Source organism: Chiloscyllium punctatum, chromosome 11, assembly GCF_047496795.1.
Source record: "Chiloscyllium punctatum isolate Juve2018m chromosome 11, sChiPun1.3, whole genome shotgun sequence".
Classification (NCBI taxonomy): domain Eukaryota; kingdom Metazoa; phylum Chordata; class Chondrichthyes; order Orectolobiformes; family Hemiscylliidae; genus Chiloscyllium; species Chiloscyllium punctatum.
In genome coordinates, this window is record NC_092749.1 from 109,324,384 (window position 1) to 109,468,562 (window position 144,179).

General features: G+C 45.8%; 1 protein-coding gene across 3 annotated transcripts; it reads left to right on the forward strand.

The window, feature by feature from the left end:
* The first annotated feature begins 4,710 nt into the window (after positions 1 to 4,710).
* On the forward strand, positions 4,711 to 60,729 carry btbd3b (BTB (POZ) domain containing 3b). Of its 3 annotated transcripts, XM_072581510.1 has the most exons (5): positions 4,990 to 5,060; positions 42,860 to 43,092; positions 47,091 to 47,181; positions 50,746 to 50,864; positions 58,847 to 60,729. In XM_072581510.1, exons 2-5 carry the CDS (start codon positions 42,938 to 42,940, stop codon positions 59,877 to 59,879), a joined length of 1,398 nt encoding a protein of 465 aa, XP_072437611.1. In that variant the 5' UTR covers positions 4,990 to 5,060; positions 42,860 to 42,937; the 3' UTR covers positions 59,880 to 60,729. The 3 variants fall into 3 exon arrangements, with proteins under 3 accessions (XP_072437612.1, XP_072437611.1, XP_072437610.1); XM_072581511.1 differs by lacking the exon at positions 42,860 to 43,092 and having other exon boundaries at positions 4,711 to 5,060; XM_072581509.1 differs by lacking the exon at positions 4,990 to 5,060 and having other exon boundaries at positions 42,282 to 43,092; positions 58,847 to 60,727.
* The last annotated feature ends 83,450 nt before the right edge of the window (positions 60,730 to 144,179 follow it).

Below are 144,179 nucleotides of genomic sequence, written 5' to 3' on the forward strand. Positions count from 1 at the left end.
TACCAGGGTTAAACAAACGCACTGGACAAACTAGGCTTATACCTTCTCGAGTGTAGACGATTAAGAAGTGATTTAACTGACAGGATGGATACAAGTGTGGAGTGGGTGTGGGATGGTTTATCTCAGTCAATCTATCCTTCCTTAGATAAAGTGCCCAAAACTGCTCATGGTATTTTAGCTGTGGTCTGACTAGTGCTCTGTATAGATTTAGTAAACCCTCACCCCTTTGAACTGAAAGATAACATTGCATTTCCCTTCCCTATTGGCTGCTGAATTAGAATGCTAACTTTTTGTGATTTCTACACCAGGAATCCCAAATCCCTCTGTTCTATAGTTTGCTGCAGTCTTTTGGTTAAGAGTTTATCACATTGCTGTGGGTCTGGAGTCCCATGTAGGCCAGACCAGGTAGGGACAGCAGATTTCCATCCCTGAGGGACATTAATGAATCTGATGGGTTTTTAAAACAATCAATAGTAGTGGTCAGGGTCACTCTTACTGAGATTAACTTCATATTCCTTTTAAGATGAAGTTCACCTCTGAGAAACACACTATGCTGTTCCTCCACTGTCACTGGGTCAAACTCCTGGAGTTCCCTCTCGAACAGCACTGTAGAGGTCCCTACATCATATGGACCACAGCCGTTCAAGAAGGTGGCTCACCACCCTCTTTCGAGGGCTATTAGGTATGGGCAATAAATGCTGGCCCAGCCCGTGATGTCTATGTCCAATAGACCATAAGGTACAGGAGCTGAATTAGGGCATTTGGCCTATCAGGTCAGCTCCACCGTTCGATCATGGCTGATATGTTTCTCAGCCCCACTGACCTGTCACCTTGTGAATAAAAAACATACAAAGGTGAAGGTTTGATCCTCTCTCTCTGAAATACTGTTCCAGTGAAAGAAAAATGTTTGGCAAACTGAATTGTCCTTCACACTAATTATAAGAAGGAGTTAGATCCAGTTCTTTGTGCTGAAGGGATCAAAGGGTATGGTGAGAAAATGGGATGGGTTGGATGATCAGCTGTGATCGTACTGAATGCCAGAGCAGGCTCGATGGGTTGAATGGCCTTCTCCTGCTCATATTTTCTAGGTTTCTATGAGATAAATAACCCCTGGAACTCTGCACCTAAATATCAGCCAGTCAGTGAGAAACAGCCACTGTCCTGTCTGTAATGTTATAACTGAGGGTGACCCAAGCATCCATGGAGTGATCAAGGCCCTTAAGCAGCCAATCACTATCCACAGGGCCACTCCTTACTCTGTCACTGCATAGACTCCAGCATGGAGAGGCCAGGGACAGGGAGGGGTAGGCATGGGGAGGGGAATGGGGATGGGGAAGGGGAGAGGAAACACAATATGGGGAGGGAGAGAAGAACAGGCAGGAGATAGGGATAGGGAGGAGGACAGGGGAGGGGTGGGGAAGGTGGAGGGGAGGGGAAGGAAGTGGATGAAGGGGGAGGAAGCACAGGGGGACGTGGGACAAAGAAGGGACAGGGACGAGGATAGGAAAGGGGTGGGGGAAGGGAGGAGGAGGGACTTGGGAGGGTGAGTGGGATGGAGAGGAAGGGAGACAAAGTTGGGGAAGGGGACGAGGAAGGGGAGGGGGACAGGGAGGGGAAAGGAGAGGAAAGGACGGGGAGGAATACTGGAAAAGGCAAGATGAGGAGGAAGGAAATGGAGAGGGGGAAGACAAGGGAGGGGGGGGTATGAGGGAGGAGAGGGAGAGGAGTTTGGGAAAGGGCAGAGGAGAGGGGATGGGGTGGGTGGGGGAATGGGTGGGGAGGAAGGAGGATAGGACAGCCAGATGAGCTTACTGGGGTGTTAGCCAGGGTGGGAGCTGGGCTGCTATCTCTCACCAGGCTTTCTCAATCAGGCCTTCATCCCAAAGCACATCCCTCCATTCCTCCATCCACTCCCTCTGCATTTCCTCCTACCCTGGCCTTTCCAGTATGTCACCCCCTCAACTGCCCCCGCCCCCACCTCCCCACATCCAACTCCATGAGAATACCTTCAGGGGTGGTCCCGGCCTTTAGAAACTGGCATCTACCTGCAGTTCCAGCGCAGGCCACCACTCCCAATAGCACTGTTGGTCAATCAGATTGGGTGAGTAGGGGGCACTAGTCATGCCTCAAGCCAGTTAATGCTCCATCTCTTTGATAGTGGTTAGGAAGCTGAGTCAACATAAAAATCCTGCCTTTGGTCACCATCGCAAAGACTTGGCCCTTCCCCCTGGTTACCAACTTCAACGGTTTACCAACGGGCATGTGAACAATGCCAACAGTGTTCAGAAATGAGGGCTGGAACCGATCCTAACACAATCTAGAGACAGTCCACCACCATTAAACAACTGCATACATGCATTCCCGAATATTACTGAAAAGAGAGACATTTTGCCAAAGTACTCATCAGGGCAAATGCAAGAATGCAATATTACAAATAATAACAACTCATACTGAAGTGGAAAGGGGTGTTGGTTGATTGGGAGATCAATTCTGATTGGTTGGACTGTTGCCTTGGGAAAACGACATGTTTCAGCTGAAACTACTAGTTAATTCAGGAAAGGCACATGGCTGGACATATTCCTTTTGCTTGCAGAGTGCAGGTCCCTGTGAATGAAGCTAGTGCGCTACAGATGGCAAAACAAAAACTGCTAATAAACTCAATTATTTTGCCTTAATCTAGTCGTTAACAAAGCTGGTAGTACACTTGGGATTGTTCAACAAGTGCTGTCCAATAGTCTATCCAACCTAGCAAAAGACATCTTATTTTGGCTTTTCCAAGTGTGGGCTGGTTAAGCTAGTTATTTGACATTGTTACTAAGCAATGGCTATGTGAGTGGTATTTTTCATCAATGGGATGTTACCCTAAGCCCAAAAGACTTTTAAAAAACAAACAATAGGGAACTCATTGTGTTGGGAGTGTGGTAGCTAGTTTCTTGCAAAGTAAATATTTTCAACATGTAATATCTGGTCAAGCATCCTTATTGCCCCAACAAAATGGTTAATTTGAAAAAGGCACCCTCTAGGAACAGGCATAAATAGTAATCAGAGAGTCATGTAGTATGGAAACAGGCCTTTCGGCCCTCCATGTCTATGCTCCATTAAACTGCATTCATCCTATTTACCTGCACGTGGTCCATAGTCTACAGTGTTTGGGCATTTTAGAATCCCTACAGTGGAGATTCGGATCTCCTCAGTTGAGGACTGACCTCGAGCTGGCTGGCCACAGATGAACCACAGATAAACCACCAGATGAAGGTGGCTCTGAAAGCTACGTGCTTCCAAATAAACCTGTTGGACTATAACCTGGTGTTGTGTGATTTTTAAACTAGTGACTAAGGGTGACAGGACATCAAGCCTCTCTGCAGTTATTTCACAAGGTTGTAGTCATACAGGATTTCAATTTCGCTGACATTAGCTGTGGTCCCATTTCTGTGAAAGAGTGCAATTTTAAAAAGTGTATCCAGGACAGCTTGTCACATCAGTACGTAGATAGTCTGACTGGAGAATGGGGCAGTGCTAGAACTAAATCCAGGGAATGGAACTGGTTAAGTGATTCCGTGTCAAGTGGGTGAGCATTTTGGGGGATGGTGGTCACAACTCTTAAGTTTCAAAGTCATGATGGAAAGCGATAAGGATAGTGCAGAGGTTCAGTGTCTAAACTGGGGGAAGGCTGATTTCAATGTCATCAGGTAAGACAGAGAGAGAAAAAAAACGAAAGTGTTGAAGCAGGCCATTCAGCCCATTGAGCCCATACTGACCCTCCGTAGAGCATCTCACCATCCCTTCTCCTATCACCTTGCACTTCCCATGGCCAGTTCACTCAACTTGCACATTCCTGGACACTGTGGGCAAATGTTAAAACCTCATCCAGATGCTCACCCAGTATGATCAGTGAGAAAGATGTCACTCTGAATGGGAGTTTGCCAGTTCTGTGGTGGGGAGATAAATTTGGCCAAAATGTTATTTTATCGCGGGCTCTCATGGTGCAGTGACAGTGCCCCGATCTCAGAGGCAGGAGTCATCGGGTCAAGTCCCACCTGCTCCAGAGGTGTGTCATACCACCTCTGAACAGGTTGGTTACAGAAACATGTACAAAGCCATGGGAAGGGAGGGGATAACTGACATCTGCAATTCAGCGTTTCTTTGGCAGTAGCTACTCCAGAATGCGGATATTCTGACGAGAACATCATCCAGTTAGTCAACTTCATATGTTTTCTTTGTTTATTTTTAAAATGGTTTTGTTTTCAGCTCTCCCAGGGCAAACCAACACGAAGGGGCAGCACGGTGGCTCAGTGGTTAGCACTGCTGCCTCACAGCGCCATGGACCCGGGTTCGATTCCAGCCTCGGGCGACTGTCTGTGTGGAGTTTGTATGTTCTCCCCGTGTCTGCGTGGGTGTCCCCCCACAATCCAAAGATGTGCGGGTTAGGTGAATTGGCCATGCTAAATGGCCCACAGTGATAGATGCATGAGTAGGTGGGTGGGTTACTCTTCCGAGGGTTGGTGTGGACTTGTTGGGCTGAAGAGCCTGTTCCTGCACTGTAGGGAATCTAATCTTTTAAAAAATAGCAAAGAGAGAGAGAGGCATAGGCTGCAGAAAGTGCTGCATTGCTGAAGGATACAGTCTGTCTGTTTTTATTGTTGTAATTCCCTGTGCAGGTTTGGATGGCTGGGGTTCAGTTCATCTGGTCTGCAGTGAGCAACGTTCTGGAGGAGGACTAGGGGGCTAATGTTGAGGCTTGTGCAGACTGTACACACAATAGATGAAGGCAGCATGTTCCCTTTACAGAAAGCAAGTTCCTGTCTTAAAAGCACAGCTGGGAGTTCTCTCTCCCTCTCTCTCTCTCTCTCTCTCTCCACCCTTTTCCTGTATGGTTCTTGACACTGCTCCCCCCCACCTCCCGCCACCCTCACTCTCACACAATACAGACACTGACTGCAGACTGAAATCCCTCTTCTTCTTTCCTGCATGTGTTTTTTTTTAGTTTGGTTTTGGAGGGTGGGAAGGGGAGGAAGAGACAACAAGACTTCCCCCAACAAACCGAGTCGACACCGGAACAGGTCAGTAATACCCTCTTTGAATGGAGTGGGGGGTGCTGAGTTAGATTGGGGCTATGTGTCTGTGTCTGTGTGTCCGTGTGTGTTGGAGGGAGGGAGGCGGTAGCAGCATTTACAGACAATGCTTGGGGCAGGGGGCGGTGTGAAATGGGGTCCTCCAGCAATCAGCCCTCATTGTGTTGTTGTCTGAAGCCGTTCCTTTGTTTTTAAGGGTGTAAGATGCAGAGAAAGTTTTGTAAGAGGTGCTGCTGCTGCTGGTGGTGGTGGAGGAGAGAGGGTGGGGGGGGGGGCTGCTGTGTTTGCTCTCATTTTTAGGGATAATAAAGTTTCAGGTTTCTTCATTTCCCTTCCTTGTCTTGTCCCGAACTGGTATTATTTTATGTGTGCGTGTTGGGGGGGAGGGGGGGGGGCACAGCTCTGCATTCTCACTGGTTTCCCACCCTGTGGTATGGAGTGTATGGTACTGGCTGCGAACAAACTCCATCCTCTCTCTCTCTCTCTCTCTCTCACAGGGCAGCTGTTTGGAGGCACAGGAAAAGAGCATTTAGCACAGGCTGTAGGAACACAATGGGAACTTGTTTCGACACGATCCCCTCCCCAATCTGATGGGAGTTGGGGATCAGAGAGTGATTAAAAGTTGGTTAGACTTGGGGGGTAAAAGTTAGGTCTTACTGAAGTTTTATTCTCTCTCCCTCCCCCCTCCAGTTTGCAGTGATCTGAGAAATTGCATCTGAATCTAATTTCATGTTTCTTGCTTGAGAAAAAAACATTGTTTGAGGCCACTGTTATGTTGCGACCAACTACGTTAAAAGGTTTTGCTGTAAAGAGGGAGGTGTTCCCTGAAGGTTATTGTTGTACGTTACTGTTGAAAGTTATTGTAGAATGCCAGGTTTCACTGACGACAGCATGGAAAAAGGCCCTTCGGCCCATCAAATCTGTGCCAGTCAAAAACAACCACCTAACTATTCTAGTCCTGTTTTCCAGAACTTGGCCCATAGCCTTGTGTGCCATGGCATTGCTCGTGCACATGTACAGCATGGAAACAGACCCTTCGGTCCAACTCATCCATGCTGACCAGATATCCTATCTAGTCCCATTTGCCGGCACTTCTAAACCCTTCCTATTCATGTATCCTTTCAGATTCCTTTAAATGCTGCAAGGTATCAGTCTCCACCACTTCCTCTGGCAGCCCATTCCATACACGCACCACCCTCTGTGTGAAAAGGTTGCCCCTTAGGTCCCTTATAAATCTTTCCCCTCTCACCCTAAACCTTTGCCCTCTAGTTTAGGACTTCCCCACCCCAAGGAAGTGACTTCTTAAATGAGGGTTTCTGCCTCTGCTACCTTTACAGTTGAATGATGACAGTAATTGGGAAAACGGTGCTGATTGTTTGGCAAGTCTGTGAGTTTGATTTAATGTGGACGAATTAACACGGGGGCTTTCTCACACTCCTGATAAGAACTCTTTGCTCATTGAGTAAAAGTGAGCTTTTATGATGTATCTCCATTCCAGTATAAAGTTAATTGAAACAAAATTTCACAGATGCTGGAAATCTGAAACAAACACAGAGAATGCTGGAGAAACTCAGCAGGTCTGGCAGCATCTATGGAGAGAGAAACCGAGTTAATGCTCCATGGTCAGTATGACATCTTCAGAATGTTTAAACAGTTCTGAAGGAGTATTATACTGGGCTCAAAGCTTTACCTCTGTTTCTCTCTCCACTGATTTTTAAAAATACTCTTTTGTGGGATGTGGGTGTTGCTGGCTGGGCTGGTATTTATTCCCCATCCCTAGCTGCCCTTGAGAAGTTGGGGGTGAGCTGCCTTCTTGAACTGCTGCAGTCCATGTGCTGTAGATTGATCCACAATGCCCTTAGGGAGGGAATTCCAGGATTTGACCCAGCGACAGTGAAGGGACAGCGATATGTTTCCAAGTCAGGATGGTGACTGGCTCGGAAGGGAATTTGCAGGGGGTGGTGTTCCTATGTATCTGCTGCCCTCGTCCTTTTGGATGGAAGTGGTTGCAGGTTTGGAGGTTTCAGTTTGAAGTTAGATTTGGTAACCACTATGCTTGGAGAAAGTGAGGACACCTCTGGGACACCTGGACCAACCAACCCAACCACCCCGTGGCTCAACACTTCAATTCCCCCTCCCACTCCACCAAGGACATGCAGGTCCTTGGACTCCTCCTTCGCCAGACCATAGCAACACGACGGTTGGAGGAAGAACACCTCATCTTCCGCCTAGGAACCCTCCAACCACAAGGGATGAATTCAGATTTCTCCAGTTTCCTCATTTCCCCTCTCCCCACCTTGTCTCAGTCCCAACCCTCGAACTCAGCACCACCTCCCTAACCTGCAATCTTCTTCCTGACTTCTCCGCCCCCACCCCCACTCTGGCCTATCACCCTCACCTTGACCTCCTTCCACCTATCGCATTCCCAACGCCCCTTCCCCAAGTCCCTCCTCCCTACCTTTTATCTTAGCCTGCTGGACACACTTTCCTCATTCCTGAAGAAGGGCTCATGCCCAAAAGGTCGATTCTCCTGCTCCTTGGATGCTGCCTGACCTGCTGCGCTTTTCCAGCAACACTTTTTCAGCTCTAACCACTAGGCTTGCAAACAAAACAATAGTTTATTAACGCCACAGGTTAAGGGAAATGGATACGCTTTTAAAAAAAAACTGTGTTTGTGCTTTTCAGAGATAGAGATAAAAGCAAAATACTGCAGATGGTGGCTATCTGAAATAAAAACATTAAATGCTGAAGTAACTCAATTGATCTAAGAGCACCTGTACAGAGATAGCAAAGTTAATAGTTCAAGTCCATTCAGACTTTTCAAAGACCTGCTGAGTTTCTCCACTATTTTGTTTTTATTTCAGAGGTAAGTATTAATTAGTTAATGACAGTAGTAGGGTCAACTAAGAGACAAAAGCAGGGGAAACGCCCCAAGGAGTGCGGTGGTTCAGGAAGGTGGTTCACTACTGCCTTCTACTGGGCAGCTAGGGGTGGAGAAACAGAAGTTGAGCTTGTCCACACATTCCAATATTCACATGAACTGGATGTAGGAACGAGATCCGACATCTGCAGCATGAGTACAGCTTTGGTCTCCTTACTCAGGGAGGGAGGTTGGAGGCAGTTCACTTATGCTGAGGGGTAGGATCAGAGGGATTGTCTCCCCAGAGCCGGTGAGGAGGTTGAACCTACACGCATCTGGGTTTGAATCGATGTGAGTGATCTTATCAAAAGCTGGGTTCCTGAGGCAGGTATTGATTATTTTAACTGACTTTAGGGACTCACCTCCAGGGCAGGTGGGACTTGAACCCAGGCCTCCACGCCTAGAGATAGGAACACTGCCACTGCACCACAAGTGCCCTTTTGATATGATTTGTGTTGAGAGGATGTCTCTTTTGTGGAGGAATTTTGAATTAGGGGTCTAAGGATGATAAGGATCAATGTCTTTTCTCAGACGGTCATTTTACACTGGCTGTGCCATGGCAAGTGCCCCATTCACATGCCAGCCTGGAGTATGCCCAGGGCACAGGGGTAAGTATGGTTTCCAACTTCACCTCAGACCAGGACCCAGCTCCAGAGCCGAGATCTGACTCTCACCTTGGAACGTTAACCTTTATCAATTCAAATGTCAAACATCAATCTTCCTTCCTCCTCTCGGATCCTGCACAACCTGTTTAGCATTTTTGAAGTTTATTTTGGGCATTCATTATTATTTCTGTCTCTGCCAGATGTCTCACAATTTGAACTATGTGGTTGGTGGCAATACCAAGAGAAATGAAGAGGTTATTAACTTGTTGTAACAACTCGAGTGCTTTTCAAGGTTTGGAACTGTAATAGGGACACTCTTACACAAGCAATGTTCATCTCTACTTTAACACAACATCCATGTATGACTTTTGTTTTACTAGTTCAGGGGTATGGGCGCGTCGCGCCAACATTTATAGCCCATTTCCAATTGCCCTTGAGAAGGTGGTGATGAGTTATCATCTTCAACCTCTGCAGTCCCCGTGTGTTCAGGACTTTGACCCAGTGACACTGAAGGAATGGCGATATGTTTCCAAATCGGTGTGTGCCTGGCTGGAGAGCTGGTGGTGTTGCCATGTATCGATAGTAGATGTTGTGGGTTTGGAAGGTGCTGTCGAAGGAACCTCCGTGAGTTGCTGCAGTGCGTCTTGTGGATGGTTCACACAGCTGCTACTGAGCATTGGTGGTGGAGGGTGTGAAAGTTGGTGGTTGAGGCATTAATCAAGGGGCTGCTGCTTTGTCCTGGATGGTGTCAAGCTTCTTGAGTGACGTTGGAGCTGCACCCGTCCAGGCAAGTGAGGAGTATTCCATCACACTCCTGACTTATACCTTGTATCTGGACAGACTTGGGCATGAGTTACATAGGTCGGCACTCCCAGCCTCTGACTTAACAATTGTAGATCGAACATCTCTCTTTTCCCTGGGGTGGGAGTGTCCAGAACTAGAGGGCGTAGGTTTAGGGTGAGAGGGGAAAAATTTAAAAGAGACCTAAGGACAACTTTTCACGCAGAGGGTGGTATGTATGTGGAATGAGCTGCCAGAGGAAGTGGTGGAGGCTGGTACAATTACAACATTTAAAAGGCATCTGGATGGGTATATGAATAGGAAGGGTTTAGAGGGATATGGGCAAAATGCTGGCAAATGGGACAAGATTAATTCAGGATATCTGGTCAGCATGAACGAATTGGATGGAAGGGTCTATTTACGTGCTGTGAATCTCTATGCCTATGGCTGTATTTATGTAGCTGGTCCAGTTAGTTTCTGGTCAATGGTAACTCTCTGGATATTGAGGTTGGGGGAATTCAGTGGTGGCAATGGCACTGAACTTGAAGGGAGGTTGTTTCGATGATCTCTTATTGGAGATGGTCATTGCTTGGCAGTGGTACTATGAGTATAACTGGATCTCATACAGTCTGGCTTCCCATGAATAGAAAGACCTGTTTGATGTTTGTGTAAGATGGCAGGCAGGGGTCATGCTGCTTAAAAAAGCAAATGAGAGCCATTGCTTTATAAACACAAATCTTCTATATGCGTGGCACAGAGAGCCGTGAGAGCTTGTGTATATTTAAGCCTGAGATAGACAGATTTGTGATCAAAACGGAGGAATCAAGGGTTACGGGAAAGGGCAGGAAAGTGGACATGAGGAGTGTTGGATCACCCAGGATCCTATTGAATGGTACAACAGGTTTGATGGGCCGAATGGCCTACTCCTGTTCCTGGTATTATGGTCTCATGCTCTTAGATGGGTGTCTTGTGAGTTGCCTGCTCACTCTTTGAAGGAACGGGCACTGTTCCTCTGACCATCAGGCACTTCACAGGACACCTGTGGGCATTCTGCTCGACTGAGGACCCCAGGAGGTGACATCTCAAACATCCAGGACTATCTTCCAATTAGAGGTTGGCAACCCCAGGACTTGGCTGTGGCTCTTTCTGGTACGACAGTGTCCAAGGAGTGACCCAAGGACAAAGGGATGGCATTGGAGTCAGTTCAAAAGAGATTCACTAGGCCGATGTCCAGGGATGGAAGATTTGACTTAGTGAGGATGGCTAAACAAATTAGGTCTGGTTTCCTTAGTCATGGAGTCATACAGCAAGGAAACAGACTCTTCAGTCCAACCAGTCCATGCCAACCATAATCCCAAACTAAACTAGTCCCACCTGCCTGCTCCCGGCCCATATCCCTCCAAACCTTTCCTATTTATGTCATTATCTAAGTAGGTAAAAATAAGGACTGCAGATGCTGGAAACCAGAGTGTAGATCAGAGTGGTGCTGGAAAAGCACAGCAGGTCAGGCAGCATCCGAGGAGCAGGAAAATCGATGTTTTGGGCAAAAGCCCTTCATCAGGATTTTCCTGCTCCTCGGATGCTGCCTGACCTGCTGTGCTTTTCCAGCACCACTCTAATCTAGTCCTTATCTAAGTATCTGTTGAACATTGTAATTGTACCCACATCCACCAATTTCCTGCCTTTCCTCCAATACACTTTACACCCTTTCTATCCAATAACCATCCAATGTCCCTCTGGAACGCCTCAGTTCAACCAGCTTCCACACATTTCCAGGCAGGGTTTTCCACACCCTAACCACTCGCTGGGTGAAAATGGGTTTTTTCTCTCATTACACTTGCTTCTTTTGCACATCACTTTAACCCTATGCCCCTCTCATTCTCGATCCTATTCTGAACAGGAATTGCTTCCCCCGTCCCCTCAGTACAGCTTGCCTTTGATTTTGAAAACCTCTATCAAACCCCTTCTCCATGGAGAACAGTACCACTCTCTTCCAATGGTCTTAGATGCTGAAGTTTCTCATTCCTGGAACCATTCTCGTTAATCGTTTGCGTATTCTCTCTCTCCGATGCATTCCCAGCTTTCCTACAATGTGACACCCACAGCTGTTTGATCTGACCTTATTGTTGTCACGTGTACCCAGGTACGGTGAAAAGTTTTGTTTTGATGCAGTGCAGGCAAATCATTACCTTACTAAATGCCTTAGGGCAATAGAACAAAATACAGGTGGACAGAGGGCAAGATTTGATTTGAAGTTTGAGAAATCCAGTCAGAATAACAACGGGGAAGATTCCATGTTCTTGAATCTATTGGTACGTGTGTTTAAGCTTTTTTATCTTCTGCCCAATGGAAGAGGTCTTTGATGGTGACTGCTTTCCTGAGGTAGTGTAGATGGAATCAGTAGATGGGAGGTTGGTTTGTGTGACGGATTGGGCTGTGTTCCCAACTCTCTGTAGTTTATAATGGTACTGGGCAAAGCAGTTGCCGCTGTATGCAAGACTGCAGCTGAGATCACCAGCTGCAGTGGGATGCGCAAGGAGATACCTAAATGAAGTGTGCTCCAAGGGAAACGATACCACGACGAGGAAACTAGCTCGGTTTTGCTCCTTGCTGAATGGTTGGGTTTTACCAAGAAACCCCAAACACTTCATTCAGGTGTAAACCGAGTGGGAGAACAAACAACAAAAAAGAAAACCATACGCCACAACCTCAAAAGAGAACGTTGGTCACAAAGTCCTGCCTGGTCCTGGTTTCCCCTGAGCAGCTCGAGATCAGAGTGGTGCTGGAAAAGCACAGCAGTTCAGGCAGCATCTGAGGAGCAGGGAAATCTGCCTCTATTCCTGATGAAGGGCTTTTGGCCAAAACGTTGATTTTCCTGCTCCTCGGATGCTGCCTGAACTGCTGTGCTCTTCCAGCACCACTCTCATCTAGAATCTGGTTTCCAGCATCTGCAGCCCTTGTTTTTAACCTAGTTTTTCCCTCAGCAGCTACAAATACTTTATGTTGTGAATGTAAACTGAAGGGCAAGGTCTTCTGATTAATTCATAATGCGCCATTTAACAAATATAATTATCAGCGGACTCCAAAGCTGGGAAAGTGCGTTTATCGGATGTTTCAACCAAGTTACAGGGCCCCTTTAAGGTGTGTTTTCCTGTTTTTTTTGGGACTTCCTGTTTTCCGTTCCAGTGCACGTAAGTCTCACATAATAATCCCACTGGGACACGAAGGATCAACTGGCAAATACAGTTTTCATCCTGGGATCTGTGCAACCATTTGATCGTCAGACGCTGGGAGGGCGAGTTTGTTTACGGTTCCGAAATTTTACTTTAAATGCAGGCTCGAGTTAGAGAATTGTTACAGGGCTGGGGAGAAATTATATCGCTGCAGGGGTTGGTATGGTGGCTTAGTGGTTAGCACTGCTGCCTCACAGCACTAGGCACCGAGTTCGATTCCAGCCTTGGGCAACTGTCTGTGTGGAGTTTGCACATTGTCCCCGTGTCTGCGTGGGTTTCCTCCGAGTGCTCTGGTTTGCTCCCATGGTCCAAAGATGTGCAAGTGAGGTGCATGGATTGGCCAGGCTAAATTGTCCAGGGATGTGCAGGCTAGGTGGATTAGCCATGGGAGATGCAGGATTACAGACATAGGGTAGGGAAGATGGGGCTGGGTGGGATACTCTTCAGAGGGTTGCTGTGGTCTCAATGGGCTAAATGGCCTGTGCCCACAGTGATGGGATTCTATGATTCAGGGCATTGGGATCTGTACAGGGCAACACAGGTGGAGGGATAGGAGCCGTGAGAAGGTGTAATGGGCTGACCTTGAATTGCCTCTGAAGTGGAAGATGGCACGGGGCAGGCTGACACTTGGTACATGGACACACAAGATGGCTGCTGAGCCATCAGTTGGCCACTTGACACACAAGATGGCTGTCAGACCACAATACGGAGAGAGACAGCAGAGCAAACACAGACACTGGCTGGGGCCACCAGAATGCCAGCACAATGCACTCACAACTTAGTTGATTAGTTTAAGGTGAGTGGGGGAGAGAATACACATGAGTCGCGTATACTACCCACCAAAGCTAACACCTTTGATAGAAATGCTAACAGTCTGATAGGGACTCAATATAAAGTGGTAATAGCCAGGGCTGTAGTAATAGTCCTTCTCAGGAAGAGCGATCAACGCCCATTCCTACAGCAATGGACTTCCGCACAGACATTGAAACTGACAATGTCTGCGCTGAAACTGACAACGACCGCGCTGAAATTAACAAAGGCTGCGCAGGAACTGACAATGACTGCACCGACACTATCAACGATTCTGCAGTATTTACAATAAACAAACCATGTTACAGAGATAAAACCCTCATCACTGACCTATTATTACAAAATGTATAAAAGTATCTTGACCTGTGCTCCAGGCTGAGAGAAGTCTCAGCTGTCCACTGTGTTGTTGGTGTTTTCCTCTCCCCAGAGCTCCGGTATTTCCTTGTACAATAAACTCTTCCATTGAACCCCCGACTCTGACTCCGAGGCTGGTGACTTTCCCCACAACACCTCAAACTGACCTTTGTCCGAACATTGAGTCATGTTTCCCAGCAGCACTGGGAAATGGGATGAGAGTGGTCAGGTGCTTGTCTCTGACTGGGACAGCCTCGATGGGCCGAACTGCCTTTATCTGAGTTCCAGACCTCTACAATGCTACTGCCACCATGAGAAATCTGATTGGAAATTTTTCTGATTGTCTGGCGTTATCTTAAAAATGGCGGGCGAGAGAGAAACCGTGTTACTTCAGCCTTGGTAGATGCCTTTGTGAGGGACGCTATCAGAATCTGACAACAGCAACTGGGCATTTGAGAATTTAGAATTGTGCAGTACAGAAGAGGCCCTTCAGCCTATCTAGTTTGTACCGTCAGGAGGTACGAGCTGATTAGAGAGAAAGTTGAATGTGCTTTGGGGTTTAACTGCCCTGGTTTATTTTGTTTTTGAGCAAGTGCCCGAGTAAATCATAAGAGAGTGCCTAAGAATCACAGAATTGTTTTGGTGCAGCAGGAGGCTATTTGGCCCATCTACCTACACCGGTGTTATTATCCAGTTTGGTTCCATTACCTAGTGCCAGTCTCCTGCCTTATTCCCATAATCCTGTGCGCTATTACTATCCAAATAACCATCCAAAAGCACGTTCGACTGATCCTGCCTCAACCACATTTCCCGGGAATGTGTTCCCTACCTAAAACACTCAACGTATGAAGAAGATTTTTCTCGCATCAACCTTGCTTCTTTTGACCATCACTTTAAGTCCATGTCCCGAAATTCTTGTTTCCTTTACAAAGGGGAACAACTTGTCCCTATCAACTTGACTGAAGCACTCCCCGTCCTAATGCAACAAGATCTGGACAATATCCAGGCTTGCGCTGACAGACAAACAGCGAGTAACATTCATGCCACAAAAATGTCAGGCAATGGCCTTCACCAGTAAGAGACAATGTAATCACTGCCCGTTGACATTAAGTGGTGATACCATCACTGAATGACCCGCTATCAACATTCTGCGGTTTCCAATTTCCAGAAATTCAACTGGACTCACCACGTAAACGTAGTGACGACAAGAGCAGGTCAGAGATGAGGAATACTGCAGCAAGTAACTCCCCTCCTGACTCCCCAAAGCCTGTCCCACCATCTGCAAGGGACAAGTGACTTGTATAGCCTTTATAGGTCAGAGTATTGAGTACAGGGGTCGGGAGGTCATGTTATGGCTGCCCAAGATATTGGTTAGGCCAGTTTTGGAATACTGCATGCAATTCTGGTCTCCCCGCTATCAGAAGGCTGTTGTTGAAAGGGTTCAGAAAAGATTTGCATGAATGTTGCCAGGGTTGGAGGGTTTGAGCTATAGGGAGAGGCTGAATAGGCAGGGGCTGTTTTCCTTGGAGCGTCGGAGGCTGAGGGGTGACCTCTTGAGGTTTATAAAATCATGAGGGGCATGGATAGGATAAATAGACAAAGTCTCTTCTCTGGGGTGGGGGAGTCCAGAACTAGAGGGCATAGGTTTAGGGTGAGAGGAGAAAGATATAAAAGAGATCTAAGGGGCAACTCTTTTACTCAGAGGGTGGAATGGGCTGCCAGAGGAAGTGGTGGAGGCTGGTACGATTGCAGCATTTAAAAGGTATCGATGGGTATATGAATAGGAAGGGATGAGAGGGATATTGGCTCAGTGCTGGCAAATGGATCTAGATTGGGTTAGGATATCTGGGCGGCATTGAACTGAAGGGTGTGTTTCCATGCTGTCCATCTCAATGATTCTGTGAGTGGTGCAAATGGAACATAAAGGCTGATCGTAAACTCCTACGCTAACCTGTAGATATTACTGGGAATGCTCAAAGGTGATCCATGTGGGTTATCTGACTGAGTTACTGTCTCATTCTGTTTTAGTGGCTATCCCGGACTCTCCCCAATGTGTGCATTGATGTCAAAGATGAGAGTGTAATGCCTTTTGCCCATCCTTTCACATTCTGTGCCTGCTCCTCATTGAAGGAGTTGACAATGACATGATGGCAACATCACCAGGCTAATACTGCAAGGTAGCTGGGTTCAAATCTCACCTTTACAGCTGCTGTATATTTATTATCATTCAGAATCATTAATAAATCCGGGATTACACCCTCAGTGATAACGAGCATGTTGTAAAATTCCCACCTGGTTCACCAATGCTCTGGCAGGATTGGGAATCCGCGATGCGTACCTGGCCTGGCTTGTACATGATTCCGAACCCACAGCAATAGGGTTAACATTGAAGTGCCCAAGATTTGTAGCTCAGGCTGAGGTTCAAGTTGTAAGATTGCTCACTGAGCTGAAAGGTTTGTTCTCAGATGTTTCGTCACCACGCTAGGTGACATCATCAGTGAGCCTCTGGTGAAGCGCTGGTGTTGTGTCCCACTTGTTATGTACGTGTTTTGGTCTGTTGCGTTTTGGTCCCATTGTTCTACCTACTGGATGCTGAGTCTATTTTTGAAACAGTTGATCTTATTCATGTGCAAAGTCTGTGACAGTGGGTAATGATGTCATGTTATGGTTGCAGAATGGCTTTGTGGTGAGCTGTAATGTCTGCCCGATGGTACTGACCCCCCCCGTCCACATGTTGAGGGAGGAGAGAGATGTGCAGACAAACCTGTCTCATTCTTTACAGCTGCTACGGTGCTTTTTGAGGGCAGTATAATGAAATATCAAATCATCAAGCTCAATTGATTGATCAATTACAAAGGGGAACAGTTGGGACCTGGCCTGATTCGTGGAAAGAGCTGGGAGACTTTAATAAACTCTGTTTGCAAAGAACGGTGTCTTGCTTTCTATCTCACTGGTCTGGATCTGAGCTGATTTCTATTGAAGATGCAACAGGACTCACAGCTTACAAACTATTTGCAGAGGATGTGTGTCAAGCCATCCACTCACTGGAGCACACAAGGTGATCGTTTGAGTCTAGGCTGGTTATTTGTGAACAAAACTCGAGAGTGGATCTGCAGCCTCATCTTCCAATGAGGTTTGGCTGATTTCTCCAGCAAATGCAGAGTAATCCAGGTCGTTCGGCTGTAATGTGCGTTTTGTCAGCGTGAATTGGCTATAACGTGATTGACAAAGTGTGGACATTGTTTGGATAATGCGGACTTTCTGTTGAACAGATGTAGCGATTTTCTATGAGCAATAATCTACAGTATGATTTTCTACAGTGGTTTTCCATAGCGTGATTTTCTATAGCGTGGGGTTACAGAAGAACACAACTGTCACATTAGAATAGATCGCCCTATAATGTAAAAGTCCTGGGAATAAGATCAATCTATATTGGCTTACATCAGCATGGTTCCTCGGTCTGACTGGCAGGGGGGAATACCCAAACATCTCTAGAAATTGCAGAGTTTCTCTGTGCAACCCTGAGCAATGTCACGTTGTCTGTCATTGACTGAGAGGAAGGTCAGAGTTTAGGCCTGTACACTCTGGATTATGGGAGAATGAGAGGAGATCTAATTGAGGTCCATTAGGAGCCAAAGGGGATTGACAAAGTGGATGTAGAAAGAATATTTCCTCATGTGGAGAAGTCTAAAATGAGAGGTCATTGTTTCAGGGTAAGGTGCAGCAGATTTGAAACAGAGTCATAGTCATAGCGATGTACAGCATGGAAACAGACCCTTCGGTCCAACCCGTCCATGCCAACCAGGTATCCCAACCCAGTCTAGTCCCACCTGCTAGCACCCGGCCCATATCCCTCCAAACCCTTCCTATTCATATACCCATCCAAATGCCTCCTAAATGTTGCAATTGTACCAGCCTCCACCACTTCCTCTGGCAGCTCATTCCATACACGTACCATCCTCTGTGTGAAAAAGTTGCCCCTTAGGTCTCTTTCGTATCTTTCCTGTCTCACCCTAAACCTATGCCCTCTAGTTCTGGACTCCCCAACCCTAGGGAAAAGACTGTCTATTTATCCAGCCCATTGGCCCATCTGGTCACGATCCTGTTGTAATCTGAGGTAACCCTCTTTGTTGTCCACTACACCTCCAATTTTGGTGTCATCTGCAAACTTACTAACTATACCTCTTATGCTCACATCCAAATCATTTATATAAATGATGAAAAGTAGAGGACCCAGCACCGATCCTTGTGGCACTCCACTGGTCACAGGCCTCCAGTCTGAAAAACAACCCTCCACCACCACCCTCTGGCTTCTACCTTTGAGCCAGTTCTGTATCCAAATGGCTAGTTCTCCCTGTATTCCATGAGATCCAACCTTGCTAACCAATCTCCCATGGGGAACCTTGTCGAACGCCTTACTGAAGTCCATGTAGATCACATCTACCACTCTGCCCTCATCAATCTTCTTTGTTACTTCTTCAAAACACTCAATCAAGTTTGTGAGATATGATTTCCTACGCACAAAGCCATATTGACTATCCCTAATCAGTCCTTGCCTTTCGAAATACATGTACATCCTGTCCCTCAGGATTCCCTCCAACAACTTGCCACCACCAACATCAGGGTCATTGGTCTATAGTTCCCTGGCTTGTCCTTACCGCCCTTCTTAAACAGTGGCACCACGTTAGCCAACAATCCAGCCTTCCAGCACCTCACCTGCGACTATCAATGATATAAATATCTCAGCAAGAGGCCCAGCAATCACTTCTCTAGCTTCCCACAGAGTTCTCAGGTACACCTGATCAGGTCCTAGGGATTTATCCACCTTTATGCATTTCAAGACATCCAGCACTTCCTCCTCTGTAATCTGGACATTTTGCAAGGTGTTACCATCTATTTCCCTACAGTCTATATCGTCCATATCCTTTTCCACAGTAAATACTGATCCAAAATACTCATTTAGTATCTCCCCCATTTTCTGTGGCTCCACACAAAGGCCGCCTTACTGACCTTTGAGGGGCCTATTCTCTCCCTAGTTCCCCTTTTGTCCTTAATGTATTTGTAAAAATTCCTTGGATTCTCCTTAATTCTATTTGCCAAAGTTATCTCATGTCTCTTTTCTGTCCTTCTGATTTCCCTCTTAAGTATACTCCTACTGCCTTTATACTCTTCTAAGGATTCACTCGATCTATCCCATCTATACCTGACATATGCTTCCTTCTTTTTCTGAACCAAACCCTCAATTTCTTTAGTCATCCAGCATTCCCTATACCTACCAGCCTTCCCTTTCACCCTGACAGGAATATACTTTCTCTGGATTCTCGTTATCTCATTTCTGAAGGCTTCTCATTTTCCAGCCGTCCCTTTACCTGCGAACATCTGCCCCCAATCAGCTTTTGAAAGTTCTTGCCTAATACCGTCAAAATTGGCCTTTCTCTAATTCAGAACTTCAACTTTTAGATCTGGTCTATCCTTTTCCATCACTACTTTAACTCTATGAGAATTACGGTCGCTGGCCCCAAAGTGCTCCCCCACTGACACCTCAGTTACCTGCCCTGCCTTATTTGTGGGCGGCACGGTGGCACAGTGGTTAGCACTGTTGCCTCACAGCGCCAGAGACCCGGGTTCAATTCCCGCCTCAGGCGACTGACTGTGTGGAGTTTGCACGTTCTCCCCGTGTCTGCGTGGGTTTCCTCCGGGTGCTCCGGTTTCCTCCCACAGTCCAAAGATGTGCAGGTCAGGTGAATTGGCCATGCTAAATTGCCCGTAGTGTTAGGTAAGGGGTAGATGTAGGGGTATGGGTGGGTTGCGCTTCGGCGGGGCGGTGTGGACTTGTTGGGCCAAAGGGCCTGTTTCCCCACTGTAAGTAATCTAATCTAATTTCCCAAGAGTAGGTCAAGTTTTGCACCTTCTGTAATAGGTACAGAGATAAGGAGAAATTGCTTCTCTCAAAGGGTATTGAATCTGTGGAATTTACTCCCCCAGAGTGCGGTGGATGCCAGGGACATTGAGTAAATGTAAGGAGGAGGTGGATTTTTAATTAGTAAAGGGTTAAAGGGTTTTGGAGAGTGTGCGGGAAAGTGGATTTGAGGCCGAGATGATCGTATTAAGTGGCGGAGCAGTCTCGAGGGGCTGAATGGCCTACGCCTGCTCCTGGCCCTAATGTAAATCTGACTTTTGTGCGGGAGCAATGTTTTTTGGAGTCTGTGGAATACCTGTTAAAGTGTGGAGAGGCAGTTGGACGTTACCGAGGACTGTGTTCCGGTTCAGCATGGGGCTAAAGCTTGTGCAGGTTTTTTAAAAGACCCAGTCCACTCGCTGTGATGTGGCAGCCTTACACTTCCAGGAAATGGTTTTTGTTTCAGGCTTCCTCCAACCCGGTGGGGTAACAGATGGCTCAGGCTAAAATGCCACAACACAAACATGTCCTGTTGAGTTTGTGTTTGTCAAATGCATGAGTACATCTGGGCCCTGCACACTCGGGGGCCTACACATCAGCCTCTTGGGGACGTTCCAGTCAAATCCATTAACGGAAAATAGGAGCACCATGGGCGAGACAACACTTGGGTTCAGTTCATAAGCTGCTGTGTTACAAACTAACAGGCTCAGGCTCTTGATGTTATCAGTGTCACACCAACGGTTCAGTTGCAGTTGTTAGTTGAGAGAAAAGCTGATTTACCCAAAAACATTTGGAGATCATTTACTGATTTTGGATCTGGAGAACCTATACTTAGAATCCCTACAGTGTGGAATTCAGCCCTTCGGCCCAACAAGTCCACACTGAGCCTCGGAAGTGTAACCCACCCAGACCCATTCCCCTACCCTATTACTCTACATTTACCCTTGACTAATGCACCTAACCTATATATCCCTGAACACTATGGTCAATTGAGCATTGCTAATTCACCCTAACCTGCGCATCTTTGGATTGTGGAAGGAACCCCACGCAGACACGGGGACAATGTGTAAACCCCACATAGACCATCGCCTGAGGCTGGAATTGAACCCGGGTCCCTGTCCCTGTGAGGCAATAGTGCTAACCACTGAGCCACCACGCCACTCCTGGAGCCCTGACATTACTAAAAAAGGATAGAATAAGTTCCAAGTAGCAAACAGATTCCTTGGAAGTTTTACTCTCATTATGGAGGTTAGACTGTTCAGCTTACAGGCATTTTATAACTCAGAGAAAGTGAGGACTGCAGATGCTGGAGATCAGAGCTGAAAAATGTGTTGCTGGAAAAGCGCAGCAGGTCAGGCAGCATCCAAGGAGCAGGGGAATCAACGTTTCGGGCATAAGCCCTTCTTCAGGAATGAGCCCTTATGCGAAGGTTTGTAGGGTGGAAGGTGAGCACCAGGAGCCTTCAGTCCAACCCGTCCATGCTGATCAGATACCCTAACCTAATCTAGTCCCATTTGCTAGCACTTGGCCCATATCCCTCTAACCCCTTCCTACTCATATACCCATCCAAATGCCTTTTAAATGCTGTAATTGTTTCACCCTCCACCACTTCCTCTGGCAGCTCATTCCATAGATACACCACCCTCTGTGTGAAAAAGTTGCCCCTTAGGTCCCTTTTGTATCTTTCCCCTCTCACCCTAAACCTATGCCCTCTAGTTCTGGACTCCGCCCCCACTCTAGGGAAAAGACCTTGTCTATTTACCCTATCCATGCCCCTCATGATTTTATAAACCTCTATAAGGTCACCCCTCAGCCTCTGACAGTCCAGGGAAAACAGCCCCAGCCTGTTCAGCCTCTCCTTATAGCTCAAACCATCCAACCCTGGCAACATAGTCGTGGTCTGGTGCCTCGGTGGTTGGCACTGTTGCCTCACAGCGCCAGGGACCCGGGTTCAATTCCTGCCTCGGGTGACTGTGTGGAGTTTGCACGTTCTCCTTGTGTCTGTGTGGGTTTCCTCCCACAGTCCAAAGATGTGCAGGTTAGAGTGATTGACCATTTTAAATTGCCCATAATGTTCAGGGATGTGTAGGTTAGGAGCATTAGTCAGGGGTAAATGTCGAGTAATAGGGTTGGGCAATGGGTCTGGGTGGGATACTTTTCAGAGGGTTGGTATGGAACTGTTTGGCCAAATGGCCTGTTTCCACACTGTAGGGATTCTTAAAAAACAAAATTATTTTTGAACCCTATCCTTCGTATAGCAGGGAGACCAGAATTGCACACATAGCTCAAACCCCCAACTACCAAACACCTTCTTCACTATCCTATCTACCTGTGACTCCACTTTCAAGAAACTGTGAACCTGCACTCCAAAGTGTCTTTGTTTGGCAACACAGACATCTTATTACTCTTGTAAAATATTGGATGTAGCCTGTTGAAAAGTCACTGGAGCTGAGGTGACTCTGATGAAGTCACATCTCCCAAATGGAGAAAGAACAATGAAGTAAACAATCTTCAATGCTCACCCAGAGAAACTTGCCAGAACTCACTGTTTGGTGAATTTAGGATTTCTCAATGATCCTTCATGCAATATGAATAGCTGTGTCAAAAGCAAAATCTTCTTTGTACCTTGATAAATCTGACAAAGGCTCATCAGTAATTCCAATAACATTTTTGTTGCTTATGAATTCTGACTTTGTAGTCACAGTTTTCCACAAATCTGTACAGGTCATTATCAGCCAATCGATGGATATCACTGGATGCTGTTGAATCTTGCTCTTTCAAGAATTATATTTGTCGTCAGGTTAAAAGAATTGGCAAAAACTTATAAAGTTTCATTACAGTATCTGTGCCACTTTCTAGGCCTTGAAAAACTATAACATCATCAACTGTTGGGGCTATTGAACATAATAGCTTATTTATTTATTTATTCACCTTCTGATATATTGTGTAGCTTGAAAGTTATTCTGTATCTTAAGAACTGTTTTCTTCAAGATGTCTAATATTTGACACTTCCCTGTTATTAAGTCTGCCAGGCATTATTGTTTTTCCTGCTATTTCTGCTAGATGTTTTTTTTCCTTCTAACTTTAAAGTTATTTTAAAATTTCTACAGTATTTTGTTTTAGTCCCTTTATCATGTAGATTCGTACTTTTTAAAAAATTCATTCATGGTGTGTGGTTACCAATGGCTGGGCCAGCATTTATTGCCTATCTGTGATTACAGAAGGTGGGAGTGAGCTGCCTTCTTGACTCACTGCAGTCCATGTGCTGTAGGTAGAGCCACAATGACATTAGAGAAGAAGTTCTAGCGTTTTGACCCACTGACACTTTGTTCCGACATCAGGATGGGGAGTGTCTTGCAGGGAAACTTGTTGATGGTAGCATTACCATGCAGTGCACCCTCTGAGATGGAGCAGATTGCAGGTTTGGAAGGTGTTGTTGAAGGAACCTTGATGAATTTCAGCAGTGCATCTTGTAGTGATGCGCACTGCTACTGCATGTTGGTGATGGAGGGAGTGAAGGTACGTGGTTGCATTGCCAATCAAGCGAGGTGCTTTATCCTGGATGGTAGGTGTAAGTGAAGACTGGAGATGCTGGAGGACAGAGTCAAGATTAGAGTGCACTCATATCCTAGAGGGTGTCAGGCTTCTTGAGTGTTGTTTGAGCTGCACCCATCCAGGCAAATGAGGAGTAGTCTGTCACACTCTTTGATCTGTGCCTTGCAAGATCATAATGTCATAAGATATAGGAGCAGAAGTGGTCATTCAGCCCATCAAGCCTGTCCTGGCACTCATTGAATCCATGGCTGTTTTGATAATCTTCAACTCAAATTTCCTGTTTGATTTGATTGATTGATCGCCACATGTACCGAAGTACAGTGAAAAGCTTTGTTTACAAGCAGTACAGGCAGATCGTAGTAAGTAAGGATGTATAGATCCAAAACACTTAGACAGAGGTATACAGGTTACATTGCACAGGGCGTGCACTAGGGGAGATCAGTGTTGGCAAGATCAGCATTATTTGAGGCTAAAGAGTCCATTCATCAGTCTAGAAGTGGCAGGGACGAAGTTGTTTCTGAACCTGTTGGTGTGTGCAGGCTTTTGTATCTTCTGCCTGATGGAAGAGGTTGTAGGAGAGCGTGACTGGGGTGCGATGGGTCTTTGATGGTGTTGGCAGCTTTTCCATAGTAGCGGGCTATGTAAATGGAGTCCATGGATGGGAGGTTGGCTCCTGTGATGGTCTGGACTGTGCACACCACCCTCTGTAGTTTCTTATGGTCCTGAGTAGAACAGTTGTGATACCAGGCCATAATGCGCCCTGACCGTATGACCATAAGAATATAAGAAACAGGAGCAGAAATTAGGCCGTTCAGCCCATTGAGTCTGCTCTGTCATTCAGTCATAGCTGATAAGTTTCTCAACCCCATTCTCCCACTTTCTCCCCATAGCCCTTGATCCCCTTGATACTCAAGAACCTATTTATCTCTGTCTTAAATATACTCAATGACCTAGTCTCTGCAGCCTTCTGTGGCAGTGAGTTCCATACATTCCCCACTCTCTGGCTGAAGAAGTTTCTCCTTATCTCCGTTCTCAAAGGTCTTCCCTTTACTCTGAGGCTGTGCCCTCGGGTCCTAGTCTCTCCTACCGATGGAAACATCTTCCCAACATCCACCCTGTCCATCTTTTTTCCTCAAACCCTTGATTCCCCTACTGATTGAAAATCTGTCTATTTTGACCTTGAATATATTTAACTTGTTGGCCTGCTGTTAAAGCCGCTATATTTATTTGGCTCCATCCAGTGATGGGCGACTCAGTGTGAAACGTCTCAGACCCAATCACGGAAGAGGCTTTCACCCTCGAGACTTTACCAACCCTCAAGTTATCACATGTGTCACCAGGGACAGAGGTGGTGGGCACACTATCAGCAGTCTCAATCTCACCTTCCATCGTAACCCAGGCCAAACTGTCTTGCTCAGATGGGCCCTTTTTCAAAATTCTTTCACGGGACAGGGGTGTTGCTGCCAATGTCAACTTTTACTGACCATCCCTTTAACAACCTTTAAGAGTCAGCCACGTTGCCATGGACTTGTAGGCCAGACCTGGTAAGGACAGCTATTTCCTTCATGAGTGAAGCCATTGAGGTTTTTAGTAATCAGTAATCGCCATGGTTACCCGCACTGAGACTTGTGGTCACCGTTACTAGTGGCTACCTTTAATTACAGGTTTTGTTTTGGATTAATTAATTGACTTTATTACAGAGGAACCTCAACTTTCCAGCATTTGACTCACCGAATTTTGGATTATCTGGAGAAGACCTCAAGGTCCCAATGCTTGGCTAAACTGTGTTATCCGGCATTCGATTATACCGAACAAAACACTCTCCTCCTGTGTCATTCGGATTATCGAGGTTCCTCTGTAATGGGATTCCGATTCCAGCAGTGTTGGGATTTGATATCAGGACTTTTGTCCAAGCTTCAGGCTTTGCCACCCCAGTAACCTTCCTGCAGTATCGGTATTGCCCAGGGGCTTCAGGAGACAGATTGGAGCCACCTCCTGGAGGACTGATTGCAATAGTGAGCTCAGAGTCCCCTCAGGGACCCCACACTGGAGTCCCGAGACTCACTAAAGAAACAAACTCTTGTTTCCCTCTTCGCAGGTGCTACCCGACCTACTGAGAATCTCCAGCTTTGTTTTTTTTTGATAATTTCAATTTCCGGCATTTAGCTATGGCTTTGAAGCTATTTTTTCTGGCATTTCTACAAGGAGGCCATTCAGCCTGTCGAACCTGTTCTGGCACTCATGGTAGATTGTGGGCCAACTCCATTTACCCATCTCCCCCTCGTGCCCAATGTCTACCCTTTACCTAACTGAAACAAAATAGCTACTCGACTATTCTCCCTCAAGTTACGACAAAAGAAATAATGGAAGCAAGCTTTTTTTTTGGGTGCGTTGTCTATTTGAAACAAAGCTGTTAAGACGTTTCTTCAACACTATCAGGTTGTGCAAAGAATCCTTGCCTTTAATTAGACGAAGACTACTTGAAGAGTTGATAGCTCACAGTCAAATGGCTGGCAGCCAATTCCTCTGATTATTTTTCACTCACAGTTGAATCCAAGTCTTTTCAGCTTGGTTTGTAATAGGATGTTATAAATGGAAATATGAAAAAAAACACTGAGCTCCCATGTACCGTGAACTGTCTTGGTGCACGACTCTGCAAAAACTGCCCCAACAACGCACAAATGTGTTGGGTTATAAATATTAAATGTGTCTGGGCCATCACATGCAACTTCACTAACCTCAAGGGGATTGAGTCCATCTGTGGAAGCTGAAACTACGTGGTGGTACTGACACTGAATAGATGGCACTCTCACCCAGACCATATGTTGCATCAGGGAATGAGAAGCAGGCCATTCAGCCCAGCTAGACTGTATTGGCATTCGTGCTGCACTTGAATCTCCTCCGATTTCACCTGTTCCAAAGCTGAAGTAACAATACAACAGGCACCGAAAATCCAAAATAAAACGGGAACTGCAGCTGGAGAGAGTCATACAGCATGGAAATAGACCCTTCAGCCCAACCAGTCCATGCTGACCACAATCCCAAACTAAACTAGTGCCACCTGCTGGCTCCTGGCCCATATCCCTCCAAACCTTTCCTATCCATGTACTTATCCAAATGTCTTTTAAAAGTTGTAATTGAATCCACCACTTCCTCTGGAAGTTCATTCCACACACAAACCACTCTGTGTGTAAAAACGTTGCCCCTGATAACTTTTTTAAATCTCTCTCATCTCACTTTAAAAATGTGCCCTCTAGTCTTGAAATCGCCCACCCTAGGGAAAAGGTATCTGCCATTCACCTTATCTAAACCCCTCGTGATTTTGTAAACCTCTGTAAGGTCACCCCCGAACTTTCTACTCTTCAGTGAATAAAGGTTCCAACATGAATCTGTAGTTTTGGTCTCCTTATCTGAGGAAGGATGGTCTGACTACAGAGAGTGTGCATCGAAGGTTTCACCAAATTGATTCCTGGGACAGCAGAACTGATATATGAGGAGTGATTGAGTTGGTTAGGATTGTATTCGCTGGAGTTTAGAAAAATGAGAGGGGTATTTCATAGAAACCCGTAACATGCTGACAGGATTGGATCGCTTTGATTCAGTAAGGATGTTCCCAATGGTGAGGCAGTCCTGAACTAGAGGTCATAGTTTAAGGATAAAGGGGTAAACCATTTAGGACTGAGATGGGGAGACATTTCTTCACTCAGAGAGCGGGGAGTCTGTGGAATTCACTCGGAGAGAGTGAGGACTGTGGACGCTGGAGATCAGAGAGAAAAGGCGTGGTGCTGGAAAAGCACAGCTGGTCAGGCAGCATCCGAGGAGCAGGAGAATCGATGTTTCGAGCATAAGCCCTCCACCAGGAATTCACTACCAGAGAAAATGGTTGAGGCCAAAACATTGTGTTTTCAAGAGGGAGGTAGATATAGCTCTTGTGACTACAGGGTTCACTGGTTGGGGAGGAAGCAGTTAAGTTATTGAGCTTGGTAGTCAGCCATGATTATGCTGAATAGTGGAGCAGGCTGCAGTTCTACTCCTGTTCCTCTATGTTTCAGAGCTGAACTGGAAACTCTACAGCTTTTATATTTTGCGTCATGTCTTATTACCATTATCACCCCCTTTGCCTTTTGTTTGGAGGTACATGTGTAACCTTCCTCCCCCTCTAACCTCCCCTTCTGTTGTTCTTGTCTCTCTCTCTCTCTCACCCTTCTTCATGAAGCCATTATATTTCTATCTCTCTCCATTTGGACTTGAGCCATTCCTCTCTCCCGTGGTGTTGCTGAGATTCTGCAGCAACCTTTGGGTCTACCTCAGCCCTTCACCATTCCCCTCTTCTCTCGCAGACTTGCCTAATTTCCTTCTGAAAGCTTTGACGATACCGCAGTCACTTCCTGTAGTAGCAAGTTCCACAGTCTAGTGAATGCCGTGTGGAGGAATTTCCCGATTAATTTTCGATGAATGTTTAGCAAGTAAGATGTTCCTCAAGTGCAAACCCTTGAATTGAAGCAGGTATCAGGAGGTGATGGGAAAGCGGACAGCGAATTCACAGAATCTCTACAGTGTGAGAGCGGGCCTTTCGGTCCATCTGACCTTCCCACACTATCCCTATAAAACCCACCTTTCCTGTGGCTGATCCACCAACCCTACACATCCGTGGACACTGGGGGGACAATTTAGCCTGGCCAATCTACCCTCAGCTGCACATCTTTGGACTGTGGGAGGGAACCAGAGCACCCACGGGAAACCCACACAGACCCAGGGTGGAATCAAACCCAGGTCCCTGGCGCTGTGAGGCAGTAATGCTAACCACTGAGCCACCGTGCTGTCAGCCATTTCAAAGTGATAACACTGAGAAACTGGAGGCCTCCAGGAAGGGAAGCCAGTGACCCGGCCATGAAATTCAGGGATGTTTCAGTCTTAATTTTAGCGAAGGCTTTGTTTTAGGAAAACAATACGGGATAAAGAATGAGAAGCTTAACAGATGAGGAACATTTGAGAACTCTGGGTTTACACGCGATGGGGTTTCAAAGGATGACGGGGGGGGGATCTAATTGAAACTTACAGAATACTGAATGGTGTGGACAGAGTGGATGTTGGGAAGATGTTTCCATTGGTAGGAGAGACTAGTACCCAAGGAAAAAGCATTAGAATAAAGGGAACACCTTTGAGAACAGAGTTAAGGAGAAACTTCTTCAGCCAGTGAGTGGTGAATCTGTGGAATTCATTGACACAGAAGGCTGTGGAGGCCGGGTCATTGAGTATGTTTAAGACTGAGATAGATAGGTTCTTGAATATCAAGGGAATCAAGGTTTATGGGGAGAAAGTGGGAGAGTGGGGTTGAGAAACGTATCAGCCATAATTGAATAGCAGAGCAGATTTGATGGGCTGAATGGCCTAATTTCAGCTCCTATGTCTTATGGTAATCTTACGCACCTTGATCAGGCTCCTCCCCCTTTGTATTTACCCAATCCATGCCCCTCATGATTTTATAAACCTCTATAAGGTCACCCCTCAGCCTCCAACACTCCAGGGAAACCAATTTATTCAGCTTGTCTCTATTGCTCAAACCCTCCAACCCTGGAGAGTAAGTTGTGAAGAGGGCATAGAGTCTGCAGAAGGATATAGCTAGGCCAAATGAATGGGCAAAATTGTGAAACATATAAGGGGACTTGGCAGGGTGAATGCTGAGAGGGTGGTTCACCTTGGACTAGTGACTAGTGACTAGAACTAAATGGTCCTGTTTCAAACTAAAGGGAATCCTGTTTAAGATGGAGGGAGGAGGAATTCTGTCACTAGGCTGCATGGGTCTTTGTAACTCTGTCCTTCAGACAGCAGTGGAGGCAGGCCAATTGAATATATTTAATGCTGCGTTGACTAACAAGGGGGTGAAAGGTTATAGGGTGTGAGAGGGAAAAGTTGACTAAACGTTCAACATTCAGGTCAGCCATGATCTCTACAGAATGGTGGAGCTGACTTGAAGGGCTGAATGGCCTCTTCTTGCTTCCAATTCATACCTTCCTGTGTTGGTATGAAACAAATTGGATTTCAAGGGTCCCTCTTGACCTGCCTGCAACCATGCTATTCTGGTTCATGATCTCAGACGTTTCATTTATTCTTCCGTGGGTTGTGTGCCTCGGATGACTGGGGCTAGCATTTATTGCCTGTCCCAAGCTGCTCTTGAGAAGATGGTAATGAACCACCTTTTTCAGTCATGGCCATCCATGTTCTGTAGGTACACCCCCACGCTGTCAGAATATCTGCTCAGCGACAGTGAAGGGATGGCGAAATATTTCCAAGTCAGGATGGTAAGTAGCTCAGAGGGAAACTTGCAGGGGATGGTGTTCATATGGATCTGTAACTCTTGTCCTTCAAGATGGAAGTGGTCATGAGTTTCGAAGATGCTGTCTAAGGAGCCTCGGTACGTTTTTGCAGTATGACATGGTGGCTCAGTGTTAGCACCACTGCCTCATAGCGTGAGGGACCCGGGTTCAATTCTAACCTCGGGCGACTGTCTGTGTGGAGTTTGCACATTCTCCCCGTGCCTGGGTGGGGATCCCCTTGGTAATTCAGATCCTATCTATCTTTGTCTTAAATATGCTCAATGACCTGGCCTCCACAGCCTTATGTGGCAATGAATTCTGTAGATTCCCAACTCTCTGGCTGAAGAAACTTTTCCTTAACTCCATTCTAAAAGGTCTTCCCTTTACTCTGAGGCTGTGCCCTCAGGTCCCAATCTCTCCCACCAATGAAAACATCTTCCCAACATCCATTCTGTCCAGGCCATTCAGTATTCTGTAAGCTTCAGTTAGACCCCCTCCTCATTCTTCTGAACCCCATCAAGTCCTCATTCTTTATCCCGTATTATTTTCATAAAACAAAACCTTCGCTAAAGTTAAGACTGAAACATCTCTGAATTTCCTGGCCAGGTCACTGGCTTCCCTGTCTGGGATCTCTAGCTTCTCAGTGTTATTCACTTTGAAATGGCTGACAACACAGTGGCTCAGTATTAGCACTGCTGCCTCATGGCGCCAGGGACCCTGGGTCTATATGACGTTTGCACGTTCTCCCTCTGTCTGAGTCAGTTTGCTCCAGGTGCTCTGGTTTCCTGCCACAGTCCAAAGATGTGCAGTTTAGGTGGATTGGCCGTGCTAAATGGCCCGTAGCAACCAAGGATGTGCAGGCTAGGCGGACCGTGTATGGAAATTACAGGGACAGGGTAGAGGTATGAGCCTGGGAGGGATGTTCTTCGGAGAGTCGGTGTGGACTTGTTGGGCCGAATGACCTGTTTCCACACTGTAAGGGTTCTATCTTGTAGATGGTCCACATAGCTCCTACAAAGCATTGGTGGTGGATGTGGTGCTGATCATGCAGGCTGCTTTGTCCTGGCTGGTGTCAAGCTTCTTGTGTGTTGATAGAGCTGTACTCATCCAGACAAACGGGGAGTATTCCATCCGACTCCTGACCTGTGCCTTGTAGATGGTGGACAGGCTTTAGGAGGTGAGTTACTCACTGCAGAATCCAGTCTTTGACCTGCCCTTATAGCTACACTCTGTCTCATTGTTCCAGTTCAGCTTCTGGTCAATTGAAACCTCCAAGATGTTGGTACTGGGGAAGGCAGTGATTGAACATTAAAGGGCAGTGTGTCTCTTATTTGAGATGGTCATTGCCTAATACCTGGGGGTGGTGTAAATTTGACTTCCCACCGAGCAGCTGAGTCTGACCCATAACACTTAGCAAATGGCATCATTTCGAAAGGAATCCTGCGTCCAAAAAAAAAGAGACAAATTTTTATCGAGGTGAGATAGATTTTCTCACTGGGGGGTGAAGAACAACAACGTGATTCTCATCCCGTGATGTTCTAATCCTGAATTTTCCAAATTCCCCAAGACCAGCCTTTCTCCTAATGAAACATCTGGGGCCAGATTTTGTTTTTAATTTCAGGGGCTTGTCAACACCCTTCTGACAGTGCAGCAGATCTCAGGAGAGTCTCACACATCTGTGTGTCTGAAAATGATGATCTTCCTGCACTTTGAATGTCAGCACCTTATCAGAGAGACAGAGAAAGAGTGTGTGTGTGTGTATGGATGTACCTGTCTGTGTTCTCCCTTTGAGATGATTTCCCAGACTTATTTCTGGAGGAGAAATGGATTGCTGAAATTAACATTGTTCTGTCAGTTTCCACAGGGCGGTAGAGGGTGAGGGGACTGGCGGGATATCCTTGCACACTCCGGCATTCTCTGACACCGCAGCCTCTGTTCGCTGTGCCAAGTTTCCACGTTGTCACGGATTGAGTTGGTCACATTCAATGTTTGGTAATGGCGGATTGGCACATGGCGGAGAGAGATTCTGAAAGCTGCTCCATCTCGAGCCATGAAGAAAATTCAAAAGCAACGGTTTTACCAAGAAAAGCTGCCTCGACCGAGGTGCACCAAATTGTGAGGGGTAGAGATAGAGTAGGCAGGAGGAACATGTTTCCCTTGGCAGAGAGTTCAAAAGCCAAGGGGACCATGGATTCAAACAAAGTAACTGAAGGATTAGAGGGGGATGTGAAGGTGGGTGTCTGGAATTCACCGCCTGAGTAGATGGTAGGGTCAAACATCCCAAACTGTTTTTAAAAGTACCTGGATCTGCACTTTCAGTGCCGTAAGCTGCAGAGTTTTGCGCCATGGGATTAGAAAGGGCATCCAGATGTCTTTGATGTGTGAGATGGGCCGAATGGCTCCCTTTGTGCTGTATCATTTCTATGGTTCTACGATTCCTTCTGAAGCCCAGGGCAGTTGAAGCTGAAAACACTTTTGAGAGAAGGGAAAGCCAGAGAGGAAGATAGCTGGGGAATGGGAGAAATGGTATTAAAATGAACAACAAAGGAGTTGCATTCATTCAGGTTTTTAAAAATTCTTTCACGGGATGAGGGTGAAGCTGGCTATCCCAGCATTTATTGCCCAGCCCTAATTGACCAGAGGGCAGTTAAGAGCCAACCACTTTGCTGTGGGTCTGGAGTCACATGTAGACCAGACCAGGTAAGGATGGCAGATTTCCTTCCCTAAAGGACATTAGAACCATAGAACATTAGTGAACAGATGGGATTTTCCCAACAATTGACAATGGATTCCTGGTCATCAACAAACACTTCATTCCAGATTTTTATTGAATTTAAATTCCACCATCTGCCGTGACAGGATTGGAATCTGCATTCCCAGAACGTGACCTGGAGTCTCTGGGTTCTTTGAAGAGGTGACAAGTAGGTTAGACCAGGGAAACCCAGTGGATGTGGTCTATCTAGACTTCCAAAAGGCCTTTGATAAGGTGCCACACGGGAGGCTGCTGAGCAAGGTGAGGGCCCATGGTGTTCGAGGTGAGCTACTGGGAGGGATTGAGGATTGGTTGTCTGAAAGAAGGCAGAGAGTTGGCATAAGAGATTCTTTTTCAGAATGGCAGCCGGTGACAAGCGGTGTCCCGCAGGGTTCAGTGTTGGGGCCACAGCTGTTCGCATTATATATTAATGATCTGGATGAAGGGACTGGGGAAATTCTAGCAAAGTTTGCAGATGATACGAAGTTAGGTGCACAGGCAGGTAATACTGAGGAAGTGGGGAGGCTGCAGAAGGATCTAGACAATTTGGGAGAGTGGTCCAGGAAATGGCTGATGGAATTCAACGTGAACAAATGCGAGGTCTTGCACTTTGGCAAAAAGAATAAAAGCACAGACTACTTTCTAAATGGTGAGAAAATTCGTAAAGCCAAAGTACAAAGAGATCTGGGAGTGCTAGTTGAGGATTCTCTAAAGGTAAACATGCAGGTTGAGTCTGTGATTAAGAAAGCGAATGCAATGTTGTCACTTATCTCAAGAGGGTTGGAATATAAAAGCACCGTTGTGCTACTGAGACTTTATAAAGCTGTGGTTAGGCCCCATTTGGAGTACTGTGTCCAGTTTTGGTCCCCACACCTCAGGAAGGACATACTGGCACTGGAACGTGTCCAGCGGAGATTCACACGGATGATCCCTGGAATGGTAGGTCTAACATATGAGGAATGGCTGAGGATCCTGGGATTGTATTCATTGGAGTTTAGAAGATTAAGGGGAGACTTAATAGAGACGTACAAGATAATACATGGCTTGGAAAGGGTGGATGCTAGGAAATTGTTTCCGTTAGGTGAGGAGACTAGGACCCGTGGACACAGCCTTAGAATTAGAGGGGGTAAATTCAGAACAGAAATGCGGAGACATTTCTTCAGCCAGAGAGTGATGGGCCTGTGGAATTCATTGCCGCAGAGTGCAGTGGAGGCCGGGACGCTAAATGTTTTCATGGCAGAGATTCATAGATTCTTGCTGTCTCGGGGAATTTAGGGCTACGGGGAAAATGCGGGTAAGTGGATTTGAAGTGCCCATCAGCCATGATTGAATGGCGGAGTGGACTCGATGGGCCGAATGGCCTTACTTCCACTCCTATTTCTTATGGTCTTATGGATAGGAATCAGCAATAATACCACTAGGCCATTGCCTCTCCCCATGCTATCACCATTGAGGCTAGTAAATGATTACATTTCCTAATTGCTGTCTTGGGAGGTGGGTAATACTCTCTGTGCCCATCCCTAATTGCCCCTTGAGAAGGTTGTGATAAATCTTGAACCATTGTAGTCCATGCGGTTTCGCTAGACCCACCGTGCTGTTAGGGAGGAACGATGTGTTTGTTTGCTTTAAACAAACATATCTTTAAACAATCTTTCTTATTTGCATGCACACAGACAATAATTTCTTTAATGCATGAGTATTATCGAGATTGAGTGAACTGGAAGGTTAGCACAGAGTAGGGTTCTAGCCTCTGGGGGCTGGTGAGAGGAATAAATTACAGAATGATTCCAGCAAGTGTAGAGGCATTTCAGCCCACTGAGTCTGTACTGGCCATCTGTCTGAGCAGTTTAGTTCATCCCACTCTCCTGGCCTTCCTTCCTCCTGGTTGTTTTCTCTACAGGAGTTTATCCAGTTCCCTCTTGAAAGCAAACATTGAATGTTCCTCCACCACACACTCAGGCAGCACACTCTGGATCCTAAAACCCCTCGCTGTATGAAGAAAGTTGTTACTCACAGCGTTTTGACTTCCTTTGCCAATCACCTTCAAGTACCTTCTGGTTCTTGATACTTCCACCAATGGTCAAGGTCTCTCCCTCCTTGACTCCGCCCAGACCCCTCCTGGTCTGCGAGACTTCGACCAAATCCCCCCTCGGCCTTCACAAATGGAACAACTCCTCCCCCCAGATGCTACGGCCTCCCCAGTATTGGTGAAGTCCCTCATCCGTGGATTAATTCTCGAGAATCTTCTCTGCCCTCTCGGTCCTTTTCATTAATTTGAGAATGCCTGATAACTTTGCCTCCAATTAAAGTCCATAATACCAGCAGTAGTAGGAGTAAGCCCCTTGAGCCTGTTCTACCATTCAATACGATTCAACATTCCCCTAATGTCCAATTTCCTTCCTTTTCCCCGTAATCCTTGATGCCCTGAATGATTAAGAATTTATCTCAGCCTTAAATATATACAAAGACTCTGCCCCCCCACAGCTCTCTCTGCGGCAAGTTGTTCAAAGACTTACAACCCTCTGAGAGAAGGAATTCCTCCCCATCTCAGTGTAAAATCAGTGCCCCTTTATCCTGAGGCAATACCCTCTGGTCCCAGACTCTCCCATGAGGGCAAGCATCCTCTCAGCATTGACCCTGTCAAGCTCCTTAAGAATCTGATATGTCTCAATGAAATCACCTCCCATTCTTCCAAACCCCAGGGAGTAGATTCCAACCTGTTTCACCTTTGTTCCTAAGACAATCCCTCCATCCCAGGATCACCCTCGTGAACCTTTTCTGAACTGCCTCCAATGACATATAAATTCATCCGGGTCAAGATATCCACATGGAAAGGGGTCCTTCATTCCAAATTAACCTGACCCTGGAACCCCCCCCTGTAGCAGAGCTCCCCTACCCTGCAACAGAGGGGACTAGGTGTGTAGTCACAATGGGGAAAAGGTCTGGGGAAGTGTTACTGCACTAGGGTAACAGAAAAAGAGCCTTTACAGTGGCCTTTTCCTCTTTAACACGGCTTGCCTTGCCCAGCTGGGTTCTGGTATTCTTTGGGAGACTGGCCCTCACACAATAAACACTGAGTCAGCACGCTGCCCTGAAGTGGGGGCTGAAGTGTGGGACACAGCAGAGAAATACTGGTTACTCCAAATGGTACTTTCATCGAACCTCATTAAATCGGATGATTCATTACTGAACCTTGTGGGTCACTGCCTGTGCAGTTTCTCGTATGACTTGCGAATTTCTGGCCATTAAGAAATTGCAATTAGTCAGAGTGCTGCTGTGAATTCTCACCCTAGCTTCGGACTCCAAAACCTGAGTAAGTATCAGTACGATAACTGCTTGGGATTTCTCATTTTCAGTACACTGAAATAAATATTTATAGAAATGTAATAAAGCATTATTAGTGTGAATCAGTGTTTATCACAGATATTTGTTGATGGCTTTTATTTGGTGCAGAAATTACAGCATTTGATTTTTGGAATCATAAATGATATGAAAGGGTCTTTGCTTAGTACTTTGAAGCTTTCTGTATTTCCCATGTCATTACGGTGCTGTTACTGGATGGCATCAATTATCCTGGTGCCTCTTTTGTGTCATTAATCCCATTGTCTGTGCCACAGTAACTTTCTGCTTTGGCAGCCTCCTCCAGCAGACAACCAGCTCGCCCACTTCCCTCAGCTGCTCATCAAATAATTGAAGCTTATTCTCTCTCTTCTGCTGTAGCTGCCCTTTTTCATCCTGTTGTCACACAATCGCAGATTGGCGTCGGTGCACAAGGAGACCATTCGGCCCGGCGTAGCTGCGCCAGGTCTCCAAATGAGCAAAGCGCAGAGTGCGAATCGCCCTGCCTCCTCCCATAGCCCTGCTCATCCTTTTCAGATAAAACGCCAGATCCCTTTTGAAAACCTCAGTGGAGCTGGCCTCCGTGATGTTTCCCAGGCAGTGTATTGCAGACCATAATTTTGGGAGGCAGAAGTGTCCTGGTATTGTAACTAGTGATCCTGAACTCCAGGGCTAATGTTCTGAGAATTTTGGGGGTTTGAATCTCACCAGAGCCAATGATGAAACCTGAATAGAAATCTGGCTCAGTGATGACTGTGGAACCACTGTCAATTGTTGTTAAAGATCCATCAGGTTACCAACATTCTTTAGGGAAGGAAATCTGCCATCTTTAAATGGTCTGTCCTACATGTGACTCCAGACCCACAGCAATGTGGTTTGCTCTTAACTGCCCTCTGGGCAATTAGAGATGGACAATGGGTTAGCCAGCAGTGTTCATATTCCTGTGAATGAATTTCAAAAGAAAGCATTCACTGAGTGAAAAAGCTTCCCCTGGTCTCACTGTCCTTTCTGTTCCCAGTGATGTGATATCTGTGCCCTTTTGTGTCACCCTTTCTGACTGGAAGTAGCAGAATTATTAACAATCAGAAACAGGCTTCGATGTTGCTCCCTTACTCTGTAAAATGGAACAATGCCAGACACCTTTCAGCTTCTCTCCTTTTCTGTCCAAATTGAAACACCTCTTCAAAGGATAGACCACACCTGTCAATTTCAGTGCATCAGTCGATTCTTCTGACTGCGATGTGCCAACTGCAGGAACTATTGGGGGGGGGGGGTAGAACAAATGTGTAAGGGGTACATCCTGCTCCTGCACTCATTGCTCTGGTAGGTTACTCCTCTGAGGCAGGAAGGTAATTACAGCAGTTTGCAGTGGGCATGGTACAATGTACATTCAAATATCAGTAGCCCTGGTGTTTGCTCTGGCAAGCACAATTCTGATTCAGCAACTAATTGCTTTAAATGTGTTTCGGTTCCTCTTCAGGTCACCTTTTTTGTTTATTTATTCACTCGTGGCATCACTGGCTAGATTGCATTTCCAGTCCGTCTCTACTTGCCCCTTGCCTGGCACATCGATTATAGTGTGTCACATTGATCCCCTCTGCTGTGTGGAGAATCAACCCCTTTCTGTCTGTGGATGACTTTGCGCACAGAACCCTCTAATAGAAGCCCATCTTCACACCAGAGCTGGGCTGGAGTCCAGAGAACAAAACTGCTGAAGCATTTGCATAGTTGGGACAATCGGGGCAGTCAATTAGTGTGACATTTGAAATCTCCAGAGCTCGGATTCCGAAAGGACTTGACATGTAGAAAGCACAGAAGTCACAAATTGTCAGAACTCAGGCCGCAGTCAATAGATAATGAAACTGGGATTGTAATAGAGTGTGAAATTTTCTGCTGCGATTGCTTGTTGGTTTTTTTAATAACGCTTGTTAAAGAAAATCTATTCTGAGAGCTTTAATGCTGGAGCTGTGTCCCATTAAAACCAAGCTTTATAGGTTGTGTTTGTGATATTGTAAAGTGCAAGGGGCACCCTGTGGGAAGGGAAGCTGAGGATAGTGAGCAGGTGGGTACATCTGTTTCATTCCATTTGAGAAACCCAGACTGAATCCTGAAAGACATGAATCATGAATGCAATAATATATTAGGCTATCCTGTTTCCATAATGGGGGAGATTTAATGTTTTAATATTTTAAAGGTGCACATGACTATACAACATGCTAGTTACACACTCCAGTGATCGGCGAGCCGTGGGCTCTGTATCGTGCAGATAGTAAATCATTAACTCATTCAGGATGTTAAACACACCTCTGGAGTAGGTGGGACTTGAGTCATGCGCTCCTCATCCAAAGGTAGGGGCACTACCACTGCACCAAACAAGCTCTGCTGATATCAATCATTGTTATTTCCAAATCAAACCATCGAGGGGCGGTGTCACACACCGCTGGGGTAGGTGGGACTTGAACCCTTCATCCACAAGTAGGGACACTACCACCACACGACAAGAGTTCAATCATAGTTATTTTCCTGAACAAATAGACCAGGGATGGTATGACACACCTCTGGAGCAGGTGGGACACTGACCCGGGTCTCCTGGCTCAGAAGCTGTGTCACAAGACCTCCCTTTAGTTTCACAGCTCTGGGACTTATAGGCTGTTCTACTGCTCTTTTAGACCAGACATACTTGCATGACCAGGTCGCCAATGCAAAACGCAAATTCTGCCTCTGGAAATCTGCAGAAAGTGCGGAAAAGGTTGGAAGTACTCAGCAGTTCTGACTGTGTCCGTGGAAAGACTGACAGAACGTTGGCGGCGAAGTTTGAACTCTTTCTTCCTCGGCAGTGGCTGCTGGTTTCTGTTTTGTTATTTGAAGGCTCGGGTGATGGGGCAGGGGAGCTATTGCACGCAAACGTACCGACTGAAATCCTTCGGCTGTGGAAGAACGATCATTGTTTGAAGTGGACCATTTAGTTTCTCTGCCAAATCAGCTGGAAGGGATCTCACATATGTCAATGTTGTCTTTATATCTCCTGCCTGCCTGCTGAGAATCTTTCATTGTTGCTGGATGATTGAAAACACACGTTTTATTAACACAAGTTTCATATGGAATACAGTTAGTGCAGGATTTCCCAGGCTGTGGGCGATAAAAAGCAGGAACAAGAGAAGACCATTCAGCCCTCCTCCGCTACTCGATCCAGATCAGCCCCCCCACCCACTCCATTCTCACATTCTCCCCATACCTCTGATCCCAAGTGGTCATACCTAACTCCTTGAAATCACACAATGATTTAACCTTGACTGTTTTTTGTGCGAGTGAATTACACAGACTCAGCATTCTCTGGCTGTCACTTCAGTCCTAGACAGCCTACCCCCACATCCTTAGAATTCCTTCATTGTGAAAGCAGGCCATTTGGCCCATTGAGTCCACACTGACCCTCTGAAGAGTGTCCTACTCAGACCCACCCCCCCCACACATCCTTTAAACCAGTATTTCCCATAGCTAACCTACCTAGCCTGCACATCCTTGGGTACTATGGGTAATTTAGCATGGCCAATTCACCCTAACTTGCACATCTTTGGATGGTGGGAGGAAACCAGAGCAAACCCACACAAACATGGGGAGAACATGCAAACCCAACACAGACTGTTACCTGAGGCTGGAATCGAACCCAGATCCCTGATGCTGTGAGGCAGCAGTGCTAACCCCTGAGCCACCATGCCACCCAGTCTGGCTACAAACCCCTAGTTCTGGATTCACTAGTCTCCAGAAACATCCTTCCTGTGCTTACCCTACCTAGTTGTGTTAGAATTTTACAGGTTTCTACAAGACTCCACACCTAACCCCTCCCCCACTATTGTTTTAAACCACTGCGAACGTCCTAAATGACTCATTCTCTCCTCATATGTGAGTCCTGCCAGCCCAGGAACCAGTCTGGGAAACCTACGCTGCACTCCCTCTGTAGCCAGAACGTCCTTGCTCACTCAGATAAGGAGACCAATGTGCGGACAGTATACCAAGTACTCTGTCCCTCCCACCCTGGAGTTGTGAGCTCAGGCCCAGCAGTAGCTACCATGGAGGTCACACTGATATTCAATCGTTGTAAGGCCGCTTTAAGTCCATTTGTTTCAAATTGGGTGGGTGGGTATGGACTGCTCTGAGGCCCAATTGCTGCTGCAAAAAAAACTCCATCAGAAAATAGACGTTGGATTTTTTTCTCTCATAGAAAGCCCACTTTTTTTCTGAACTCCTCCCACACTCAACTAGTCTCCCCCAACAAATAACGCCATCAAAAACCAAAGCCCATTCCTCTCCCCGATAGCAGCGGATGCCACCCGCTCCCCCAATCTCTGCCCTCCCAACCTCATGTGCCCCATGGTTTTTACTCATGGTATATGGAGACAAATCACAGATCAGCCATGATCTCATTGAATGGTGGAACAGTCCCAAGGGGCTGAATGGCCTTTTCCTCTTCCTGTGAGGGTTGGGTGTTGAGGCACTAAGAAGCACTGGCTTAATAGTGAATGCTGCACAAAGGAGCTTTTGAAAAATCGTTATGAGTAGGAAATGGCTTTTTTTCCTAAGTGGGTAGCAACTCACATAGCAGATTCATTGCTTAAACCTTCCTCCTGTCAACTTGCATTGGATTTGAACAACGGGGGTTAAAATTATTCTAATCATTCCCGATGCAGCAGATAAACAGTTCCTCACCTGCCTGAACCAGGACGTTTTGGAGGCAGGAGCTATTAACTAAACCAGATGTTTAATCCATAGCCGACGGGAGGTCTTTGAAATTCCTAATGGGAGTGAGGAGACTGGTGTAAAATTGTATTTCTGCTGACATTGAGTTTCTGCTGCTGGAAACACCTTGAATTATCTTGTCTGAGAATTGGTAATGTTTTGAGTTTCTTTTTGAACATCGGGGATATCCATCGGTAAACTTGGGAGGCAAGTTTTTGTTTTGAAAGTTGAATTGGAAACTAGATCCCTCCATCAGCCATGATGTTATTGAAGGATAGAGTAGGCTTGAGGGGCTCAATGGCCCACTGCTATTACTTGGGTTCAGGCAAAAGCAACAGAAGCTACAAGGGCTGGTGGGGTGTTTAAATTCCTGATGAAGTGCTTATGACTGAAACCTCAACTCTCCTGCTCCTCAGATGCTGCCTGACCTGCTGTGCTTTTCCAGCACCACACTCTTCAACTCTGACCTCCAGCATCTGCAGTCCTCACTTTCTCCAAGATTTATAGACTCATAGAATCATACAGCACGGAATCAGACCCTTCAGTCCATCCAGTCCATGTCACCCATGTTCCCAAACTAAACTAGTCCCACCTGCCTGCTCCTGGCCCATATCCCTCCAAACCTTTCCTATTCATGTATTTATCCAAATGTATTTTAAATGTTGTAACTGTACCCACACCCACCACTTTCTCTGGATGTTCATTCCACACACAAAACATTCTCTGTGTAAAATAAAATAGGCTCTCATATCTTTTTTAAAAATCTTTCTCCTTTCACATTAAACATTTTCCCCCTAGTCTTGAAATCCCTCACCCGAGGGAAAAGACACCTACCATTCACCTTATCTATACCTCTCATCATTTTATAAACCTCTATAAAGTCACCCCTCAACCTCCTACACTCCAGTAAAAGATGTCCCAGCCTATCTAGCCTCTCTTTATTCCTGGCAAAAATCCGTGTAAATCTCTCCTGAGTCCTCTCCAGTCTAACAATATCATTCCTATAACAGGGAGACCAGAACTGGACACAGTATTCCAGAAGTGATCTCACCAACATCCTGTACAATCTCAACATGACATCCCAACCCCTATATTCACAGGTCTGAGCAATGAAGGCAAGCGTGCTAAACATCTTTTCAACCACACTGTCTATATGAGATGCAAACTTGAAGTAATTATTTGTTGGAGTCTGGAAGGAATTGAATCATAGAATCCTTACAGTGCACAAAGAGGCCATTCATCCCATCGAGTCTGCACTGACCTCCAAAGAGCATCATAAACAGATCTAGTCCCTAACCTATCCCTGTAACCCTGCATTTCCCCAGGCTATTCCACCTCACCTGGGGACTGTGGGCAATTTATCATGACCAATCCCACCCTAACCTGCACTTTAGATAAGTGAGCCTGTCCTGTGGAGAGCTTTGATGTGTAGGCGCGGGTGTGGGAGAAGTCACACGGGTTATAATCCAACTGGTTTTATTTGGAATCACTAGCTTTCGTTGGGGCTGCCCCTTGGCCAGGTGAAGTGAGAGCTAGCACAGACATACTGAGCGGAATGGCCTCTACCTGTGCTGAAATGATTCTGTGAAGGGATCCCACACACACACATATCTCATCATGTCCAGCGACAACATTACCCCCACCCCCCACCATCCTGGGTCAATATTTCAAGCCCTCAGTTGAGAGAAAAAAAGTATTGAAGTTCAGAAAGTGAGTGTAAACTCCCTGTGGAATTGTTTGAGAGGCGAGCAGCCCAAGCTGGGGAAGGGGGGTCAGGGTTTTGGGGGTGGAGGGGAAGGTGGAGCCTTCGAGTTCGGGACGGGGTGTTGCTGAGGGAGGGTGATGCCCTTTTAACTGCTCCCTGTTTGTGGGTGCCTTTTACAGTAGGTGTCAGTGTTGTGTGATTCTCCCAGTACCCAGGCGCAGTCGGTGTACATTTGTGTGCCTCTGCCAGTCAGTCTCTGTCTCTCTGCAGGAGAAAAGCCTCGTTTTATTCCTTTTACAAGGAAGGGGGGGTGTGTGTGTGTGAGAGAGAGAGAGAGAGAAGCAGAAACTCTTGACGTCTTGAGAGAAGCTGGAGCGAGGGTGCAGCAGAGAGGGGGGGGAAGGCAGAAATTCGCTCTTTATTTCCCCCGTGCTCTCTCTCTCTCTCTCTCTCTCACAATCGGAGAGAAGTCGGTTCCCAGACATCGCACTGAGAAGGAGGGATTACCTGCAAAGGCACTTTTGCTGGTTTTGTCAAACTGGGGAAAAGAATGGTGCAGTTAAAGCTCAGAACGCGGTTCCTGGCCGGGGGTGAGGAGGAAAGACCTTGGGAGGAAATCTGTTTTGAGAATTGAAGTCCCTATCCATTCAGTGAGCAACCCCCCCCCACCTTCATCCTCCTGCCACTATCTCCCTGCTCAGTTTCAGCTGAGGCTGATGCACCCATGGTCGATGCCAAGGGCAGGAGCATGAAATGTTTGACTTTCTTCCTCATGCTCCCAGAGGCGGTGAAGAAATCCAAGAAGGCACCAAAAGCCAGCCGGCTGCCCGTCTGCTACGATATCCTCGCCCTGAACCAGAGGATGCCAGGGGACACCTCCAGCAGCAACAGCACCAGCAGCAACAAGAGAGCACCGGCGAACAGCTGCCCCGGCTCCAACTACCAGCAAAACCTCAACAATAACAACACCATCCAGGCTGGTAACTGGCAGGGGTTGTACCCCACTATCCGAGAGAGGTAAGACAGGAGGACTAGCTTCTCCACTTTGCAGACAGCCCTTTCTGGATCAATTCTCTACCCAGTCCTTCATTCAGCATCTGAACACTGAGGCAGCTAACCCTCCAGTAACAGCAGCTTTTAGATATTTCCTAATTCTAACCCAGCCTGCTCAGTGATGTTACTGCACATCTCTCTAGTGCAGGTGGGACTTTGAACACAGGTCCTCCTGGCTCAGAGCTAAGGTCACTACCACTGCAATACAACAGCCCCTTAGCAACAGCATTTAATCCAACTTTTATTATTTCCAACCACAGTTCTCTTCTCATCTGCAGTTGATTTTAAAACAGTTGACCATTTGTGAAACAGCAAGGGCTGAATTTCTTCCTCAGGTTGTGGCTTACTGTTCTCTCTGTGTGTCTGTGTCTGTGTGTTTGTGTGTGTCTGTGTGTGTGTCTGTGGCTGAGTGAGTCTGTGTGTGCGTCTGTGGCTGAGTGAGTCTGTGTGTCCGTGTGTATGCATGTCTGTGTGTGTGTGTCTGTGAGAGTCTGTGTGTGTGTCTGTGCAGGTCTGTGTGTGTGTGAGTGACTGTGTGTGTGTGAGTGACTGTGTGTGTCTGTGTTTGTGTCTGTGTGTGTGTGAGTGACTGTGTGTGTGTGAGTGACTGTGTGTGTCTGTGGCTGAGTGAGTGTGTGTGTGTGAGTGACTGTGTGTGTCTGTGTTTGTGTCTGTGTGTGTGTGAGTGACTGTGTGTGTGTGAGTGACTGTGTGTGTCTGTGGCTGAGTGAGTGTGTGTGTGCCTGTGTCTATGAGTGTGCCTGTGTGTCCGTGTGTATGCATGTCTGTATGTGTGTCTGTGAGAGTCTGTGTGTGTGTGTGTGTGTCTGTGTCTGTGTGTGTGTGTGTCTGTGTCTGTGTGTGTATGTGTGTGTGTATGTGAGTGACTGTGTGTCTATTCTGTGTCTGTGTCTCTGTGTGTGTGTATGTCTCTCTGTATGTGTACGTGTAAGTGTGTATGTCTTTCTGTGTGTGTGTCTGTGAATTTTTATTATGGCAGCTTTGTATCACACAGGATGCTGAAAGCAATTTGAGTCTGAGAAACCAGCAGCTAAAGTGTTTTCTGTTTGGTGTGTAATCAGGCATTCAGTCACAAATGGGTGTTTGTTTGTATTTTGTGTGTGCGTGTCTGATTTGCCTGAAGCCCTTTGCATGGGGGGTTGGGGGGAATGGGGTAGTGGAAGGAGGTAGTTCAGCAATTAGTGGTCCCCATGAATGCCCTGAGAGGGGGAGCTGTTAATTGAACAACAAATTATTTCAAATGGTCCTGTTTGCATGCAATCTTTCCATCATAGCTTTCGATGGAGTCACTGAGGATTGAGATTGTGGAAATCCCCCAGGATCAACTCCCTGGCTTACCCCCAAAACAGAGGCAATTTTGTGTCAAGGATAAATGTGCTCTGTTTTAAAATTAAAATCCATTTCAGCAAGAAATTAGGTTCAAAAATGAGATGGGGAGAAGCGGGCAAACGTTTGGAGAGAGAGAAAGTTTAAATGTTTTGTCCCAGTTCTCTGACAATTAGGTCAGTAACATAGAGGACATCAGTTTAAAAATTACTGGCTGAAAGATCTGGGGAGGGAAGGGATGGGTTTTTTTTAAACATCGAGGGTTGTTAAGGGACTGGAACGCTCTGGAAGCTCTGTAAATAATTTTTGAGAGGGGTTTGCATGTCCATGTGACAGTCAAAAAGCAGGCATCTGGGTCGAAACATCAGGTGCAAAGGTCTAGCACGGGCTCAATGGGCCAAATGGTCACTTTCTGGTGGCTGGCAGGAGGGAGAGGGTGGTGGTCTGTGATTCGCACTGAAATAGACCCAGTCAGGAGGGGGATTCCTGTCAAACGGGTTTATAGAGAGGGGTCCTGCGGTCAGGAGTAAAATGGAGCTGTGTGAAAGCTTTCCTTGGATTTCTTAAGATTGAATCCGATGAAATGTCGGCGTGGGATATGCTTTTACCATGAGTGGAGCTTTGAGGGAAGATCTGATTTGCTGGATGTTGTTCCCTTTCAACCGAGGAGGTCGAGGGGAGATTTGATTGAGGATTTTTTTTCCCAACTCTGAGGGGCCTCAGTAAAGTGGGACAGAAAGTTTGGGAGGTGATGGCCGTGGAGATATTGTCACTGGGTCGGGAATCCCCAAACTCTATGGTAATGGGTGTGAATCCCACTGCGGTGTTTGGTGAAATTTGAATCAAATTTGGAATTAAAGAAACAAATTTGCCAAAAGTTTATTGTTTTTGCTGATACCCTTTAGGGAGGGGAATCTGTCATTGCTGCCCGGCTGATGTGTGACTCCAACCTGGTTGACTCGTAATGTGCCCTCTGGACAGTTGTAAATAAAGAGTTCTCTTTATTGGTGAAGTGGTAGTGACCCAACCTCTGGGTCAGGAGTTCTGGGTTCAAGACCCACCTGCTCCAGAGGTGTGTCGGAACACAGCTAAACAAAGGACAATGAACCTTACAGCACAGGAACAGGGCCTTCAGCCCTCCAAGCCTGCGCCAAACCAGATGCTCTATCTAAACCTGACGCCTATTTTCCAAGGGTCTGTATCCCTCTGCTCCCTGCTCATTCCTGTATCTGTCTAGATACATCTTAAGTGACACTATCGTGTCCACCTTTACCACCTCCACTGGCAACATGTTCCAGGCACCCACCACCCTCCGTAAAGAACTTTCCACACATATCTCCCTTAAACTATTCTCCTCTCACCTTGAACTCACGACCCCTATTAGTTGAGTCCCCCACTCTGAGGGAAAAAGCTTCTTGCTATCCACCCTGTCTATACCTCTCATGATTTTGTAGACCTCAATCAGGTCCCCCCTCAACCTCCGTCTTTGTAATGAAAATAATCCTAATCTACTCAACCTCTCCTCATAGCTAGCGCCCTCCATTCCAGGCAACGTTCCTGGTGAAGTTGATTTGTTTTTAAATAAATGGCTTCGGGTTGGTGTTCCAAACCAACAAATGCTGTTCCAGCAAGCAATGCTCATACCCGTTGAGTGAGTACAACAACTTGGCCTCCTTTGTGGAGCTGTCACTGACCAAGGATCACAGCAGTCAAGAGAAACTCTTTCACTCAAGGAAGTGGTGGGTATCCAGGACTCACTGCATGAAATGAAGGGCTTATGCCCGAAACGTCGATTCTCCTGCCCCTCGGATGCTGCCTGACCTGCTGTGCTTTTCCAGTACTAGACTCTTAACTCTAATCTCCAGCGTCTGCAGTCCTCACTTTCACCTGGGCGAAACGATTTTTGAAAGGGAGACCTCATCACATCTATAAGGTACAGGGTCGAATATCATAACAAATAGGAACTGGAGTAGGCCATTCGGCCCTTCGAGCCTGCTTCACCATTCAGTGGGATTGTGGCTGATCCAACATTCCTCACGTCCACCTTCCTGCCCTTTCCCTGTAACCCTTGATTCCCTGACTGATCAAGAACCTATCTCAGCCTTAAGTATGCACAAGGACTCTGCCCCCACAGCTCTCTCTGTGACAAGGAGTTCCAAAGACATTCAACCCTCTGAGAGAAGGAATTCCTCCCCATCTCAGTCTGAAATTGGTGTCCCTTTATTCTGAGACTGTACCCTCTGGTCCTAGACTCCCCCATGAGGGGGAAACATCCTCTCAACATTGATCCTGTCAAGTCCCTTAAGAATCGGATATGTTTCAAAGAGGTCACCTCCCATACTTCTAAACTCCAGGGAGTAGAGTCCCAACCTGTTTAACTTTTGCTCCTAAGACAATCCCTCCAAGCCAGGGATCGTCCTGGTGAACCTTTACTGAGCTCCCTCCAATGAGATGAACTGACCTTGAAGGCTACCGCTTTCAGCACTGCTCTTGTTGCATCCAGAATATCCATGGTGGACTGAATGGCCTCTCTCTGAGCTGTATAGCTTCTATAGTCACGTTGTGCATGACGTTTTCTGATCACACACAAAGTGTGACACTCTCCTCTCCCCTAGAAATGCCGTGATGTTTAACAATGACCTGATGGCGGATGTTCACTTTGTTGTGGGACCACAAGGAGGATCCCAGCGGTTGCCTGGGCACAAGGTAAGGAGCACGGGGGTGTGGGGGGGGCACGGTTGGGCAGAGGGGGTGGGGGTCGCAATGCAGATTGAGACGGTTATTCAACGAAATATCAGCATGCCTCAATAACCTGCACTCACTTTGGTCAACTTTCGAACCATTGTCCATCGTACTGTGGATGTGCTTTCCAAAATAAAAATCATTTTATAACCCAGTCAGAAAGGCTGATAGAATGCTGGCCTTTAGATCTCATCTACTAAATTACAAGGGGCATTGCAGAATGGGCTGCAGGTACACCTGAAGCCCATAGACCTTACGTGGAGTCACTGTCAGTGATTCTGGCCACTACAAAGAATATTGGGGGCTGTGGACGGAGTGCAGTGTAGATTGACAGGAATTATCCCAGGAACCAGTAACAATAAGTTACCAGGAGAGAGCAAACACAAATTAGGATTGTTCTTTGTGGAATATAAAAGGTTTATGGGTTCATTGAGAAATTAATGGAAACAGATCTGGTAGATGGAGCAATATTATTTTACCAGGCTGGAGGGTGTAGGACTGGGGGGTGGAATCTAAAAGTGGGAATGGGATTGCACTGAAGAAACATTCTCATGCACAATGATTGGCAGATGTTTGGAGCTACCTTCCACAAATGGTTAATGATCCTAAATCAGTTATTAATGTTATAAGCCAGCGATCCTGTTTCTCTTGGTCACCTAAAGAAAGTCAGGGATTTGGGGACAAGGCGGGTGGGATTTGGAGTCAGCTCCCAGGTCATGCCAGGATCTCATTGAATGGTGGAACGATGGGCTGAATGGCCTGCTCTTGTGTCCCCGTGAGAGTTTTGTAACACAAAATGCTGCAAGTCTTCCGTCAAAGATGTTTGGAACAGTATTTTGAAACAAAGTGAGGTTTGGTTGTGAAACAAATTCCTTTTCAACTGAACAAACTGTCCAGTGGAAACACTGTTAAAACTTTGCACAAACTGTTTTCTTAACTGTTTTAGTGTTGATCATCCAATGATGTTGAAGACCAAAAGGCCAATGCTTGGAAATTATGAAGCTGGGTGAATTTGAATTCTGGCCTAGGATTTGCCCTTGTTGCTGATGTTGCTTAGTGTCCCCATGCACTACTGTCCATCCCACCTGCTGACACTTAATTGAGAGTCTAATAATGACCATGAAATTGTTGAGGTAAAAACCCATCCAGTTCACTCATACCCTTCAGGGAAGGAAGTCTGCTAACCTTACCCGGTCTGGCCTACGCGTGACTCCAGACCCACAGCAATGAGACTGACTCTTACTTGCCTTCTGGGCAATTAGGGATGGGCAATAAATGTTGGCGATTATCCACAATCCATGGATGAATTAAAATAAAAGAACTGCAAACAGAACTGGGCCCCATACCCCGTACTCCGTACGGAAGACTTGCAGCATTTTATGCTACAAAACTCTCATGGGGACACGAGCAGGCCATTCAGCCCATCGTTCCCAGGCAAGAGAGATTGGCCCAGGAGGAAGTACAATGTAGGTTTACAAGAATGATAACCCCAGAAGGTCAGGTATGAGGAGAGGTTGTACAAATTTAGCCTGTTTCTTCCAGAATTTAATGTTTGACGAGTGGTCTGATCAAGTCTTCAAAATATTAACAGGCAAGGACAGGATAGATATTTCTACTGGCTGGGGATTCTAGAACTAGGGGCATTGTCTGAGAATTAGGGCCAGACCGTTCAGGAGAGATGTGAGGAAGCACTTCTACACACACAGGGTTGGCGAGGTTTGGAACTCTCTTCCACAAATGGCAGTGGATTCTGGATCAGTTGTTAATTTTAAATCTGAGGTGGATAATATTTGAAGCAAAGGTATTATGGTCTGTGGGCCAAAGGAAGGCTACATGGAATTAGGCCACAGATCAATCAGAATTTCATTGGATGGCAGAACAGGCCAACTGAGTGGCCTACTCCTGTTCCTGCGTTCCAATGTTTACAGCAAGGATAGATTGTTCCTTCCATTAACTGAGAATTTCAGAGGAGAATTAACTGGTCAGTCATTATGAAAGCAATAAATGCATCAACTCCAGTACTCTGCCCACTGACCCATGCAGGAAAATGTCATTAATTTTGCACCTCTGCAGTGTTAGTAATCAGAATGAGAAGTATTTTACTCCTGCATTTGGGTGATCATCATCATGGCTTGCCGGATAGGGTCAGTGTTCATGGGGGTGTCTTTAGGCTAGTGACAGGGGCTGGAGGGGAAAAAGGAATGAGCAAATAGGTGGAGACAGCACTCAGAAAGTCAGGCAGACCAAAGGATGGCTGATGGTAAGCCAGGGAGGACGATGAGCTGACAATGGAGACCTTGAGTAGATGAAAATGGGCTAGCTGTGTTAAAAGCAGCCCATGTTATCATGGGCTCTGGGCTATGGGGGTGGGTAAAGGATGTGGAAGTTGGTGTTCAGGCCCTAAAATTAAAACTGTTGAGTTAGTAAACGCTCCTACTCAAAAACGCTACTCAAAAAAAACTCTCTTCCAAAACTTTATATTGCTTTATTATCACAAGTACTCAAATGATTGATTGATTGATTGATTGTCATGTATACAAAGTACAGTGAAAAGCTTTGTTTATGAGCAGTGCAGGCAGATCATAGCAGGGATGTAGAGATCAAAGAGATTTAGGCAGAGACTTACAGGTTAAATTAGGCCAGAGCATTGGTAGCAAGGTCAGGATTATTTGGGGTGAGAGAGTCCATTCATCGGTCTAATAATGACTAGAAAGAACCTGTGGAAGGTGTACAAGTTGAAAAATGTGTTGCTAGAAAAGCGCAGCAGGTCAGGCAGCATCCTGAAGATTCCTGAAGAAGGGCTTATGCCCGAAACATTGATTCTCCTGTTCCTTGGATGCTGCCTGACCTGCTGTGCTTTTCCAGCAACATATTTTTCAGCTCTGATCTCCAGCATCTGCAGTCCTCACTTTCTCCAAGGTGTACAAGTTGCCTTGTACACCTCTGTTAGATACATAGGGACCTAGGGACAGTTTCTTCAGTTACAGTTCTTAGTAAAATCCATGATTTGGAGATGCCGGTGTTGGACTGGGGTGTACAAAGTTAAAAATCACACAACACCAGGTTATAGTCCAACAGGTTTAATTGGAAGCACTAGATTTCGGAGCGCTGCTCCTTCATCAGGTGGTAGTGTCCACAAATACCTGATGAAGGAGTGGCGCTCTGAAAACTAGTGCTTCCAATGAAACCTGTTGGACTATAACCTGGTGTTGTGTGTAATTTTTAACTTAGAAAAATCCAGCATTGCAGGTTTTATGAAGAAATTATAAAATGAAGAAAGCAACACTTCAGAATAACAGTCTTCTAACATCAACTGGTGCTAGGTCAGTTGATAACTTGGAATTTGGGAACAATAGAATATTTCTATGTAAAGGGACATAGGACAAAGGTAACTCTCTGAAGGTAGGTCACAGAACAGCCATGAGAAGTTAATTGACCCCCTCCTGTTCCCATGTTGCCGTGAACCTGTTAGTGTTCGTTCCACAATCTTAGTCGTTGTAACTGGTCTTTCAATCTCCGTCCCTGCAGTATGTCCTGGCCGTGGGGAGCTCAGTATTTCACGCAATGTTTTACGGGGAATTGGCGGAAGACAAGGATGAAATTCGAATTCCTGATGTCGAACCATGTGCTTTCCTCACCATGCTGAAGTGAGTGCCTCTGTCTCTTTCATTACGTATGGTAAAAGCATTTGATGTAGAGGTTTGGTTTGGGAAACAAATGGTGTTGTATATGTGTTGGAAATAATTAAATAGCAAAGAATTTGTTGTGTTGGGCCGACATTTAGAGTCATTGTGTCATACAGAGGGAGATAGACCCTTCGGTCCAGCCAGTCCATACCGACCATAATCCCAAACTAAACTAGTCCCACCTGCCCCGATTGGCCCATATCCCTCCAAACCTTTCCTGTTCATGCACTTATCCAAGTGTCTTTTAAATATTGTAACTGTGCCTGCATCCACCACTTCCTCAGGCAGTTGATTCCACACACATGAACCATCCATCCTCTGGGTAAAAAGAATTTGCCCCGATGTCTTTTTTAAAATCTCTCGCCTCTCACATTAAAACTGTGTCCCCTAGTCTTGAAATCCCAGAGAAAAGATAACTACCATTAACTCTATCTATCCCCCTCAATATCATATTATTGGTCACCCACCCTTAATTGCCTTTGAGAAGCTGTTGGTGAAACACATTTGGAAGCTACTGCAGTCTATGTGCTGAAGGTAGACCCACAGTGCCCTGAGGGAGAGAACTGCAGGATTCTGACCCAATAACACTGAAGGAATGGTGATATATTTCCAAGTCAGGATGGCTTGGAGGGGAACTTGCAGGGGTGTGGTGTTCCCATGTATCTGCTGCCCTTGTCCTTTTAGATGATAGCGGGTGTGGGCTTGGAAGGTGCTGTCGAAGGAGCCTCAGTGAGTTGCTGTAGTGCATCTTGTAGCTGGCAAACACCGCAGTACAGACTGAGCTTTCATCATTTGTGAAGCAGGAGTGAGTGCTAATACAAATAACAGTGTAGGAGGTATGATCAGAGAGTTGCAGATGACATGAGCAATAGTGATAAACAGCGAGAGGATGAGCCTTAGACTGCAGGACAATATATGGACAGGATGGCCTGAAAGTGTGAGGGGATGCATTTTGGGAGGATGAACACGGTAAGGGTGTACCCATTGAATGGTAGGATGCTAGGAAGTACAGAGGATCAATGGGATCTTCCTGTGTATGTCCATAAATACTTGAAAGCAAAAGGACAGGTAGATAAAGGAGGTTTCCTTCAGTCAATGCATTGAATACAGCAGCTGGGAGGTTATGATGGATCTGTATATAATATTAGTTAGACCACAGCTGGAGTACTGTGTGCAGCTACAGTCACCACACTATAGGAAGGATGTGATGGCACTCGTCAGGGTGCAGAGGAGATTCACCAAGATGTTACCCGTACTAGGGTGATTCAGCTATGAGGAGGGACTAGATAGGCTAGGGTTAATTTCCTAAGAGCAGCAAAGACTAAGGGGAGACCTGACTTGAGTTGTACAAAGTTCTGAAGGGCATAGTCAGGGTCGATGGGGAGAAATGTTTCCCCTTAGTAGAGGGGTCAGTAACTGGGAGACACAAGTAACTTAAGGTTTAGAGGAGATTTGATGATAGTTATTTCCACCCAGAGTGTGCTGGGCATCAGAAACTCACTGCCTATAAGGGTGGGAGAGGCAGGAACCCTCAACATTGAAGAGGTATTTAGATGAGCCTTTGAAATAACACAGGCTATTGGGAAATGGGATTAGAGGAAATGGATGCTTGATAACTAGTGCGGACATGATGGACCGAAGGGCCTCTTTCTGTGCTGTAAAAATCCTATGCTTCCAGTAGCCTAAGACAAGCAATTTTACAAGGATATACTGTAGGTTAGATTTCAAACAAAACGCCTTGCAGTATCTAAATATGGAATGTCTTCTAATATTTTGGACTGTGAAGGGAAACACAGTCTTACCCTCTGTCCTAAGCATTTGGCATTCAGCTCCCAAACCCAGTATAAGGCACTTATTATAATTCACACTGTGGCACAGTGCCATTATTGTATCCTGCAATGTGATCATTCCACGAAGGAATCAAAATGGGAGCGATCATTTCCAACACGAGCACTTCCTTTGTGTAAAATGAGTTTGAGTCTGAGGGTAGCTGGTTGGCTGACAGAGCTGGGTTGTCAGCGCAGTGTGTGTGTGCCTGTGAAGGTGTATTTTCTTCTGCCATCAGCAATAATAACAGCAACAGACTTAACATGTCACCACGTCAACTATACTGAAACCTCCAGGCCCGATACTGACCTTGACACAGTACGGTTTCTGCTCCAGGTTTGTTCTATTTCCAGGTTAACACTGTCGAGAAACTACATAGCTTTACCATTTCATGGGAGTGCAGTCTCCACAGTGGTCACACATTGATCACTCGTAATGCTAAAGATTTCTACCAGAAACCACTCTGCCTGACTTTTCTGAAATTCTCCACAAACTGGAAAACTGAAGTAACTGAGGAACACCAATGACTGTACAACACACTTGCATTAACACTCACAATTCGATGGACCGTAAAAAATATAATCTTATTTCAGTAAATTGCAAGAAAGAAAGGGCTTGCATCAGTCACAATTAGTCTCAATATGAATTTTAATCTGAATGCTAGATACATTTTCAGATAGTAATGGGGATTGACAGGAACCTGTCTGCAGCTCTGGCAGGAGATAGATTTGAGATCACAATCACATGTTTATTGCCCCAATAATCATAGAATCTCGTGATTATGGGGTCAGTACACATGGGATTGTGATTCCATAATGGCTACATTATTTCATTGACCATTGCTCACCACACTGACAGAAGGATGTGGATGCTTTGGAGAGGGGACAGAAAAGGTTTACCAGGATGTTGCCTGGTATGGGGGGATTTTAGCTGTGAAGAAAGATTGGACAGACTGGGTTTGTTTTCACTGGAACGCAGGAGGTTGAGGGGCGACCTGAGAGAAGTTTATGAGATTGTGAATGGCATGGACAGAGTGGAAGATATAAGGCTTTTTCCCAGGTTGAAGGGAGCAATTGCTACGGGACTCAGAGTCAAGGTGCAGGGGTCGGGGAGGGGGATGTTTAAAAGAGATGTGCGAGGCAGGTTTTTCACACAAAGGGTGGTGAGTGCCTGGAACCTGCAGCATTCAAGAAGCACCTGGACGGATACATGAATAAGAAGGGAATAGATTAGATTACCTACAGTGTGGAATCAGGCCCTTCGGCCCAACAAGTCCATACTGACCCCTCCAAAGAGCAACCCACCCAGACCCATTCTCTTACACCTAACACTACAGGCAATTTAGCATGGTCAATTCACCTAACCTGGGATACGGATCCTGTAAGGGAAGACCGTTTTAGTATGGAAGGACAAAATGTGTCAGCGCTGTTCCTGTGCTGGATTGTACTTTGTATTGTTAAAATGAGACAAGAAGTCAAAGCTGTTTGTCTTAGACTCACTGGGACTGGGATGCTGCAAGACCTGCTGAGCTTTCCAGCAATTTCTGATTTTGTGACCAATTTAGGATTAAAAGTCAGGTTCGCAACATAACTTTCTTTCTTTCACGGCTCTACTTAAGGGCTTTTTTCTGGGCTTTGGGAGCTACTTTTACATTCTCTCAAACTCCTTTAGGAGGTGCATTTCCACAGTAATGTTACCTTCTGCATTTGTGTGGACAAGTGTGATATTTGGACTCTCTGCCTGAAGCAGAATTAATCAATATCCTCAATAATTAACAACCCTCCTTTAAAACATGAAGCCACAGCACACAAGGAAAGCTTTGAATTGTCAGACATTGCAGGATTTAAATTGGATCAGGCAAAAGTCAAAGTTAGCAACGAAGTCTTTTTTTCAAAATAACTGACACACTTCTACAGACAAAAAGGCCATCACCCTAAACCCACCTTCTGGACTGGTGAGTTCACAGCTAATGCGTTTCTATCACACGTACGCTAAATAGGAAGCTCTTAACTAGATAGTTATACTTTTTTTTAAACTGCATCTCAGATTTCATTTCCCAATTCAAATTTCTTACCATTTGACACATTGCCCATTGCCCATCCACTATGTCTTTCCCGTGTGGTAGCTCCTGAACATCTGCAGCCTTAAACTTGAGTTTCCACATTAATTTGTGAGAAATGCATCACTTCAACAATTTGAAGATTTTCTAATTATTAGCTAGTGGAGTGTTGACTTTGTTGGCAAATTTATAATTTTCCCTCTTTCTTTCCCTCTAACTGCCCCAATATTCCAGGTTTGGATTTTGTTTTTGTCCACCAGAGAGGGGAAGGTGAGGTCTTGGTTTAATGCCCCAACAGAGAAATCTCCACCGTAGGGCAGCACGGTGGCCCAATGGTTAACACCGCTGCCTCGCAGCACCAGGGACCTGAGTTTGATTCCAGCCTTGAGCAAATGTCTGTGTGGAGTTTGCACATTCTCCCTGTGTCTGCATGGGTTTCCTCCGGGCGCTCCAGTTTCCTCCCACAGTCCAAAAACGTGCAGGTTAGGATGGATTGACCATGCTAAATTGTCCATAGTGTCCAGGGACATGTAGGTTAGCCATGAGTAATGCAGGGTAACAGGGATGGGCTTGGGTCTGGGTGGGATGTTCTTCAGAGGGTTGGTGTGAACTCAATGGGACAAATGGTCTGCTTCTATGCTGTAGAGATTCTACAATAGTGATGCACTCTCAGTCCTGCATCAGCTACAGTAACCTGGACTGAGATGATGCTCAAGTCTTCGGAGTGGGACTTGAACCCACAACCTTATGTCTCAAGGGATGCCACTGCCTGAGCAATGGCTGACAGTGTAATAATAACAACTGGCATTAAAATAGGATCTTTAAAGCAGAAAAGTCCTTCCGAAGTGTTTAACACTGACTGAATGGAAAAGCAAGATTCCTAAAGTGGGGCTTGAACCTCTGACTCTGAAACCAAGCTGCCAAGAAAACGTTTGTTTCCCGATTACCAAGATTGATATTAGGCTGTGGAAAAGGTGGACTTCCTCATTAGCTTCAGGTGTTATAGAGTCAAAGTACATAGAGTCATACAGCATGGAAACAGACCCTTCGGTCCAACCAGTCTGTGCTGAACATAGACCCAAACTAAACTAGCCCCACCTGCCTGCTCCTGGCCTATATCCCTCCAAACATTTCTTATTCATCTACTTATCCAAATGTCTTTTAATCATTGTAATTGTACCCACATCCAATGCTTCCTCAGGAAGTTCATTTCACACAGGAACCACTCTGTTTAAAAAAATTGCCCCTCATGTCTTTTTTAAATCTCTCTCCTCTCGCCTTGAAAAGATGCCCCCTAGTTTTGAAACCCCCCCACCCTAGGGTTTATGGAATTTGTGCCCTGACATTGCAGAGCAGGAAGCGATACTTAAAATAGTGCAAGCACACACACACTCACACACACTCTCACTCACACTCCCACTCACACTCCCACTCTCACTCACACACACAAACACTCTCACACACACTCCCACTCTCACTCACACACACATACACACTCCCACTCTCACACACACTCCCACTCTCATTCACACACACGCACACTCTCACTCACACTCACACTCACACACACACACACTCCCACTCTCTCACACACACACTCTCACTCACACAGACACACACACACACACACATTCTCACTCACACACACACATACTCTCACTCACACTCACTCACACACACTCTCACTCTCACACTCTCACTCACACACACACACACACACACTCTCACTCACACACACAGTCACACACACACAGTCACACACTCTCACTCATACACTCTCTGACGCACTCACTCACACACACACATGCCCACACACTCTCTCACACACTCACACTCTCACATACACACACACACACACACACACACACTCACGCACTCACTCACTCACACACTCACACTCTCTCGCACACACACACACAGTAGTTGCTCTTTTCTGAATAGCTGAGGAGGGTTACACCTTGTAAAGTTTTTAATCTGTTGTTTGTAATGATTTAAAATTCCTTGGAAGGAGGATATACAAGGAAGAACTAAACCTGGAAACCCCATTAAACACCAGTTTTTGTGTCATATAAGCAAGGGGCTTGAGTAGAGGTGAGTAACAAGAAATTCCTCTCACTTTCTGATGGCTGCTTTTGTATTTGTTTATATTTGTACTGTAACAGTGGGCGTGGATCTTGGCTGCTGGATGGAAAGCTGGCAAGGCTGGAGATAGGATTGCAGTGTTATCTAATCAGCCATGATCTCATTGACGGGTGGAGCAGACTCGATGGGCTGAATGGTCTGCTCCTATTTCTTGTGATGTCAACAGCCACACATTACCTCGTTCCTTAATGACTTAAACTTTGAAAACAGAAGCAGGAGTAGGCCATTCCGCCCTTTTGAGCCTACTCCCCATTCTCTGTCATCATGGCTGAATTCCATTCAGGCACTTGACAGGCCAGCGATGCCCGTCCCAGCCAGATCAAGGACCCAAGGAGGTCCCACCGGCCAATCAGAGATCGGCAGCTGTAATGCTCGGCAGCACCACCATGGAGGCATTGGCTGAGTCAAGTACAACACCCAGCAGAGGCCCAGTGTGGTGTCTGGATGACAATCTACAGGCGAATGGTGGGGGAGAATGGGGGAAAAGTGGGGAGAGAAGTGAAAGGAGGGGAGTATTTCAACATCAAGGGCAAATGGGTGACAGTCAGTGCCCTCCTCTTCTCAATGCTAGGTACCTCAATTGGGCATTGAGCACCCTTAAGGGGTAGCTACTTCCCCCTCCCGCCCAGAACATCCAGGTAACCCCACAGGACTCTGCCTATCATGCTCCCCCATGATGCCCCTGGCTGGGTTAATGCCTGTCCTGCCTTGACACACATTAATGGTCCATATAAAGGTCATAATTAGTATTGGGGTGGAGAAACTGTACTGGGTATCTTACCACAAACCTCATAGGGGGGCATCAGTAAAGGGAGAATGGGTGGTTTCCATCTGTCCCATCCCCTGCCTGACCCCCTCCCCAAACTCACCAGCGTGGGGTGGGGGGTGTCCAAGCACCCACAAACAAAGGTGCATATTGGCCAGAGGGGTAAGACTGCTGCTGTACAATCCCACATCTACCCCCTCCACCTTGCCTTAGCCAGCCAGCTCAGCCTTGGTCTGAATGAGGGACAGTACAGGCCCAAGGGGCTGAGTGGCCCTATGTATGTAGCTAACATCTTGAGGAGGAGGAGATTTCAATCTCCAACTGACACCGTCCCCAGCCTCTTTGATAGAGGCAGCGGTGTGTTGAAATGGGCCAGTCATCTGATTGTCATTGACAGAGCGGTGCTCTGAGCAGTCACCACTGGAGAGATCAGCGGAGCAGATATCCCTCAACATGGGGGGGGGGCGGGGGCGACCTTTTCCCAACAGAACAAGCCACCCTGGCACAGGCTGGAAGGTGATTTTGGGGAAGATTAGTAGCTCAGGTTGAGGTTCTGGTTGTAAGATTCCTCACTGAGCTGGAAGGTCTGATCTCAGACGTTTCGTCACCATGCTCGGTAACATCATCAGTGAGCCTCCGGTGAAGGGCTGGTGTTCTGTCCCACTTTCTATGAATGTGTCTTGGTCTCTTAAGGTGGGTAATAACATTTCTGGTTCTTTTTCTCAGAGGTTGGTAAATGGGATCCAAATCGATGTGTTTATTGATGGAGTTCTGGTCTGAATGCCAGGAATTCCCGTGTGTGTGTCTCCGTTTAGCCTGTCCTACGCTGGATGTGTTGCCCCAGTCGAAGTGGTGTCCTTCCTCATCTGTATGTAAGGATACTAGTGAGAGTGGGTCATGTCTTTGGTGGCTAGTTTCCTGCCTGTCTGTCTGATGTAGTGTTTGTTGCAGACTTGCAGGGTGTTTTTGTAAGGCTTACTGATGTTACCAAGCATGGTGACGAAACATCTCGGAACAAATCTACCAGCTCAGCGAGGAAACTTACAACCTGGACAGAGTGGAATGGTCCCTTTACCCCGTTCCCAGATCCACTGGGGAGCAAGCAGGGATTCACTTTGCGATTGCTAATGGCTCTGGTTCTCCCTGCAGGTACATCTACTGCGATGAGATTGAGTTGGCGGCAGACACTGTTCTGGCCACCCTGTACGCGGCGAAGAAATACATCGTGCCCCACCTGGCCCGGGCCTGCGTCAACTTCCTGGAGACCAGCCTGAGCGCTAAGAACGCCTGCGTGCTGCTGTCCCAGAGCTGCCTGTTTGAGGAGCCTGAACTGACCCAGAGGTGCTGGGAGGTCATCGACGCCCAGGCGGAGCTGGCCCTGAAGTCCGAGGGCTTCTGCGACATTGACTACCAGACCCTGCAGAGCATCCTGAACCGGGAGACCCTCAACGCCAAGGAGATTGTCCTGTTCGAGGCCGTGCTGAACTGGGCTGAGGTGGAGTGCCAGCGGCGGGAGCTCTCCGCCAACATCGAGAACAAGCGCAAGGTGCTGGGGAAGGCGCTCTACCAGATCCGCATCCCTGCCATGTCCCTGGATGATTTTGCCAACGGCGCCGCCCAGTCCGGCGTGCTGACCCTCCACGAGACCAATGACATCTTCCTCTGGTACACGGCGGCCAAGAAGCCTGACTTGGAGTTTGTCTCTAGGCCCCGAAAGGGCCTGGCCCCTCAGCGCTGCCACCGTTTCCAGTCATGCGCCTACCGCAGTAACCAGTGGCGTTACCGGGGGCGCTGCGACAGCATCCAGTTTGCGGTGGACCGGCGGGTGTTTGTGGCAGGCTTCGGCCTGTACGGTTCGAGCTGTGGGGCGGCCGAGTACAGCGTCACCCTGGAACTGAAGAGGCAGGGTGTCCTGCTGGGCCAGAACTTCACTAAGTTCTACTCGGACGGCTCCAGCCACACCTTCCCGGTGTGGTTCGATCACCCCGTGCAGATTGAGCCTGACACCTTCTACACGGCCAGTGTGGTCCTGGACGGCAACGAGCTCAGCTACTTTGGGCAGGAGGGCCTGACCGAGGTGCAGTGCGGCAAAGTCTCCTTCCAGTTCCAGTGCTCCTCGGACAGTACCAACGGCACTGGGGTGCAAGGGGGGCAGCTGCCGGAGCTGATATTCTACGCCTGAGCCTCTCGGACGGGCTGCCTATCCCACCCCTTGTCCTCTCCATATGGTAGGGCCAACAGGAACGCAAGGAAACAGCCCCTTTTTCAGCCGGTCACCCGCAGGATGTGCAGTTGAATTCTAGTTTCCACCAGCCTTCCCCTCCACTCCCCCTACGCCCCCCCCTCACAAATTACCAATGACAGACAAGGGTTTTATTTTGCCCTCATGTGTTAAAAACCCCAGGGACAGGTCCTTGAATGACCCAAGGGGCTAGGGGTAGATGAAATGCTACTGTGGCTAAATTGAAACAATGAGCTGATATCGTTGACCAACATAATAACAAGATATATCCCAGTACGTATGGATTGCCTCACTGTCGGGGCACCATTATTGGTATCCCTGGGCAAGATTAGCCCAGAACGGGGGTGTGGGGCCAGTTGGGGGCATACTTTCCAATCAACCCATTCAGGGATCTTATTAGACATCTGCTGGAGCAGGTGGAACTTGAACCCCTCCCACCCCTAGCTCAGAGGTAAAGGATACTACCACTGTGCTGCAAGAGCCCCTTGTGGTTGGGCCTGGGGAGGGTTATGCACGTGTTGGGTCTCGGCCATCTTGCTGCCCTCGCCGAGCAAGAGGGTTCAACCCACCATCGGCCAATCAGCTCACTGAGAGCTGAGCCGCCCACCTCCCAGCCTATCCCAGGCCTCGGAGTAATCCCCTCCCTGCCCTCCCCTCCCCTCCCAGCAGAATCTGACCAATTGGCCACCCTGCACCTTCTGGGTCCTAAAGGCTGCCACTGGAGGCCTACACTTTGCGGATCCAGTTGGGGTGGTGGGGAAGGGCTGGGGTTTTCCCGCGGGTTTGTTGCTGGGGGTGGGGTCGGGGTGGGGATGGGTTCAAAGGGACGAGGGCAGGAGTGGGACTGTCAAAGGGCACACACTTACCACCCTCTTCCATGTCTCTGTCTGCTCCCCTCCCCCCCCCCCCACCTCTGGACTGGGACAAAGTGGGGGCCTCCATCCCAACATACGGGCTGTCTCTCCTTGTTGCCGGGATCTCGGGTGACTGGGGAGGTGGTGAGTTGTAGTCAAGATGAGAGTGGTGCTGGAGATGCACAGTAGGTCAGGCAGAATCCGAGGAGCAGGAAAATCAATGTTTCAGGCAGGAGCCCTTCGTTCCTGCTGTGTTTTTCCAGCACCACTCAAACCTTGACTCTAATTTCCAGCATCTGCAGTCCTTACTTTCACCTAGGGGGTGAGTCATAGTCTGGGGAGGGGGTGAGTCGTAGTCTGGGGAGGAGGTGTGTTGTCTGGGGAGGGGGTGAGTTGTCTGGGGAGGGGGTGTGTTGTGGTCTGGGGAGGGGGAGAGTCGTAGTCTGGGGAGGGGGTGAGTCATAGTCTGGGGAGGAGGTGTGTTGTCTGGGGAGGGGGTGAGTTGTCTGGGGAGGGGGTGTGTTGTGGTCTGGGGAGGGCGTGAGTCGTAGTCTGGGGAGGAGGTGTGTTGTCTGGGGAGGGGGTGAGTTGCAGACTGGGGAGGGGGTGAGTTGTGGTTTGGGGAGTGGGTGTGTTGTGGTCTGAGGAGGGGGTGAGTTGCAGACTGGGGAGGGGGTGTGTTGTGGTCTGGGGAGGGGGTGTGTTGTGGTCTGGGGAGGGGGTGTGTTGTGGTCTGGGGGAGGGTGAGTTGCGGTCTGGGGAGGGGGTGTGTCGTGATCTGGGGAGGGGGGTGAGTTGTGGTCTGGGGAGGGGGTGAGTCGCGGTCTGGGGAGGGGGTGTGTTGTGGTCTGGGGAGGGGATGAGTTGTGGTCTGGGGAGGGGGTGAGTTGTGGTCTGGGGAGGGGGTGAGTTGCATCTGGGGAGGGAGTGTGTTGTGGTCTGGGGAGGGGGTGTGTTGTGGTCTGGGGAGGGGGTGAGTCGCGGTCTGGGGAGGGGGTGAGTTGCATCTGGGGAGGGGGTGAGTCGTGGTCTGGGGAGGGGGTGAGTTGCATCTGGGGAGGGAGTGTGTTGTGGTCTGGGGAGGGGTTGTGTTGTGGTCTGGGGAGGGGGTGAGTCACGGTCTGGGGAGGGGTGTGTTGTGGACTGGGGAGGGGGTGTGTTGTGGACTGTGGAGAGGGTGAATTGCAGACTGGGGAGGGTGTGTGTTGCGGACTGGGGAGGGGGTGAGTCGCGGTCTGGGGGAGGGGGTGTGTTGTGGTCTGGGGAGGGGGTGAGTTGTGGTCTGGGGAGGGGGTGAGTCGTGGTCTGGGGAGGGGGTGAGTTGCATCTGGGGAGGGGGTGAGTCGTGGTCTGGGGAGGGGGTGAGTTGCATCTGGGGAGGGAGTGTGTTGTGGTCTGGGGAGGGAGTGTGTTGTGGTCTGGGGAGGGGTTGTGTTGTGGTCTGGGGAGGGGGTGAGTTGCGGTCTGGGGGAGGGTGAGTTGCGGTCTGGGGAGGGGGTGAGTCGCGATCTGGGGAGGGGGTGAGTCGCGGTCTGGGGAGGGGGTGATTTGTGGTCTGGGGAGGGGGTGAGTCGCGGTCTGGGGAGGGGGTGTGTTGTGGTCTGGGGAGGGAGTGAGTCGCGGTCTGGGGAGGGGGTGAGTTGTGGTCTGGGGAGGGGGTGAGTCGCGGTCTGGGGAGGGGGTGTGTTGTGGTCTGGGGAGGGGGTGAGTTGTGGTCCGGGGTAGGGTGAGTTGTGGTCTGGGGAGGGGGTGAGTCGCAATCTGGGGAGGGGGTGAGTTGCATCTGGGGAGGGGGTGAGTCGTGGTCTGGGGAGGGGGTGAGTTGCGGACTGGGGAGGGGTGTGTTGCGGACTGGGGAGGGGTGTGTTGTGGACTGGGGAGGGGGTGTGTTGTGGACTGGGGAGGGGGTGTGTTGTGGTCTGTGGAGAGGGTGAATTGCAGACTGGGGAGGGGGTGTGTTGCGGACTGGGGAGGGGGTGAGTCGCGGTCTGGGGAGGGAGTGAGTCGCGGTCTGGGGAGGGAGTGTGTTGCGGTCTGGGGAGGGAGTGTGTTGTGGTCTGGGGAGGGAGTGTGTTGTGGTCTGGGGAGGGGGTGAGTCGCGGTCTGGGGAGGGGGTGAGTTGTGGTCTGGGGGAGGGTGTGTTGTGGTCTGGGGAGGGGTGTGTTGTGGTCTGGGGAGGGGGTGAGTCGCGGTCTGGGGAGGGGGTGAGTTGTGGTCTGGGGGAGGGTGTGTTGTGGTCTGGGGAGGGGGTGTGTTGTGGTCTGAGGAGGGGGTGTGTTGTGGTCTGAGGAGGGGGTGTGTTGTGGTCTGGGGAGGGGGTGTGTTGTGGTCTGGGGGAGGGTGAGTTGCGGACTGGGGAGGGGGTGTGTTGTGGTCTGAGGAGGGGGTGTGTTGTGGTCTGAGGAGGGGGTGTGTTGTGGTCTGGGGAGGGGGTGTGTTGTGGTCTGAGGAGGGGGTGTGTTGTGGTCTGAGGAGGGGGTGTGCTGTGTTCTGGGGAGGGGGTGTGTTGTGGTCTGGGGGAGGGTGAGTTGCGGACTGGGGAGGGGGTGTGTTGTGGTCTGAGGAGGGGGTGTGTTGTGGTCTGAGGAGGGGGTGTGTTGTGGTCTGGGGAGGGGGTGTGTTGTGGTCTGGGGAGGGGGTGAATTGTGGTCTTTCTGTGGTTGGTTTCAGTGAAACACAGAAGTCCCCAGTACTTTCATTGGCGAGGTGGCAAGAAGGGGGAGAAAGACTTTTCTTTGGGTCCAAACTGTCCAGTTATTTCCCCTTCCCATTAAACACAGAGACATTTTCTCTTCCTGTCTAGCTGGTGGGAAAGCTAGCGAGAAGATCTCTCCAGATCCAACGTGCTCAACTATTTTCCCACCTTCCCATCTCAAGCGAAGGGGAAACTTGTACCCAATATTTATTCACTCCTCCTTGTTTTAGGGCCTAGCTTTCTGCACCCTTCAGTCCCCATACCCCAGCATAGGGGGCACAGCCATCAATTCTTCCACATTGTATACAGCAAATGTATTGAATCTAAAATTGCGTCTACTGAGCTTCCCTGCAGAACAGGCTCTTTGCAGAAACAGAGTCAATTCAGTCATTATCATTGTCACGGAATCGATAGACAGAAATGCACGCACATGATGGGAGGACTAAGCAGGACAAACTAGCACCTCCAGGAGGCCAGAGAGAGGATACTCTCGGCTCGTCTGTGCTACAGTTCGGCCTTGACTCGTTAGGCTGCATCCTGTCTACTTCCTGAGGCACAAGGGCTGTGGGGTTCGTGGACAGAGTGAGCAGTGCAGGTGCTGGAGAGTCAGAGTTGCAAAGGGTGGTGCTGGAAAAGCGCAGCGGGTCAGGCAGCCCCCGAGGAGCAGGAGAGTTGACGTTTCGGGCCGTCGTCAGGCCCCACTCCCCAATCTTGATGCACAAACCCTCTGCGGCCCGCCTCCTCCCGGCCCCACATTCCCGAAGCCCTGAGGTGTGGCACTAGACGTGATGTCTTTTGGATAAGAATTGTGTGAATGTGAAATAAAAGTGCCAGGGTATTCTCTCAAGGCAAGAGCAGGTGGGAGTCATTGTAGGCCAACACTCACCCTTCAATCCCCATCTCTACATGGAATCATACAGCACGGAAATAGACCCTTCAGTCCAAACTGTCCATAATCCCAAACTAAACAAGTCCCACGTGCCCACGCTTGGCCCATATCCCTCCAAACCTTTCCTATTCCTGTCCTTATCCAAGCATCTCTTAAACGTGGTGACTGTACCCAACATCCACCACTTACTCTGGAAGTTCGTTCCACACACAAACCTCTCTCTGTGAAAAACAAAAGTTGCCCCTTGTGTTTTTTAAATCTTTCTCCTTTCACCTTAAAAATATGCCCTCGAGTGTTGAAGTCCTCTCTTCCCCCACCCTAGGGAAAAGACACCTGCCTTTCACCTTATCTATACCTCTCATTCTTTTTATAAACCTCTATAAGGTCACCTCTCAGCCTCCTACGCTCCAGTGAAAACAGACCCGGCCTATCCAGCCTCTCCTTCAAACTCAAACCCTTCATTCCCAGCAACATCCTGCTTCCTGTTGTCATTGGAGTGAAGAAGGATGAGAGGTGACTTGATAGAGGTGTATAAGATGATGAGAGGCGTAGACAGGGTGGATAGCCAGAGACATTTTCCCATGACGGAAATGACTATCACGAGGGGGCATAATGTTCAGGTGATTGGAGGAAGGTTTAGGGGAGATGTCAGAGGTAGGTTCTTTAGACAGAGTGTGGTGGGTGTGTGGAATGCATGGTTAGTGTTGGTAGAGTCAGAGACATTAGGGACCTTTAAGCAACACTTGGATAGGCACATGGATGATAGTAAAATGAAGGGTTTGATCCTACAGTAGGATAAAAGGTTGGCACAACATTGAGGGCCTGTACCGTTGTATTTACTAAATCTCATCTGAACCATCCCCAGCTTAATAATGTCCTTCCTTTAACAGGGCAACCAGAACTGGACAGTTTGGCTGCTGTCCAATGAGTCAGGACTAAAGCAACAGATTAGCTGGTCACTGTCACTTGGCAGCTTGTCACAGCATGCTTTGTAATTTGCTGCAATACGTTCAGTCACAGGTTTTCATCGGTGGTAAAGCTTGAGGTGGGAGGGGGAGTGAAAGCTATGCAAAGCTTGGTTAGGCTACACTCAGAGCCACTTGGGAGTCAGTTCTGAGTGCCAACCCTCAGAAACCATATTGGTGTTGGAAGGAGTGGCAGTCAGTTTGACGGGAAGGATAGCTGGCACTGAAAGGGTGAAGTTATGGAGACCAACTACACAAACCATGACTTTAGAAGGTTGAGAGGTGTTGTGTGCAAAGTTCTCACAATATTGAAGCCAACCGTTACCATGGACAGGTGGAAACTGGTTTAGGGAGTTGAAGAGGACAGAGACTAAATGTTAGGATTTTCAGGAGTGACATGGGAACCTCATGATGGTACAAGGAATGGTGGATGTTTGACCTGTCCTCTGCTTTTTCCTGTGCTGTCAGTTCATTATGAATCTAGAATCGTTCGATTTTCTGTTAACCAAATATCTTTTTCGGAATCAGTTGCAAAGGCAGTTATGTGGATTTAGGGAATGGGTTAGCTATTTCGGCAGCATGGTGGCTCAGTGGTTAGCACTGCTATCTCACAGCACCAGGAACACGGATTTGACTCCACCCTCGAGCGACTATGTGGAGTTTGCACATTCTCCCCGTATCTGCGTGAGTTTCCTCTGGGTGCTCCGGTTTCCTCCCACAATCCAAAGATGTGCAGGTTAGGGTGGATTGGCCTTGGGAAATGCAGGGTTACAGGGATAGGGTGGGGCAGTGGGTCCGGGAAGGATGTTCTTCCAAGGCTCGGTATGGGCCGAATGGCCTGCTTCCACGCTGTAGGGTTTCTATGACAGAAGAGGTTCAAAAGGGGCTGAATGACCTCCTCCAGTTTCTATCTCTGGGAAATACAAAGGATGGGGAAGCAGTGATGGAGGAGGAATACTTTTCCTCTCGTTCCTCCCCAAAACAAATTCTGATTGCTGTCCACCAATCAAGACGAATTTGGGTGTCTCTCTCTCTCTCTCTCTCTCTCTCTCTGCATTGTCTTATCCGCCTTTAGACCGGCCAAAACCAGACGAAAGCAAAGGAGACAATGTACCTCCAAGCCACCATGTTTGTTCTGATGGCATGTAGTTAACATTTTGGCAATATTGTTATTTTCTTTTGAAAGTGCAGTTTAGGGAAAAGAAAGATCAGTTTTCAGGGGTTGTGTTTTGAGTGACGGTAAATGCATCTTGTCTCCAGAACAGCTTGGCTAATCAGAATTCGCCGTTCTTGAGCTTTATTCGATTGTGTGGGAGGCTGAGAAGACAGCAGCAATCAGTGGAGGCCTGATGAACTGTAGAAGACTGTAATCATCTTCCGAAAGAGTCCTTCGCGCAAAACAAGTGAACCTTGTAAATAGCAGCTCGCTTTGGCCATTGCTTATGCAGGCTGATAATTAAGAGTTTTCAAGGTTGATCTCTTTTTTTTTTGTTATTTTCTACCCACTTGTAACTCGTCTCTGTTGACATGGCAACACAGATCAGCAGCGAAGGAAACACAAGGAAGAGAACTCGTCAGTTCCGTTCATCAGAGAGGGAGAGAGAGACAGACAAACAGAGAGAAGTGATGAATCAAGATGAGCAAGTTAAATTGTGCTGTCAAATGTAGAAGTAGGCCATTCAGCCTATCAAATCTCCTTCGTCATTCAGAGAGATCATGGTGGATCTGCTAACTCTCAACTCCACTTTCCTGCCTTTTCCCCAGAGCCCTTGGTTCTGAAGAAGGGTCACAACCCAAAATGTTAACTCTGATTTCTCTCCACAGGTGCTGCCAGACCTGCTGAGCTTTTGTCCTTGATCCCCAGACTGATTAAAAATCAGTCTCTGTCAGCCTTGAATAATGACCCAGCCAGGACAGCCCTCTGTAATAGTGTTCCACAGATTCACTCCTCTGTGAGAGAAGAAAGTCCTCCCCTTCTCTGTCTGACCCTTTACTCTGAGACTGTTAATTCAAGTCCCCTAAGAATCTTGTATGTTTTATTAAGTGCTACCTTCACCTGACAATTAATCTCTCTCCCCATGTCTTTCCCTATCACCCATTCTCCTTCGTTTGTGCAGCTGCCTTTCCAGAATTGCTGATTCTACCCTGTTCTCAATCAGATCATGGCAACCCGAGGTTGGAAAAGTACAAATCGCGGGGTTCAGCTAACTGAACTCTCATTCCAAAACCTCTCTGAGTCTTTAAACTAGTCGAGCCCTTGCCACAGATTGATGTTAATGTCCTGTATCCTTTATGGGCCGGGTGCTGGCAGGGGGGACTAGATTGGGTTGGGATATCTGGTCGGCATGGACGGGTTGGGCCGAAGGGTCTGTTTCCATGCTGTACATCTCTATGACTCTACAAATCCCGTCGCTAAATGATTAGCTCCCTCTTAAGCAAGTGCAATATGGCGCAACCATTCAAAGGGCATTGCTTGTCACTGGCCACTGGGATGGTTCCTTTCTTCCTGCTGGTGGAATAGAAATAAAGATTTACACACATGTTGTTCTTCACTGTGTCCCACACACGCGACACGGGTGCTGGAGAAAAATAAGCACTACCATTGTTAGGTGAAAAAAAAATTGAGCAACTGTTCACACAGCCTGTTTAATTGCAGTTAGAGGGGGGTTGCTGTGGTGTCACAGCTGGTTTTATTGGTTTGCTAACCGAAATGCTGGATAAGATATACGTTTTTATTTTGCAAATGCTGAAACCTCCTATTCTGGAGCTCGAAAAAGTGGAGGACGGTGATTGGGAAAATATTTTGAATCTCTGCAGCTACTTGATGCAGAGTGATCCATTTGAATTGTGATGTGGAGGACCTGGTGTTGGAAAGTTAAAAATCACACAACACCGGGTTATAAGTCCAACAGGTTTCTTTGGAAGCACTAGCTTTCGGAGCGCTGCTCCTTCACCAGGTAACTAATGAGAGGCAGCCTGAAAGCTAGTACTTTCAAATAAAGGTGGGTGCGTCATTTGAATAGTGTTTTTGCTTCAAATAAACTCCATGGGTAATGAGAAGAGGTGGAGGAATGCAGAGTGTACCCTCAGGCACTACTGTCAGCTAATGAGCTGACAACAGGCAGAACCTAATACAGAAGTTGCTGGAAAAACTCAGCGGGCCTGGCCAAATCTGTGGAGAGAAACCAGAGTTAACGTTTCAGGTTGAGTGACCCTTCCTCAGAACTGGACCTGAAACGTTAACTCTGATTTCTCTCCAGAGGTGCTGACAGACCTGCTAAGCTTTTGCAGCAATTTCTGCTTTATGTTTCTGATTTACAGCATCCACAATTCTTTCGTTTTTTTTTTAATTTAAGAAACAGAATCTGTTTAAAATGGGTGTCTGTGAACAAGCAGAATTTGGGATCAAAACTCCAGCAGCATCTCCCAGTAGCAACGGGATTATGTCTCCAATAAAAGGCAGTGAGTGCAGGAGGTGAGTTAGACAGTACAAACACCTCACATAAAGTTGATAGTGTGCCCCTCAACTGCAGTTGACAGGAAAATGGCCAAACCATCTTCATTCTGGTCAACGTCAAATGGTGATGCCTCAATCATTTTAATAGGGACCTTGGCTTTAGCCAGGAGTCATAATTACATGGCATCTCACCCTCTGAACTTGTCCGAGTCAGGTTTATGTTTAAACTGGATATCTTATCTAAATGACTCCATGTTCCAGGGAGTTTCAGTTTGAAAGACCAAAACTGATATGAACTTCTAATACATTTTGTAGATTAAACTGCCAACTTCACACAACAGCCCCTTGTCATCGGTGGTTTGATAGCTTTGCAGTAAGTGATACAAATTGCTTGCAGGGGCGATATTTTTTTTTTCCTTGTCAAACTTGCTGATTATTGCAGCTCTGCGTTTTGGTTTTGATTTGCAGATTGTCACAAAGTTGTATATTGCTGGCTGACTACACCTCAATACACTTCCTTCAGGATTACAGAGTTTGCAGCTGATGCAGAGCAAAATTTTCTAACTTAAAGGCGAGTTGTTTAAGAGGACAAAAAGAAATTCACTCCATTCCACAGTTTTTTTTAATGAACACCACCATTTGTTACTGACTTGTATCTTGCTACTGTTGAAGTGATGAAGCGACAAATCTTTAGCTGTGCATCAGTCTGGCACGCTTATGTTTTTGAATCTTTACATATCAATAACTTTCCCAAAGTACGTATTTGGCACTGACTACTGAGATTGTGCTTGGTGACCACAATTAATTTTTGTGAAGAAGATCAAGTACCTCAAGTTTATAAAGTTACAGACAGTCCCTGGATTACGAACAAGCTCTGTGTACTTTTGTTTAAGTGGATTTGTACACAAGCCCAAACACAATGCAGTACTGTACAAAACGTCCTTTTGTCAGGACAGTCAAATGTTCGCAGGTCGAATCCTTGAAATTAATAGAGAAAGGGATCATGTCCATAACTCTGAGCATTCGTAATGTGGGGATTACCTGTATTGTGCTGAAGTGAAGCAATTTAAATGATGTTTGACAGATGAATGTGTATATTAAAACTTGAAAAGAAACATTAATAAAAGAAAGCTGGTTCTTTGATGCCTAAGAAGTGATTTTACTTTTGCTGTTTACTTTTACTTTTAAAAACACCTTTCGCTTTCTTGATATTGTCAAAGCAAAAGACACACAATGAGTGTAGAGGGGTGTGGGGAGTGGGCTATCCTAGTCAAGATTAGAGTGGTACTGGAAAAGCACAGCAGGCAGCATCCGAGGGGCAGGAAAAATCAACGTTTCGGGCAAAAGCCCTTTCTGATGATTTTTCCTGCTCCTCGGATGCTGCCTAGTCTGCTGTGCTTTTCCAGCACCACTCTAATCTTGACTCTAATCTCCAGTGTCTACAGTATCCACTTCTGCCTAATGGTCGATTCTAGCCTTGTGCCCCTAAAATAAGTTGATTTGGGCTCCTTGTGCCCACTGTCAGCTACCATTGAGAAATTAAATCAACAGTGGGTGAGATAGACCTTTGGACAGCTGCTGCTGTGTCCATGTGAGTTTTATCAGGATACAGGTCTGCTCCTGTATACTCTGCTGACACTCTTGGCCCAGTTTCCAAGAGTTATTTTTAATGAGTTATCAACTGGTCTCCCTGCTGTGTCCTTCCTTCTGATTTCTGCTTTTTTTGATGTTGTTAAGCATTCACCACGTGCTTCAAGAGACAGATCCTGTCACATATAACCCAGTTTGAGCAAACATGAATGATTCCAGTCGGATTGACTCTTAGATTGTTTCGCTTCCAAAACACCTTCAATAAAGTGCCCCGTAGAAAACCATTGATAACCATTCGGCCTTTATGGATTGTGAGAATGAGACATTGTTGGCTCAGTAATTGGCTATAATTTAGGAAGCAGAGGGTCCTCGTTGATGGGAAGGGATTTTAGGTAGGAATAAAGATTGGAAAGAGTCATTCTTGAGCCTGCTCTGCCATGGAACCAAATCATGACTGATCCACCTCAATGCACGATTCCCATCTGATACATTTACTATGTAGAAATCTATCAATCCCTGCCTTGAATACATTCAAGTACTGAGCCTGCACTGCTTTCTAGGATAGAGAAAGATTCTGGTGGTGCGTTCTATCAGGGTCAGCGATGAGGGCAACAGACCCTTGGGTCCAACCACTCCATGCCGACCATAGTCCCAAACCAAGCCAGTCCCACCTGCCTGCGCTTGGCCCATATCTCTCCAAGCCTTCCTTATTCATGTGCGAACCCAAATGTCTTTCAAACATTGCAACTGCACCCACATCTACCACTTTCTCTCAATGTTCGTTCCACACATGAATCACACTCGGTGTAAAAAAAAGTTGCCCCTCATGTCTTTTTAAAATCTTTCTCCTCCCACCTTAAATGTATGCCTGCCCTTTAGTCTTAAAATCCCCCCCATACTAGGGAACAGAGAACTACCATTGATCCTATCCATGCCCCTCATAAACCTCCATTAGGTCACCCCTTAACTTCCTATGCTCCCGTGAAAAAAAGTCCCAGCTTCTCCCTATAACACAAACCTTCCTTACCCAGCAGCGTCCTGGTAAATCTCTTCTGAATCTGTCCAGCTTAATAATATCCTTCCTATAACTGGACAACCAGACTGGATACTGTACTCCAGATGGGGCCTCACCAACACCCTGTACAATCTCAGCATGATGTCCCAACTCCTTGCTCAGTCCTTTTGAGCATATGAAGGCAAGCGTACCAAACGCCTTTAAACCACCCTGTTGACATGTGACACAAACTTCAAAGAGTTACGTACCTGAACCCCTCGGTCTCAAGGTTCTACAACATTACACAAGGCCCCACCTTTAGTTGTACAGGCCCTGACCTTGTTTGATTTACCAACACGCAATCCCTCACATTTATGCAAATTAAACTCCATCTGTTCCCATTGTTCCAATCGATCAAGATCTGTTTTTGTAATCTTAGATAACCTTCACTATCCACTGCAAACCTACTAACCATCTCTCCCATATTCTCATCTAAATTGTTTATATAAATGACAAATAAAAGTGGACCCAGCCCCCAATCCCTGTGGAACATTGCTGGTCACAGGCCTCCAGTCTGAAAAGCAACTCTCTGCTGTTTAGCCAATTTTGTATCCAATTGGCAAGCTCATGCTGAATCCCATATGAGGTCATTTTACTAATTAGTTCATTAATAATTTATTTGGATGTTGGCAATGAATTCCTATTCATAGATTCCTGGAATCGGTTCACCAATTATAGAGTCACAGTCAACCAGTCCATGCCGACCATAATCCCAAACTAAACTAATCCCACCTGCCTGCTCCCGACCCATATCCCTCTAAACCTTTCCCAACCATGTACTTTATCCAAATGTCTTTTAAACATAGTAACAATGCCCACATCCACCACTTCCTCAGGAAGTTCATTCCACACACAAATTACCCTCTGTGTAAAAACAATTTGCCCCCATGTCTTTTTTTAAATCTCTCTCCTCTCACTCTAAAAATGTAGCCCCTAGTCTTGAAATCCCCCATCCTTGGGAAAAGAAATTACCATTAACTCTATCTGTACCCCTCATTATTTTATAAACTTCTATCAGGTCGCCTCTCAACCTCCTACATTCCAGTGAAGAAAGTCCCAGCCTATCCAGCCTTACTTTATAACTCAAACCTTCCACACCGGCAACATCCTGGTAAATCTCTTCTGAACCCCCTCCAGCTTGATAATGTTGACATAAGCTTGAAGTGAAGGTTAGAGTGGTGCTGGAAAAGCACAACAGGTCAGGCAGCATCCGAGGAGCAGGATAATGGATGTTTCGGGCAAAAGCGTCGATTTTCCCTGCTCCTCGGATGCTGCCTGACCTGCTGTGCTTTTCCAGCACCACTCTAATCTTGACTCTAATCTCCAGCATCTGCAGTCCCCACAGAAGCTGAAAGTGTCCCACTCCCCATCACACAATGCCTCAAGAGTTCGAACAGTGCCATCTACTCTGTTGGGACTCGGGAGTCATCAGAGCCACTGAGATCTGGGGTTGGGGAAAACAAGGACAAAAGGAGGCCATGCAGCCTTTTCAGCCTGCTCGCTATTCAGTGAGAGCATGGCTGACTTTTAGCACCATTTTCCTGTACAATCCCTGAATCATTTTAACACGTAGATATCTATGGATCTTCAGTCTTAAATGTACTCGATGGCTGAACTTTTGTAGCACCTAGGGCAGAAATTTCTTATGATTCGCCACCAGCCCCCCCCCAACACACACACACACACACACAGTGAAGAGGTCGCGCCTTACCTCAATCTGAAATGGCTTGCCCCTTATTCTGAGATTGTGTCCACCGGTTTTAGCCCTCCCACCGGGGAAAGATTCATCCTATGGATCCCTGTCAGAACTTGGGATTGCTGCTGTTTCTTCTAAACTCTGGAGAATAGAGGGCCAGTCTATGAAATCATTGTTCCTGATAGGACCATCCCTTCAATCCCAGGAATGTGTTTGGTGAAGGAATGTGTCCATAAGATGTGGGAGATGGCTGTCGAGAAGGGTAATAGGGCTCAGGGTCAGATTGCTTTCCTGCAGTTGACATGTTATGGATGATCTTTTGTTGCCTTCTGAAATAAAGGAAGTAACTATAATTCATTGAAGGGAGCACAAATTGCAATGGACTATGGAAAATATTCCTCAGTTACAAGATGGCGGCTGCAGCAGAATAGGAACTGTCCGGGCTCCATGACAGTACGCTCCCACTCACCTGACCGGCCCATTTCCCCTCTGTTCCTTTTGTCTCTTCATTTCCCTTTTGTATCAGCGTTCACCTTTTCTGCGCCGGAGGTAGAGGAAGGTCATTGTGAGGGCCTGTGGCAGCCGAACCTAATGTCCATTACATGAGGCCATGGTGAGTGTGGTTTCACCAAAGGCTCCACTGACGGCGGTGGCTATCATGGTGGCGACAGGATGGTTCCAGTCGGTCCCTCGTTGCCATGGCGGCAGTGATGGTGTGGTGGGTCCAGTCCAAAAATCCTTTCCAGCTTCATGGGCACTTTCAGCAGTGTGTTCTGTAGACACTCCGTAAAGACTGATACACTCAAACAGGTTGAGGAGGGTGTGCTGGAAATTTTGAAAAACTGCGAGAATAGATAAGTCCCCTGGGCCAGACAGGATATACCGAAGGTTACTAGAGTTGAGGGGGGGGGGGAGATTGCTGCCCCTTTCGCGATGATCTTTGCATCCTCACTGTCCACTGGAGTAGTACCAGATGATTGGAGGGTGGCAAATGTTATTCCCTTGTTCAAGAAAGGGAATCAGGACAACCCTGGGAATTACAGACTAGTCAGTCTCACATCTGTGGTGGGCAAATTATTGGAGAGGATTCTGAGAGTCAGGATTTATGATTATTCAGAAAATAATAGTTTGATTAGAGATAGTCAGCATGGCTTTGTGAGGAGCAGGTCAAACCTTCGTGAATTCTTTGAGGAGGTGACAAAACACATTGATGAAGGTAGAGCCGTGGATGTGGTGTACATGGATTTTAGCAAGGTGTTTGATAAGGTTCACCATGGTAGGCTCATTCAGAAAGTAAGGAGGCATGGGATACAGAGAAATTTGGCTGTCTGGATAGAGAATTGGCTGGTCCATAGAAGATAGAGGGTGGTAGGAGGGTATTCAGCCTGGAGCTCAGTGACCAATGGTGTTCCGCAAGGATCTATTCTGGGAACTCTACCTTTTGTGATTTTTATAAATGACTTGGATGAGGAAGTGGAAGGTTGGGTTAGTAATTCTGCTGTTGACATGAAGTTTGGTGAAGTTATGGATAGTGTGGAGGGCTGTTGTAGGTTGCAACAGGACATTGGCAGGATGCAGATCTGGGCTGAGAAGTGGCAGATGGAGTTCAACCTGGAAAACTGTGAAGTGATTCATTTTGGAAAGTCAAATTTGCATACAGAATACAGGGTTAAATACAGGATTCTTGGCAGAGTGGAGGAACAAAGGGATGTTGGGGACCACGTCCATAGATCCCTCAAAGTTGCCACCCAAGTTGATAGGGTTGTTAAGAAAACATACAGTATGTTGGGGATGGGGTTTAAGAGCCACGAGGTTATGGTGCAGGTCTATAAAGCCCTGGTTTGACCACACTTGGAAAATTGTTTTCAGTTCTGGTCACCTCATTATAGGAAGGATGTGAAAGCTTCAGAGAGGGTGCAGAGGAGATTTACCAGGACGCTGCCTGGAATGGAGGGCATGTGTTATGAAGAAGTGTTGATGAGCGAGAGCTTTTCTCATTGGAGTGAAGAAGGATGAGAGGTGACTTGATAGAGGTATACAAGATGATGAAAGGCATAGACAGAGTGGATAGCCAGAGACATTTTCCCAGGGCGGAAATGGCTATCAGATAGGGGCATAATGTTAAGGTGATTGGAGGAAGGTTTAGGGGAGATGTCAGAGGTCGGTTCTTTACACAGAGAGTGAGGGTGCTTGGAATTCACTGCCAACAGTGGGAGTAGAGTCAGATACATGAGGGACATTTAAGCGACTCTTGGATAGACACATGGATGATAGTACAATGAAGAATATGTAGGTTAGTTTGATCTTAGAATAGGATAAAAGGAAGGCACAACATCGAGGGCCGAAGGGCCTGTACTGTGCTGTATTGGGTATGTTCTAAACCCAGGAGCCATGGAGGAAACAAAATATGAACTTTGTCCTAACTTTGTATCAATTATTTTCATGATTTCCATAATTAAAATGGTGCTGATTGTGGTGATGTATACACATCTCACTGTATTTTCATAAATACAACTGACAATAAATTACTATTCTATTCCATTTCATTCAGCACTTTTGGGGGAATTGAAATCTCTCATTCACCATTAAATGTCTAAGGCTGAGCTGAAATCACTTCTGTTGATGATTCCACCGAAGTTAATTTAAACGACATACCTTGTAGTTCCCGGACCTCAGCATCTTCTGTGAAACCTCATGCAAAACACGCTCATCATCCAGATGTTATCTTCAAACCTCTCCTGCCCCTTTAACTGTCTCAAGGACCATTATTGATTTCAAAATTGTTTTTGACTTCTAAACAGCACTACAAAGTCTTACAATTTATATCATCAACATTGATGATCCTTTATCCCCCTGCCTTTTTAGAATTTTTAATATAGGCCTTTTTTATTGCTGTCAGCTGTTTTCATTCTCTCGTGACAATTGTTCCCTTTTTAGCTAATAATTTTCTTAATTCTGATTTCCCCGCAGACCTGCACATGTAAGCATCTGAGCTGCATGAACCATTCCTCAATATCCTAGCAACCTAAAAGGCTTCCTTATCTTGCAGCACAGAAATACTAACCTCTATTCTGTTGCTTGTAGCTATTTTCTTTTACCCTAACAGCCTACATCCAATGCAGCATTGCCAATTCATAAGCAGAAAATCCAACCCTTTTGAAATTGATTATTAATGTTTAATTATTAGCAGGGGTAATTTAACTCATTCAACAAAATCAAAAATCTGATGACTACACAGAGACCAGGCACTTGTCCCAGATGGGGATCAGGTATTGTCAAAGGATCACATAAGTGACTTTTTTTCACTGGACTGTAGGAGGTTGACAGGGGACCTTATAGAGGTTTATAAAATTATGAGGAGTACAGATAAGGTGAATGGCAGTGTCTTTTCCCTAGGGTGGGGGCTTTCAAGACTAGGAGACGTGTTCTTATGGTGAAAGGAGAAAGATTTAAAAAGATACAAGGTGCTTTTTTTTTACACAGAGGTTGGTTCGTGTGTGGATCGAACAGGATGTGTGGATGTGATGGATGAGGGTACAGTCACAACATTTAAAAGACATTTGGACAAGTTCATGAATAAGAAATGTTTGAAGGAATATGGGCCAAGTGCAGGCAAGTTTAATTTGGATTAGTTTAATTTGGGATAATGGGCAGGTTGGACTGAAGGGTCTGTTTCTGCGCTGTATAAATCTAAGTGGTAACAGTTAACTTGTCCTCTCTGGACCTCCCTGTAACACTGATTTTCAACCATAACTGATTGATACAACAGACTTCTTTCCCCTTCAGAGTCCATTAAATAATTGGGAGAGTCAAAATCCCCTTGTGATGACAACAACAGTTTTATGCAAATTGATATTGTAATTAGAAGGTCGGAACCCGTCGCAATTGTTTCAACCCCATGATACAGTTCTGATCAAACCTGCCTAATAACACTGTGTTTGTACCTACAACACATGGGCTGTAGCATTCCCAGAACACCAACATCTTCTCAACAGCCAATAAAGGTTGGGCCACTACTTCAGAAATCCCAGGAAAGAATTTCAACTCCCCCCTCTTTCGATCAATATTGCTCTGCTGAATTGCAATAATCTCCTCTTCTTTATGAATAAAATGATTGAAGTTTCCTTTCGGGATTATCTTTCCCTATCTGAGTCTCATCTTTCTCCTGTTTTCCTTTCTACCTCAGAGCGTCAGATGCAGCTCCATTGATCACACATTTACCGCGGAATCTCAACATTCTGGTTCTGAGTAAAACAATGAAGGCTGTGACTCCACTGATGGATGAGCCATAAAGCTGTACAGTACAGAAACAGACCCTTCGGTTCAACAAGTCTATGCTGACCAGACATCCTAAATTCACTTAGTCCCATTTGCCAGCACTTGGACCATATCCCTGTAAACCCTTTCTATTCATATACCCATCCAGATGCCTTTTAAATGCTGTAATTGTACCAGCCACCATCACTTCCCAAGCAGCTCATTCCATACACGCACCACCCACTGCATGAAAACGTTTTCCCTTTTAAATCTTTCCCCTTCACCCTAAACCTATCCCCTCTAGTTCTGGACTCCCCCACCCCAGTGAAAAGAAATTGTCTATTTACCCTATCCATGTCCATTGTGAATTTATAAACCTCTATAACCCCTCAGCCTCCGACGCTCCAGGGAAAACAGCCCCAGCCTGTTCAACCTCTCCCTATAGCTCAAACCCTCCAACCCTGGCAACATCCTTGTAAATCTTTTCTGAACCCTTTCAAGTTTCATAACATCTTTCCCATAGCAGGGACAGCAGAATTGATCACAATATTCCAAAGTGGCCATAGACATGTTCAGGTGAGATGTTAACCAGAGACAGTGTGCACCTGTTTGGGTTCATGTGCAAGATTCTATGGCACCAAGTTGAAAGAACATTAGGGGAGCAATCTCTGGCATCCTGGCAATATTCATCACTTAATCAACTTTCTTTCACTCTGGAATTGTGGCTAATGGGTGACTACACAGTCCAATGCTCGATGACCACACCCTGCAAGAGGATGGGCAGGTAGTGTTTGCTAATGAGGATGGATGGAATGTTTAGGTTTTCACCATGCAGAAGGAGGCTGCTCAGCCCATCCAGTCTGCACTGACCCTCAAAACAGAATCCCATACCCTGCATTTCCCAAGGCTAATCCACCCAACCTGCACATCCCTGGACACTATGGGACAATTTCCCATGGCCAATCCAGCCTAACCTGCACATCTTTGGACTGTGGGAGGAAACTGGAGCACCCGAAGGAAATTAATGCAGATACGGGGAGAATGTGCAAACTCCACACAGACAGTCGTCCGAGGCTGGAATTGAACCAGGGTCCCTGGTGTCGAGAGGTTGTACTGCCCCACTCTTTCTTGTACATTCTTTCTACTATTTGTGCTTGGCCTCCACCTGGGGCTTCCTGGAGAATCTCGAGATGATGGACACCTTCACAGTTATTTCTTCTCCAGTTCGGGCGATCCTGGGGAAGAGATTCCTTCGGGTTGTGAGAATGTTCCAATTTCTGAGGGAGTCTTTGAGGACACCCTCGAAGTATTTCCTCTGCCCTCCTGGTAACTATTTGCTATTGGAATTAGAGAACTTGAATATTAAAGCAGGGATGTACTTCTGAGGCTGTATAAGGCTCAGGTCAGACCACATTTGGAGTATTGTGTGTAGTTTTGGGCCCCATATCTGAGGATGTATGTATTGGCCCTGGAGTGGGTTCAGAGGAGGTTCACGAGAATGTTCCCAGTAATGAAAAGCTTAACACATGAGGAACATTTGAGGACCAATGGACTATACTGGATGAAGTTTACAAGGATGGGGAGGGTGTGGGGTGGGGTGGATTTAATTGAAACATACAGAATACAGAATGGCCTGGACAGAGTGCACTGTCTAGCACCCAAGGGCACAGCCTCAGAGTAAAGGGAAGACCTTTTAGAATGGAGATAAGGAGAAACATCTTCAACCAGAGAGTGGGGAATCTATGGAATTCACTGCCACAGAAGGTTGTGGAGGCCAGGTCATTGAGTATATTTAAGACTGAGATAGGTAGGTTATTGAGTATCAAGGGGATCAAGGGTTACAGGGAGAAAGCAGGAGAATGGTGTTGAGAAACTTATCAGCCATGGGCTTATCAGACTCGATGGGCTGAATGGCCTATGTCTTATGGTCTTATGGATCTGATCTCGGTCACGACTTGGTTACCTTGGAGGCTGCAAGCCCACAATCCTATCTCGCCACCCCACCTAGCATCTCCAACCCCATTTAGGGAAAGAAAAAAAAATGCTGGCGGGTCGTGCAGCATCCACGGAGATTTACTGCATCCATTGCTCCTGATGTGGTCTCCTCTACATCGGAGAGACCGAGCGCAAACTCAAGGACCAGTTCAGGGCACATCTCTGGCCCGTATGCTCCAGTCAACCTCACTTTCCGGTCGCCATCCATTTCAACTCCTCCTCCCACTCCCTCAACAACATGTCCAGCCTGGGACACAAGACCACACGCAAACTGAAGGAAGAACATCTCAGCTTAACCCTCAGGAGCTTACAACCATACGGCCTGAACATAGAATTCACCAGCTTCCAAATCTCCTAACCCCAACCCAGGCCCAACCCTTCCTTTCCACCCTGCCCCCTTGACCTGACCTGACCTGATCTGTCCATCTTCCTTCCCACCAATCCGGTCCACCCTTCCTACTGACCAATCACAATCACCACCCCCTACCTATCGCCATTCCACCGAGCTATCCCCCAGCCCCATCCTCCTCCCTCTATTTATTTCTCAATCCCTTCCCCTCATCTAAGACTCGAAATGTTAGCTTGTATGGATGGAGAAAGTGAGGACTGCAGAGGATGGAGATCAGAGTTGAGAGTGTGGTGCTGGAAAAGCACAACAGGTCAGGCAGCATCCGAGGAGCAGGAGAGTCAACACTTCGGGCATAAGCCCTTCATCAGGAATGTTTCCCACTCACAATGGGCCCCATCATTCCTGATGAAGACCTTATGTCCGAAATGTCGATTCTCCTGCTCCACGGATGCTGCCTGTCCCGCTGTGATCTCCAGGGTTTTTTGATTTGAGTTCAGACTCCAGTATCTGCAGTCATTTGCTCCCACTTTGGTTTAAGGAAGATCAGATGATGGGGAAAAGAGTGAAGCAATGTAGAGAATTCTGATTAGGTTAGATTACCTCCAGTATGTAAACAGGTCCTTTGGCCCAACAAGTCCATACCGACCCTCCGAAGAGTAACCCACCCAGACGCATTTCCCAAATGTACCCCTGACCTAACACTGTGGGCAATTTAGCACGGCCAATTCAGCTGACCTGCACATAGAGTCATAGAGTCACAGAGATGTACAGCACGGAAACAGACCCTTCAGTCCAACCCGTCCATGCCGACCAGATATCCCAACCCAATCTAGTCCCATCTGCCAGCACCCGGCCCATATCCCTCCAAACCCTTCCTATTCATATACCCATCCAAATGCCTCTTAAATTTTGCAATTGTACCAGCCTCCACCACATCCTCTGGCAGCTCATTCCATACACGTACCACCCTCTGCATGAAAAAGTTGCCCCTTAGGTCTCTTTTATAGCTTTCCCCTCTCACCCTAAACCTCTGCCCTCTAGTTCTAGACTCTCCAACCCCAGGGAAAAGACTTTGTCTGTTTATCCTATCCCTTGGATTGTGGGAGGAAACCAGAGCACCTGAAGGAAACCCACGCAGACATGGGGAGAATGTGTAAACTCCATACAGACAGTCGCTCGAGGTCTGAATCAGACCCAGGTCCCTGCCGCTGTGAGGCAGCAGTGCTAACCACTGAGCCACCATGCCAAGTAAAGTCTCTCCATATACTACAGACAGTAACACACAGATAGGAAATCTGAACGCTGACTGAGTTTTATCTGACCAGTTAAGAATGGATACTGTGCCAACAACCTGTCAATTCTAACAGAAAACCTTGCAAGTGCTGGCTGTTAGAGACTTGTAACTACAAGTGGTTAGTTAAAAATGGACAGTAGCTCTTCAGAAAATGTTGAGAAATCAGCTAACAGGGTCGATTAAATTTGTCTCCATTTCCTGTTAGTTTAAGTCTCTCACGCTGTCAAATCATCATTAGTTGCCTGAAAAAACTCCATTGTGCAGAAAATCCTCTCCAGTTGAGCGCAGGCAATAAAATAAAAGATAAGACAAATACCTCACCGGCAATTCGGCCTGCTTGTTGGAGGTTTGCTGCCAAGTGAACTCTCTGGAGAATTTGAACAGTCCCTGGCATTCCTGCACCACAGTGCCAATCTGAAGAAAATGTCACACACTGCCACCGAAGTCTTCCTTCTGTGTGGTGACTCTAGGGGGTAAAATGAGCAGTCAGTGAGGCTTCAGGAGGGGTAGATGAGGAGGTGGTAGAGGTGTTGTTTCCACACCAAAACCTAGAGTGATGCTGGAGATTCAAGTGGTTACAATCAGTCTGGTTAAAATGGGGCCTCAGCCAAGCAGCTCCTCAGGGGCAAGGTAAATATTTTAACTTACTTATTTTCCCTAATCAACCTGCTCAGAGGCATTATTACACATGCCTGGAGCAGGTGGGACTTCAACCCAGGCTGCCTGGTCCAGGGATAGGGACACTATCACAAGAAGGCCCTCAGAAGTTACCTTACTTTTTATTCCCATCTCCCCCAAGCCTGCTTTTCCTAATGAATCTGCCGGGACATGTTATTCCACACCTCTGGAGCAGGTGGGACTCGAACCACAGGCCTCTCAGTCCAGGGGCATGGACGCTATTGCTGCACCACTAGAGGGCGCTTTTAATCAGGTCCTCTGCCACATATTTGGCCGACCATTTCAACTTAAGAGTCATTCGGTCCAACCCGTCCATGCCGACCAGAGATCCCAACCCAACCTAGTCCCACCTGCCAGCACCCGGCCCATATCCCTCCAAACCTTTCCTATTCATATACCCATCCAAATGCCTTTTAAATGTTGCAATTGTACCAGCCTCCACCACTTCCTCTGGCAGCTCATTCCATACATGCACCACCCTCTGTGTGAAAAAGGTGTCCCGTATGTCTCTTTTATATCTTTCTGCTCTCACCCTAAACCTATGCCCTCTAGTTCTGGACTCCCTGACCCCAGGGAAAAGACTTTGTCTATTTACCCTATACATGCTCCTCATGATTTTGTAGACCTCTATAAGGTCACCCCACAACCTCCGATGCTCCAGGGAAAACAGCCCCAGCCTGTTCAGCCTCTCCCTCTAGCTCAAATCCTCCAACCTTGGCGATATCCTTGTAAATCTTTTCTGAAACTTTTTGAGTTTCACAACATCTTTCTGATAGGAAGGAGACTAGAATTGCATGCAATATTCCAAAAGTGGCCGAACCAATGTCCTGTACAGCTGCAACATGACCTCCCAACTCCTGTACTCAATACTCTGACCAATAAAGGAAAGCATACCAAACACCTTCTTCACTATCCTATCTACCTGCGACTCCACTTTCAAGGAGCTATGAACCTGCACTCCAAGGTCTCTTTGTTCAGCAACACTCCCTAGGACCTTACCATTAAGTGTATAAGTCCTGCTAAGATTTGTTTCCCAAAATGCAGCACCTCATATTTATCTAAATTAAACTCCATCTTCCACTTCTCAGCCCATTGACCCATCTGGTCCAGATCCTGTTGTAATCTGAGGTAACCCTCTTTGTTGTCCACTACACCTCCAATTTTGGTGTCATCTGCAAACTTACTAACTATACCTCTTATGCTCACATCCAAATCATTTATGTAAATGACAAAAAGTAGTGGACCCAGCACCGATCCTTGTGGCACTCCACTGGTCACAGGCCTCCATTCTGAAAAACAACCCTCCACCACCACCCTCTGTCTTCTACCTTTGAGCCAGTTCTGTATCCAAATGGCTAATTCTCCCTGTATTCCGTGAGATCTAACCTTGCTAATCAGTCTGCCATGGGGATCCTTGTCGAACACCTTACTGAAGTCCATATAGATCATATCTACCACTCTGCCCTCATCAATCTTCTTTGTTACTTCTTCAAAAAACTCAATCAGGTTTGTGAGACATGATTTCCCATGCACAAAACCATGTTGACTATCCCGAATCAGTCCTTGCCTTTCCAAATACATATACATCCTGTCTCTCAGGATTCCCTCCAACAACTTGCCCACCACTGAGGTCAGGCTCACTGGTCTATAGTTTCCTGGCTTGTCTTTACCACCCTTCTTAAACAGTGGCATCATGTTTGCCAACCCCAGTCTTCCGGCACCTCACCTGTGACTATCGATGATACAAATATCTCAGCAAGAGGCCCAGCAATCACTTCTCAAGCTTCCCACAGAGTTCTCGGGTACACCTGATTAGGTCCTGGGGATTTAAATTAGTTCTGGGTTTTACAAGACGAGGGGAAATCCAAAACCATTGGAATGGAGAAGCACAACTCATGTTCCACAGAATCATTGAATCCCTACAGCGTGGAAACAGACCATTTGACCCAACAAGTCCATACTGACCCTCCAAAGAGTAACCTACCCAGACCCATTCCCCTACCCTATTACCGTACATTACCCTGGCTGATGACGAGCTCATTCTCGAACCGCCAACTCTCCTGCTCCTCAGATGCTACCTGACCTGCTGTGCTTTCCCAGTGCCACACATTTTGACTCTGATCTCCAGTATGTGCAATCCTCACTTTCCCCTGGTTCAAGCGCCTAGCCCACACATCCCTGAATGCTATGGGCAATTTAGCTGTTTGAAGGGCAAGTGTGTGCCCAGCAACCTTAACACTCTGAGACACAGGACTTTCCCTTTCAAAGACAGAGGACAATGAAAGAGATAAACTTGCCAAAGTCCTGCTGGACCATGGGACTACTCTCTCTTTAGAGAGAGAGAGATGGCTGGTGATGGTTTAACCTAAGGGTCCCCACACCTCAGGTGAGGGGACACTCCTTCATGATAACCCATATAGGAATTGGAACCCAGCCAATATAGGCGTCACTGTCCATCACCAACCAGATGTCCAACCAACTGACCCAGTCATAAAAGTGTATGTGGTGACATCAGTGCTTGGAACCATGCATTCCCCAATCAGTGCACATGCAGTTATCGGTGTCAGTAAACACCCCCATAACAAAAACGCTACACAGTGGATGAGTAGGCCGGGAGCTGTGGTTTCACAGTGTCAGTTAGAAACACAATTAAAAGTATGTAGACACCAGCAAAGATTTCTGGAACACACAGCCATCCCCACATCATACACAGTGATTATTGATCATGGTGCTACATGGTGAAAGACCAGAAGCCAGTTCAGCTCAATGTACAGCACAGCCACTATATATAGGGACAGAGGGACGGTGGCGATGATGACTGTACATCAGTGATGTCGAGTGACAGCAACCAGCAGCAAGTTGTCAGATAAATGCAACACAGAGCCACAAGTACCTCTCCAGATTGTCATACAATCTTCACAGAACTACATTGAAATGTGAAATGCCAATTTTATAACTCTTTTACTTGTGCTGTATGCTCATTGGATTGACAACTCAAGTCTATGTACATATCTGTTTGGGATAATCTTTTATACCTTAAAAAAAAAGTGAAGACACTGTATGATGTATCACAGTTGGTATACCTTTAAGAAACACAGTATGTTGATATACATTTAAAAGTCACAGTATATGTCAGTATATCTTTAAGAAACACAGTATGCCTACATACTTTTAAGAGACACGGTACGTCACTATACCTTTAAGAGGCACAGTATGTTGGTATCCTTTTAAGAGACAGATTCATGATATCACCACGGTGTCAGAGCATGTGACCTAAGGGTAGAAAGGTCTCAGACTCCAACTTAACTGGGATTATTTGAAGCATGACATGTTGAAGGCAGTGAACCTACCTTTATAATCAAAGAGATTGATGGTAGCCTCGAATGGATGTGCATGTAAATGTAATGTTTGTGTGTATTGGTGAGCTGTTGTGATCTGCTGGATCCTTCAATACCATGTTCTCCATACCCCTCTTATGAGCGATAACGTTAAGTTAATGTAATTAAACTTATGAAAGACAATTGGAGAGATCTAATCATGGAGGTTTCTGTGAATCTCCCATTTCCCACACCCCCCCCCCCTTCAGAAATGGGAAGTGCCACATCTGGGGCAAGATTAAGAGACTTCCAGCCTTGTCCACCAATTTCACCACAACAGAGGGTCCCTCTGTCAGGATAAAAATACAGGCCTCAGTGTTGAGTCTCAGAGGTTGCAGAGCACTGAACTGAAAGGTGATGTCCCTCAATGAGGAACGTTGAGCTTCATTGGAGCCATTGAGCACCTCCCCCAGCCTCCATTCTTGTCCCAGTTGAAGCCCTGCCTCCAATCTTGCAGGTAAATCAACACCCTTTCCCGGTCGGGTGTCAACACTCTTCACCCAGCTGGTGTGAGGACAGCCAATGGCATCAGTGGTTATTTTGCCCCTCATCCCAGTTGGGAAAAAATTACCACACCTACCTGTGGAGCAGCTTGGACTTGAGACTTCCTGGCTCAGAGGTAAAGATACCACCACTGCTCCACAAGACCCCTCTTTGGGCCAGTGGTCAAGGTCCTTTAGGTTGCAAATAATTGACCTCTTTTATGGCTCTTATTTGGTGTTGGGTGAAGAAAGTCAATTTGCCTGAGGTAGTGAGGAAGGGGATGTGGAGTATCGCTCGGGCCATTCCATCCAATTATTTGACCTTCCTACCCCATGCCCTCCAGCCCCGGTGGAAGGGGATGTTGCAGCTCTGACTTTCTCCACGCCTGCTCTCCCACAAAAGAGGGTAGCCATGAGCGTTTCCTGTTTTGACATCTCCGGCCTCCATCTGACTCTGCTTCCTGCTTATGGATCAATCCCATGAAAGGTCCTTGGTAACTGCGCAGCCTCTTTGAGGGTGATTAAAGATGTGGACACTGAGTGACAGAAGCACAGTCTGGTGCCTTTTTGGATGGTTAATTCTCAAAATCCGAGGTGAGGTAAAGGGACTTTGCTGGGCTTTTTCTATAGCTCCCTCCCCTCCTTTGTTGTTTAAATGTGATGGATGCCCTGGTCAAACTACAGCAAGCACCACTTAATCACTTAAACCTAACTATATTTCTGATGTTAGTTTCCACCTTCTATTGAATTACACGCCAAATATCCAGTCCAAAATCTAACTGTCGAACAGTGTACTGGGCATGCATTTACATCTGGCACTCAGTTTGTGCATCTTTCAAACTGTGATTCAAGTAACTGCTAATTGATTCCTGTCCTGCCTCTAATCGCAAGGTGCCTAATATTGAAAAAGGTTCATCACTGTGGATTGAAAGGCTAGTGGATATAGATCATCCGTCGCTGCAATTGGTTTGCATTTGTCTCGAAGACAGGCTTATTTGCAAGAGGAAATGAGTGACATTCTCGACTGTGCTTCTGGTGAGACCCTTCAATTACATCCTGGAGTAATACAGTTAATCCCAGTCACAGCCAGCATTCATCCATTCTCCGAAATTGGAACCATCAGCGTTCACCTGACTACTGAATGCCCAGTGAGATCGCAGGCTTCCCAAAGAGATTCCGCGCTAGATACGGAGGAACCTCGATTATCCGAACGACACAGGCGGGCAGTATTTTGTTCGGATAATCGAATGCCGGATAACAGTTTACCGAAGCTTCGGGACCTTGCAAATTTATTTGGATAATCTGAAATTCAGATAATTAACTTTCGGATAATCCATATAAGGTTAGACACGGGCATTTGCAATAGTTTGCTGTTCATTAAATGAACAAACAAAATCAAATGCTTTTCATTTTGTTGCACAATCCTAACACTGGACGCTCATTTCCAACCTTGGAGGTGCCGGTGTTGGACTGGAGTGGACAAGGTCAGAAGACACATGACACCAGGTTTATTTAAAATCACACAAGCTTTCAGAGCAATGCTCCTTCATCAGATTCACTGCAAACTTGATGTTCCTGCTTTTTTCTTTAAATGTTTTTTTCCACAGGCTGTTCCTAGCAGCCCTTGAGAAAGTGGTAGAGAGCCGTCTATGGTCTACTTGTTGTAGATGCACCCAGAATACCCTTAGGGAGGGATTTTCAGGATTTTGACCTAGCGACACTAAAGGATCGGTGACATATTTCCAAGTCAGGATGGTGAGTGGCTTGGAAAGGAACTCTCAGGTGGTGGTATTTCCATGTATCTGCTGCCCTTGGCCTTCCAGATGGTTTGGAAGGTATCTCAGCGTGTTGCTGGTTGCATTGTTACAGCCATGACAAATAAGGTTATGCCTACACGAAAAACCCTTCCTTTTCACTTGGTGCACTGACTTGGGAAACCTCACATGAAGAGAGTCCAGGGCCATCTTTAAGTTAGTCCACCCAACTGGCATCTGATGGAATTGGAGGTGAAATATCGATTTCATACTCCAGCCAACTGTAAAGGAGGTAAATGATATGTTGGCCTTCATTGCAAGAGGATTTCAGTAGAGGAGCAATTGTACAGGGTCTTGGTGAGCATTGTGTGCAGTTTTATCTGAGGAAGGATGTTCTGGCAATGGAGGGTACGCAATCAAGGTTTACCAGACTGAATCCTGGGATGGCAAAGGTGATGTATAAGGAGATATTGAATCAGTTAGAAATATATTCCCTGGCATTTAGAAGAATAGAGGGTGATCTCATACAAACGCATTAAATTTAAACAGGACTGGACAGGTAAACACAGGAAGGATGTTTCCGATGACTAGGGAGTCCAGAACAAGGGGGTCACATTCTAAGGATATAGGGTAAGCTGTTTAGGACTGAGATGAGGAGAAATGTCTTCACCCAGAGAGTGGGGAGCCCATGGAATTCTCTGCCACAGAAAACAATTGTAGCCAAAATGTTGAATACTTTCAAGAAGGAGTTGGATAGAGTTCTTAGGGCTAAGGGGATCAAAGGGTCTGGAGAGAAAACGGGAACAGGTGACTGAGTTGGATGAACAGCCCTGGTCAGATTGAATGGTGGAGCAGGCTCGAAGGGCCGAATGGTCTCCTCCTGTTCCTATTTTCTATGTTTCTATTTCTTAGATGTAAATCTACATTTAACCTGTTGATGGACAGTCCTGGTCAGTTGTTTTCACAGGTCAACATTGGCAACAACTCAACTGCTCCTCATGACAAGCCCTTCATTCCCAGGATCTTTCTTGTAAACCTTTCCAGGCCCCTTCCTATGCCAGCACACCCTTCCTTAGATATGGGGCACAAAACTGCTCACAATATTCCATTACTACTTCTCTAGCCACATTTTCCAGCAGTCCAATGTCCACTCTTGCCTTTCTCTTGCACCCTTTTATATCTAAAAAAAACTCTTGCAAGCTTCTTCTGTATTATTAGCTTGCTTACCTTCATCTTCTCCCTCTTTATTACTTTATTTTTAGTTATCCTCTGCTAGTTTTTAAAGGCTTCTCAATCCTTTGACTTCCCATTAATCTTCACCACATTGTATGCTTTTTCTCTTGTTTTGAAGCTGTACCTGACTTCTCTTTTCAGCCATGGTTGCCTCATCCTCCCCTGATTATGTTTCCACTTCCTTGGGATGAATTTCTGCTGGGCCTCCCGAATTACTCTCAGAAACATTGCTCCACCATCTTCCCTGCTAGGCTTCCCTTCCAATCAACTCTGGCCAGCTCCTCCCTCATGTCTTTGTAGTTACCCTTACTCAGTTGTAATACCGTTACATCTGATTCAAGTTTCTCCATTTCAAACTAGAAGGTGAATTCTGTCATAATATGAGCACTGGCCCTAAGGGGTTCCTTCAACCTTAAACTTCCTGTGTTGAATTGTTCCACTTCCTGATAACATTTTAGAGCAGATTTACCAATAGTTTTTAAGAGTGAGTTTTGGTTTATAATAAAACCCATGAGTCTTTCAGCCAGATCTTCTTGGGACTATAACAAATCTGACAAAGGTTCATCAGCAATTCCTACAATAAAGGGTTTCTTATGGTTCTGATTTTGAATCACCTTTGTCACACCTCTCCACAAACTTACATAGATCATTAATGAAGCAATCTGTGGATTTCCTTGGATGCTGTACTCCTCTGTCAAATCTTGCAGTCTTTCTCACATCTCACAAAGGGTAGTGCAATGGAAATCAAACAACTCCGGTGTGTTCCCAGAGCCATCACAAGTGTGAAAAGATTTAGCCAAACTGTCCAACATTCCTAATTTACCCAACTGGTGAACTCAGGTTAAAAAAAAACACTAACCAGCTCTCCGTACTGAACAAGAAAATAATTTATTCAAAGTAAGTTGTTGTCTTTAGCCAATGACAATGAGGAATAATGAGTTGCTAACTTATAACTCTCTAATTTAACTCTACACCATCTCACCCTTCATAAGTCTTACAGATACTCAAAGACAGGCAAGACATGATTATTAAGAATAGAAAAATGAAAAGAAAAATCAAGGATGCACAGTTCAATAGCACCAGGCTAGACCATAGGGTTCAATGAGTTGCTTTCTTTCTCTCCCATTTGATGATTTTGATGTCTTCCCCAATGATACACCAGTGCTGTCTTTCATTGACTGTTTGAGAATTTACTCCTTTCGGAGAGTCTGAGGATGATTTTCCCTTTTCCTTTCAACAAGGTAATTTGCAGAGAAATATAAGTGGAGGCTGAAACTGGAGACTTTCTAATAGCTCAGCACAAGAGATGGAGACACAGGGAGACAATTATTTTCTTTGATGCTTTCTCTTAGTAACCTGGATGTTTCTCTGCTGCATTGATCCTGCACAAGCCATGGCCACCAGGTCAGGAGCCATGGGAACCATGGCCACCAGGTCAGGAGTCACTAGGTCAGGGACCATGGTCACTAGGTCAGGAGCCCCCATGGTCACCAAGTCAAGAGGCAGTCAAAATCTTGTTGAGCAGTTGTCCCCCTAGTTCAGAACCTAACAGCACATTTACGCTGTGTTCATTTATACTCACTGTTCCAGCAGAAAGCGACATTGTTCACAACTCTCAATGCGCTCCAGTAAACAGGATTTTCAAAACTACAGCCAACCCATTACACTCATTGGTTGAAAGCAGTATCCTTTGTTTTAAGTCTACGATTCAAAGTAAAGAAAATAAAAAGATTTAAGTTCCATGATTTTATTAGTCCTGAGGTTTAAATAATTGTTAAAAGCTTGCAGTGCCTCTGCAAATTTGACTAATATTTCATTTATCCCTTGCTGAGTATACCATCTTGGTGTGCTGAGTGAAATCATTCCATTATCTCTGACACACCAGATAATGAAAAGAAGGATGTGAATTTATGTACCACCTTTCTCTCAGACATCCCAAAGCACTTTACAGCCACACAGTATGCTCACTTGCTATAGTGTCATGGGACAGGCAAGTTAACTACACATACACATAGCACAAAGATCGTGAAACAGGGATTCATTATTAGACTGGCAATATATCTTTGTAACCATTATGGAAAAGTGTACCTTAGAGTAATGTTGCTGATCCACCAGGACATTGTTAAGGAGGTTAACTCTTAACCAGCTGGGTAATAAGCTCTGGAGGACGAGCGCCTAGTGCTAACCTCCTGTGACTGTGTAACACCGATTATCTTGCCTCTCAGACACGAAGAGGATCTTTTACTCCCCGTTGCCTCACGATCTCAGCCGTTTGGCCCAGATGGCCCACCTGGGTCTCCTGAAGCTGTTGGCCATCACCCCTACCATTTGCCAGCTTTCTAACCAGCCTCAGTGGCTTTGGTCTGTGTCCCTGCCTCCTTGATGCTGACCCACCAGTCTGGAACTCAGCTCCAACCCCTGGCTGCAGTCCCTTCTCTCTGTTTATCTCCATCACTCCCTGAGAGTCCTCCGGCTCAGGGGTGCTGTCTGTCAGTCAGTCTGGCGAGGGGTCCTGCTATTGCATGCTCTAATTCCCCTTTCTGTTTCTCTACACAAGAACCACGGAAGGCATAGGCCTAGTGGCATTGTCATTGGACTGATAATCCAGAAACCCAGGTTCAAATCCCACTACAGATTTTAAAAATCTGGAATTAGAATCTAATGATGACCATGAATCCATTGTTCATTGTCATTGGTAGATCAGCAACATTGTTCACTAATGTCCTTTAGGGAAGGAAACTGCCATCCCTACCCTGGTCTGGCCTGCACGTGACTCCAGACCCACAGCAATGGGGTTGACTCTTAACTGCCCTCTGGGCAATAAATGCCAGTTTGGTCAGCATGCCCTCATCCTGTGAACCTTTAAAAAAATCAGAGGCTTCCTACTCAAGCCCAGGCCACCTCCTCCTCCTTTTTGACCTTTCCCTGTGGCCTCCAACTCCAGCCTCCAGAGGAACTGATAGGGTTTCCCCCACCATTGCCCCCTGCCCTTGGAGGACCTGCAACAGTAGGAAATGCAGCAGCCAATCTGCCCACAGGCAGCTATGAGCTAAAGGCCAGGTCATCTGATTTTAATGGTGTTGGTTGAGGGATATGCATTAACCGAGCTATAGGGGAGAACTCCCCTCTCCCCTTTCCCACAATAATGTCTTGGGTTTTGTTTTACACTCAGTTGAGAGAGCAGGTGGGACTTCAATCCCAATGTCTCTGCTAACAGGCAGCTCCAGTTCCCCAGGCAGTATGGCACTCCCTCGGCACTGCAGTAGAATCCCATTTGTGCTTGAGCCCCTGAAGTGGAACTTGCACTCGCAACCACCTGACTTGGAGATGAAACTATTCTGCCAGCACTGAAGAAAGCGAAAGTGTGAACTTAATTTAATTAGGTGTTGGTTTTAGATTTTCAGAATGAGGAACATGGGTTGCTTCCCTCTATAAGTCTGAGCACTGGCCCGGAAACCAAGTGTCTCACCCTCAGTCTTTTACTGACTGTTACCATCTGCATTTACCTCTATAACCGTTTTATGTTATTAGAGAAGCAATGAATTCAACGTGTCATTCCAATTAACCATGAAAAACCTGGAGACATAGATAATGAAACGAATAGTCATTTGCTCTAATTGGCTCAATGTGATGGACCAAGATACAGACAGCAAAATGCCGTGCAGAATGTACAACCCAGATCACTCACTCATACTCTGGTGTGTTAATTAATCAATCTCTCAATTCTGCTTCAGCGTCCCCGGGAAAACATTCTCCCAATGAGGATATCAGGCATTGGGCCATCGATACCCTTGTTGCTGAGACAGGCTTACTGCCTGATAACTTGTTTGGCAATGATTGGCCTCTCGAGACTATTCCTGAAATAACTGCAGTTACACGAAGCAGGCAATTAGGCTTTTAGAGCTGATTACACACTTGTGCAGCAATAACCAGTGCTCACCAGGGTGTCAAAGCAAGCGAGCTGCTGAAGAACCTGAGCAGACAATTACATTTTAAGATATGTCAGGGAAGCTCTGCAGAGCATTAGACACTCAGTTCGTCTAATGAACAGAACTGTTATTCAGCTTGTAATGGCAAGCCACCCTCATTCCGAACAGAGCAAGACCTTTGTTCAGACAGGTCGATCTCCTTCCAGTGCCCGATTTAAACAAAAAGGGACTACATCCTTTGATTTCTCGCCGCTATATTATTAAAAGTAACACCTTGGTTATTGTTAAAAATCACACCTCACCAGGTTCTAGTCCAACAGGTTTATTTGGAAGCACTAACTTTCGGAGCGCTGCTCCTTCATCAGGTAGCTGTGGGGCAGGATCATAAGACACAGATTTTCTAGCAAAAGATCACAGTGTCATGCAACTGAAATGATATATTGAACAAACCCAGATTGCTGTTAAGTCTTTCATCTTTTAGAAAGGGTTGCAGGTTTCAGTTCATTAATACGTAAATCCCAGAACATCTTTTAAGTCACACTCTCGAGATAACTTAAGGTTTTATAAAAAATGGTGACATCTCACTTCAGACAATGTATTAAAGGTGTGAGGTTAGAGTCTGTATCCCAATCTTGAGTTGGACTGGGTGGCACAGTGGCTCAGTGGTTAGCACTGCTGCCTCACAGCACCAGGGACCTGAGTTTGATTCTAGCCTTGGGCGACTAGCCTTGTCTGTGTGGAGCTTATACATTCTCCCCGTGTCTGCGTGGGTTTCTGCTGGGTGCTCTGGTTTCCTCCCACGATCCAAAGATATGCAGGCAAGGTAAATTGGCCATGCTAAATTGCCCCTAGTGTCAGGGGTGTGGGTCTGGGTGGGTGATTCTTCAGAGGGTCGGTGTGGATTTGTTGGGCCGATACTGTAGGGAATCTAATGTTTCCATACTGTAGGGAATCTAATCTAATCAAATTTCCAAAGTAGGACTTTATAAAATATGCCATGGATTGACTGTCAACAGATTGTGCATTTTTTGAGCAAAATAGGATGTGCCTGCAAATATAATTCTGCAAATGCAAATTCACCTCATAGACTTACATATGCGTGTATGCGTGTGAGTGTGAGAGAAAGTGTGCTTGTGTGTGTGCATGCTTGGTAAAGTGTGGGTGAGTGTGATGGAGCATATACCTGTGAGGGTGAGTGTGGGGGGTGTATGTGAGAGAGTATGTGTATGAGAGACAGTGTATGTAAGAATGTGTGTGTATGTGTACGTGCCTGTGTGTGTGACAGAGAGAGTGTATAGTGTCATGGGGTCACCTGTAGTGTGACATGAACCCAAGGTCCCGGTTGAGGCCATGCCTACGGGTTCCGAACTTGGCTCTCAGCCTCTGCTGAGAGATACACGGTTACAGGGATAGAGTAGGGGGATGGATCTGGGTGGGATGCTCTGCAGAGTGTCTGTGTGGACTCGATGGGCTGGATGGCCTGATTCCACAAGGTAAAAACAATGACTGCAGATGCTGGAAACCAGATTCTGGATTAGTGGTGCTGGAAGAGCACAGCAGTTCAGGCAGCATCCAAGTAGCTTCGAAATCGACGTTTCGGGCAAAAGCCATACATACACTTTACCAAGCATGCACACATGCAAACACATTCTCTCTCATGCGCACTCACACTCATGCACACACACAAGTCTGTGGGGTGAATTTGCATTTGCAGAATTATATTTGCAGATATATCTTATTTTGCTAAAGAAATGCTACCCATGTAACATTTTAAAAATTGCAACTTTAGAAATAGAACCAGTTTGACTCAAGATTGGGATACAGACAGACTCAAACCTCACAGCTTTAATGTGTTATCTGAGCTGAGATGTCACTTTTTTTTAATAAGAACTTAAGATATCTTAAGAATGTGATTTAAAAGAAGTTCTGGGATTCACATATTAATGAATTAAAACCTGCAACCCATTCTAAAAGCTGAAAGACTTAACATCAATCTGGGTTTGTTCAATATATCATTTTAATTGCATGACACTGTGATCTTTTGCTATAAATTCTGCGTCTTACAATCCCGTCCCACTAGCTACCTGATGAAGGAGCAGCGCTCTGAAAGCTTGTGATTCCAATTAAACCTGTTGCACTAGAACCTGGTGTGGTGTGATTTTTAACCTTGTCCACCTCTGGCACCTCCATATCACTTGATTATTAATGAGCTTCCCTAAAGTGTGAGACAGCCAGCTCAAAGACCCAGTTCTGAAAGTGTTTGTGATTCAGAATCAGTGCAAGTGTGCTCTTCTCAGACAATTCCTACAATGGTGAAGCAGGACATTCGGCCCATCGAATCCACATTGACGCTCCGAAGAGTTTGAGGCCATCCTCATGGGTCCCACCTAAATCCATCCCCCTACCCTATCCCTGTAGTTGTGCATATCCCATAGCTAACCCATCTAGCCTGTACATCCCTGGACAGTATGAACAAATTAACCTGGCCAATCCACCCTAACCTGCACACCTTTGGATTGTGGGAGAAAACGAGCATCCAGAGGAAACCCATGCAAACACAGGGAAAATGTGCATACTCCACACATTTGCCTAAGGCTGGAATTGAACCCAGGACCCTGGCACTGTGAGGCAGCAGTACTAACCACTGAGCCACCATGCCACCCATTTTTTGTAAAATTATTTTGCGGGATGTTGACATACCTGGGAAGGCCAACATTTGTGGTTCTGTCTCTGATTGCCCTTGGACGTAATTGGTATATGGGTGAAAGTGAGGACTGCAGATGCTGGGGATTAAAGTCGAGAGTGTGGCGCTGGAAAAGCACAGCAGGTCAGGCAACATCTGAGGAGCAGGAGAATCGATGTTTCGGGCAAAAGAAGGGCTTTTGCCCGAAACATCAATTCTCCTGCTCCTCAGATGTTGCCTGACCTGCTGTGCTTTTCCAGCACCACACTCGCAACCATAATCGGTATGTCCCTATTAATCAAATACATTTAGATGAGTTCAAAATAGTTGAACCAGCAGAATTTCATATGCCTTGCTATTTGTTTCTCAATAGCAATTAGTGAAGTTAATCCCTATGTTTGAATTGAAAATGTCCAAAAATTATTTTTTGTTTTAAGGGGAGCAAAGTGCACATTAAATATCTCCCTGCTTCTGCAGTAATTTACTCAGTGTGTACCTTTTGTGAAGAGGGCTTAAGGCAAAGGAAGGAAAATCTTTATTAGAACAGTGAGTCGGTGACTGGACCTTATCAACTGCATATTTTCCCCTATTCTCTGATGCCACGGCATCAAATTTCAGGCGCTGTAGGACTTGAATCTATTTGTTTTTCCTCCAAAATCAGACAGTTACAAGAATTATTGAACTCTCAAATACCTGAGTTACATTTTATGACCCATTGGTTACTCAGACATCAAAATTACGCAAGAGGTTGCTTTATAGTGGACTACTTAATACCTGTACTAAAATGTTAGAGAGGTGTGATGGTGTGTTTGGCGTACAAGCTGTATTTTCCCAGTCACTGCATGCTGTGGGAAATTAGGAAAATATGGCAAGAGTGGGAAAATGAGACTTGGGAAGCAAAGATTTTTAACCCCCAGTTTGAACAGCGACTGGTGGAGTTTCCTGTGGTCTTCTCCCTCACAGGTCATTTACCCTTCCCCCCTCAGGGATGGTCACAGCCACATTTTTTAACCCACTGCATACTTTTGATTGCCAACATGTTGAACAGTAAACCCACCTCCCCACCCCCAGCCAATGGTCTTCAGCGTCCATCTTTCCACCTCAGTGAGCCCATAAACAGACAGCTCCCCCCACCCCCACCCCCACTATCCTGGTAGTTCTTCTTCACATCGGTGAGACCCAACATACAGTAGGTGTCTGTTTCGCCGAGAGTTTTCATCAGGCCCGAAACAGCTAGTCTGACCTCCTGGTCACCGGCCATTTCAACTCCCCCTCCCACTCCCCCTCTGACTTGTCCATCCTCAGCTTCCTCCATTGCCACAATGAACCAAACCGCAAACTAGAGGATCAAAACATCATTTTCCACCTGGGCTGCCTACAGCTCAGAGGACTCAACGTTGAATTCTCCCGTTTCAAATAACCTTCCTTCCCATCCCACCAGCTCCCTTTACAGCCCCTCCCCCCTCCCTTCCCATTCCACCTACCAACCCTTCCACTCCACTTACCGACTCTTCTTCCTTCCAGCCACAACCGGATTCATCCCTCCCGTCGACCAACCAAAATGTGCCCACCATCTGTGTTTTACCTCATCTTTCTGCTAATCTCCCCACCCTGCCTCTGCCAACCCCTTAACCTGCAGTACCCCACCCCCCCCCCCCCCCCACCCCCACATGCATCCCCAGTCCAAAGGAAGGGTTACACTTGAAACATCGACTTCTCCACCTCCTGAGGCTTCCTGGCTCGGTGGGTTCTTCCAGCCTCCTGCTTGTCTACTTTGATTTCTGGCATCTGCAGTTTTTTTTCTGATTCTTCAAATGTGTGGCTTGCGCAGCCATGTCAGAAAGCAGTTAAGAGTCAATCACGTTACCGTGGGTCTGGAGTCATCTGTAGGCCAGACCAAGTAACATTGGCAGATTTCCTTCCCTTAAAGTTGGTCCAACAAATTTCAAATTGTTGATTTCTCTCAGGGCCAGTGCATGTAGAATCTTTAAACAGTTTTAAGGCAGAGGGAGATAGAGTCTTGGTGACCAACGGGGTGGAAAGTTAGGGGCAGCATGGTGGCTCAGTGGTTAGCACTGCTGTCTCACAGCGCTGGGGGCGTGGGTTCGATTTCACCTCCGGGTGACTGTCTGTGTGGAGTTTGTACATTCTCCCTGTGTCTGCGTGGGTTTCCTCCCACTGTCCAAAGATGTGCAGTTTAGGGTGGATTGGCCATGAGCAATGTAGGGTGGTAGGGTAGGATAGGGTTGTGTCTGGGTAGGATGCTGTTCAGTGCAGACTCGAATGGCCTTGATCTGCACTGGAGGGATCCTATGATTATTGGGACATATCTGGGAATAATCTCATTTGACTTGGTGTGTAGCAACCATAGCAAATACAACTTGCATTTATATAGCGACTTACAGTGGAAGAACATTGTGCTAAGCTGTAATTTGGGCTTCAACTGCCTTGTGGATCTACAGGACACAGAACAAAGCAGTGAACAATAGAAATAGCACAACATGCAACAGTAATTACATTTAATTATCTCCTTGCCTAGGTCACTGCTGTGCTAAACTCTGTGTTCGTGCTAGATCATTCCTTTGCAGTTTTTTTTTGTGTTAACAAAACTCCCTGCTTTCATTGTGCACAGCTTCAGAATCTCCAACTTTGACCCAGCTAGTTTAACAAATATTCCCCAGAAAACTACTGGGATTGAAGACATGGGATTAATCTCATTTGGGTGGGGGGGGGGCAGTTTTAGTCCATCCTGAGTGTAGTAAACACACATGGGGTGGTATGGTGGCTTAGTGGTTAGCACTGCTACCTCACAGTATGGGGACCCAAGTTTGATTCCAACTACAGGAATCTGTGTGGAGTCTGCACATTCTCCTTGTGCCTGTGTGAGTTTCCTCCAGGTGCTCTGGTTTCCTCCCACAGTCTAAAGATGTGCAGGTCAGGGTGGATTGGCCATGGGAAATTGCCCCTAGTGCTCAGGGATGTGTAGGTTAGTTCTGTTAATCAAGGGTAAATGTAAAGTAATAGGGTAGAGGAATGGGTTTGGGTGGGTTACTCTCCAGAGGGTCGGTGTGGAGTTGTTGGACCGAAGGGCCTGTTTCCATACTGTCAGGATTCTATGTAATATCTAACTCTTTCTTAAAAATATTCAGTGTTTTGGCCTTGACTGTTTTCTGTGGCAGAGAATTCCACAGGCTCTCCGTGCTCTCTGGGGGAAGACATTCCTACTTCATCTCTGTTCTAAGTGCCCTTCCCTTTTTCCTTAAACTGTGACCCTAGATTTGAGACTCCATGATCATCAGGGGCATCCTTTCTGTGTTTGTCCTGTTGGATTTGGTGGAACAAGGCCTAATCCAATGTCGCATCCAATCCTGGCAATTTAACGTTGATCGCATCGGGCTCAGCGTAGATTCAGCCAGATCCCTTGGGATTCCCTCTCAGCAGACTGGATTAAAATCCACCCGATTCCCCCAAGAACAGGAAGAGGCCATTTGCTGGGTTCAAACAAATCCCACGGCATCTGAATCGAGTCCTGAAACACTTCCTTGAATACGCATTTGGAACAAAACATCAATGACATTTGTACCAAAGTCCTCCCCACTTCCCATGGAGTCGTGTTGACAGCTCTGGGATGCGGGGACTGGCTTTTTTTATTTTTAAAACAAGCCAACGGCAAAATAAAAACCTTCAGAAAAAGAAATCTTTTCATTGTCGCAGAAATCGTTAACAAAGGGGGTAGTTATGGCTTAAGTAGTTCATGGAGTATAGTTAGAGACAGGCAGAATTGTTTGGCAATTAACACACTGGAAGATTTCCCAGGGCCACCAGTACTCCCAGGGTTAACTCCTGCCAGATGTGTTAATGAGCAGCTTTAGTAATTAGAGAGTATTGTACATTATCCACTTGTTTTACACAGGCTGCATTTGCTGTCAATGCAACTACAGTAATGTATGCCCCACACCTGCAATCACATGTCACGGCCAACAACGCTACACTTGGCTAGTCCCAGGGATGGAGGGGCGGAGAGGTTGAGCAGGGTGGACTTGTGCTCAATGGACTTTTGAAGAATGAGAGGTGACCTTATTGAAACACGTAAAATTCTTAGGGAGCTTGATAGTATAGATGCGGAAAGGTTGTATCGCCTTGTGGAGGAGACTAAGACCATAGGTACCATCTCAGAATTAGGGGTCCCACATTTAAGACAGTGATGAGAAGGAATATGAGGAGGGGAGTGATTCGGTGGAATTAACTACCGCAGAGGGCTGCTGAGGCTGGGTCATTCAGTATACTCAAGGCTGAGACAGACAGACTTTTAATTGGAATCAAGGATTACGGGGCAAAGCAGGAAAGTGGGGTTCAGGGTTATTAGATCAGTGAATGGTGGAGCAGTGCTGATGGGCTGAGTGGCTTATGTCTGCCCCTCCATGTTATGTTGGAAGTTTGCTGCATCGAAGAATAGAATAAACTGTGATACTGAGAGACACGAAATACTTTAACAACACGCAGATGTGTTTTTAAAAACGATTCTCTCCAATGCAGAGGGTCTGAAATGTTGTGTGCTCTCACTCGATCAGACCTTGCGAAGAGAACTCATTGCTTATGGCTTCATTGGGCAGTCCCTTCTTCACTCCTTCCTCCCTTCCTCCCTCACACACTCTCCCCATGACTTCTCCCTCCACCCCCCACAGTCCTTCCTGCCTCACTCACACTCCCCATGCCTTCTCCCTCCCTCCCTCCTTACTGCCCACCCACCACATTGATTTAGGAGATGTTATTACAAAAGCAAAATACTGTAAGTGTTGGAAGGCTAAGAACATTCAAATTCCTACAGTGTGGAAAGAGGCCATTGGGCCCATTGAGTTCACACAATCCCTGCTGAAGAGCATCTTAGCCAGACCCATCCCTATAGCCCCACATTTCCCACGGCCAATCCACCCTAGCCTGCACATGCTTGGACTGTGGGAGGAAACCAGAGCACCTGGAGGAAACCCACACAGACACGGGGAGAATGTGCAAACTCCACACAGTCAGTCACCTGAGGCGGGAATTGAACCAAGTCCCTGGCGCTGGGAGGCAGCAGTGCTAACCACTGAGCCACTGTGCCAAATTAGAGAAACTCAGCAAGTCTGGCAGCATCAGTGGAGAGGGAAACAGAGTTAATGTCTGGAATTCAATATCTTCTGAAGAGTTATCAGGGCAGGTGACCTTGACTTCCTTTCTAAAGAGGGGCCAGAATTGTAAGCAATATTCCAGCTGAGGCCTAGCCAGAGTTGGTTAAGGTTAATCATTTAACAACTGGTTGAGGCCAAAACATTGCATGTTTTCCAGAGGATTTAGATATAGTTCTTAGGGCTAAAGGGATCAAACAGTATGGGGGGAGAAAGCAGGAACAGGGGAGTGATCTACCATGATCATATTGAATACAGGAGCAGGCTCAAAGGGCTGAACGGCCTGTATCTGCTCCTACTTTCTACGTTTCTCTGTAATCATAACTTCCTTCCTATGTCGCTTTTTACATAACACACGCACGTTCAGTTTCCAAACGGCCTTTCTGACATGCCCTGTCACTTTCAAAAACTGATGAACTGTATCCCCTTCCCCTTCTCCTTCTGTTCCCAGAGTGTAGTTTCGACTGTTTAAAGTGTTTCTGTAATTCATTTTTTAAGCAGCCACCCCTCTCCCACCAGCACCCCCAGTCCCCCAAGCCTATACACATTTTAGCAAGCAATCAATTTAACAATGTTACACTAACACCAATCTCCCCAGCAATACCACTTCTTCGAGCGAGATGCATTAAAAGTTTAATTATGTTCGGGCTGCTCGTGTGACTTTGATTAAGTAGGGTAGCCAGGCAGCACCATTCCGAGAGAAAATAGCACATTAAAGGAGGTGAAGGATGTGAGATATTCTCTTCTCTCTTCACCTTTGACAATTAATGAAAAATATACAAGTCTCCCTTTGGACTTTCCCGGAGGATATGGTCGGGAAATGGAGTTTTGAATTTTTGGTCGTGAATTTTCTGCTGACTGGATGAGCAGCAACTCGCAAGTCGAATCCAAGTTCTGACTGCAGAGCTCGCTGGTTTTAAGCTTGTAAATGCCAAACAAAGAGACCTCAGGCACAGGTTCATTGATCCTTGAAAGTGGAGTCACAGTAGACAGGATAGTGAAGAAGGCATTTAGTACGCTTTCCTTTATTGGTCAGTGCACTGAGTATCGGCATTGGGAATGCCATGTCGTGGCTGTATAGGCAATTGCTTAAGCTGCTTTTGGAACACTGCTTGCAATTCTGGTCTCCCTATTTGAAAGGGTTCAGTAAAGGTTTACAAGGATGTTGCCAGGTTTGGAGGGTTTGAGCTACAGGGAGAGGCTGAACAGGCTGGGGCTGTTTTCCCTGGAGCGTCAGAAGCTGAGGAGTGATTATAAAATCCTGAGGGGCATGGATAGGGTGAATTCCCAGGTCCTTTCCCCAGGGTAGGGGAGTCTAAAACTAGAGGGCATGCATTTAAGGTGAGAGGGGAAAGATTTAAAAATGACACAAAGGGCAACTTTTTCACACAAGAGGAATGACAAATACACGTCGTTTATTAACACAAATTCACTGTAGCGTGATTGACAATTCGGGGTCACTGTTTCTAAAGTGCAAACTTTTCAAACATGTTGGCTGTAACGCGATTACATTGCCAACGTTTTAATCACAATGTTTTTAAAATGCGGAGTTGCACAAGAACACAACCATTGTGTTACAGAAGAACTACCTGCATTTGGAATAAGCTGCCAGAGGAAGTGGTGAAAGCGAATACAATTACAATATTTAAAGGGCATCTCGATGGGTATATGAATAGAAAGGTTTTAGAGGGATATGCACCAAATGGGGAAGCAATTGCCGAGTGATATTATTGCTCGCCTGTTAATCCAGAGACCCAGGTAATGTTCTGGGGAACCCGGGTTCGAATCCCGCCACGGCAAATGGTAGAATTTGAATTCAATTAAAAAAAAGTTGGAATTAAGACTCTAAAGATGACCAGCGACCATTGTTGGAAAAACCCCTCTGGGTCACTAATGTCCTTTAGGGAAGGAAACTGCCGTCCTTACCCTGGTCTGGCCTACATGTGACTCCAGATCCATAGCAACATAGTTAACTCTTAACTACCCTCTGGGTGAATAGGATGGGCAATAAATGCTGATCTAACCAGTGACACCCTTTTCCTGTGAATTAATAAAACAAAAAGATAAGATTAATTGAGGATATCTGGTCAGCATGGGCAAGGTGGGACCAATGGTCTTTTTCTGATCTGTATGACCATTGTGGTGCTCTAGACTATGTCACCAGGATGTACAATGACTGTGGATTCACAGCCTGCGCTCATACAGAAGCTGGGCTCATTTCAGCAAGTGCAAGGCATTTGCCATCTTAAGACAGCAGTACTGAGGCTTTTACAACCCTGTGTAAGCCCAGCACACACCCTGGGATCAGCATGACACTTACAAAACAGGAACACGTCCACTGGCTGTATTTTCCCTCTGCTGCACCATGAGACATCTCCGACAGCTTCTGAAAGCACACTAGCACAACAATACACTCAGCTACCTCCAATCAGCACCCTGCAATTGGCAGGTAATCTCGCTGTTCCTTTAGCATTGACCTGGGACTGAACAGTGAGACTCCCACGTGGAATGATAATGGATTTGGCTGACATTATCATTTGATTGGATCCGTGTCCATCACTTCCTCTGGCAGCTCATTCTATACACAGGTAGTTCTTCAGTAACACGATGGGTGTGTTCTTATCGATTTATTGTCCATCCCTACGTGCTCCTTGAGATGGAAGGTGGTTGGTTACCTTTCTGAACCACTGGGTAATATCTTGGGGTCTACTTTAATTTTAGTCAGCAAGGGAATTAAGGGCTATGGGGATAAAAAGCATGAAAGTGGGATTGAGAATCATCATGTTCTCACTGAATAGATGGGCTGAATGGTCTACTTCAGCTCCTATACGTTATGGCCTTGTAATTCAAATGCAATTATACACTGAAATGTCTACTAGCACCGGTTAGTTACAAGACACGTTCCAGAAACAAGTGTACTTTCACAAAGTTTTCAGAATTTATGATGTTAATCATATTGAGTTCAAAATAAATGATAAACAAGAAAAGCCCAGTTTTCAGTCAATCCACTTCAGGACACCAGCTCACATTATCACTGGGCAAATGTCTCTTGTTCTGCTCTGTTGTCTTGATGTGACCTTTCTATATCAGACCACTAAGAAAGGCCATTCATTAACCCTCACTGGCTCCTATAACCTGTGCGTAACTCTAGTTAGTTTTCCCAGCATTGGGCAGCACATGACCAATTCTGAACTGGCAAACTCATGTGTGGCCAATTCTTAATTGGTTCATTCAACAGCGATGACCCTCTAGTTGGTCTCACTTAGAACTTGCATTAAGCTCCTCACAAACCATCTCTGTCTGATGGAAGAGTGGGGCTATGGTAACTTTATCTTGAAAGAGTAATTTATTCATCTGCTTGAGCAGATGATATCACCTGCTAGTAATTTAATATCATCCCTGAGGTCCCAACTGATTAACTTAATTATTCTCCAAAATCTATTTGTGCCCTTTAACTGCAACAGCCATGTGAAACCATAGTAACTGTTGATATATGAAACAGATTAAAATAACCATACAAAACTTAAATACATACTTTAAGTTAAAAAAGAAAGCCATTTTAGAATATAGCTGTGTCTTTGAGTGTAAGCATTTTACCTCAAAGCATTCTCTCATTTGTTAGCCTAAGCTTGAGCCATAGCAAATAGCTTTTAACAATAGTCAAGATTTCTAGGATTGCTACTGAAAATATAAGCACTACAACACTTAGGCAGTAGTGTTGGGGTAGAAGATATACAAGGCAAAAAAAAAGAAGAAAGAAAAGGAAAAAATAACCAGGAGATTTAGAGTCTCCTCGGTTTAGGGCACTGACTCTGTGCTGACTGGTGCTACAGTAAGTGGTTCTGATCCTGTTGATTTCTGTTTTTTTGAAGAAGAAGAGTTTTCTTTTTCTAAAATCAAACAGAAAAAGAAAAAATAGGATCCCTAAAGTGTGGAAACAGGCCCTTCAGCCCCACAAGTCCACACCAACCCTCCAAAGAGTAACCCACCCAGACCCATTCACCTACCTTACTACTCTACATTTACTCCTGACTAATGCACCTATCCTACACATCCCTGAATAAATGACTATGGTCATTAGCATGGCCAATTCACAATTTAGCATGTGTCTAACCTGCACATCTTTGGATTGTGGGAGGAAACCAGAGCACCCAGAGGAAACCCACGCAGAGAATGTGCAAACTCCACACAGACAGTCACCCCAGATGTCTAGATTAGAATGGTGCTGGAAAAGCCCAGCAGTTCAGGCAGCATCCAAGGAGCAGTAAAATTGACGTTTCGGGCAAAAGCCCTTCATCAGGATTACAGGATCCCTGGTGCTATGAAGCAACAGTGCTAACCACTGAACCACAGTGCTGCCCTAAGTTAGGATGGTTCTAGTTACAGATTTGTAGAACTGCCATGCCCCTAAGAGTTCTACATTACTAGCACTGTGACATTATCACTGCACCACCTGCCCATGTTCTTGCCACATTTCACCAGCCTAGCCTTGCCCCTGACAGCACAAACAATAATCCAACCAGTCACTGAAGATGGCGAAAGGACGTGAGTTTCCTGAGGCACGATTCAACCTGATGAAATGGACAGATTTCAGACTATCAGCCGTACAGCGGATACACTTCACAAGGGATGAAACCATGAACGATGACAACTCCTTACGTATTTATTTTATCAAATAATCACCGTACACTTGTCTTCAGCGGATTGTTTAGGAACACGAGGAGGCTATTCAGCCCCTCAATATGTAAAAGTGTCCAGTAAAGGCACACCAGATTTACATCCTGATGAAGAGTCATCGAGACTGGAAACAGTTAAAAATCACACAACACCAGGTTATAGTCCAACAGGTTTGTTTGGAAGCACTAGCTTTTGGAGTGCTGCTCCTTCATTAGGTAACTGTTACTTCCAATAGTGGTCCTTCCAAATAAACCTGTTGGACTATAGCCGAGTGTTGTGTGATTTTTAACTTTGTCCATCCCGGTCCAATACCGGCACCTTCACATCATAGAGCGGAAATGTTAGCTTTCTGTCGCTCCATGAATGTTCTCTGGCCTGCTGCAACCTCTAGCCTTTGTTGTTTTCTCTACATCCTAACCCGACCGAACCGCCACACCTCAGAACATAAGAGCTAGGAGCAGGAGTAGGCCGTCTGGCCCATCGAGCCTGCTCCACCATTCAATAAGATCATGGCTGATCTTTTTGTGGACTTTGGTTCCACTTACCCGCCCGCTCACCATAACCCTTAATTCCTTTACTTTCCAAAAATCCATCTTCCAAAAACATTCAATGAGGTAAACTCAACTACTTCCCTGAGCAGGGAATTCCACAGATTCACAACCCTCTGGGGGAAGAAGTTCCTCCTCAGCTCAGCCCTAAACCTGCTCCCCCTAATTTTGAGGCAATGTCCCCTAGTTCTCATTCACACAATACAGTCCCCATTATGTGGCATATTGACATAATGCCTATCAAGGACATCTTTAAAAGAAATATTATTCCTTCATAGCATTTGTGTAAAATGCAACAAAGTAAACCATCACAAGTTCCCATGATTGCCTCCAGCGATGATCTTGAGGATGCCACGGGGTATAGTAAGTGAGAATAAATGAATTGCTTTACCAAACAAACAGATTGGCCAGCCTTAACTGTGGCAGGGGTTTCTGATTAATAAAACTTGGAGTGAACTGAAGTTGGCAGTCCCCTTTCTCCTGAGCATACAAGCTGCAAGCCTTTTTAAATCTGGTGCCAAGATAGCCTGAGATGTTTTGGCTGTTCCTCAATGCACACCATCTCCTTGGTAATGCATCACTGGCATCTGCTGGAACAGTTTGCCTGCATGCCACGGACCAGATTTCATGTCATTGTCTGTCTGGTCTTCAGGCTGTTGCAGAATGATGGAAAGTAATCAGGTAGTAATGTCGCAGGCTGTAAGCTCATTGTCTCTCAAAAGCCAAACTTTTGCACTTGGCCATTCCTTTCAAATATCAAGAAACAGTAGAATTGGCTCAGAATATTTTTAACCATTGGGTACCATGTTTAAAACAAATCAAATCAAACAAAGTCCAGCAGTTAACTGTCAATCGTCAGTAATAGCTTCATTCTCTATGACGATGCCAGTAACAATCAGAGCTCACTTACCAATCTCCTCGCATGCTGTAGAAGTATTAGTTTTCCCCTTGAATTGATAATTTCTCAAATGTTAATTCTGATCTCTCTCTCCTTCACTGGCTGTAGTACTACACTCTGCGAGAAAGTGAGGACTGCAAACGCTGGAGGTCAGAGTCAAAGAGTGTGGTGCTGGAAAAGCACAGCAGGTCAGGCAGCATCCGAGGAGCAGGAGATTTGATGTTTTTCATCAGGAATCCTGATGAAAAGCTTATGCCGATACTACACTCTGCACTCTGTTCTGCGACCCAGATGTACTTTGTATGGTACAATCTACCTGTATAGCACACAAAACAACACTTTTCACTGTGGGACTATGATAAATCAATAATCAATCAAAGTTTATGAGAAGATTTGTAGCTCGGGTGCTCGTTGTTATGGTTCTGTTCGCCGAGCTGTGAATTTGTGTTGCAGATGTTTCGTCCCCTGTCTAGGTGACATCCTCAGTGCTTGGGAGCCTCCTGTGAAGCGCTTCTGTGATGTTTCCTCCGGCATTTATAGTGGTTTGAATCTGCCGCTTCCGGTTGTCAGTTCCAGCTGGCTGCTGCCGTGGTCGGTATATTGGGTCCAGGTCGATGTGTTTGTTGATTGAATCAGTGGATGAGTGCCACGCCTCTAGGAATTCCCTGGCTGTTCTATGTTTGGCTTGTCCTATACTAGTAGTGTTGTCCCAGTCGATCTCATGTTGCTTGTCATCTGCGTGTGTGGCTACTAAGGATAGCTGGTCGTGTCGTTTCGTGGCTAGTTGGTGTTCAGGGATACGGATCGTTAGCTGTCTTCCTGCTTGTCTGCGCAAAACACCACATAGGACAAACAGGAAGACAGCTAACGATCCGTATCCCTGAACACCAACTAGCCACGAAACGACATGACCAGCTATCCTTAGTCGCCACACACACAGATGACAAGCAACATGAGATCGACTGGGACAACGCTACTATTATAGGACAAGCCAAACAGAGAACAGCCAGGGAATTCCTAGAGATATGGCACTCATCCACAGATTCTATCAACAAACACATCGACCTGGACCCAATATACCGGCCACTGCAGCGGACAGCTGGAACTGACAACCGGAAGCGGCACGTACAAATCACTATAAATGCCGGAGGAAAGATCACAGAAGCGCTTCACAGGAGGTTCCCAAACACTGAGGATGTCACCTAGACAGGGGACGAAACGTCTGCAACACAAAATCCCAGCTCGGCGAACAGAACCACAACAATAATCAATCAATTAATCAATCTTGTGAATTGACCTGAAAAATGAAATCTTTCAACAAAATGTGTCTCTTTCCAGCAATATACAAGTTCTGTATTTCTAAACGACATCATGAACCTCTGATAATAGACTTTGCTGCTGATCCATTGAGAAGTTTATTTTCCATGCTCAAGGGTAATCAAGGTGGGTCATCAACTCAGGTTATGTCGAAGATACACACAGCTGCAAATGAATAAAGGAAAGGACACATTTCACTTCATTGATGCAAATTAAACAGAATGAAGTACAGAGAAATAGCAAACGATTATGATAATATCAAGAACATTCACGTTAAATACTGGATGAACAAAATGAGTACATTGACGTAAGGACATCGCAAATCCAAGTTTTATATCACTCAGTGTGCTGACAACACAGAACAATATACTTACATGGTGACATCATTATAAATTCTTCTTCACTCAACAAGTCATTTATTTTATTATCTTTGAACCAAGGAATGAGCAGTCTATGTGAAGATTACTGTTGAGGTTTTTAGGTTTAGCCATTTCGCATCAACAGCAAAAGGGGACAGGAAGAATAAACTGACCATTTGATCACACCTTCCACACTCCCAGAATGTCGTTTTGACATTGTAGTGTTTTTGAATTGTAGACGAGAAGCAACCATAGAATGCAGAATCATGGAATCATACCGTACAGAATTAATTTGCACAGAGCATGCTCCACAAGCAATAATGTGAGAATGTTCAGACAATTTAAATTGAAGGTTTTGGTGGATTATTAGGACACAAGGATTAGCTTCCCCATCCTTCTTTGAAATAGCATCACAAATTCTGACCTATTCACCTGCTGGAGCAGAGGGGTCCTGCGTTTCACGCCACACCTTCAAGATATCACCTCCAACAGTGCAGCAAACCCTCAGTGCTACAAACAGATGGTCAGCATAGTTCCTGAGCCCAACTCCCTGGAGTGGGGCTTGAACCCACAACGTTCTAACTCAAAACACCCATAGTGGCACCGACTGAAGCATCGTGTAAAGATCACAGAGCATGAAAAATGCAGGACGTTTACAGAATGAGTGGATAAAATATGGAAGTTTACAAAATCATGACAGGTGTGTAGATAAGATGAATGCCTTTTCTCCAGGGAGGGGAGTTCAAGATTAGGGGACATGTTTTTAAGGTGACAGGAGAAAGATTTAAAAGGACACGAGGGGCAACTTTTTTACACAGAGGGTGGGTGGTTCGCGCGTGGAATGAACTTCCCGAGGAAGTGGTGGTTGTGGGTACAGTTACAATAGTTAAAAGACATTTGGATAAGGACATGAACAGGAAAGACTTGGAGCGATAAGAGCCAAGCGCAGGCAGGTGAGACTAGTTTTGTTCGGGATTATAATCGGCATGGACTATTTGGACCGAAGGGTCTGTTTCCATGCTGTATGACTCTATGACTTTATAACTATACAAAGCAAGAATACCCCAGACCTGATTCAAGATGTAAATTGATTTAACAGAACTGAGCAGAGGTGGAGATTGGGGTTATGCGATTAAATTGTTCACACTGGGTTACAGAGTGAAATAACACATACAATTTGTAGGAAAAACAAATTTGATGGGAGGAGGGCATCGCTGGCAGGGTTAGCATCTGTTGTCTATGTATTCTTCGACTGAGTGATGTACTGGGGCGTTTTACAGGGAGGGAGGTTTATACATGACCCACGTCCAGGGAGGTGCAGGCTAGGTGGGTGAGCCATGGTTACATGTCCAGGATTGAAACCAACAAACCCACTGAAGATCACAGCAGGTCAGGCAGCATTCTTGGAGACAGATAGCAAGCTAATATTTCAATTCCAGATGAGTCTTCATCTTTTCTCTCCATGGATGCTGCCTGACTCGCTGTGATCTCCAGCATTTGTTGTTTTCAGCACAGATTCCAGCATCTGCAGTCATTTGCTCCTACATTGTGTTAAATGTCCTGGGACATGCAGGCTGGGTGGGTTAGCTATGGTAAAATACAGGGTTACTGGGAGAGTGTGGGAAACTCTGCAGAGGGTCAGTGCACACTCAATGGGCTGAATGGCCTCTTTCCACGCTGTAGGGATTCTATGATTTTATATTGTTTTGGGTCTGAAGTCACCTGCGGCCCAGACCAGGTAAGAATAGCAGATTTCCTTTCTAAATTAATAAGATTTTTTAAAAAACACTAGTTATAGAATCACAGAGATGTACAGCACAGAAACAGACCCTTCGGTCCGACTCGTCCATGCCAACCAGATATCCTGAATTATCTAGTTCCATTTGCCAGCATTTGGCCCATATCCCCCGAAACCCTTCCTATTCATATACCCATCCAGACGCCTTTTAAATCTTGTAATTGTACCAGCCTCCACCACTTCCTCTGGCAGCCCATTCCATACACACACCACCCTCTGTGTGAAAACAATTGCCCCTTAGATACCTTTTAATTCTTTCCCCTCTCATCCTAAACCTATGCCTTCTAGTTCTGGAATCCCCCAACCCAGGGAAAAAACCTTATCTATTTATCTTATCCATGTCCCTCATGATTTTATAAACCTCTATAAGGTCACCTTTAGCCTCCGATAGCCCCAGCCTGTTCAGCCTCTCCCTGTAACTCAAACCCTCCAAGCCCTGGCAACATCCTTGTAAATCTTTACTGAACTCTTTCAAGTTTCACAACATCCTTCTGATAGGAAGGAGATCAGAATTGCACACAATATTTCAAAAGTGGCCTAACCAATGTCCTGTACAGCTGCAACATGACCTCCCAACTCCTGTGCTCAATACTCTGACCAATAAAGGAAAGCATACCAAATGCCATCTTCACTATCTGATCTTCCTGTGATTCCATTTTCAAGGAACAATGAACCTGCACTCCAAGGTCTCTTTGTTCAGCAACACTCCCCAGTACCTTACCATTAACAATATAAGTCCTGCTCTGACTTGCCTTTCCAAAATGCAGTACCTCAGATTTATCTAAATTAAACTCCATCTACCACGCCTCAGCCCATTGGCCGATCTGATCAAAATCCTGTGGTAATCTGAGGTAACCTTCCTCGCTGTCCACCAAACCTCCAATTTTGGTGTCATCTGCAAACTTACTCACTATACCTCCTATGTTCATATCCAAATCATTTATATAAATGATGAAAAGTAGAGGACCCAACACCGATCCTTGTGGCACTCCACTGGTCACAGGCCTCCAGTCTGAAAAATAAACCCTCCACCACCACCCTCTGTCCTCTACCTTTGGTTCCAAATGGCTAGTTCTCCCTGTATTCTGTGTTATCTAACCTTGCTAACCAGTCTACCATGGCAAACCTTACCGGAGTCCATATAGATCATATCCACCTCTCTGCCCTCATCAATCCTCTTTGTTACTTCTTCAAACAACTCAATCAAGTTATAGAATCCTTACCATGTGGAAACAGGCCATTCGGCCCAACAAGTCCACACCAACCCTCTGAACTGTAACCCACCCAGACCCATTCCCCTACCCTGTTACTCTACATTTACCCCTGACTGATGCACCTAATCTACATATCCCTGTGGATAATTTAGCATGGCCAATTCACCCTAACCTGCACATTTTAGGACTATGGGAGGAAACCCACACAGACGGGGAGAATGTGCAAACACCCACAGACAGTCACCCAAGGCTAGAATCGAACCTAGGTCGCTGGCATTGTGAGGCAGCAGTGCTAACCACTGGGCCACCGTGTTGCCCACAGAAGTTAACAGGACTTGATTTCCCACACACAACTATCCCAAATCAGTCCTTGCCTTTCCAAATACATGTAAATCCTGTCCCTCTGGATTCCCTCCAACAACTTGCCCACCAGCGATGTCAGGCTCACCAGCGATGTCAGGCTCACCAGTCTACAGTTTCCTAACTTTTCCTTACCACCTTTCTTAAGTACTGGCACCACATTAACCAAACTCCAGTCTTCCAGCACCTCACCTAGTGGGCGGCACGGTGGCACAGTGGTTAGCAGTGCTGCCTCACAGCGCCAGAGACCTGGGTTCAATTCCCGCCTCAGGCAACTGACTGTGTGGAGTTTGCACATTCTCCCTGTGTCTGCGTGGGTTTCCTCCGGGGTGCTCCGGTTTCCTCCCACAATCCAAAAATGTGCAGGTTAGGTGAATTGGCCATGCTAAATTGCCCATAGTGTTAGGTGTAGGGGAATGGGTCTGGGCGGGTTGTGCTTCGGTGGGTTGGTGTGGACTTGTTGGGCAGACCGGCCTGTTTCCACACTGTGAGTAATCTAATCTAAACCTGTGACTATCGATGATCCAAATATCTCAGCAAGGAGCCCAGCAATCACTTCCCATCTTCCCACAGAGTTCTAGGCTACACCTGATCAGCTCCCAGGATCTATCCACCGTTAGGCATTTTAAGACATCCAACACCTCCTCCACTGTAATAGGGACATTTTTGGAGTAAGAAATGGGGGGGCCCAAAGAAATGTGATCACTCACCCTCTAATCAGGAGGGAGATCCAATGTGATCATGAGGCAACATTGAATTGAATTAGCTTTATTGTCACATGTACTCACGTGAATACAGTGAATAGTCTACAAGTCACCACTGACTGCACCATCTTAGGTACGAAAGTATCAAGGTATAGATTCTGAGGAAAAAGAATTGGAAAACTAAAAAGTCTAGCATTACTGAAATTCTGAAGTACAAAATCTTAGTAATAAATTAGAAAAATAAATTTTTCAGAATAACAGTGCTTTCACCATAATATAACAAGAAATAAATAAATTTAAAAAAGAGAATTTAAGACGTTGCCCATTCAGTCCGCTTTACAGTTCTGGGCTTGATAGGATCAGATAGGTCACTCAATGATCATTCTAACAGATCACATCTCCTGGGAACTGTAAACGGTCAAATTAAAGCCAGTAATTGGAATAGCAGACATTAGGCAAGGTCAACAGAGTTTTGTTCCTGAGTGACCAGCACACAGCTCTTTATTTCTTGTACAAAGATGCTGTTCTCACACAAAACAACCAAAAACAGCACCGGGAAGAATTTTATTTTAAAAAACAGAAGTGCGGGAGTACGTGATATCCCTCTGACAATAAATCCCCTACATTACAATATTATTGCCAAAGTCAGAGAACATCAAGTAGACTGTTTCTAGCAGGATTTGGAAGGTTACAGAAGTCCCACCTGAATTTAAGGTCTCTTTGGAATTATGTGGAGCTATAAATATTAGATACTCCCACCACCAAACTGAATAAACAAGCAGTTAAAATAAAAGTAGCCATTAGAAATAACATTCCAAACCTGTCAGAAGAGGATCAGAGAGATACTGGTAAGCTATGGGAAATGCTGGGGGATCAGCTCCTTGTGAAAGTGAATTTTAGAATTTACTGTCTCGAGCTGATGTCTGACAGACACCAGTCACAGAAATCAATTGATCGGTTCATCAGTGAGTGAGGACACGGGCTGTGAATCAGAGGCTGAGCTGTCTGAGTTGATAATGGAGCTGGTTACAGCTTCAACACCCATCAAGCCTTTCCAGATATAGATCTCTTAGTGCAAAAGAAAGGTCATAACTTTAATACAGCTCCCTAGGATGGCAGAAAATATAAAGCTATTTGTCGCTATAGAATAACATTTGCAAGCAACCAATGGCTCAGATCTAAGCTCTGCAGTCCTGCCACATCCAGTCGTGAATGCTGGTGGGCAATCAAATTACTCACTGGAGGAGGAAGCTCCACAAATATCCCCATCCTCAGTGATGGACGAGTCCAGCACATCAGGGCAAATTTTCAGAGCAAAGCAGTTGCGGTAACCTGGAGCCAGGAATACTAAGTGTATGATCCGTCTCAACTCCCTACATCACAGATGCAAATTGTCAGCTAATTCAACTCACTCCATGTGATATCAACAAATGGCTGAATACACTGCATATATAAAAGCCACAGGTCCAGATGACATTCTGGGAATAATACTGAAGACGTGTGCTCCAGACCTTGCTGCTCCCCCAACCAAGCTGCACCAGTACAGCTACAACACTGGTATCTCCCTGACAATGTGGCAAATATGTCCTCTACATAAAAAAGCAGGACAAATCCAACACAGACAATTACTGCCCCCATCAGTCTACTCTCGATCATGAGTGAAGTGATGGAAGGTGTCATCCACAGTGCTATCCAGCAGCACCTGCTCAGCAATAACCTGCTCAGTGACGCCCAGTTTGGGTTCCCCCAGGGTCACTCAGCTCCTGACCTCATGACAGCCTTGGGTCAAACATGGACAAATGGGCTGAATTCCAGAGGGGAAGGAGAGAGTGACAGCCTTTAACATCAAGGCAACATTTGACTGATTGTAGCATAAATAAACTTAGCAGATGAGTATCAATAGGAACTGGGGGGAAACTCATTGCTGGCTGGAGTCATACTTGACACAAAGGACAATGGCTGTGGTTGCTAGAGCTCAAACATCTCAGCTCCAGGACAGCTCTGCGGGAGTGTCTCAGGGTAGTGTCCTTGGCTCAAACATCTTCAGCTGCTTCATCACTGACCTACCTTCCATCATAAGGTCCGAAGTGGGAATGTTTGCCAATGATTGCACAACGTTCAGCACCATTCACGACTCCTCAGATACTGAAGCAGTCTGTGTCCAAATGCAGCAAGAGCTTTGCAAGAAGAATAATTTGATAAACATTTTCACGTTTTAATTTTTTTTGTCAATTTTGAATTTTTCTTTGCGAAAATAAAGGTTATTTCTCTATTCGTTACCTTTAGGAAGCTGCCTGAACTGTTTCTGACATTCTGCTAATATATTAGTGAAAATGCCATCTCTGTTAAATTCAGTCCCTGAAGGAAGCACATGGAGGGGTGGGGCAGGGAAAGGAGTCAATACCTTGGGTGCAATTAATCTCCTCCCGCGTGAGGGAGTGAGAAAGACACATCTACAACTTCAAACCAGAAAGCAGGTGGGGAACACAGTTCTGAGAAGGTCCTAGTCTGGATCCGATCAGAGGAGATTCTAGATTATAGCCTTGGACTTCAGGAAGCTTGACACTACCCAGGACAATACAGATGAGGACAACCAGTAAAACCTCGAAATGACACATAGTGGTTCGACTTATCTTATTCACTTTAAAATGACACGTTTTTAATTTTTGCTTTTTGTTTCTGTCCCCCTCTGCGAAAGCAGAAATTGGTCCACACCATAGCTGTGTGTCCAATCTACAAGACGCCTTGCAGCAACTTATCCAGGCTCCTCCAACAGAGTCTTCCAGACCTGTGACCTCTACCACCTCGAAGGGAAAGGGCAGCAGATGCCTGGAACACCACCACCTCCAGGTCTCCATCCAAGTCATACACCATCCGCACATGGAAATAAATCACTGCTCCTTCACTGTCACTGGATCAAATATCAGAACCCCCTCCTGAACCACTTGGTGGGCATATCAGTTGTGGTATGTAATGAGTATTGATCTGTATTTGATTCTGCTAGACCGTCCTGATCTATTCAGTTGTGCTTGATTGCTTAAGGCTGTGGTTTGTGCTATAGAGTTATAGAGTCATACAGCATGGAAACAAACCTTTGGGTCCAACCAGCCCAGGCTGATCATAATCCCAAATTAAACTAGTCCAACAGCCTGCTCCTGGCCCATATCCCTCCAAACGATTTCTTGTTTGTGTACTTATCCAAATGCCTTCTAAACTTTGTAACTATACCTGTATCCTCTGGAAGTTCATTCCACACACGAACAATTCTTTGTGTAAAAGAGTTTCCCTCATATCTTTTCTAAATCTTTCTCCTCTCACCTTAAAAATATTCCACCCAGTCTTGAAATTCCCCCATCCTAGGGGAAAAATGCCTGTCATTAACCCTGTCTATACCCCTCATGATCTTATAAATGTCTATCAAGCCAACCTGCTAGGATCCAGTGAAAAAGTCCCAGCCAATCCTTATGACTCAGACTCTACAGTCCTGGCAACATCCTGGTAAATCTTTTCTGAACCCTTGCCAGTTTAATAATATCCTTCCTGTAACAGGGTGACCAGAACTGCACACAGTATTCCAGAAGAGGCCTCACCAACATCCTGTACAACCTCAACATAATGTCCCAAATCCTGTACTCAAAGATCTGAGCAATTAATTACATTAATAAGTAAATTAATTCACTAACTAATTACTATTCAGAGACAAGTAACCGACTCTGCATAGAGAGTGAAGATTTGAGAAATCCTTTGGGGTGTGCTAAAATTTGTGTAAGTTTCAAGATGTTTCAAGCTCTGCGCATAAACTGTCTGGACTTAGAACCAGAGACATCTCGACAATTGCTATGAGATAAATTAAGCACCCAATGACAGGATTAGTTCTGACATTACATTTACTGCAGTGTTTCCAAATGACAGCTCATCATCGCCTTGTCAAGAGTGACAAGGGTTGGATAATAATATGCTGACTCTGGCAACAATACCTACAACTTGCAAAGGAATAAAATCAAGTGCTATAAATTATTAGAGGTCCCTTTATTGGCTGTTCTCCTCAGGGAAGATAAGAAGTGATCAAGGTGTAGAAGATGGACAGTAAGCAAACACACAACCGATTGAAGCATTTTGAACCTGAAGGCTCTGAATTTAAGGTGATCAGCAGAAAAAGCAAAGGTGACAAGTGGGCCTTTTTTTCCCATGTTGCAAGTGGGTGCAGAGGGATGCGAGTGGTGAGAATCTGGAAAGTAAGGCCTGAGAGTGTAGTGGCAGCAGATTCAATTGAGACCTCCAAGAGAGAATCAAGTAAAGGTAAGCTTACCAGAGTCTGACACTCTTGTTAGGGAGAGACAGCTAATGGCGGCTTTCAGCTGAAGGGAGAGTTTGAGAAGGAGGAACCTCTCTGGTAATCTCAGCCAGTGTAGGAATTGAACCCACAAGTGACTGACATTACTCTGTATTGAACTAACGGACACCCAGGTCGAACAATATTGGAAGAGAAATGTTTTATGGAACTGAAGAGAAAAGTCAAGCAAATAAATTTCTGGGAATTGGTCTTGCAGAGAGCTACCTGATGAAGGGCTTTTGCCCGAAATGTCAATTTTCCTGCTCCTCGGATGCTGCCTGACCTGCTGTGCTTTTCCAGCACCACTCTGATCTAAACTCTGGTTTCCAGCATCTGCAGTCCTCACTTTTGCCTTGCAGAGGGCTAGTAGAGACATGATGAGTCAAATGGCCTCCTGTGTTGCAATCCTTTATGGTTATGATTCAGTGGGGTAGATTTTTACAGTCAGAGTACAAGCACAAACACATCTATTCCATTTTTAAATTGCTGAGTCCTCAGCCGAAATGTTTCTCATAATTCTTAAATTCACCATGTCATCTTGAGATCCACACCTAGAAGGAGACAATTTGTTTCTTGTGATGCAGTTTGCACTTTAACAAGCTGTTCGCTCTAATTGTCCGCACATTAGATAAACATCTCCCTTTCTGTTACTCGTAACAGAAGAACATTTGCTTGCGAAGGTTGTTGATGTCAATGTACAGAAGGCCAGCTGTTACTTGGGGATGTTTGTTTTGTTTTAATTATATCTCAAAGAACAACTCCTGCCAGGTTGCCCTTTAGCTGCCTGCTTCACTGCACAGATGAACCTTGGCGGAGGTTACAAGTGGAAATACCCATGCTTCCAGCCACCAGGCGTCAGGTTCTGACAGTCGTGGAGGACAAACTGAAAGCTTGTACTCCCACCTGGGTCCCTAGGTGACTCAGTGGTTAGTGCTGCTGCCTCACAGCACCAGGGACTTGGGTTTGAGTCCTCCCTTGGGTGACTGTCTGTATGAAGTTTGCATATTCTCTCTCTGTGTCTGCATGGGCTTCCTCCCACGGTCCAAAGATGTACAGGTTAGCTACATCGTTCAGGCTTCTGTAACGTTCCACCCATTGAGATTGAGAAAAATCGAACAAGAATATCCAGCTGGTTCTCTAACCTTCCAGTTAAACATCTCATTTAAAAAAGTTGTCTGCCATTTTCCACCGCATTTAAGATTAGATTGGATTCCCTACAGTGTGGAAACAGGCCCTTCGGCCCAACTAGTCCACACCGACCCTCCAAAGAGTAACCCACCCAAACCCATTTACCTTTGACTAATGCACATAACACTACCGGCAATTTAGCTTGGCCAATCCACCCTAACCTGCACATCTTTGGATTGTGGGAGGAAACCGGAGCACCCGAAGGAAACCCACGCAGACACAGGGAGAATGTGCAAACTCCACACAGACAGGCGCCCAAGGTAAGAACATGTGGACTCAGCTCCACTTACCCACCCGCTTTCATAACCCTTAATACCTTTACTGTTCAAAAGTCTATCTTTGCCTTAAGAACATTCAACAAGGTAGTCTCAACTGCTTCCCTGGGCAGGGAATTCCACAGATTCACAACCCTCTGAGTGAAGAAGTTCCTCCTCAGCTCAGTCCGAAATCTTCTCCCCCTTACTTTGAGACTATGCCCCAGTTCTAATTTCACCCACCAGTGGAAACAACCTTCTTGCTTCTACCTTATTTACTCCCTTCATAATTTTATATATTTCCATATGTTCCCTCTCATTCTTCTAAATTCCAATCAGTATAATCCCAGTCTACTCAGTCTCTCCTCATAAGCCAACCCTCTCAACTCTGGAATCAAACTAGTGAACCTCCTTTGCACCCCCTCCAGGGTCAGTACATCCTTTCTCAAGTGAGGAGACCAACACTGTACATAGTACACCTGGAAATTAATAACGTTTAAATTTGACTTGTCAAACTGCCCTATTCTCAACCACTTTAACTTGATTTATATTAACACTCCCAGTTACCCATCCAGAAGGCAAACACAGTGCAGTTATAAATCACCCTTTCCTGCCAATTATTAAACCATTTAGGATATCAAAGTGATGAGCAGGACGTTGTTTATTTACCAAGAAACACTTAAGTTTAAAAATGATCTGTCAATTATTGGTCAATAGGTTTAATTCATGAAATATAGAAGGCTAGATCTGCTGTGTGCAGCGCTAAGGCAGCATTAATAACTCACTAACTTGAAATTTATACTTGAAATTGGAGACTGAGATTAATATAACCTGGTGAAATTAATATATAATTGGACTCCTCAGAGACTAGGGAAATTCACAACACAGACAGTTGGTTGACTGGAAGTTGATATGCTTACAGTTAGTTAAATTTGCAGAATCTTTAGAAGGTCATTCAGAGGGTGCTCTGCTGTAGATAGTACTAGGACCAGTCACAAATCACTCCTGAGCCTATAATAGGTGAGACTATAATGACACTAAAGTCAATGGAGTGGTGGACAGTGGGGAAGAATGTTACAGGTTGCAGGGGGACTTGGATAAACTGCAGAATTGGGCTGAGAGATGGCAAATGGAGTTCAATGCAGCTAAATGTGAGGTGATTCACTTTGGGAAGAATAGCAGGAAGGCAGAATACTGGGTCAATGGAAAGATTCTTGGTCATGTGGATGTGCAGAGGGATCTTGGAGTCCATGTACATAGATCCCTGAAAGTTGCCATCCAGGTTGATAGTGCTGCTAAGAAGGCATACGGTGTGTTAGGTTTCATTGGTAGAGGGATTGACTTCCGGAGCCGCAATATCATGCTGCAAACTATACAAAACGCTGGTGCGGCCGCACTTGGAATATTGTGTACAGTTCTGGTCGCCCCATTACAGGAAGGATGTGGAAGCATTGGAAAAGATGCAGAGGAGATTTACCAGGATGTTGCCTGGTCTGGAGGGAAGGTCTTATGTGGATAGGCTGAGAGACTTGGATCTGTTCTCATGAGAGAGAAGAAGGCTAAGAGGGGATTTGATAGAGACATACAAGATGATCAGAGGATTACATAGGGTGGACAGTGGAAGTATTTTTCCTAGGATGATGATGTTAGTGTGTATGAGGGGGCATAACTACAAATTGAGGGGTGATAGATTTAAGACAGATGTCAGAGGCAGGTTCTTTACTCAGAAAGTGGTACGGGTGTGGAATGTCCTGCGTGCTAATGTAGCTAACTCAGCCACATTAGGGAGATTTAAACAATCCTTGGATAAGCATATGGATGATGATGGGATAGCATGGGGGAGTGGGCTTAAGATTAGTTCACAGGTCAGTGCAACATCGAGGGCTGAAGGGCCTGTTCTGCACTGTATTGTCCCATGGTCTATGTTCTAGGTGGTTAGCACTGCTGCCTCACAGCAACAGGGACCTGGGTTCGAATCCAGCCTTGGGTGAATCTATGAAGGTTGCACATTCTCCTCATGTCTGTGTGAGTTTCCTCCAGGTGCTCTGGTTCCCACCCACAGTCCAAAGGTTTGCAGGTTAGGGTGGATTGGCCATACTAAATTGCACTGTAGTGTTCAGGGATGTGCAGGCTAGGTGGACTAGCTACAGGAAATATGATGCTCTCTAGAGATTTGGTGTGGATTCGATGGGCTGAACGGCTTGCTTCCACACTAGGGATTCTATGAATGGGCGATATGTTACATTTACACAATTGAATAGCTGAAAACTGGTTACCATCTCTGTGTAGTGAGATGGTGGAGGATAAGAAAGCTGAATAAATGCCATATTTGGAAGTTCCTGAGCACATAAGCAAGAAGAATAAGGATAACAACAAGGTGCCTTTATGTAACACCCTTAATGTGAGGCTGTTTTACAGGAGCTATTAAACAAATACAATGTCGAAAGACATGGAGATGTTATAACTGTGGGCTGACCCTTCTGATATTTTGACTAAATGGCAACTTTGGGAAATTTCCTGGAGAGTTCCATGCTGATTTTTCCTCAAGCATTCATCCCCTGCGAACCTTGTTCATTCTATCTCCGGGGGGGTTCCTTGCTGCTCTGCCTGTTGTATCCAGAGGTCGCCATTGTTGGATCTTTCCCACTGTGCCACTATGGGCAGCAGATTTAAATGCCACCAAGCATGCCAGGCCAAACACTGCAACCCAGGAACTTGCATTCACAGTCTGATTCGAGAAAGACAAAGTTAAAAATCACACAACACTAGGTTATAGTCCAACAGGTTTATTTGGCAGCACTAGCTTTTGGAGCACTGCTCCTTCATCAGGTAGCTAGTGCTTCCAAATAAACCTGTTGGACTATAACCTGGTGTTGTGTGATTTTCAACTTTGTCCACCCCAGTCCAACACCGGCTCCTCCACATCAAATGGAAAAGCAAAGAAATGTGGTACCCGGGGTGACGTAGAGTGGCTGGTGCTGGAATAGTGAAGATGGGAACCTTCCCTCTTTTTTCTGAAAAGCACAGCAGGTCAGGCAGCATCCAAGGAGCAGGAAAATCTACATTTTGGGCAAAAGCCCTTCATCAGGAATGAGGCAAGGAGCCTCCAGGGTGGAGAGATAAACGGGATGGGGGTGGGGCTGGGGAGAAGGTAGCAAAGAGCACAATAGGTGGATGGGGGTGGGGATGGAGGTGATAGGTCAGAGAGGAGGGTTGAGTGGATAGGTGGGAAGGGAGATTGGCGGGTGGGATAGGTCATGTGGGTGGTGCTGAGCTGGAAGGTTGGAACTGGGATAAGGTGGGGGAAGGGGAAATGAGGAAACTGTTGAAGTCCACATTGATGCCCTGGGGTTGAAGTGTTCCAAGGCGGAAGATGAGGTGTTCTTCCTCCAGGTGTCTGGTGGTGAGGGAGCGGCAGTGAAGGAGGCCCAGGACCTCCATGTCCTCGGCAGAGTGGGAGGGAGAGTTGAAATGTTGGGCCACAGGGCGGTGGGGTTGATTGGTGCGGGTGACCCGGAGATGTTCCTTGAAGCGCTCTGCTAGGAGGCGCCCAGTCTCCCCAATGTAGAGGAGACCACATCGGGAGCAACGGATACAATAAATGATATTGGTGGATGTGCAGATGAAACTTTGATGGATGTGGAAGGCTCCTTAAGGGCCTTGGATAGAGGTGAGGGAGGAGGTGTGGGCGCAGGTTTTGCAATTCCTGCAGTGGCAGGGGAGGGTACTAGGACGGGAGGGTGGGTTGTTGGGGGGCGTGGACCTGACCAGGTAGTCGCGGAAAGAACAGCCTTTGCAGAAAGTGGATGGGGTGGGGAGGGAAATATATTCCTGGTGGTGGGGCCCTGACCATCACCAAATCAAATTGAATAACTGGGTAATCTATATAAGGAAAAATTGAGAGAGCTGAACAGAAATTGGGATGTATATTGGAATATAGATGACAGAGTTTTGGATGCCCTCACAATTGCAAAGTTTTAGGAAGGGTTTGATCAGCATACAGAGAGGAGGTGCAGTGGTTAGCGGACTGATGCAGAGCCAACAACCTGTCTCTGAACATGGAGAAACGAAAGAGATGGTTGTTGACTTCAGGGGGACATGGAGCGACCATTCTCCACTGGACATGTGGAGATTGTAAAGAGCACCAAATTTCTTAGTGTCCACCTGGTGGAGAATCTCACCTGGACCCTCAATACCAGCTCCATAGACAAGAAAGTCAAAAGTGAGGACTGCAGATGCTGGAAATCAGAATCTAGATTAGTGTAGTGCTGGAAAAGCACAGCAGGTCAGGCAGCATCCGAGGAGCAAGAGAATTGACGCTTCAGGCAAGTCCTGACGAAGTGCTTTTGCCTGAAACATCGATTTTCCTGCTCTTCGGATGCTGCCTGACCAGCTGTGCTTTTCCAGCACTACTCTAATCTACCATCGACAAAAAAACCCAGCGGTATCTCTACATTCTGCGCAGGCTGAGGAAAGCCCACTTCCCCCCCCCCCCCCCCCCATCCTCACCACATTCTACAAGAGATTATTGAGAGTACCCTGAGCTACAGCATCCCTGCCTGGTTCGGGAATTGCACCATCCCGGATCGTAAGACCCTACAACAGATAATGAGGACAGCTGAGAGGATCATTGGGGTCTCTCTCCCTCCATTACAGACATTTACACCACAAGCTTTATTCGAAAGGCTAAGAGCATTGTGGAAGACCCTACAGCCCCCCGACTCAAACTCTTCTCCCTCCTGCCATCTGGCAGAAGATACCAGAGCATTCAGTCTCTCAGGGCCAGACTGTGCAACAGTTTCTTCCCCCAAGCCGTCAGGCTCCTTAATGCAGTCTGATCAGGTTCTTTCCCATCTGAAATTCTTTGTATGACTGTGCAAAAGGAATGCTGCTCTGTATGACTGCCCTCTCATGTATAGTCTGTGCTGTCCAAGTAGCCCACTCGGTCCTGAAGGAACACTGTCTCGTTTTTACTGTGACAGTTGTATATGGTAGAAATGACAAATAAAGCTATGCTTTCTCTTGACTCTTGACCTAGGAAGTTATAACAAAGTAAACTGTACCATTCTACAGCACTAGATTCTCTGTGTTACCTGTTAACCACGTTCAATCTAAACTGCACAAGTTGGCGGTAACATAGCAAATTGGAATACAGTATATTGCCCGGTGCAGTGACGGGGCTGTGGATAAGACAGGAACCCATGTGGGCAAACATTGCTGGCAAGTGATTAAATATACATGGTACATTTGGATTCTCACTGTAGAGATGATCAAAGGCTTCTAACCATTTCCAGCACAATTACTGCTGACGATCCTCTTATAGGTCTCCAACAAATTTCCACTGAAGATCCTCTTACAGGTCTCCAAATTTCCGCAAGGCCATTTGTAGAGTGTGTTTGTTTCATAAATGAGTTCTCCTGAGATTTCATGCCTCTGAGCTTTATTTTAACATCAGAGCCTTATGGGAGCAGAGTATCTGACACTAGGTTTGGACCAAGTTCCAGAAAACTCATTATTTTCAATGTCCCACTGTGGATGTGATGCTCTCTGCTCTGTTAGAATGTCCTTACTGAGGCATCCTCCTGATGTGAAGAAAGGTTGCAAGCACATACTTCCAATTAATTCTGATGAGAAGTTTTTTTTTAGTTAAAATCCGTCAAAATACTTTCTTTTACTTCCCCAGTGGTCTGCCCCAGGATGTCATCTGCGTCTGGCTGAAGGGGGAACAGAGGGGTGCTCAAAGTAATGGGATTCCTGGGAGCCTGCAAGCTGCATTTCGAGGGGGCTGTATCTGGGAATGTGTATGTTGGCCGCAGCTCCTTAACACATTCATCAATCCTTCCCATTTGTTATGGAGCAGGAATGAGCACACAAGATAAGAGATAGAGGGGGACTGTGGAGTGTTGCAGTACAGATAGATCCGAGGGTCCTGACACACAAGCCAAAACAAGTCAGCCAGAAATCAGGAAGGTCAATGAAACATAGGCCCTTATTGCAAAGAAGATGGAGAATACGTTGTCTTCCTACAACTATACAGGAACTGAGTGAGACCATACCTGGATCCTGAGTGCAATGCAAGGGTTCACCCACTTACAGAAGTCTGACTTACGAAAGCTTGTACAGGTAGTTCTTCTATAACATGATGGTTGCGTACTTGTGTGTTTTAGAAACAGCGCTTAAAATGTTGGCGATGTAATCAACTTACAGTGAACATGCGTTTAAAAGTTCACACTTTAGAGACAGTGTTCCCAACATGTCAATCATGTTATAGCGAATTCGTGTTAATGAAATGTGCATTATAGCAGAATGATCTGTACTTATAAAGGTGATCCTATACAATAATTTTAAAGATCAGACATACAAATATTTCCTCTTACTTACAAACCTTTACATTTTCCTGCATTGGGTTCGGACTTGTGTTGAAACCAACTTACAAGCAGACTCTGTTCACAACCTGGGGACTGTCTGGATTGGCTTACTTACTTAAGGAAGGTTAGACTTTATCGAAACTCGACAGTGTGGAAAGAGGCCATTTGGCCCATCAAGTCTGCATTGACCCCCAAAGAGCTCCCAGACCCAGACCCCTGTCCTATCCTTGTAATTACCATGGTTAATCCAACTAACCTGCACATAGAGTCATAGAGTCATGCAGCATGGAATCAGACCCTTTGGTCCAACACATCCAAGTTTCCTAGACTAAACTAGTCCCATTTGCTTGCACTTGGCCCAAATCCTTCTAAATCTTTCTCATTCATGTATCTATCCAAATGTCTTTTATGTTGCCCTCTGGGCAATTAGGGATGGGCAATAAATGCTGCCTAACCAGCGATGCCCTCATCCCATGAATAAATAAAGAAAAAAAAGTTGTAACTCTACATGCATCTACCACTTCCTCTGGCGGTTTATTCCACACACGAACCACTCTCTGTGTGAAAAAGTTGTCCCTCTGGCCCCTTTTACATCTTTCTCCTCTCACCATAAAATTATGTCCTCTAACAGGCCTCCAGTCTGCAAAACAACCCTCCACGACCAACCCTCTAACTCCTACCAGCAACCCAATATTGTAACCAGTTGAACAAAGAACAAAGAACCTTACAGCACAGGAATTGAACCTTCGGCCCTCTAAGCCTGCGCCTATCCAGATCCTCTATCTAAACCTGCCGCCTACTTTCTAAGGATCTGTATCCCTGCCCCTTCATCTATCTGTCTCGATACATTTGAAATGACGTTATCGTTCCCACCTCTACACCTCCGCTGGCAATGTGTTCCAGGCCCCCACCACCCTCTGTGTGAAGACCTTTCCAAGCTTACCTCCCTTAAACCTTTTCTCTCTCACTTTGAACTCATGACCCCTAGTAATTGAGTTCCACACTCAGTGAAAAAGCTTCTTGCTATCCACCCTGTCTATACCTCTCATGATTGTGTAGGCCTCAATCAGGTCCCCCTTCAACCTCCTTCCTTCCAATGAATATAATCCTAATCTACTCAACCTCTCCTCATAGCTAGCACCCTCCATACCAGGCAACATCCTGGTGAACCTCCTCTGCACCCTCTCCAAAGCATCCACAGCCTTTTGGTAATGTGGCGACCAGAACTGTACGCAGTATTCCAAATGTGGCCAAACCAAAGTCTTATTCAACTGTAACATGACCCACCAACTCTTGTACTCAATACCCTTTCCAATGAAGGAAAGCATGCCATATGCCTTCTTGACCACTCGACTGATCTGCGTTGCCACCTTCAGGGAACAATGGATCTGAACACCCAGATCTCTCGCTACATCAACTTTCTCCAGGACCTTTCCATTTACTGTATAGCTTGCTCTTGATTTGGATCTTCCAAAATGCATCACCTCGCATTTGTCCGAATTGAACTCCATCTGTCGTTTCTCTGCCAACTCTCCAAGCTATCTACATTCTGCCACATTCTCCAAAAGTCCCCTTCACTATCTGCTACTCCACCTAATACTACAGGCAATTTAGATTAGATTAGATTCCCTACAGTATGGAAACAGGCCCTTCGGCCCAACCAGTCCACACTGACCCATTTCCCTCTGAATGATGCAACTAGCAATATGGGCAATTTAGCATGGCCAATTCACCTGACCTGTACATCTTTGTGACTGTGGGAGGAAACCGGAGCACCCGGAGGAAACCCACGCAGACACGGGGAGAATGTGCAAATTCCACTCAGACTGTCACCATGCCATCCTATTCCAGCTTGGAAATACTCCAGAGATTATCGATTCAGCTGATCTCTGGAATAGACATTGTGCAGCCTGGGCCTATTCTCACTGGAGTTTCAGAAGAGGAGAGGTGATCTTATTAAAGGACGGGGGGAGGGGTGCGGCTTTTCAGGGTAGAGTCTGAGAACATGTTCCCACTAGGGTCGGAATCTAGAAAAAGACGACTCGGTTTAAAATGAAAAGATCCCTGGTTGAAAGTAGAAACGTGGACTGATTTCTTCTCTCAAAGCCTTTCGGATTCTCTTTGACAGTGAGCAGTGATTACATTCATGGTTTGGTTCAAAACCTTTAATAGATAAGTATGTTGGGGCAGGCAAGCAAGTGTAATTATAGGGGCTACCAGGGTTTTATTGACTGGTGAAGCAGGCCTGAGGGGCTCAATGGCCTCACCCTGCACTTCTCATGATCTTGTGAATGTAGGAACAGTGATAAAGCATTTAAACACAGCTTGCTGGTAATTGATTTGAATGCAAAAGTTCAGCATAAGAGACTTGGTGTTTTTCACCAGAGTCTAGACTAATTCATTGATTGATTGTTGTTACGTGTTCCCAAATACAGTGAAAAGTGTTGTTTTGTGTTCTATACAGGCAGATCATACCACACAGGGCAGCAGAGCAGAGCGCAGAATAGAGTGTTACAGCTACTGAGAAGGTGCAGGGAGAGAGAGAGAGAGAGAGAGAGAGAGAGAGAGAGAGATCAGCATTTACATTTGAGAGGTCCATTCAAACATTTGATAACAGGCAGGGAAGAAGCTGTTCTTGAATCTGTTTGTACGTGTTTTCAAACTTTTATATCTTCTGCTGATGGAAGAGGGTGGAAGAGAGTATAACCAGGGTGGGAGGGGTCTTTGATGATGTTGGTTGCTTTCCTGAGACAGCGGGGAGTGTAGATGGAGTCAGTGGATGGGAGGCTGGTTTGTGTGATGGACTAGGCTGTGTTCACAGCTCTCTGTAATTTCTTATGGTCTTGGGAAGGACAGTTCCCATACTAAGCTGTGATGCATTCAGATAGGATGCTTTCTGTGGTGCATCTATAAAAATTGGTAAGAGTCTTTGTGGACATGTCAACTTTCCTTAGCTTCCTGAGGAAGTTAGAGAAATTGTTGTGCTTTCTTGACCATTGCTTCAATGTGGGTGGACCAGGACAGATTGTTGGTGACTGTCACTCCCGGGAACTTGATGCTCTTGACCATCTCCACCTCAGTCCCATTGATACAGACGGGTGTGTCCTCCACACCCCTTCCTGAAGTCAATAACTAGCTCCTTTGCTTTGCTGATGTTGATGGAGAGATGGGTGTCTTTACACCATGCTGCTAAACACTCAATCTCTTCCTGTCTCATCATTGTTTGAGATACAACCTATAACAGTGGTGTTATCAGCACCACCATCAGGGATAGCTGAGCGTATCTTGTGAAATTTTGGAAGAGATACCTAGGTAAGGGGATGGGAATGATTGGAACGTTGCTCCCAAAATGTGTGGAAATCATGTGGATGTGGGTCACAGTTCAAATTTCTGCTTAATTGTATTCCATAGTCACATATGTAAAATGCTTCAGGAACCAACTCAATGGGGGCAGCCTGACAGACTGCAATGGTATATTTTCTACCAGTTTAGAGTATTCCTCTATGTGGTTAAGAGCGAAAGCTGTACTAGCTTGGTTAGCGCAATGGAAAACGGATATAACACTAAAGATGGTCATTTCCCTTCATCGTAGCCAGTTTTCCACTTGTGAGTCATCAAATTTAAAACCACCGAAAGTGACATTTTGAAAAAAAAAACACCCTGAGCTGCTATGAAGCTAGTTGCTGTACCTGCCTATGAGGGCTTAGTGGTATTGCTACTGGTTTAGTATTCCCAGATAATATTCTGGGGACTGGGTTTTGAGCTCACTAAAATAATCTGGAATTAAGGGTTTGATGATGACCACAGCATCATGTGGTTTGCAAATTTCTATCTTTACCTGGTCTGGTCTCCATGTGACTCCAGACCCTCAACCAATATGGTTGACTCTTAACTGTCCTCTGGTAGAATAGGGATGATGAAGGGGCAGCGCTCTGAAAGCTTGGTGGTTTCAAATAAACCTGCTAGACTATAAGCTAGTGTTGTGTGACTTCTGAAATAGGGATAAGTAATTAATGTTGGCTGTACCCAGTGTTACCCACATCACGTGAATGAGTGGTGGAAAAAGTAGCCCTTTAAACATGAATGGAGCATTGCCCTTTATTTCAGTGAGGTTGGAGTTTAAGAATGGGGAAGTCTTAATGCACTGTACAAGCTATTGGTGAGACTGGAGTACTTCAAGCAGTTTGGTCCCCTTACTTAAGGAAAGACATTATTTCATTGGATGCAATTCAAGAGGAGGTTCACTAGGATGATCCCTGGGATGGAGGGATTGCCTTATGAGCAAAGGCTAAACAGGTTGGGTCTCTACTCCCTGGAGGTAACCTCATTGAAACTTATCGGATGCATAAGGGGCTTGACAGGGTCAATGCTTGGAGGCTGTTTCCCGTCATGGGAGAGTCTGGGACCAGAGGGTATAGTCTCAGAATAAAGGGGCACCAATTTCAGACTGAGACGGAGAAGTATTTCTTCTCTCAGAGGGTTGTGAGTCTTTGGAACTCCTTGCCACAAAGAGCTGTGGGGGCAGAATCCTTGTGTATATTTAAGGCGGTAATAGGTAGATTCTTGATCAGTCAGGGAAATTAAGGGTTATGGTGAAAGGGCAGGAAAGTGGATCAAAGCAGGCTCAAGAGGCTGAATGGCCTAATCCTTCTCCAATTCCTTATGGCCTATGGTCTGACACTCAGCATTCTCTGAGTAACCTGGATCTTGTTTTTTTGTGACTTGAATGAAATTGTGGAGAATTATGTTTGAAGATCTTTCTCCAACCCAGTGGAATTGGTGACATCTTACATTGTCCACTTTGGGCATGGCCAGTTCTGGAGGGAGAAATCTAACACAGATGCTTGAAATATTGAAGCAGAATGCACAGACACAGGCCGTTTGAGTGAAAACAAATCATACACCATGAATTGCTTATAGATATACTAGAGTTACTAAGTGCAATTTATGCTTTTCAAAAGGAAGACATATAAGCCAAAAAATGTGTAATTAGTGGCTGTCTAAAATCTGTGAGAATTACTCTGAGTTTCAAGAGGATTTTTGGAATGTCACATGTGAACAGAACTTTAGATAACAACACTTCAGAGGGTGAGATGTCATTCGTAATGGTTACCTGATGAGGGAGCAGCACTCCAAAAGCTGGTACTTGCAATTAAACTGTTGGACTATAACCCGGTGTTGTGTGATTTTTAATTTTATCCAGCCCAGTCCAATACTGGCATCTCCACATTAATGTAGAGATGGAAACTTTACAGACCATCAGGAGTGGAAAAGCCTTATCTAAGAATAAGGAGTCAATGGCCTTATGGAGTGTATGTGTGGACACCACACCACGGTATCTAACTGTACTCGGATCAGTAACAGCCTTAGGTACCTTCGATGACCAACATGTTCTGGAGTGGGACTTGTTCCCAGAGCCTCTGGCCTAACGGTAAGGAGGCTACCTGTGTGCCACAATGTCTCCTCTTCACCTTGCACTAGCACATGTGGTCTTCCATCTTACTGGAATCTTCTGTATGGGGACCAAGGGAAGAAACAACTTCTTTAAGTACCTGCTCAAGAATAGGGGCTTGGCGTCCAGGAGCAGGGAGCAGATGGAACCAGGGAAAATGGTAAAGATGAAGATCAGTCTGTAACAGTAACAACAGCAGAATGGATGGACGGTGACAATTGGAAAGCAGCTATCATCAGGGTCCCAGTGACCTACAAGCCCTGTTATCAATCTACAAAGTTCTATTACCTTTAGGTTTCAGTGTTAAGTATTTTTTAGCATTGATTACTGTCAGAGAAAATGGGATGGAATTGGATTTTCTTTTGCTAATTGGCTTCACCCGAGGTTAATATGTTGCCATGTAAATCAATCACATGCTAAAGAAGCCTCTCTCGAGCCACATTAAAAGCAATCAGGGTAGGCTTTTGACAGAGACAATGCCGTGATAAAATCTGACCTTTTCATATTGTCAGATTGCGTCTGTGGTGGATGATGAGAGCTTTGTCCAAGACAGAAGACTATCTGTCATCTACTCTGCAACGTACCAATTAACAAATGGGGTATTTTCCCAGGCAGCATTCTGTAGTTTACACAGCTGTAATATCTCCTGTGCGGACTGCAATGGTATCGTCACTGGTGGCAGATAGCCAGCTACAGGCGTATGACAATTAAATTCAAGAGTTGCATGGCATTTAGACAAAGCAAAGAAAAACTGTTACAGAAACTGCTGTTTCCCAGTCAATCGATTTCCACAATATTACAATTGCTTACTCTAGGCTCACACTCCAGCACAGCACTCAGGTAGTGCTACACTGTCTGAGGGCCCAGCTTTTGGACAGACCGTTAAACACTCTTATGCATCAGTTATAAAAGTAGTGGAGAAACTGCTTAGAGGAGTGGAAGAATCATCCAATCTGCTGGTGAATTTCTCGATGATGGATGCTGATGGCATGCGGGGATTAACACCAATTAACGGCAGGAGGTGGGGGAAGGAGGGAGGTGTTCTTGTGATGAATAAATCCAATCAGCAGATACACCTCCATCTCGATACCACTGGCCAACATCACCCCCTACCTCAGCTCATTGACTGTGGAAACCCTCATCCATGTTTTGGTTAACTCTATTCCATTTCTGCCTGTCCTCCTACACTGTACCCACCATAATCTCGATGTCATTCAGAACTCCACTACCCTGTCTTCACCTGCAACAAGTCCATCACTGTCCGCCAACTCTGTCAATCAGGTAAATAATGCCTCAATTTTAAAATTCTTATTTTTGTTTGCAAATCTGTCGAAGACCTTGCCTCTCCTCCAGCCTTCCAAACCTCATCTAAGTCTGTCTCCCCCAGTTTTAATCACTCCACTGTAACAACTGAGCTAGATGGGTGCAAGGCCCGAGGACACCTTTCCTAAATCTCTCCACCTTTCCATCTCGCTTTCTGACATTAAGAGGTTCCTTAACCAAGCTCCAACATCTCGTTATGAGGCTTTGTGTCAAATTCCACTCTCTTCCTTTTTTTAAGTGCACGTCTGATCACATTAACATCAAAAGAGATTACAACCTAGAGCCACAAGTTGTCCAGGCTGTCAAATTTCATAAATGAAGTGTGATAATGCAGAGCTTGGCAGGACAACATTGTTCCTTCAAAAAGGATATATTTCAGCACCGCCACTCTCAAAACAGAACCAATGCATAATCACATCTCAACCATTATTAACAATCATTGATCAGTTATTTATCATTCTTTCTATCCTCAATGCAAACCTTCCAAAGGATTAATAGCACATTGAATTCTTATCGTTTTAAGGTTTTGGACCACAAGGTTCTCATTGTCACTTTCAATACATCGCATCAGTTGTATGACACTGTGGTTGTTTGCTATAAATTCTGTGTCCTATGATCCTGCCCCACAGCTACCTGATGAGGGAGCAGTGCTCTGAAAGCTAGTAATTCCAAATAAACCAGCTGGACGAGAACATGGTGTTGTGTGATTTTTAATTTAGTCCACCTGGTCCAACACCAGCACCTCCCTTCAGTGTTCCCTTCAGTGCAGCAATGAGATTTTAATCACCTATCGTTTACACCTCCAAGATTGCTAAAGTTATAGAATCTCTACATTTTGGAAACAGGTTCTTTGGCCCAACAAGTCCACACTGACCCTCCAAAGAGTATCCCATCCAAACCAACTCCCCTACCCTACCCTACTCTCTATAATTACCTCTGAGTAATGCACCTAATCTACACATCTCTGAATACTATGGGCAGTTTAGCATGGCCAATCCACCTAACCTGCACACCTTTGGATTGTGGGAGGAAACCTACGCAGACAAGGGGGGAACATGCAAACTCCACACAGACAGTCACTCGAGGCTGGAATTGAACCCAGGTCCCTAGCGCTGGGAGGCAGCAGTGCTAACCACTGAGCCACCCCGTGACACCTCATATGATCACCAGGTTATAGCCCACCTCCATATGATCCTCCTATCAAGTGAGAAAACAAATGAACATGTACCAAACATCTCACTGACGTCAATTCTTCCATTCAGGATCACATGGAATCGACTCTGGGGTTCTCAATCTGCAGGATTTCTGAAGTTAATCCTACTTTCCCAATTTAAGGATGGCCCCCAATCTCAGAGAGCACAGAGGGAATCTCTTAAGGGCATCCTGAGGGCCCCACTGAATAAGGGCACAGTTGATGCCAGTTTGCAGGTTAACTTGCCACTAACTATGCCATGCAGTGACCCCTCATTACAACATAAACCTGACCGCGTAAACTCTGTCACGGAGACCGAAGGAAAGCAGAAGGAGAAAGCACGTGGAAATCCACTTCAAAAGGAATCCCCAGGGACAGCCCTGGCCCTCCCTGCCCAGAGATCTGTGGCTCCAGAATTGGCCTCCAAGTCTCCTGAGGACACACACATATGTATTGTGAAGATCTGGCAAGTGTCATTCTCTGTTCAAGGGGCTGGTATCAATGACGATCTTGTTGTTACTGACCCACATATAGGATCATCAGGACAAGGTAGGCTATCCAACCCCTCTACCCATTTACCACGATAATATCTGATTTGAAACTTAACTCCTTAGTCACTTTGACGAACAAGAACCTATCAATTTCAGATTTAAAACAAATGGTGAATAGACTCAGTTGAACGCATATCTCCACCACTCTGAATTAGTTTCAGGATGGTGCAGGTGGGGTAGGTGTTCATCACAGTCTGTCCACTCCAGGCCAGTGCCATCATTTTTTCTATGTACATTTTGTCTTTTCCTCTTTCTTTTCTTCCTTTATTTTTCATCTTTGGGACTGAGCATTGTCAGCGGGGTGTGGATCGGGACTCTTGGTGGTGGTAGGCCTGGACCCTGGACTGTGGTGTTGGCGGTACCCAGAATCTGGACTCCTGGTGGTGGTGGTAGGCCCTGAGCTTGGACTCCTATTGGTGGTAAGCCCAGAGCTTGGACTCCTGATGGTGGTGGTGCCCAGAGCCTGGACTCCTGGTAGTGGTGGTAGGCCTGGAGCCTGGACCCGTGGTGGTGATAGGCCCAGAGCCTGGATTCCTGATGATGGCAATGCTCAGAGCGTGGACTTCTGATGGTGGGATGCTCAGAGCCTGGAGTCTTGGCAGCAGTGGCAGTGCCCCGAGTGGGAAGCCTGTCGCAGTAGGCCCTGAGCCTGGAGTCTTAGTGGTGGCAGCAGCAGAGCTGGAGTCTCCTGGGGCATCAGCGTCATCATTACTGTCCCCAGAACGGGACGCATTGAGGCCTAGAACATCTTGCAGAGAGCTTTCAGAAGCTCTGAAGACAAGCTTAAGACCCCAATTTGAGCAGAAGATGAACTTTTATTTGAGTAATTTTTTTTGTATCCTTGTTGTAACTCAGACAAAGCACATTTCACTATATCTTCAAGGTCTATGTGACGATAAATCATTCATTCACTCAACATTATTGCCCTTATCGAAGCACACTTGCCCGACTGATATTCTTTAAGTAAGAAGTCTCAGAAAAAAATCTTTTTAAGACACAGGAGGTTCTAGGCCAAGCCATGTCTATCAACCTGCTCAGAAAACTCTGCTTACATCTTAACAGCTCTGCAAACTATTCACAACAGCAAAGTCACACCAGCACATTCTAAATCAAGCAACAATATCCCAAATAAAACAAACTTACAATATTCTTTCTAAGAAAAAATGTCAATCCACCCTGTCTCCCAATGTCTTTGAAAGAAGTCTGGATCCCAATTAATATGTTTACCAGTTCTTCCTAGGGCCACACTATATTTCTGTACTAGGCTTTGATGAAATCTGTCAATTATTTTGAAACATATTGTTTCCAAACAGGTTAATAAATGAGGGAAAAAGTGAGGACTGCAGATGCTGGAGATCAGAGCTGAAAATGTGTTGCTGGAAAAGCGCAGCAGGTCAGGCAGCATCCAAGGAACAGGAAAATCGACGTTTCAGGCATAAGCCCTTCTTCAGGAATCCTGAAGAAGGGCTTATGCCTGAAACGTCGATTTTCCTGTTCCTTGGATGCTGCCTGACCTGCTGCGCTTTTCCAGCAACACATTTTCAGCGCTAATAAATGAGGGAAACCTATTATTGCCATTGACCTCAGTGAAGGTGGCAATTAACAATTGATTGAGGATGCAGTGAACAGAATACTCCCCAGAATATCCTGTTCCATTGCTACCTGACAAAGGAGCAGCTAGTACTTCCAAATAAACCTGTTGGACTCTAACCTGGTGTTGCGGGATTTTTAACTTTGTCCACCTCAGTCCAAAACCGACTCCTCCACATCAGAATACCGATGGCGTTGCTTATTCTGGGCTTTGCTTGTCACTGGTTCATTGGCCACACAGTTGTCTTTTCTAGTGGTGGAATGATAATAAAGGTATTTTCACTTGGCGGTTTTAACTGTACCTTGCACCCACATGCACACACACAAACATGGGTGCTGAGCAATATGGGCACCCCTGCTGTATGGCAGCAGTGTGGGGGTGGGGGGAGACAACAAAAGAAAAACTGATTCAGTGAAAAGAAACAGAATACTGCTTGTGGTTTTCATGCGCTTATCTGAGGAATGATTCATGGGCATTGGAGACAATCCAGAGAAACTTGTTGACCCTCAGGCATGTAGGGTCTTTCCTATGAGGAGAGGTTGAGAAGATTGGGTCTGTGCTCATTGGAGTTTGGAAGAATTAGAGGTGACCTTATTGAAACATACAAGAGGGATGGATATGGAGAGATCATCTCCCCTTATGGGAGACTATAGGACCAGAGAGCATCAGCTCAAAGTGAAGGATTGTCCATTTAAAGTTAAAAATCACACAACACCAGGTTATAGTCCAACAGGTTTATTTGAAAGCACTAGCTTTCGGAGCGCTGCTCCTTCATCAGGTAATTGTGGAGCAGGACCATAAGACACAGAATTTATAGCAAAAGATCACAGTGTCATGCAACTATAATGAATATTGAACAAACCTAGATTGCTGTTAAGATTTTCACTTTTTAGAATGGGTCGCAGGTTTCAGTTCATTACTATATAAATCCCAGAACTTCTTTTAAGTCACATTCTCAAGATAACTTAAGGTTTTATAAAAAATGGAGACATTTCAGCTCAGACAATGTATTAAAGGTGTGAGGTTAGAGTCTGTCTGTATCCCAATCTTGAGTCAGTCTGGTTCTATTTCCAAAGTATAAAATATTTACATGGATTGACTGACTGCAGATTGTGCATTTTTTGAGCAAAATAGAATGTATCTGCAAATATAATTCTGCAGATGCAAATTCACCCCATAGATTTATATGTGTGTGTACGTGCATATGAGGGAGAGAGAGAGTGTGTGAGTCTGTGCATGTGAATGTGTGCATGTGAATGTGTGCATGTGAGTGCATGTGAGCCAGTATGTGTTTGCACGTGTGCGTGCTTGATAGAGTCTGTATGCAAGTGTGATGGAGTATAAGCCTGTGAGAGGGTTGTGCATGGGTGTGTATGTGTGCGTATATGTGAGTGAGCGTGTGTATGAGAAAGGGTCTGCGTAAGTGTGTGAATAAGTAAAAGTTTGTGCGTGTGTGTGTGTGTGTATGCGCGCATTTGTGTGCGCCTGTCTGTGTGTGCGTGTAGTGCAGTGAGGTCATCTGTGGTGTGGCATGAACCAAAGGTACTGGTTGAGGCCATCCCAATGGGTACCGAACTTGGCAATCAGCCTCAGTTCAGCCACTCTGCGTTGTTGCATTCCCCGAAGTCTGCCTTGGAGGATGGTCACCCGAAGATCTGAAACCGAATGTCCCTGAATGCTGAAGTGTTCCCTGTCTGGGGAAATTCTTAACATTCTCCATTTAAGGCATAGCTGAGAAGGAATTTCTTCTCTCAGAGAGAAGTGAATCTGTGGAATTATTTACTGTGGAGGGCACTTGTGGCTGGAACATTTAGTACACTCAAGACTGAGGTAAAAAGATTTTTAATTAGGAAGAGAATCAAGGACTAAGGGGAAAAGGCAGGAAAGTGGAGTTGAGGATTATCAGACCAGCCCTGATCTCAGTGAATGGGGGAGTAGGCTTGATGTCTGATTATCCTATCTATCTGTCTCTCGATTTCTCTGTTCCTTCACCTTATGATCTTACTTATGGAAGGTGGCTCCAAAGCTATATCATTCTTTGCATTTAGAAGTGTTTAATTGCACTCTTGAAAGTTCTAGTCTGCGTGTGTCAATATGAAGCTGTGCAGCCTAATAATTACATCAATGGGACCCTTAATAACATCCTATTTCCTATATGTACTGTATTGCGCATTGACACAAAACACAGCTGAAGTGGACTGAGCAAACCCCTCAGTGATGTAAATTTACCTCATGCAATACAAACGGAAAGCATGAGCTCCCCATTCATTAGCGAGTAAGTCTCCAAAGCCAGATCAACCACTTCAAAGAGAATAAATGGCCTGCGCTCCAGTTGTTTGCAAAATGACTTTTTTTTTCAGTTTAAGCTGAATGCTGACAGATGATCTCATTTCAGTGTCACTGCAGAGAATGGTCAAATCATGCTCCAAAAACGTAAGTGACAGGTTACTTGAAGCTGAGCAAAACCCAAGTTAGAAAAATCACAGACTTTTTTAAGTTCCCAATATTCGCAGCTATGTCCTAGATCAGAGCAAGTCTACACCACAGTTGCATTTCTTTTCGTCTACGACTGTAAATCGAACTCCATACCTTTCACATACATTTCTTGACTCAGACAAGTTTTATGGTAATGCTGACATTTTGCTGCGTAACGTTACTCAATTTAATCTTAATTGGCTTCACGCCAACACTGAGTGTTTGATTTTAGTTTGAACAATGCTCATGCAGCATATTCCTTCAAGAATGATCAAAGTTTTCAAGATATTAAGGTGAACAGCTAGGGTAGGTAAAGGGAAACTTCTTCAGCAGGTTAGAAAGTTGTGGACAGAGGGCAATGCCTAAAACTGAGAGATGGAGCTCGAGGTTGTGATCAGTCCAGAAAAGGTAGAAATGTGACACTCCCTTCTGCAAATAGCAACTGACTTGAAGTCACTTTTTAATCCTGTTATGATCCCAATTGATAGTAATCCTGTACACATCAGATTCTGGAGTAAAACCTGGTTTGATAGATCATACGTTTTACTTTTACAGTTTGGTTTCTCTGATAGTCATTTACTGAACATAATCACACGAGGCTGTCAATGTACTTTTGACAAAAGAATATATATTCATTGCACATAAAAATCCAAGCTATCTATATGACAACTTAGAAAAATCTTATCATCAACCACTAAAGGAAAAATTCAATCCTTTCCCCAGCAACATGCTCTGCAGACCCTCATGGAATCCCTACAGTGTAGAGATAGGCTTTCAGCCCATTCCATCCCTATAACCCTGCACACCTCAGGCGACTGACTGTGTGGAGTTTGCATGTTCTCCCTGTGTCTGCGTGGGTTTCCTCCGGGTGCTCTGGTTTCCTCCCACAGTCCAAAGATGTGCAGGTCAGGTGAATTGGCCATGCTAAATTACCCGTAGTGTTAGGTAAGGGGCAAATGTAGGGGTATGGGTGGGTTGCGCTTCAGCGGGGCGGTATGGACTTGTTGGGCCGAAGGGGCCTGTTTCCACACTGTAATGTAATCTAATCTATTCTAAATTTCCCATGGGCCAATCCACCTAGCCTGCACCTCTTTGTACTGTGAAAGGAAACCAGAGCACCTGGACGGAGCCCATACAGACACGGGGAGAGTGTGCAAACTCCACAAAGGCCTGAGGGTGGAATTGAACCTGGGTGCTGTGAGGCAGTAGTGCTAACCACTGAGCCACCGTGCCCCCCAAATGAGGCCCTATGATTCGTAATTTCACTTTAAAATTTCTGACTCAGTTAGTGAGGTTATAAGCATATCCGTTTGGTGACTTCCTGCACAGTTATCAGGTGCGATTGCCTTTGACCCAGAGAGACACAGAGCTCTGACAGCCTGGAGACTGCCTGTCAAACTGCCTGTCTGCTGGCATGGCTCGTTCTCATTCCCTGACCAAGTTAATGGGCCTTCTTTCTTCAGGATGAAAGGCCCCAGCATGTGAATATTTTAACGGTACTTTCCCCACATAGTTTATCCAGTCATTTAGCATAATTCACAAGCTTTCCGGGAAACGCTATCTTGTACTCACTAATGGAGAACTGAAACAAAAAAAAACTCTTTAATTTTAGCATCCAAGTCTTCAAATAATGTTAATAATACTTTATCAACGTTCACCACCATTGTAGATACCCTCTAGTCAATGGTATCCAGGGTTGTGGGACAAAGGTAGCGTTATGGAGCTAGGTTACAGAGCAACCATGACTGGCAGAATCTCACTGATTGTCAAGACTATCTTGAGGGACTGAATGGCCTCCTTTAGTTCCAATGATCCTCCTATGCCCCAGCAGTGTGGCCTATTTCTGCAAATGCTTTGCAATGGTTGACAGACTTGATCGTTATTTTTAAAGCAGGGTTTGGAAGAGATTTACCTGGAATGGAGGGTTTCAGTTATAAAAATAGGCTGGACAGGCTGGGGACCTTGCTTCACCAGAGCGTAGGAGGCTGAGAGGTGACCTTATCGAGTCATAGAGTCATACAGCACAGAAACAGACCCTTCGGTCCAACCAGTCCATGCCGACCATAATCCCAAACTAAACTAGTCCCACCTGCCTGCTCCTGGCCCATCCAAATCTTTCCTATCCATGTCCTTATTCAAATGTCTTTTAAATGTTGTAACTGTATCTACATCCACCACATTCTCCGGAGGTTCATTCCACATTCAAACCACTGTCTGTGTAAAACATTTGCCTCTTGTGCCTTTTTTATTTCTCTCTCCTCTCCCATTAAAACTGTGCACCTTAGTCTTGAAATCCCCAATCCTCGGGAAAACACAACTACCATTAACCCTATCTAGAGGTTTAAAAAATCTTGAGGGATATAGATAAGGGGAATGAGAAAGGTCTTTTCCCTGGGGTGAGGGATTTCAACAGGTGGGGGGGCATATTTTTAAGGTGAGAGGAGAAAGATTTAAAACAGACATGAGGAGCAACCTGTTTACACAGAGAGTGCTTTGTGTGTGGAATGAACTTCCTGAGGAAGTGGTGGATGTTGGGTACAATTACAATGTTTAAAAGACATTTGGATAAGTACATGAATAGGAAAGGTTTGGAGGGATATGGGTCGGGAGCAGGCAGGTGGGACTAGCTTAGTTTGGGATTATGGTTAGTGTGGAGCAAAGGGTTTCCATTCTGTATGACTCTATGACTGTATCAGAGGTAAATCCTTTTGAGGGAAACCATGGAACTTTGATTTCGCTGACAGAGGACTTTTTTTGTTTTAATCCTCTTTCCCTTTCTCATTATGTCTGGAGGATTCATCAGTATCTCTGAGGGATGGTCCTCCAAGGGGGTGAGTACTCATTAGGTTCCCCAAAAGCTGACATAACAATATTATTAAGGCAGTAATAACAAGCTGCGAAGAAGAAATATAAGGCAGAATCCAGATGCCAATTGGTCAAATGCTTCATAAATGTAGTGAAAGGTGATGTGGATACACAATAAAAAGCTTATGAATAATGGATAGATCCAGAAGTAGATTTTGCTGTGAATATTGTAATTGGGTAAATCAAGTATAAGTGATGTCCTTTTCTGCCTGAGACTGATACAGTTCACATCGGCTGTCGCAGTTTCCCAAATAAAACACTCAAATGTGACAACAGGATCAGAAGGAGGCCACTCAGCCCTTCCAGCTAGTTCTGTAACTCAGCTAGTTTACAGCTTGGTTGTATCTTAACTCCATCCATCCTCCCTGGTTCCACATCCCTTCAGACTGCTTCCTGATAGAAGGTCCATCACTGTCTGCTTTGACATTTACAATAGATCCATCTGCTCCCCTAGCTATCTGCCCCTCCAATCCCCCAACAGTTTTATTCACGAGAGTTCCAGATCCCCTCGATGTTATGCTTCCTGGCATCAGCCTCGTTCAGACTTTATTGCTATGTTTGTTTGTTATGGACTGCCAAACTACCACTCCCTCTGTCCATCCTCCTCAATTTGCTCAGATTAACTTTTATTCTCCTGTACTCTAGGGTCTACAACTTGGTCTACAATCTGGCCTCCCCATTTGGCAACGTCAGCCCCCATTCTTTCAGCTCTCACTCCCTGGACCCTGGGTGGTGTGATGTGTGACTCAGCTGCCAGGAATTGCCAGGGTTGGAGGGGTTGAGCTAGAGGGAGAGGCTGAACAGGCTGGGGCTGTTTTCCCTGGAGCATCAGAGGCTGAGGGGTGACCTTATAGAGGTTTATAAAATCAGGAAGGGCATGGATTGGGTAAATAGACAAAGACTTTTCCCGAGGATGGGGGAGTCCAGAACTAGAGGGCATAGATTTAAGGTGAGAAGGGAAAGAGTTAAAAAGGGACACGGGTGGGGTGGGGGGGCTTTTTCACACAGAGGGTGGTACGTGTATGGAATGAGCTGCCAGAGGAAGTGGTGGAGGCTGGTACAATTACAACACTTAAAAGGCAGCTGGATGGGTATATAAATAAGAAGGGTTTGGAGGGATATGGACCAAATGCTGGTGAATGGGACTAGATTAATTTAGAATATCTCGTCAGCATGGACAAGTTGGGCCGAGGAGTCTGTTTCCCCGACTCCGTTCACACATCCCACCTTCACAATCATGGCCCACTCTATATGCAATGGGTTCCCTTGCCCTCTCAATAAATACCTCCCAGAATCAGCTTGGCTTCCCATATCTGCATTCAAAAACTCTCTCTTTGACCTTACCCCCATATGAAAAAAGCCTGGGATAAAAGGCTAGTCTAATGGTACGATCAATCGTTGTAAAGATCCAACTGATTAGCGAGTTTTAAGGACAGTTGTAACTCAGGTTGAGGTTCTGGATGTCGGTTTGCTCACTGACCTGGAAGGTTCGCTTTCAGACATTTCGTTACCATACGAGGTAACATCGTCAGTGAGCCTCCGCATGAAGCACTGCTGAAGTTTCCTGTTTTCTATTTATATGTTTGGGTTTATTTGGGTTGGTGATGCCATTTTCTATGGTGATGTCATTTCCTGTTCTTTTTCGCAGGGTGTGGTAAATGGGATTCATTTACACCCACCAACACACTAAAACAGCAGCTAATGAATCTGAAAGACCCTATACAGACAAGAAGCAAAACTAATGTCATTTATAAAATACTGTGCAAGAACTGTAACAAACGGGCAGAAAACTAGCCACCAGGATACATGAACATCAACTAGCCATAAAACGACATGACCCTCCTTCACTAGTATCTTTACATAGAGATAAGGAAGGACACCACTTCGACTGGGACAACACATCCTGCCTAGGACAAGCCAAACAAACACACGCATGAGAATTCCTAGAAGCATGGCATTCCAACTGGAACTCTATCAACAAGCGCATTGACTTGGACGCCCCAATTTTCACCCCCTGAGAAAAAGAACAGGAAATGACATCACCATAGGAAATGATATCACCAGCTCAAAGAAACCCAAACATACAAATAGAAAGCAGGAAACATCAGCAGTGCTTCATCCGGAGGCTCACTGAAGATGTTACCTTCAGTATGGTGACGAAATGTCTGAAAATAAACCTTCCAGCTCAGCGAGCAAACCTACATCCATATCCAACTGATTCACTAATGGCCTTTAGGGAAGCTAATCTACTGTCCTTATCCTGTCTGACCTACATAGAAACATAGAAACTAAATAGGCCATTCAGCCCTTCGAGCCTGCTTCCACCATTCAATATGATTGTGGCTGATCATCCAACTCAATCCCCTGTTCCTGCTTTCTCCTTATGCATGTGACTCCAGACCCACAGCAATATGTTTGACTCTTAACTGTCCTCTGGGCCATTAGGGAGGGGCAATAAATGCTGGGCCCAACCTACATTGTGCACGTCCCATTAGTGAATGTTATAAACAGTGCCTCCCCTCGCTCTGAATCGGTCAGGCGATGCTGTTTCACACAGGAACCATTCCGAGAATGTGAGCAGCTGATGTGATTTGTTTTCACCACTTGGCATTTTACCGGGAAGCGAAGGCATCGATGCTCCAAATACACACTTCAAGCACAAAGAGGGTTTTTTTTTTATGTCTTACTGCCTTCCTTTCCTCTCAAAGGCCATCCTCTGATCAGTGCAAACACACAGACTGAGCCAATCCTTTCATCTGTCCCGGCTTTGTGACATTATTAAAATGCAGACTATTCCAAAATAAAGCTATTAACTCAAGCCAAACACAACACCAATTATTTTTCTGCTGTTAGCCAATCCCCCAGTAAGTAAATCACCTGATTTGTCTCATTTTCCCTGCTCCTGCAGGGAGCTGTTTATTATTTTGAAGTTCTCCTCTTGTCATCATTCCCTTCTGAGCGTGTAGCTTGATAATGCATTTTCTGCTCCAGTCATTACTAATCAACAGCCCTTTTTGTCCTTTCCAGCCCAGTTTCTTTTATTCTTAAAAGGACAAGTGACCATTGGATTTAGCCCTCGGTCTTGTGTGAAACCCAACAAAGCCTCACAGACCCAACAAAGTAATTATATTTGTTCAAAAATTAACTCAAAGCCATAATCCCACTAATTAAGGGCAGTATCATCTGTGCAATTATAGGTGATTCAGATTATGGGGATTCTGCAGAACCAGAGGGAGCTGAGAGATTGCTGTAACCTTCAATGGGGAAAGCATTGTGGCTCAGTGGTTAGCACTGCTGCCTCACAATGGTAGGGACCCAGGTTCGATTCCAGCCTCGGGTGACTGTCTGTGTGAAGTTTGCACATTTGCCCTGTGTCTGTGTGGGTTTCTTCCCATAGTGCAAAGATGTGCAGTTTAAGTGGATTGGTCACGTTAAATTGCCGACAGTGTGTTGGGTGGATTACTCTGGGAAATGCAGGGTGACAGGGATAGATGGAAATGGGCTGCTCTTTGGAAGGTCAGTGTGGACTTGATGGGCCAAATTGCTGCTCCATACTGTAGGGATCCTATAAAGGTGAGACTTTATAGTAAAAGAAAGGAATTGCATCTGCATAGCACATTTCCTTACCTCAATCTGCCTGAAAGTGCTTTCCAGCCAACGAGCTATTTTGGAAGTCTGTTTGCTGTTGTCTAGGAAGCTCGGGAAACCCCCCACAAACAGCAAGATAATAACGACCAGAGATTTTCTGATGTTGACTGAGGGGTAAATACCAATCAGAACATGGGGGAGAGCTCACTCGCTTATTCTTCCTCTTCCTCTTTAAGAGAGAGAGAGAGAGAGACAGCGGATTAGAGCCTTTTCTAGACAAGTTAACAACCCATCTGAAAGAATGTGCTTCTGGCAGTGCAGCACTCCCTCAGCATTGCATTGCAGTATCAACCCAGAACACAGTGCTCAATGCTCCAGAGTAGGACTTGAACCCACAACCTGGTCATGCAGGCCCCAGAGTGGAATCACTCAGTAGCTGGAGCTCTCTCAGCTCTTTGTAATTAAGACCCACATGATTAGAGCTCCAAGCATCTAACACTGATTTCAAGGTATTTTCTAACCACACGTCTCTAGAGTAGTGGGATGTGAATTTGGGACTCCTGACTCAGAGGTAGGGACATTACTGTTGCACCAAAAGCAGCATCCAACTCTCTTCAGCTGTGTAATTTGGATTGCCTATTGGAACAAAGAAGAAAGAAGAACAAAGAATCTTACAGGACAGGAACAGGCCCTTCGGCCCTCCAAGCCTGCGCTGATCCAGATCCTCTATCTAGACCTGTTGCTTATTTTTTAAGAATTTGTATCTCTCTGCTCCCTGCCCATTCACGT

Bases quoted from the DNA above. Each gene is read 5' to 3' on its own strand.
- btbd3b (XM_072581509.1), top strand. From the start codon at position 42,800: ATGGTCGATGCCAAGGGCAGGAGCATGAAATGTTTGACTTTCTTCCTC. The intron at 43,093-47,090 runs GTAAGACAGGAG...CCTCTCCCCTAG, and splicing joins TACCCCACTATCCGAGAGAG to AAATGCCGTGATGTTTAACA. The intron at 47,182-50,745 runs GTAAGGAGCACG...CCGTCCCTGCAG, and splicing joins AGCGGTTGCCTGGGCACAAG to TATGTCCTGGCCGTGGGGAG.